Below are 144,179 nucleotides of genomic sequence, written 5' to 3' on the forward strand. Positions count from 1 at the left end.
GCCAACCAACTTTGTCATATAAAATGCAATGGTGAGTGTCATTGGGATCTCCTGTAATGAATATTATAGGATATTACTTTGTCTGGAAATGTGTAGATGCCGAAAACAGGGTGCACAGTTGTAATGGCCAATAGGATTGTTGTGTGTAACTGGGTGACCTGAAACATTCTTGTGTGCCCTCCTCATCCTCTTTACTATATGGAGAGTTTGAGTTTATCCTCTCTGAATGAAAACTGAGCCTACCAAAGGCAAGGTTTAATGGAGCGAGAATCTCCTTTATTTTATCACATCACTGTGCCTGCTGATGAGGAATTCTCCATGTAATGAGTCTGCAGTCGCTCTAGCAGCTCTGTTAGGCTGTACTTAGGCACAGCAGTGCTTTGAGCTAAATGCTAACGTCAGCATGCTCATAATGATAATGCTAACATGCTGATATTTAGCAAGTGTAATCTTTACTATGTCACCATCTTATTAGCACTAAGACTCATTCATTTTGCAGATATTGGTCGTAAACCAAATCATTGTCAATTTTGACTTGATTATGCACAAGAAGTTAGGGGATAACCAAAGTTGTTACAATTTGTTGTAATGGAAAATGTCTACAAATTACCACAGCTTTTCAATTGATAGTTTTTGAGCCATTCCACAAAATAAAATATCAGGGAATCACCAAAGTCTGTTGAGCCATTTGACTAAAATTAATTTTGGTACAGTACTACTGTAAATTAAATCACCAAAGTCTGTAGACGTCATTGTCTAAGAACAATTAATATCTGCACAACATTTTTGGCAATCCATCTAGATGTTGACATATTCCATTGGATAGATGTAAACTTTAGGCCTGCTGGGGGACTAGATGAAAGGTGAGACCATCACCTAAGTCAGTAGGATTCTTGATGTCTGTACAAAATTTTATGGCAATCCATCCAATAGTTCTTGAAAACATTAGTCTTCTAGATCAAAGTGCCACACATAGAGTCATGCTGATAGTGTGGCTAAAAAGTGATGGGTCATATGGCAATGATGAGTATTATATTTTATATTTTAGCTTTTATATTTTTGCAATGTTCTATGTGGATTTTATGCCTTAATGCACACAGAATTGCTTTCTTTAACAATGTGACGTCAAACTTGAAGATTTAAGCTCCGTTGGCTGGCTGATTATAACTGATTCTGCAGGCACAGTCACTATCTGACAGCAATATCACTCATGGACTCTTATCTCTCCTTTGGTTATGAAGTGAATGTGTATGTGTGTCTATATAGTGCTTAGATGAGTATGTGTGTATGGTATTTATATGTGGGTTAAGTATGTGAGCGCATATCTTTGCTTTGGCTCTTGGCTTTGAAGTTTCCCAAAGCATATTCAACCATATTTACTTTGTATTGTGTATGAGTGGGGACCGTGTGGTGAAAGCTTAGTGACTGAGCTGAGAGATGCAGTCATGTCATGTTGGATATATTTAGACAGATCCCTCAGGGAGGCTCAGTAATAGCACTGACCATATTGTGCCATTTCTTGAGCATTTCATATGACATTATCAACCCTTTAGCAGATCAAAGTAGAAAAAAAAATATATTTAACACTCTTGTTTTACATATAGTACTTCTAAATTCAGTTCAACACTTTATTGTCCCACAAGAAAGATTGTTTTGCAGAAAGATCCTGTTTACAAAATATATAAATCTCAATAAAGTTTTATAAGTGTTGTGTGTAAGATACTACATTATTTCATGTATAATCTTTTGAGCTCAGATTATTGAAAGGTATAAGGCATATTCTTCCTTATTTTTACTTCAGCCATTGAGCTGATGAGAGAAATTCAAATTCAAATATTGAGCTGTTTGCATAGTCCTCAATCTGAGGGACAACAGTCTGTTTTTCTTCTAACCTTCTGACCTTTATTGTAATACAGAGATTTATGTATTCGTGCTTTTGTTTATTTTAGGCTATAATGTAAAGGTCCAAAGAGGAAGATATGCTGCATGCCAAATGATATTATATTGCTCCCGCATTTTACTGTGTGGCAGTAGAGAAATAAACCTATTATTCTGATACAGTACAACTGGAGAACAGATAAAGTACACTAGCTCATTACTGTAGAACAATGCACTATTTATGTTCCTGTCTTCACTGTCATTACGTTTTGAGGGACACATACTCTCTCACATATAGAATGTCAGCATTTTTTCTTACTGTTAATATGAAGAAATAATAACCATTTAACATCATTCCTGTCACTGTATAATATCTTACAGTACAGAGAATCAAGACTGCGATGACTGGTAGTAAAAACAAATAGGTTGGTGATGGGGGAAGCTGGTTTTAAGTTTCCACACCAAAAAATGTTCATAAAAACTTGCCAAACTACCACATATAGTAATCCACTTCTCCACTATCTATCTGCATGCTCAATATGCTTAACCAAGTTAGTCATTTACTGTGGATTAATGTGATCTGTGACATCACTTAGAGACTGAATGACTGAATAGGACTCTGGGATTAAATTAAAGCTGTAAAACCACTTTTAATTTGCTTTTATCAAATATATGTAAATTAAAATCCAAAATACATCCTGTTGCCATGCAGTAAGTGCATTTGGGCAGGAGAAACAATCAACAGATTTGATATATGAAGACATCTACATAAATCACTGTCTGTGTGTGGGCAAATCCTAATGTGTTGTTTGTCTATTCATTGTATTTTTCCACTGGCATGCTTCTGCACCTCTGATGTATTATCAGAGTTGTGTACACCTGTGAGTCTGAGCGTATTCATGTGTGCTTGCGTGCTGGAGTGTGAGCCATGTGTTAATATGTTGATACAGGCGGTTCCTGTGACACATTCCTGCCCAGCTTGGCTCAGATCAGGCAAGCTGATAAATTTAGCTGTGCTTATGTCAGTCAGTCCTGCTGTGTGTGGACAGTGAAGAGAAAGTACTTCAATATTTGTCATTCACTACATCATCTTTGCCAGAAGCTTATACGTGATAAATGTATGTGCTGTTATGTGTTAGTAGGCAGATGGGCTTCCCCGTTTTCAGACCTGCCATCAGAGCAGCAATCTGGTGCTACAAGCAGACTGACTGCAGAAAAAGAAGGGATGAATTTGGCCTCACTTGTGTGGTCAGCATATGATTTTAGACAGAAGAGTCCTGCCAAAACACCACCTTTGTGAAGCCTGTAAAGTTTAGTTTGTGTAGAGAATGTGTCAATATGGTGTCCTTGCAACTCTATAGTCACTGTATTATATTTTAAGGGGTGTCCGTTACAGTATTCTGTCAACTTCCTGTACACTAGTGGATGGTGTAGGCCATACTGCTGGCTCATGTCGCTGACAGACACACAAATCATCATTCCACCGACCTATCAGCATGACGAACAAATGATGGAATTTCTAATCCCCATAAGTAAATGAATTTCCACCCTGCCAGGGACCCGAGTCATAATGCACATTGATGATTCATTGACAGGGTTTTTCATTACTTCCGTTTAAAATGAGCACTCACACACTGAGGCAAGCTGTTCTGCTTCTTATAAGCAGAGACAAAGGGAGTACGAGAAGACAGGAAAACAAAAACACCATGTCATATTACATAATGAATGTATTTGATCTCTGACATCCGCTATCCTGTTTAATTTTGGTATATGTGTGTGTATGTGTGGCACAAGAGCCTAAATGCAATTCTTCTGTTGTGATTTACACATTTTGTATTTTCTGGATGTTTGGCTGTTACATAAACCACATTCTTGACCTTTTTCTAAAAGCACTGTGATGATGACAAACATCTAAACTACGGAGCTGGATACATAAACACTCACACAATGACATGAAAGGGCTTAAGCATCTTCGAAACACTGTTGTGGTCAGGTTTGGTTATGCCATGTGACATGGAACTTGCTGTTTATGTTAATATATGTTTAGCTCAGGGCGTCTATCCCCTCAGTTATTTAAAGAAACAAATTATTTCAGGATCAGCTTCTCTACCCTGTGGCACATGCTCCTCTTTCACTGAAGTAATTCTCTCTGCTAGGAGAGGCAGAGAGGGTTGTGTGGAATAAAAAAGAGGATGAAAAAGCTGTGCATCATGTGATATTCTTTTTGTATAACTTCAAAAACATTTGAATATGTACTTTAAAATGTGGAATGATCTGTTTATTTCTTATACTGACATGGGCTTTAAATGGCCGTGCAAGTTCTGTCAATGTTGAGTGCAAAATCAATGCAAGAATAATGAATGTCAGTGTCATTTAGGTTTGTTCAGTGTATCCATAATTAAGTTAATGATTGAAAAAGATTTTTTTCCAAATTTGGACTGATCTGGATGTTTAGAAAAGTGAGATTGTGCACAAACTGACTCTGCAATGTGTCCTCTGAGAGATATGAAGGAGCCTGTATCTCCCTATCTGTTCATGTATCTATTTCTCAAGGCTCATTGGAGTTGAACTGCTGTACTGATGTGTGCCTTGATGTTAATGGCTCATGTCAAGAAACTCTGTCCTGTTTGCAACAGCGTGAATTTTAGGAAAGATAAAGACATACAAGAACAATTTTATGAATGTGGCAGTCACAGAAACACATTTTGTTTGTGGTTTATTTCAGATGTGTAATTGAAATTGAAGTACTTGGAATTGCATTTCCTTCCATTTTCCATTATATGATTTCCATTTTGTGATACACATTTACTTTCAGACATTTCATGGGGATGTTTGTATATCTTTACTCCACATTAAGAGCAGCACTACAGTATATGGAGTAACACTTCTTTTAGATTCAGGCTATGATCATGTTGTGTAAGATGTGTTTTTCTCCTATAAGATGCAGGTGTCTAACAATAAAACAAATGTAAAATAAGACTAGGATTTTGGAAAATTATGTAAAAGTGTTTATAAATTTATCAAAGAATGTGAGTGCTTTCCCTCCCTGGTATATTTTATATAGTTGTAAAGCAAGGATATTTGTGTGGAGTAGAGAATTCCATATACAATTTAAAGTCACACACCTGCTTTCCCTGGGGTGGTGTAAAGAAAGCTGGGCAGCTGCCACAGCATTTGAAAGGAAGCGTCAGTATATTTTCAACCCATCAATCAATCAGTGAAATACATGTACAGAAGACCTCTGTGTTTACTATGAGCTGCCCAGAACAAACTCCTTTCTTTCTCTAACATGTAGCCCTATTTTGTGTTATGATGTATTTGTATATTTATATACAGTAGCAGAAGCACTATAATGAATCTAGTGTATGTGCTGATAATTACAATATATCCTTAACACATGCCCAATTAGTAGTTATGCCTGTGTTATGCAAAGTGACAACCTTTATCATCTTATCTTATTATCTTTGCATGTAACCACGCACACTAGCAGCCATTAAAACATAGTAGTAGGATTCTGTATGTGCTGATTATGGATGTGAAGGCAATGCTACGGTGAACATTCATGAATGAGTCAGAGCGTGCACAAATGAATCCTACATGTGCAATGTGTGCTTTTTATATGTTAGACAGTCATGGAATATGGGACAGAAAGGCTCATGTATTTACAAATCAACATGTGGACCCAATCCAGTGTTTCTGACTCATTACATGATGGTCATTTGAGGATCCCTGCAGTTTTTTTTACAGTGTGTGTGCAGCTCTGAGCACGTGCCTGCCAGTGGTGTGAAGGGGATGGGAACTGATAGCTCTATATATAGAAGTATATGTACGTGGAAGCTTAAGAGTGGACCGTGCAGAAGAATGGAGGCTTGCTGAGCATACTAATGAGGGTTACACACACTGATCCATACACTACACTGAGTGTGTATTACTTCCTCTGTATATAAAAAACAATTTAAGGTTGAAAACCCTCAGAGTAAGGTGTGTGTGTGTATATGTGTGTGTGTGTGTGTGTGTGTGTGTGTGTGTATTTGTATGTGATTGGTGTAACTTGAGCTAAGGACGAATGGGGGAGGTGGGCTACAGTATGACTCAGATTGAAACAGCTGACTGTGTGTATGAATGTGCGTGTGAAAGAGAGAGAGAGAGAGAGATAGAGAAAGAGAGAGAGAGAGATATGGACATCATAGTAGTAGCCCCAGGATCTTGAGATAGCGCTCTATTACACAAGAACCTTCTCGTCATTCTGTGTGTGCGTGCGTATGTGTGTGCGTGTGTGTATGTGTGAGTGAATGTACTGAATATATAGTCCTCATCACTTTTCTTTCTCGTCTTGTTCTTGTGTCCTTTCTCCTTCTATTTCTCCTCTTTCACATCTTTCTGAGTTTACTCTTTCTGAGCACACCAATCACAAGGTTTTAGGAGCACAGGAGGCAGAGTGTTAGAGGGGAACTCCATCCTGTCCAGAGAGCTCATAAAACACAAGATCAAGCAAAAAATAACAAGGCATCAGGTGTGCTGCACTGAGCATAGGCACATTTTTGGCTGCAAGCAAGTGGCAGCAGCACTCCTAACCCTCATTACTCACTCTTACCATCACAGAACATTTCTAGTCACACTATTCATCACTATGTGGGATTTCCACACTGGTCTACAATAGAAATCAACATGAAAATATAATATTCTGCTACCAGAAGTGGGGATATATTCTATTTTTGGATTTGCTGGAGAACGTTACTATCATTACTCTCATTACTATCATTACTATCGTTACTGTTCCATCTCTTGTTCTGTCTCTGACGCAGAATGGTTTCTTTTGGCTGTTGATATTGCTCAAGGCCAAGAGTCAGCTGCCTGATGTGGGTTTTTGCAGCAGTAATTTTAGATAGATAGATAGATAGATAGATAGATAGATAGATAGATAGATAGATAGATAGATAGATAGATAGATTTGAAAAAAGTGCTGATAATCCATATAAAATAAATAAATAATTGTATTTTATATATATATATATATATATTGCACAGTATAATTTCACAGCAGTAGTCTGTAAACTTGTATAGTATTTAGCTCACAACACGAGTCCTGCTTAAGTCTTTGTGTGCATACTCCATTACATCAGGTGCACTAATGTAGTTCCTGGCATACTCATCGTGGGTACTGCTGGTGGTTCATCCTCCTCCTGGGTAATAACGGGATTTGTATACTGTGATAAAAGTGTTGTTTCAGCAGAAAGCGCAGCAGTGAACCCATAATGCTGTCAGGCTCTCACTGCAGGGATGACAACAGTCGTTTTCAAAAGGCTGCCCACGCTGGAGTGGAGTGGTATATTGGTGAAGTCTTTATAATGACTTACTGTGCATGGAGCATGAAAACAGGACATCTTATTAAATTGTTCTATCCAGCGGCAATACATTTGTGGGAGTTGATTTTGCTTGAAAACAACACAGTCCAGCAAGCGATTGACCTGTTTTCATGACCGCACATGGATGAGTCAACAATAAATTCTCTGCAGACAGCTAGTGATATGTTATTCTCTGAGTGGTATTTTCATCCTTGTATCCTGCACTTCCTTTTACACCTACTACAGCAGTCTGGATCTGTGAGTTATGGGATGATTTTTGGAGTGTTTTGGTGTGCATAGACGTGGAGGACACAGAGCCCAAAGCAAGGGAGGAGAGATGGTTGGATTCAATCACTACAGATTAACTGTAGATTGATGTTTTTTGTGAGAGAATTGTCACCTCTGTGCTCCAGATTAAACTCTGCCCACTTCATTTGGACATGACGTTAAAAGGGATTGGGCGCAAAATGATCCTGTGACAAGATATTTTACTTGAAATTCCAAATGATAATCCCCTTTTCGGTATTAAATGGGTATTTCTTAATCCCCACATGTGTAATTTGATACTATAATGCTGGAAGGAGGGGCATATGTTCCAAATTTTTAAATGTGACATCACGAATTATATAACATTTGGTTTGACTGCCCTGCATTTGTGTGTGTGTGTGTGTGTGTGTGTGTGTGTGTGTGTGTGTGTGTGTGTGTGTGTGTGTGTGTGTGTGTGTGTGTGAGTGAGTGAGCATGTGTGTATTTGGCTGGTTAATGATGTATTTCTTCATAAGTATAACTGGAGGCCAGATGATCCAAATGTTTATATGATCATCACCCTTCTACTGCTGCTCCTGCTGCTTATTAGCAGCTGCAAACTGCATTCAAAATCCAAACCTGCTTCTGATCTTTCTAGTTTTACATTTCACAGATTACATAATTACTGTAGGTAGCAGATTGATGTGGTGGTTTGGTATATGTTGCTGGATTCAAGCGTGTTGTTGCATGATAGTTATACGTTCTTTCTTCTTCCCGTCCACTTCCATCTCCCTCTGGCCACCATGAATTGTTGGTCTATGACGCAATCCCTCTTCCCTGCTAGTTTAAGTTACCCATCCAATCAGAGTGCAGCAGTAGGAGGGAATCCAGTCAGCTCATACTTGTAAACAGAACTGACAGTAGGAGGGACTTTCAATTTACAGACCCACCCTCTGTTGTCATCCCTGTTCACACTTTCTCCGTGTATTTGTGTGTGTGTGTGTGTGTGTGTGTGTGTGTGTGTGTGTGTGTGTGTGTGTTGCATGGAAAACGGGGAAAAGCAAGATGAGGAAAAAGGAAAAGGAAGAGTGGTCAGTAGTGCCGTGGGGGGAGACGAGAGGGGAAGTGGGCGTGAGTGTGTGAGTTAGGGCGTGTGCTGATTTTTCAGAGTTACACTGGCTTAACACAGAACTGCCATGAAGCCTTCTACACTGGTTTACTCCACACTACTGACAGTAGGTTGTCTTTATGTCAACTTTTGTGTGTGTGTGTGTGTGTGTGTGTGTGTGTGTGTGTGTGTGTGTGTGTGTGTGTGTGTGTGTGTGTGTGTGTGTGTGCGTGTGTCCACATGTGTGCTTGTATTACTTCAGAGTATCAGTTCGCTGTCACCAGAGAGGAGCGTGTGAGTGTGTGTGTGTTTGTCCAAGCTGTGAACATATTTGTTGGTGATGTACATTTACGGTATTCTTTCTCTTAAGTCTGTCCCTTTTCCATTTTCCCTGCCCTGCAGTTGAACTGGGAAGAAGGCGTTTAATTTCCTTTCTTGCCTTCAGAAGGGCCCCTTTTTTCCCCACTTCATTCCAACGTGTGTGTTATCAGAGATAAACATGAGCTGTGAGGATCGCATTGTACAGTAAAGTGACAGCAGAGGTTTTGGTACTGATTGAGAAAAAAAAAACGGCTACTCTTGTATTCACTGAAGCCAGCAATGAATAGATGCTTTGTGCATTAATTCCAAGGGTTTTAGCTTTTTTTCTCACAAGCAACAGGCACTCACAATGAGTTACACTTGCAAATTCTGTAATCCTGAGAGTTTGGAGAATTAGTCAAAGCCACCAGCAACATTACTGCTGTTTTTTCTGTGTGTACAATGGCCAGGATACTTCCTCTCATACATCATGTTTTTTAAAGCTTACTGCTCTCCTGCCTAGGCTTGGCTTTTTCCGACCCTGCTGCCCCTAACACAGTCAGAGCCCAAATTCAGAATCTGAACGTCTTAACTTACTTTTCACTCAACTTGCAGCCTAGCCTGTCAGATAACTGGTCATGGTTACTTTAGAACATCAGAACTGAGCATGGTGGCCTACTTAGGGGTTTAAGTGGGCATGAATGAAGTTAGAACCATGACTAAACGCTGTCTGTTGAATTCATATAACTATGAACATGCATGCATGAATATCGTGTGTGCCTGTTGTTGGACCATTTATGTATTTTTCTACCAATTTGATAGTAAAGATGAACCATGCAACATACACACATCAGCTAAAAGACACATAGGTATTTGCATTCTCTGTGACTGACACCAAGCAGATGATTTTAGCATTTACGCTTCTCTTCATTCCACCCCAATGATTTGAGAACAAATTCTTCACTGGGATTCATCATGCTTCAGAGTCTTCTTCTACTACAGTGCACCCGATAAAATTATACCTTAAATTGTAAAAAAAATCACCACCAGCCACTTCACTGTCCAGCAGTCCTAAGACCCCTGCTCTTATTTTTAGCTTCACTGTCATGGCTTCCTCATCTGCCCAATAATACATGTGTCTAAATTTAGACAGACGTGATTACAGAATGACGATATTAGTGTTGGTGTTTGCTAGTACAGAAACAGACGTGTGAGAACCTTACACAGCACTGAAGTATACAGAAGTGTGTGTGAGAGAGAGAGAGAGAGAGAGAGAGAGAGAGAGAGAGAGAGAGAGAGAGAGAGAGAGAGAGAGAGAGAGAGAGAGAGAGAGAGAGAGAGAGAGTGTGTGTGTGTGTGTTCAGGACACACAGTAGGCAACAACTGACAATAGTACATGAGCAGAGATGGGACATAGGGGATTGAGTTCTCTATTAGATTCAGCAGTGACAGATGTGCAGTCAGGGGGTAGTGTCTGGTGGGGTAGATGATTATAAGTGTGTTTGTGTGTATCTTTGTGCATGTGTAAGTGTGTATGTCATTGAGTGTGTTATGTTCATAACTATATGTTAAGGACAGGCAGGTTTGTTTGAAAGACATCCTGCTGTTCATTCATCCATGCATTTGTATGTACGTGAGTGCATGTCTGTGTCTGAAACATGAATAATACATGTGTTGACTTACTGGGAAAATGTAGCTGGACTATGTTTTTGGATCCAGTTAGCAACATACAGATAGAAATGGCACATGCACAGTAGGTGCCAATTATAAGCCATATGTCAGCTCACGTTAAAATGTTTTCTAACAAAACCATGTTATCTCCTATAAGCCTGGTTGCCACAAAATGTTCACTGTTGCCCATGCTGTGTATTGTCGTTCCAACTGGATGTTTTTCCATTGTTAATATCTGAGCCTTCCACCCCATATACACACTAAGATCATAGCAATGGGAACATGCTGAAATTGCATCTGTAACATATTGCTGTAATCATTATGCTGTATATGTTAGGGCTTGCATTGATGAATCTGAAAGTGGGCCACGTTGGAGGCAGAACTAGTTTGTGTTTCTAGGCAGACTATCCCCACCTTAAAGCTGTATTTCTATAATAGATGAGATTATGTAAGGCATCCACTCCCGATTGTCACTGACATGTTTCCATTGTCATGTATTGAATATGCAATTTAAAATGTATTTATGGATTCTATATTTTATAACATTAAAAATACTACATGTATTTCATGTTATCATACATTAGCTGAAATTGGTGTTGAAAGGCAACATGATTGGTTATTAATTTGTAGCTAAATTGATTGTAACCTGCAGTAATGATCCCATGAGAAACATTTAAGTTTCAAAAAGCTTGTGTGTGGGTGTAACTGTCACAACTGGTGACGTGCATCAACAGTGTGTATTTTACGTATGTTTTAAGGTACCTGTGTGGCCAGCTTGTTTCAAAGCATTGTTGTGGATTTGTGAGCACACTTATTCTTTAGTTATAAAGCCTTTTGTTCTTTTTATTTCCCTGCTTTGGTGTTAACTGAGCTGTTATCTAAAGGTCAGGCACATGGTTTTACTGGTTTGTCGACATCTGCTGCTGTCTGTACCCTCAGGACTGGTGCATACTGTACCTCTACAGTATTTCACAGTTCTCTTTCAGCTGGCATTTGTCTGGTATTAACCTAGAAATAGTGCTGTAACAATGGACACGTTTTTGTGCTAATCATGGAATTAAACCATTTTGTTAACTTCAGTTCCTGGTACCTATGGTGTGAAATTTGCTTAGCATTTGTGGCCCTGAAGCTGATTTTAGAAGTGAACGTTTGAAAAGACATACTGCATATTAATGTATTCATTTTCTGTGTCTCTCCAGGTTAACTGCTGTCATAGTCTTTGGCTTTGAATGTCCTCTGCTATGGCAAAGCGTGAGGCTGGGGGCACCAGCCCTGTGGTGCGTCAGATAGACAAGCAGTTTCTGGTCTGCAGCATCTGTCTGGATCACTACCGCAATCCCAAGGTCCTGCCCTGTCTTCACACCTTCTGTGAAAGGTAACTAATATTTGTGCTTTCTGTTTCAATAACAACTTGCAAAATTCCTAATTACCTACCCTTACCTCAGGCTAAACCTGACAAAACCTGAGTCTCTGCTCTCACACTGTCTGCTACTTATAGCTTTTTTTTAAAGAAGGTGGAAGACATTTCCATGCCAGCACTTATTCTCACAACCTATTACAGAAGGTTCTTGTATATTTACATGTGCCCTAATAGAGGAACCTCATCTATTGCAAATCCCTACCCACAATTAAACAGCTCAGAGCACTTCTCCTCACTGACTCCACTGGGATAAGTGCATTCCTCAGCATCAGGGACTGTCAGCGACCACAGTCTGAGAAAGGGCTCATTGTTGCTAGACACAATTACAACGCCTCAACCTTCAGTTCCTCGGAAAGAAGACAGCCCCTCAGGCAATACTTACTGGGGCTTTTTTCATACCAAGCCGAGCACATGAGGCTTTTGGAAAGCTTGTGGTTCAGGATGGGTGGATGAAGAGGGGGTGTTGTATGTTGTCAGGTACAGTAGGCTACATGGAAAACCAGAATTGCATTTCAAGTTGGTTTAGTCTTAAACTTATATCAAACAAATAATTATGGAGTAGCCTTGATTAGAATCAGATAAGTCCTTTTTCCATGCACTGTGTGGAGCATTTGCCCACCGGAGGGCAAGTTTAATCCCAGGTTTAACTGGGTAGCATGTGATATGGAGCCCTGCTGAGGTGAACAGATTTTGTCTGGAGCCATACATGAAGTTGCCAGACAGATGTTTTAACACTGAGTGGGTTCATGTAGTGTTAGAAGTCTTAGGGCTGAACTGGCAAACAGAATCAGTTTTGTATGGTTCTCTATCTCTTTTAATTGTGTTCCCTGTGATTATCTATAAACTAAGAGTGCTTCTTAATATCATAATTGCATTCTGACTATTCAAAGATCAGGATCATAAGTTTGCCATGGGCTATTTTATTTTTTCAAATGATATAAAATATAAAATAATCTTAAAGTGGAAATACGAAACTTTTTTCTTTAACTTATCATTATGAAGTAAATGTTGATTTTACAACCAAAAGAGAAAAGAGACTAGTGCATTGTTTTCCCTGCTAGCTGTCAGTAGTTATATCTCATAATAATTTATTAGATGGCCAACCTCTTTCTGTTGTCTTATCGCTACTGTATGTGACAAATGTGGAATATTTTGCAGGCAAATCTGATGACAAGATTGAAGAGGTTTTCTGTTTCCACTTGTACTCATCATCATGATTGTAGGATTTTACTTAATGAGCGAAACTGTGGCACAGCTACAAACAATGAGTCAATGAATCAATAAGGTGATTGTTGGTAATTGATTAACTCTTAATTAACTCTTTTCCTCTTTTCAATATCATTACACATAAAAGACATTGGGCTTTTTATAGGACATGTAGTATTTTCTTTTACTAGTTTAATTTTCTAAACCAACCATTGAAGTAATCACAAATCTACAGATTAATTGACAGTGAGAATAATCATTAGCCTTATCACAGACCTGTTCACCTCATACCTGCTTCATCCTGACAGCTGCATGCCCAACAGAGCAACAGTAGTTGATATAGCAGTGTTGACAGAGCAGTGGGTCGAGGGAGAGTTTTGTTAAAGCTCTCTGTTGTTCTCAAAAGCTCACAGCTGCAGTTTACTGATGGCAGAGGAAGCTGGGTGGATACAAGCCTTTGCGGTGTTATTAAATACAATGGTGTTAGCATTCAGCCTAAGTAGCTGCCAGATGTCCCTGTATACAACAACAGAGATGTAACCACGGCACTGACCTGAGGTCTCATGTGGCACTATCCACAGATTTAGTAATCACAGCCAAAAAAGCCATAGGAAAAAAGTCATACAGCACATTCTGGATAGCAGCCAGTCTGTAGGCCAGGACTGTGATGCAGTTTGCATATTGCAACCGAATTTTGCTGACTGTAGGTTTGGTTTTGGCTTGAAGGTGTCTAATGTCAAATAGATTGCCTCCTAAGGGCAAAAAACCTGCGCAGCAACCTCAGTATCCAAGCTGTCTTTACATGCAGAATCATAAACATACATACTCTATACTTACATTTAGTCTTCCAAAATCATACGCCACTCTTGAAATCTCTGCTTAGCAGATTGGTCTGCCAGAGACTCTTACTCGAAGAGAGTGTGTGTGGGTTTTTTCCTAAGGCTGTGGGTACTGTTTATTGACTCGGATTCACACTTTCCTCCTAATTGTTGTGAAAGAAGAGCACTATTTAGGCACTGGCTCTCAATTACAGTAATAAGGTGTCAGCTCACTCTAGTGTCTTCCTCTCCTTCTCTTTCTGCTGTATTGGTAAATTGATTATACACAGACAGAGCAATGCAAAACACTGTCTCAGGCAGGGTTTGTTCTTTAACTCTTTCTCTTGACTCCCTCTCTCTAGTTGTCTCCAGAACTACATTCCCCCAGAGTCTCTGACGCTCTCGTGTCCAGTGTGTCGACAGACGTCCATCCTGCCAGAGAAAGGAGTTTCTGCTTTACAGAACAACTTCTTCATCACTAATCTCATGGAGGTTTGACACTTAATACCCCATTTTTTTAAACATTGGTCAGATTCCTTTAACCACATTACATGGAACAAAGTATAAAAACTCAATGAAACCAATTATGAGTTAAATGCAGTAAATGATCATAAAATAAGTAGAGCCAGTAGTATACTGAGTGTGTATTCATTTACTGCAGTGTTAAAAAGAGGGAAGACATGTTTGCAGGATGATGTCATTCTGGACAGTTTTCACTTCTCTGAGGGGCTTTTTAGGATTAGGACTGTTTTTAAAAAAGATATTATTTAAGATTATAACATTGCATAACATCAGGCATACAATGGTGGTGATTAAGGTTCACATTAGGATAAAACAAGACTGTTCAAAAAGTGCTTATAAAAGAGAAAACAATCTGATAACATTCCAAACAGAACTTAAGAAAGCAGATAATCATCTTATATGTCTTTTGAAAGTTGCTCACTGAAAACAGCACATGATAACATTTGAAATGTTTTTGACCAGGTCCTTCAGCGTGACCCAGAGTGCTCTCGACCGGAAGCCTGCAGTGTGCTGGAGTCCGTCAGCGCTGCAGCTGCAGGGAAACCCCTCTGCTGTCCAAACCATGAGGGAAAGGTGGGAAGTCTCAGCTCTCTCTTATCTAACCAAAATGTCCTAAATTCTCTTGTCTTTAGATTAGTGTAAAGGAAGCTGAAGCTAACTTTTCTTACTTACTTGCAATGCCCAGCAAAAGTGAATTAGGATTATACTCAGTTTGTCTCCCTCTGCAGGTGATGGAGTTCTATTGCGAGTCGTGTGAGACAGCCATGTGTCTGGACTGTACAGAGGGCGAGCATCGGGACCATGTGACCGTTCCTCTGCGGGATGTTGTGGAACAGCATAAGGCTGCGCTGAAGACACAGCTGGATGCCATACACAGCAGGTGGGGCTTGATACCTTAATAAAGCTTTCAGAATATTTCCTTCACATCAGGGGTTCGGAAGTCTGAGCATTTGGCCCAGATTTGGCATCTGCTATCTCTTCATTGGCAAAAATCTCCTGTGCTGTCAAAACATGGTCCTGAGTAAAGTGGCACAGGCCTGTTTTCATTAAAGAATAAAATGATTTTATAGCTTCATGGTTTTTCCATTGGATTTAGTTTTGTATTTGGTTTTATTTTATTTAAGCACAAAAATTAATGTTTTGTCATATCACAGGCTCCCTCAGCTAACAGCAGCCATTGAAATGGTGAGTGAGATCTCTCGCCAGCTAAATGAAAGAAAGAATGAAGCAATAGCAGAGATTACCAGTACGTTTGAAGAACTGGAACGGGCACTGCATCAACGGAAGTCAGCCCTTATCGCAGACCTGGAGAACATCTGCAGTGCCAAGCAGAAGGTTGGTATCTTTCATACATGCACTTGCACATGGGCACTTGCATCTTTTAATGCACTTACATCTTTGCATGCTCATCGTCAGACACACAAAACAAACAGGTTTCAATCAAACAGCACACAGTGCCTGGACATGACCTGCTGCATGTTTCACATTCTTGTCAACATACTTCTGCCTGCTTACTTAATAAGATAACATTTTTGGATGTTTACTTTTCCACTCTTCCCCCATCTCCCTCACAATTCCATTCTCCTTTTCCATCTTTATATATGTTTCACCTGATTTATCTAATCTCTCATACTTAACTATAACTTGTTCTTCCCTTCTTTTTGCTTTTTTGGTCCCTTTCCCCCCTTTTCTTCCACTTACCTGAGGTCAGGTGCTACAGGCCCAGCTTTCATCCCTCCTGCAGGGGAAGGATCACATCCAGAGCAGTTGCAGCTTTACGGAGCAGGCTCTCAACCACGGGAGTGCTACTGAGGTGGGCTGGCAGATTAATTTGTACAAACAAGCTAACAAACAGGTTACAACTCATATGGAAATCAGCAATCAAGTGTATTTCAGCAGTGTAGCAGGATGCGAGCTATACAAGGATATGAATTTGTCTCTGGCAACTACAGGTACTGCTAGTTCAGAAGCAGATGAGTGAGCGGGTAACAGCACTGGCGAGACATGACTTCCCAGAAAGACCACATCAGAATGCACACCTGGACTGTCAGGTATTGACTGCTGTCTATTCTGATTCAAACTTTTGCTATGCTCAATTTTTGTTATGGTAATCTGAGTATAACATGGTCACAATGCATTTTTAATGCCTTAAGCCCCAGGTTAATAGGGACAGGTGAATGTTTTTATCTTGTAAGTTGGGTTAATTTTTCATGTGCTATAAAAAATATGGTGCATTGAACCGTTTCAATCTCCAGAAAAAGGAAAAATGTCCTTTGTAGCACAGCAATAGGCTAGATATTCCAGAACAAACTCACAAACACAGCCTTGATGTACCACTGGCTTGTTGGTTGATATGTCCTGCATCTAACAGAGTGTGACCATATTACTATCATTGTATTTATTGCCTTTAGTCTAATTTTCACTCTCATTTTGGTTTCTACCAACTCCACCCTGAGAACAATCACATACACTTAGCTTATGTGGTTATCTGGATTTCAACATACACTTGTAAAAATGAACATTAAACTTTAGGAAGCAGTAAAGGATTCTGCAGTGAAATTATCTGATGTGCTGTCTGCTCCAGGTGGAGACTGAAGGCCTGCGGCGCTCCATCCAGAACCTAGGTGTTCTCCTCACCACAGCAGCTGTGGCACACACCTCCGTTGCAACGGGCGAGGGCCTCCGCCATGCAGCAACCGGGCAGCACCACACCATTACTGTGACAACAAAAGACAAAGTACTGTTTAAATGATGTAGCCTCTCTGCTGCTTGCTGCAAAGGAACATGTGTACAATGAGCTTTAGATGAATGTTTCTATTTTGCTTTTGCTTTAAATCTGTTGTTCTCTTGCAAGTCAGTCGTTTTTGTTGCATTGTATTGAATAAGATTTTCGTCCTTCTTTGTCTTTGATGCCTTGTTTTGTTGTTGTTTTCATTCATTAAGCTGAAATTCAATCAGTGACTTCTCTCTGCAGGATGGGGAGTTGGTGCGGACGGGAAATGCTGTTTTAAAAGCAGAGATAACATCTGCTGACGGGAGCCGGGCTGCAGAGACAGAGATAACGGACAATAAGAACGGGACATATGAGGTGGGGTACACGGTACGCTCTGAGGGAGAGCACTCTTTTGCTCTGTTGCTATATGGCCAGCCGATACGTGGCAGTCCGTTCCGCTTGCGGGCGGTCAAACCGTCAGATGTGCCACAATCTCCGGATGATGTCAAGAGGAGGGTGAAGTCTCCCAGTGGGACAGGGGGCCACATACGGCAGAAAGCAGTCCGACGGCCCTCCAGCATGTACAGCACCACCAAGAAAAAGGAGAATCCCATTGAGGATGAGCTCATCTATAGAGTGGGTAAGACAGATGACCCATCCAGGAGAAAGTTCTCAAAAACTTATCAAACCAAAGACCATGTAAAGTTAAGTTATAGTGGAAAAACACTTAATATTAATATCCTCCAGAGTCAAGAGGTCAGCTTCTGTTTTCAGCTCATGGCAGTAGACTACAGAATTACAGTAAAATCACCATGCTGATACCTAATAGAAGATCTGAGAGTTTGGTGTGCTTAGTTGCAATAAGATGTTGTGGTTTTGGATGTTAGTGTCACTGTCAATCAGTATGTAACTTTCACAAACAAATTAACTATCTCAAGCAGGTATTTCAAGTATTTGCAAGGTTATTTCTGAACTGCTCTGACATGAACTGAAACCTTTATATGCCCAGAAGATAAGAAATCAATCCAAAAACTTCAAAAAAGCTTCTTTTTTTACCACTGGAATGAGCTTTAAGGAAAAACATTACACTATGAAACTAAGGTGGAAATATCAAATGGGAAGTTTCCTGAGTGTGTACCGGTAATTATTTATTTGTCAGGTACTCGGGGCAGAGAGAAAGGGGAGTTCACCAATCTGCAGGGAATCTCAGCCTCTAATAATGGCAGAGTGGTGGTGGCAGACAGCAACAACCAGTGCATACAGGTGAGACATACACAGAGAGGGAAATGCATGGAAGTGCCACCATGTGTGCATTTGTGGTCATGTAGAATAGAAAAAACACTGTCATAGTACTTTGATAAACATAAACTTCACACTCTGATTGCAGATATTCTCCAATGATGGCCAGTTCAAGATGCGCTTTGGGGTCAGAGGTCGGTCTCCGGGACAGCTGCAGAGACCAACAGGCGTCACTGTGGACATGAATGGTGACATTGTGGTGGCCGACTATGACAATCGATGGGTCAGCATCTTCTCCTCTGATGGAAAGTTTAAGGTGAGATCTTAGAGCTGTGTGGTCACTAACCTGTACTAAAGATATCTAAGGTTAAACCACTGAAAATACATTTTCTGAAGGGGAATTGTTGTTTATTTCCTTGCTTTGCAAGTTTTTTTTTTTGCTGCTCAAGTATTAGAGATTTTTAAAATCATAGTTTAAAAAAAACATGTAGTGTCGTTTGTCATTTTTCTTCCCTTGCCTCAAAAACCTCTTTGTCCTCCCCTGCACAGAATAAAATTGGTGCAGGCCGACTCATGGGTCCTAAGGGTGTGGCTGTGGATAAGAATGGACACATCATCACTGTGGACAACAAGGCCTGCTGTGTCTTCATCTTTCAATCCAATGGGAAGCTTGTGACTAAGTTTGGAGGCAGGGGGACGTCTGACAGACAGTTTGCAGGTGAATAGAAGGCTTGCAAATGTAACAATAGACCTCTTTGTAATACTGACAGGGAGTCCACAAACAATGCCTTCTCTTTCAATGACGCAGTGAGGCAGCGGTGTCTGCCAGCTTCTGAAGTAAATCCATGATAAAGATTTATATGTACAGTATTCTCCAATAGGGTTTTTTTTTAACGCTTTAACTTTAAGTGTAAGAAAAACAACATTCTTGCATTTTCATTATATTTCTAAATATAGGCTAGATTAATGCATTAAAATAAATGTTAAATTCTGTTTATAAGTGTAAACTTGTATATAATTTGTACACAAAGCCCCATGTGATGCAGAGACCCCTGCTTCCCCTACAACTGCACCTGTGCTGACCGCCCTACTCTATTTTCTTCTTTACTTATCCTATATCTCTGACTATCTATTGTTTCTTTCTTTCTGTTCTTCCTCCTGTTTTCCAATTCAGAAAAACTTGGCCCAAACTTAAATAAATCTGGCTCAGTTTTCAGTAAGTACTAAGTGTGGCCTTGCTGCAACCTTAATCCCACAGTGCAGTTCCCTCTGTCTAACCCGACTCCCTGATTATGTGTCTGACCTCCTGACAGCTCAGATTGTTGACACATCAAGGATCAAGCTGTGCCTGTATAATAATGATTAGGCATATAAGTACATGCCATTGTAATAATCACTCACTATTACAATTATCAACATTGTGTCATGTGCAATGTTTATTGTGGTGTAAAATGCCTATGGAAAGTTCAGTGTGAATGATTTTCACTGCTCTAAAACTAACCCAATGTTCCCTGTTTAATAATAGACAATCAGCGTTGAGAGCTACAGAGCTTAAAATGATTTTTTATTAGTTTAATGGTTAAGAATCACTTCAAGTAATTAACTACCCATGATGCAATTTTAGTAACCCACTTGTACAACCACTTACTGTACAGCCGAGACAACAGGATATTCTGTGATTATAAGCTCCATGTAGTTTTAAGAAAGGGAAAGGGAATGACTCTTGGTAACTTGAGCTGTTCCATTGAATCTAACAATAATACTATTTTGATATTCTGAAAAAGACTCAAGTGTGCATGAAATGAATTTCACAATTTGTACCCAAACTACTTCAAGCTAATCAGAACTGCTGACTCCCCTGCTTAACCTGGGGTTTGTAATTGCAGTTCATGACACAACTAGTTCAAATCTAAAGCATCCTGCTAACAGCAAAGAAAATCAGGCTTTGTCTACAGCAACTACAGCAAGATCAACAATAACACACCTCTTTCTTAACACAGGTCCACACTTTGTTGCAGTTAACAACAAGAATGAAATTATTGTGACCGATTTCCACAATCACTCTGTGAAGGTAAGACAAACATCATAATACTTGCAGTACTCCTTCAAATAGATACACATTTCCTATATAGTTAATAGGCAGTATTGGAGAAGCTACTTTGCAAGCATAGCTTGTAAAACTACATGTAGTTCAGCCTGGCAGTAGTTTGAACAAACTACATTTCTACCCCTGGAGCTTTAGCAACTACTTATACTCATTATACTCAGCGTTAAATAAATCAACATGTGGTGTATATGAAACAAAATATAATAGCCTACAAAAAGCTGACATTTTTGGTCAACATACTGTAGGTTCACCATAGACATGTTGGGTAAGCTATAGATATGTTGGGTAATATAACGAGAAAATGAAAATCCTACCCCAATACCCACTTGTAAATCAGAAATGTAAATCAGTCACCAAAAAATGTAATAAAAAATATAAAGAGGTAGACATATTCTAGATCGGTGTGTCTTGAACAACAATGTTGGCATGTCATAACATGATTTATGCCTTTTTTCAAAGAGAGTTCTGGAACACAACAATGGTAAAATAACATTTATAGGTCTTTTTTTATAAAAAATATTTCATGTTATTGGCCAAAATTGTAGTTTGTAAATTGAGTAAAAAAATGACCCAAAAAGTAGTTGAAATACTTCATGCAGCACAAAATATGAATGTAGTTTAACTAGCAGCAAGTTACAGCAAATTGTAGTTAAGCTATGTAGTTCAACTACATGTAGTTTAAATCTTCCCAACACTGTTAATAATCATTATACATCTATACATCCAAAGTGTTTTTACTGTCCCAGGTGTACAGTGCAGATGGAGAGTTCTTGTTCAAATTTGGCTCCCATGGTGAAGGCAATGGTCAGTTCAATGCTCCCACCGGTGTGGCTGTGGACGCCAACGGAAATATCATCGTGGCTGACTGGGGTAACAGCAGAATACAGGTGAGCCTGCTACAACACACAACTTAAAGAGCTCACTATAAATCAATCACTGTTTTCCAGAACATCATAGTTACAAACAAAAAATGACATTAAGTTATGAAAAGATGTGTTAAAGGATATTAATTGATCAGTGGATGGAAAATGTTATAATGATAAGGATGGTAAGATCTTTGCACAGTAACAACGTAAACCGAGTCACAGCAACTTGAAACCTGTGTTTTCTCTTTCAGGTGTTTGACAGCACAGGTTCCTTCTTATCTTACATTAACACATCAGCAGACCCACTGTACGGCCCTCAGGGCCTCGCCCTCACCTCAGATGGACATGTGGCTGTGGCTGACTCTGGCAACCACTGCTTCAAGGTTTACAGATATCTGCAGTAGGCTGTTTCTGTTTAGATAGGTTAACATCATATATTACTTGAGGACATAGAGCTGCAATGTGCCTGCACACTTTACTGTGTCCCTGAGTTCCACAAATTAATTTTCTGAAGAAATTAAAAGAAACTAAAATCCCCAAAAAGTGTAATTATTTAAAGGTGTATTTTTTTGACAAAATAAGCTAGTTACCCAAAACATTATTGCATTAGGTGACATTAATTCTCCCACGCAGAGAGAAGAAGAAAGAAAATTGGAGCGATATTGGTCCAAGTGGTAGTGTCACCTCAATCTCAAAAGTCTACCCTGGCAAAATAGAGGACGACAAAGTAATACAATGTCACAGGCAACTCAGGAATAAAGTATTTAGGAACACACTGTAAGTAGATAATACTATCTGATCTCTCATGATGTGTATACCTTACACTATCCAAATTTTAGGGCTATTAACAAAATTCACTGAGAGAATAAGGAAGTGGAAATTAGCTTGTGGAACAAGGTGTTTTGGCTGTATTTGTCCAGGTGTGGCCTCACCACTAGATAGCCTACCAGTCTAAAGTTGGTGATACACTGCAACACTCCCTGCAATCAGAAAACAAGGCAAGGCACAGAAATAGAAATATATTAGCTGTGAGAAGACAAGGTTTTGTGATTGACCTAACAATGCTCAGGCTTTCTCCAAAAAATGACCCTGTCATCACTGTCTTATGATTTCTCATAAATAATAGAGCACACGCAGACAGGGATGTGCAGTTTCTTATTCTGTTTTTTGGAGGTAATATGAGCTGACCCAAACTTTTAGTTTTGGTATCCAAAGACGAGAATCAAGAAGCACAAATAGAAAAACACCTGAAAGGTTTTAAACTCTTTAGAACCAGCCCAACATTAAGTTTGAACCCTTCTAGTTAGTCTTTCACTTCTATTAAATTAAATCTTGTATCTGACCCCACTAGTACTTTGCACTTTTGTGTATTCATATCTACAACCTGATGTAGTTGTATATATGCATATTTAAGTGTATATATGGAATTGATGTCCCATTATTTCACTATATAGCCTACTTATTACAGCACTTCAACTGAAACTGATTTCCACACTGGAGCATATACTAATACAGTAGAAGGTTATGCCAAGTAGTAGCCAGCTGAATGACTTGCAAACATCAATGTAACAAAGTTGTATACTCATTATTTGCTGTATTTTTTATTTTTTGGAAGAACAAAATGTATTTATTTTCTTTTCTTTTCTACATAATTTGTTCTGCAAATTATTTTTCTAATTCGTGCATTTGAACTGTCTTCTCTTTGCCAAACGTCATTGTACATAGGCCTTGTAACTTGTAGCACTGAAAAAGGTTTTCTCTTTCGCCTCTTCCCAATGAGCTCACAATCCAGTTAAACGGTAACGTTCCCTTCTGCCAAAATGTATTGTTGTAAGTTGTTGTTGAACATTGCACAAAATACAAATATTATAAGAGTTATATAGTTTGCAAGAGTAATATATGCCTTTGTGTATAGTTATCATTTTACATAATCAGAAGTGTTCTGTATATTACAATCATATTCTTGTTATAGCTGACAAGCACCTTTATCATGGATTTTCCAGTATTTGTATTCATTTGCTTGGTGGTTCAGGAACACAACACCAGCTAACAGCTAACATGCAGTGACACAGAACGTTTTTCCACTTGTTTCATGAATAAACCGTTTGGCCTGATAATTCATTCTTTCTCTCTCTGCTTTCCCTCCTCCGTTAATTGAACTCCTGTGTTACTATAGTTTGATTTTTTCCATCAGTCTGTCTCTTACCTGAAGCTTATACTGACTCCTACTGATTCCTACTCTTGTCTGTGTGAAATAGAGCAAGTGCATATAAATGAAACAGCACATCAGCCATCCTGTGTAATCTACTGTATGATCCCATGAGAGGCCAGTCTTACAACAAGTGTTCACTACATTTATGTAATCATGGCAAAGGTATGATTGTAAATATTAAAGAATGAGACTTTGAACTGTTGTGCAAATGGTCTCTCCTTTTTTGTCATATATTGTAAGAAATGAGTGTGCCCAACTGTCCATCTATATCCTTGCTGACATAAAAGTCTAAATATTGAGCTGAATTGCACAAAATACCAGCTACTCTGTGCCCCATCCCACATTCCTGTTTTGTTAAAGGCAACTGCACTATAGTGGCTATTTGAAAAACATTAACTGTAGTATTATAAATATGAGTTACTCCATAAACATAAATCTTTAGCAGTTACATTATATGTTTGTCGTAGAGCATTTTTATTTTTTTTCACTTTTGTATCAATGTTTTATGATAAAAGTTCTTCCCATACTAGGATCTGTTCACAATTTTTGCATAATCAACCCTAATTTCATTTTATTGAACATTGCAAAAATATGAGTGGCATATTTATGATTGGTATCTATCTTGAGAGACCTCTATCTGTAAACCAAATGCGTCACAATAGATGTTCAGAATCTGTTGCATAAGGTCACATAAGCAGCCAGTACAGTTTGTGCTCACAATATTATGTTCTTTGATTAGAAAGAGTGGTCACAGCTGTCATCTGCATGCTCTTCTGTCCAGGGTCAACAAAGTACCATATCTAGTTCATGTTCATTTGAATCAAATTGTATGGTCCTTTATTTAAAGCATGTCCCAGTAATGAGAGAACAGTCATTTACAGAGCAGCAGGAGATAGGAGAGAACGGATTTCTCACCTCCTCCTTATATGTTCTGGCAGAATGAAAACTGAATAAGCGACAAACTGTCAGAGGTTAAATTTGGCTGTTGGACCAGAATAGTGAAGATGATGTTGAGACAACGATAGCAGAAACCCTCTTGAGAAACAACGCTAACTCAAGCAACAGCCTGGTCACTGCTAGGACCCAGTTGCTTTGGTATTTCTAAACATGTTGGTTTATTATGCAGTAAAGTGGGTGTCTATGCTGTACACAGACCAGCTGTCTCAGAAGAAGAAAACTGAGGCTTCAAGGAAAATGATGATGACATCTTTTTCTGCTTTTAATCTCATTGTAAAGTCTGAGGACCACAAACATGGACTACCAAATTGTTTTGTTTTTTATGTCACACTAATCTAGACAGTCAAAAAACTGAAAGCATTAGATGAGGTACACCATCTTGGACAAAACATTTATCAGCAAACACTCAAAGTTTAAGAGCAGAGTTTTGTAGTCCTAACACATGAACACCTTAGATGTCTGAACATGGCTAGAAAACCAAATGAGGAGCATCTTAATCCTGACTGACAACATTTTCTAATATCACCAATCATGCTGTAACAATGCTACGCTCCTAAATAAGATCAAAAAAAAAAAAAAGTCACTGTACAACCATGTAAGAAAAAAACCTCCCGCCTGCAGGTCCATAACTGCACTTTGACAGACTACAAAAGCATAAAAAAAGAAAATCCATAAAGATAATCATTTAAGATGAAAACATTAAGTTGATGAAGGCAAAAATGTACAGAGTTTAGTTTTACGTTCAAAATATTATACTGAAATAATGGAGGGAAAAAAATAAATTCAGACATTAAAATGTCAATAAATGAAGAGACACCAATTAATAATAAAGCAGGACTATTTAAAATATAATAAAAGTAATACTGCGAGTACTCTGTAAAAGGGAAACAATGAAATGTAACCTGTAATAAAACATCCATTCATCATCCTGTAGTTTCACACTAAAGGCCATCACGCTCTGAGCTGTGAATCCTGATTTGATGTTGATGGAATCTGAAAAGTAAATCACATCTATAGCGTCACCCCATTATGAGATGACATATCTAGGGACATGGCTGAATAGCTGCTGTAACAATTTCTTAAAATCATTTGCTTTTTCCTCAAACCTGCTCATTTTCAGGGAGGCTTATAAAAAGTGTTTCAGACTTTTAAAAACTCCCCCAGCAAAGCAAAAATGGCAAGTATGGGCCTTTGTGTAACCGTTAAGAATAAGCAGCGAAATGTGACTCAGCAATATACAGGGGAATCTGCAACAGTCCAAAAAGTTTCAATGTACAGAACGAAACAGAATCAGTAACAGTGTCCAAAAACCAAAAAAACCCAGCCTTTAGTTACTGTAAGTCTGTCTGAGAGCTGAAATCCCAGGATGAGCTGTTTAAATCTGATTGAAGAGCAGTTTTCAGTTTATAATAATTCAAAAGGGAATCTTAATTTTTAGTTACTGACAGTCAAGAATTTCTATCAATATGATAACTGGCATATAACCTTCAGGTTCTGCCCAGCAAGGCAACAGCACAGGCTCTGCCTGGCAGAACTTAACCAATAGGAGTTAATGTACAGTACTTGTGGCACTGTGGTTGCTAATAGGATATGAGCTCTAACCAACGAGAGCATCTGAGGCATCTGCATCCCAGCAGAAACAGTGATATAAACAAAGCACCTCTCCAAACCCCAGCCATAGTTATCAGGGGAATACGCCTACAGTCTGTCTATGTTGAAAAATACCAAATTCTCAATCTTAAACTCAAGAAAAAGGTAAGAGAGATTAAGCTCTTCATTACCACCACAGTATAGCATGACACCTGGTAATTCTTATTCACTAACAAGACCAACATGTAACAGCTTAAATGCGTACAGTACATGGCTCCAAGGGTCAGTATCACCCTGTCACTCCTGCCTGGTCTTAGTGGTAAAACTTGCTAAAGGAACATCTGGACACAGGCAGACGTGAGTTTACTGTTCAATAATCAAATTATTTAAAAACACTTCTCACATCTCAGTAATAGTGGCATATCTGCAGCCTGCTGCCGGGATCGTTCTTCCCTGGGCTGAAGAAAGGGTAAACAGGCTCTTCAAAGCAGGTGTCAAACATGTAGAGTCTCTTCATTGTGACGGCGTCATAGAAACTAAGACGACCATTGTCATAGTCCAGGTAAACGCCAACCCGAGGAGAGTTCCAGTAGTCTGCGACAGGGATGCGCCCATCCTCCCCGTTGGCATACAGCCGGTCCTGCAGACACAGGCTCCAGTATCCTGCAGAAGGAGTGAGGCTGACGAAGCCCTTCCTGTTGCTGCACTCAGTGGTGACTCCCAAGTACCACACACCTTTGTCTTTAACGTCCACTTCCCAGTAGTGCTGGCCACTAGCGTACTGGGCTGTAGCGAGGACACCACAGAAGCGGGTGAAGCGGGCCGGCAGGTCTGGCTCCTGGTTACGACAACGACCCTCCTCCACTTTGGTGTCAAAATCTGAGATTAGCAGGTTTGGGTGAGCAGTGTCTGGGTCTAAGGTGAGGTTCTGAGGCACTATACAGAAAGAAAGAGCAAGATTAATTCTCCACGCTCATAAATCAAGCTGAGACTGGCAGTTTTTAGAAAATATTTCAGAAAATCAAATTGAACTAAATTAGCAGACTTTACCCACCAGTATAACAGTAATACATTTAAAAAAAAAAAGTATATAACTAATTCAAAGTATACACTAAAAACATGTAAATAGGACCAGAAAATATATTGCCATAATAACTGATTGTGATATTAGACTAGGTATTGTCTTAGATGTTGGATATTTTAATATGATATGGCATAAGTTTGGTCTTTTCCTGGATTCAAAGGCTGCATGACAGTAATAGTTAACCATACATACAGTCATAATATTGATCGTGTATTTTGTCAAAAATAATGTGATGTTTAATCTTCTACTAGTTGCCCAGCCATACAAGTATGTATGCTTACTATTAAATATGTAGAATGTGCAATATGTATGATCAGATTACTAATTCCCAGCAGGACTTTTCACCACATAAGATACTCTTGTATAAGTTTGCTGCATTATGATTTTAATTTTGTGATGCAAGCTAGAGTTATGTGCTTCATGCTTCTGTGTGGCGTAAACTTACTGGTATGCAGCACATGCATCATTTTCTTCCACATGATGAGCTGGAAGGGCCCTGAGAAGTCTGTAAATTCTGTCTGACAATTAACAGTCTCGAGAGATGTGAAAGGCTTGCAATGGATGACTCTGGAGGAAGAATTAAAGAAAAATCATTTCTACTGCAATTTATGAGAATTTTACACAATCACATTGAATATATAATTAAAAGCAACTTACTCGTTGAATGTATCAGCAAGGCTCTGTTGGAAGAAAAATGACATTTAACATGAACTATCAACTCAATAACAGTCAAAGAGAAATGTGTTTATATTGTTCTTTTAACATGTAAATTCAAATCCTTCATGATGTGTTTTTGAATCTTTGGTCCACATCCTTAGATAAAGGCTGAATGAAATGCATGTGTTCTCATCTACATTTTCAGGGATGTATTTAAAAAGGAAAGTAAACTCAGTGCTGTCTTTATGGTACATACTCCAGACCAGAAACCGTTATCTATCTCAACTGTGAAGCTCCGGCAGCAGCATGGAAATGTAAAAGTCAGATCCCCTCTGAACCAAACAGCTGATCTGCTAGACTGACCTCAAAACTAGTTTTCCCACTGATGTGGCTGTGGATGTCAGTTATGGCCTTGTCCACAGCTGCCGCCTCAGTCTCCACAATCTTCAAGTTGTCATCTATGACGGCCATGGTAGCCACTTCCTCAGCATCCAGGCTGTCAAGCAGGGAGTCTCTTTCGTCTAGCAGGAACTGGACTAAAGCCCCAACATCTGCTTCAATCTTCTCCTTGAGTCTCTGTTTCTTCATCTGAAGGATGGAAAGATTTGATGTGAAGAAAGGAATATGAAAATGATAGATGTCCAGTTCAGAGTAACAGTCGCAGATGTTTTGCAATAACTATAGCTGCATTTATTTCACCTTAATTTGTTTACAAATTAAATTAGTGAACTGAAAGTTGCTTCTGCTGAAAGTGCAAGCATGCAGTATAATAAGATAAATAAGGCTCTACTTGAACTAAACACACTTCAAGATTGCTGTTAATCAGATGCTTAGATCAACGTCTATGTGCCTCAAAGTGACCAGACTTATAAATAACAGGAATAGTACATACAATTGACTGACTGTAGATAGACCTGTCCATGGTGGGAGAATTTACATCATTATTAGAGTTTCCTTGCTCCTCATGAACAACACAGAAGCACAGTGAACCAATCAGACTGGTGCTAGGACCCGGGGGATGTAAACAGTGGTGGGACTGGTCAGATGTACTACTGTAATGGACTTTTATATCCTTATTTTACGCTGTTTTATGAGTGTGTGTATGAAATTTTACTGTTTAAACCGTGTGAGACAAAGTGCAGGAATGTTTTAAAGGCAAAGCCGTGCGAGTCAACCTTCAACTTCCAGTTCCCAGCAAATGGATGCGGAGGCAGAACTCCTCCAGGAAGAAACACTGATAAGTGATGAACAAAGGGCCAACTGCTGTACCAATTAAATGTCAAAGTTGTATATTATAAAAGGGTCATGAGACCCCGGTAGCATTCCTCCGTGGGTGTTGCTAACTATGAATCTGAGTGTTTGACTTTGCTTTTTGTCTCAGCCTAATCCAGACATTGAGTCCCGTATGCATACATGCAGAGGTGGAAAGAGTACTGAAATATTCTACTCAAGTAAAAGTACCACTACTTTGATGAAATTTTACTTGAGTACAAGTACTGGTCTAAAAATATACTCAAGTAAAAAGTAGCTGTTAATTACTTAGTTACTTTTTTAACGAGTTTAACTAGTTGTTTTAATTAAAAAAGGTAAACATTTACAAATTCAGCTTCAATGACAAAACATTTATGGGGAGGTATGTGTCATTTTAGTGAAGACCATCCCATAAAACATTTTCAAACAACAAGCATTGAATTGAAGGTGGCATAAATTGTGGATTCTGTAAATTTTAGACTCTTTTTAGGCATGCTCTAGCACCCCTAAATTTGATCTCTGCACCCCTAAAAATAAATGATAAACCCTCCATAGTCTCTAAAACTTGTGGGAAAAACTGAATTATTGTTTCTTGTTTTATTTTTAAACACTTGCAGGGCATTGAATGTCAAATTCTCATTAGGAGCTGAGCCCCTCTAAAGGTCTGATCCTAGTCCTACAATCGCCCCTGCTGTAAACCATCCTTTTTTCCACCAACAGTCATACTGCAAATCTATAAATCAATACGGGTCAAGGTCACAAGAGCAATAACTTTTCTTTAAATGACCCAAAGATGACCAAACTTTTAAAAGGCTACCCCTGTTTAAAAGGCTGTGCCCCTAAGCAACATTCGCTTAATTATGTCATTTCCGACTGTCCTTTTCACATGAACAAATCATGCTCAATGCCAATGAGGTACAATACTTCACACAAAACACTTAAAGCTGAAGTTGGTAACTTTGAAGAGAGAGAGGACCTAGCAAATTTGAAGTACAACTTTCAGATCCCTCCCTCTCCGCTGCACTCCTACTCTGCCTCAAAGTCCCTCCCCCAGAGGAGGCTGACATGCACGCGACGGCACGCGACCGCGTGCACGCAGTGGTTGTTGCGCCACTACTTTCTCTACGCTCCTGAAGCCGCTCTCGGAGATATAAGCTTGACCGAGCTGAGGAGGAAGGGGGAGGGGCCTGTGAGGGGGGAGGGGGCTGTGTATGTGAGCAGTGATTGACAGCTGTCAGACACTCCATCAGACACAATCCTGGCTCTGATTGGTTCTTTTTGTCCGGTCACGGTGGATTCTGGCAATTTGCAGTAGGAGCATTAGGTGGGGCTAACTGAGCCCGTTTTTTTTTTTTTTTTTTTTTTTTTTACACAGATGACTAGTTTCATGTAATGCTGTCTTTACATAGTGACAGTCTTAGCAAATATGACAAAAAGTTATTTATAAGACTTACCAACTGCAGCTTAAAAAGTACATATTTTTAAAAACTACTTTAAGTACAACTACACAAAAAAAAACTACTAAATTACAGTAACACGAGTAAATGTAACTCGTTGCTTTCCACCTCTGCATACATGTGTGATACCAGAAGAAAGCTCTCAAAGAGAATCCCTCTTCCTGAAATCCATCTGTTACAGAAGTTTTCATAACAACTACATACCCTCACTTCACTTTTGGTGCGCTCGTCAGCCGTTATAACTTTTACACATTGAGACTTCTGCCAGTTGAGCTCCATAAGCCTCAGTTTCAACTCCATCTGCAAGAAATGTACAAGACATAAGGGAAAAAAGTTAAAGTTAGTAGTTAAAAAACAAACAAAACTGCTATTCCAGATCTAGTGAAAAGGGATGATATATCAGAGATCACACAAAGGGCATATGGTCTCTGATCTCTTCAAATATAGGACACTAGTAAACAGGAAACCATGCATCTTATCACATGCACACATGTACTTTTACCTTCATGTCATTCACAACTTCTGGTACTGGTGCCACCTCATGGTGTCTGAAACAATAAACAATGGTTCCGTGGTTTAAGAATGATATGACAAAACACTTGAACACTGCAAACACACAGTCTGTGAGATCCTTTCCTGGCTGTGATTGCAATGGAATGCAGTCAAAGACACGTTTCTTGCACATAATGATGAAAAGCAAAAAATGAGCTGATACAGTACAGTATAATTCAAAAATTCAAATAGGTTCTAGTTGTGCATTGCAGTAGTTGTAACAAAAGGCAACAACTATCTGTTGTGCATTTGATTTAGTCTCATGTATTTGCACCAATTCAATTAACTGGCAGGGTAAACACTGAGCAATGGTAAGTAATCCATGTCCAGGACAGTTGTGATGGTTAACATTTGATTTATACAAAAGAGGAATTCTTCAATGTAAAAAAAAAAACAAACAAAAAAACCTAAATGTAGTTTATAATTTCTCTACATTAAAATGAGAACAGAGCCAACCTGTGTGCTCTGGATTCCCTGCAGACTACACAAATAGGCCTCTTATCAGTCTGGCAGTACAGTTTCAGCTCTTCTCCATGTTGTTCACACTTCCCATCAACTTTAATGGGTTTAGAGGGTGCTGGACAAGACCCCAGACACTCAAGATCGTCCAGTTTGGCGACCAGGTTCTGCACCAGGTAGTTTTTAGTGAAACTTCTCTTGTTGAAAACCTAAGGGGTGAAAAAGAGAAGGTGCAAGAATTATAACCAAGCCCAAAGTCAGTGTTAACTTTTGTTAAGTGTGTGTATTATGCTTGTTTGACATTTTCTCTTTATTAGTTAAAATACAGAGCTCCCTATTGTCAGGCAGTCAAGCTGAGGCTACTGATAGCTATAGCTGGCTAACAGCTATCATAGCAACGGTAGCCACTTACGCAATGCGTAGTTTACCTGACGTTATTTTTTAAAAAGACCATTAACTCTGAATTCACTGACAAACAACAAGACACGCTAATAATAAAAACCACAAGTTTGAAAAACATAGTTAATTAAAAACGCAACACCAGCACAGAAGAATAAGCAGGTAACGGTATTCATGTTATGTGTTAAGTTATCATTACCGTTCGGCATTGAGGGCACTGATATCCGTAGTCTCCGCCATTTTCATCCCAGTGCATACAAATGCAAAACCGGCAGAAATTATGCCCGCACTTCAGTATGACAGGGTCTTTAAAGAAGTCCAAACAAATTGCACATGTTAGCTCTTTCCTCAGGTCGTCTCCAGCTGCTCCTGCCGTGGCCATGTTGACAAGCCAACAGCAGTACCACAGTTACCGCCGCGACAGGAAGTGAAGTGCGGAAGGAGAAGGAGGGCAGGGAGGGGGCTTATTTGTGGAGCGTCATTGTCCGTCTAAACCAATAAGATTTCCCCCTCTGTCTCTGTTGATACATCTAATTAATCACTTAAAAAAGGGAACGTTTCTATCATCATTAGCAGGGTTGGGGGGGGGGGGGGTACTTTGGAAATGTAATAGGTTACAGATTACTAGTTACCTTATTTAAAATGTAACACGTGTGGCGGACATACGGCTCAACAATCATTTGACCAGAGTCACCTTTGACCCTGAGATTAATAAATTGGGTCGGGATTGATATAGAGACTGACACAGTCTCTCTCTTGGACAAACAAAAATCCATTAACATTCCACTGACAAATCCAAAGTGGGAGAACTACATAAAAAGTAACATAAGACAGACCTTGGTGTCTCCTTCAGAAGTCAGGATTTATAGACTTCACTCCCTTTTTCTGCCATCAGATTGAACCCACACTAACACAATCATGTAAAGACATTCGACTACAGACTTGTCATAAATTATGGAGACACCCCATATTCTTTCCTTCTCTGTGTCTGGAAACAACACCACAGAGTATGAAAGAGAAAAAACCTATAGGCTACATAGACATCTTGGTCAATCTTTAAACAGAATATCAATTATTACTTACATCAACATCAATTACTATTACAACCATCACAGATAAATGGATATTTGATGAATTGTCATTCTACTTTCTTCTTCCTTACGTTGAAATGTTGGTATGGGTACATTACTTAATGTGAGAAAGTGTTACATTATCATACAAGGTAGAATAACAATGTGATATGCTTGATCATAATCATTCTTTCAGGTTTTAATGAGTGGCAGCTTGATGGATGAAGCTGATGTCATATCAATGCCAGAATAATGCATTGTGTGTTCTGTGTTACTGTATTATAGTATGCATTTTATAATCAGGATCAAACAATCAATGAATGATGATGATGACAAGTTTTGCAGTAAAAAGCTGGAAATTAGATCCTCACAAGTAGCTGGGATGAATCTGATTGGCCTTCCCATGGGAGAAAAAACAGCTGTACCCTTTAAACCAGGTTTGCTCTGTTTCTCTCCTCTTCACCTCACACACTCTTACTTTGGTCACCTTATATTACCATATTATTTTAACCTTCTAGTTATCCTTATTTTTTTTTATCTTAGGTTAACCCACTTCTGAGCAAAATCTATGGAAGTAAATCTGTGCCATCTGCTTTTGAATTTGAAATTTTTTGCATCGAATTTCAAACACTGAATTTTTTCATTGAAATCAGACTTTGAATTTTAAAAGCCATAGAATTTCAAGAACAGATTTTTTTTCCTCTGAATTTTTTCTAATGTTTAAAAAAAATCAGTGTAAAAAAATTCAATGTCTCAAAAAATTCAGTGTCAAAACTTCAATGTCTCAAAAAATTCAATGTCAAAAAAAAAAAATCAAAACATTTTTTTACACTGAATTTTTTTAAACATTAGAAAAAATTCAGAGGAAAAAAAAAATGCCGTTCTTGAAATTCAACAGCTTTTAAAATTCAAAGTCTGATTTCAATGAAAAACAAAATTCAGTGTTTGAAATTCAATGCAAAAAAAATTCAGTGCTAAAAATTCAAATTCAAAAGCAGATGGCACAGATTTACTTCCATAAAAATCTTAGAGGTCTGACTTTAACTGTAACCCCCTTTGTAATCATCAACATTTTCATGAGCAACTGTAAGATAATTAAACTTTTATTTTCTCAGTAACTATGATGGATTACAGTTACATTTATTTTGTAATTAAATTAGGTAACGCCGTGACATGTAACTAGTTACTCCCCAACACTGATCTTTAGGGCAATGTCTGATGAAGGAAGTACAATTACACTAGGCTGTATATAATTACATTTCTAGCTTTTGACATTTAGAGATTACAAGAATTTTAAAACATTGTATGTAATATATTTCATTCAAACATCATTGTCCCTTCTTTCACTCTCTTCTCATAATAATCATAGCAACTGATGATTGATTTGTCTGTGAATTTATTTTAAATGTGTATGCTTATGTGAGGTATACAAGGCCTAGGTTAAGTCCACAAGCCAAACTGGAAGTAATTTAAAATGCTGAGGGAGGGTGCCTCTTTCCAAGCTTTGTCTGAGGGGACAGAGTCTCAGAATATGAAACCCCCTGGCTTAGACCAAGTTCTCAATTACATATTCGCAATGTTTTACCTGCCACCTGCCTGTCCATCATTATGTTTTACTGTGTAAATCTTGTACAAGGCTAAATAAATATATAAATAAAATATATAAAATTTGAATGTTGAGGTCTCAAGTCAAGTCTTAAAGGCTAGAGTATGTCAAATCTCAAAACAGTCAAACAATTCCAATAAGTTTCAAGTGCTCATTTATGAGTCTGACTCATGCTTACATCTCAAGTCTCAGCTCTACAGTTCTGTATCTAAATACTGATTTAATTGACAACAACCTACCAGTAAGCAACAATGTTTATTCTTAAATACATATACATAAAAACCCATTCATAAAAAGACACAAAGTGATTATCAAGTTTGATTTTTTGTGCTAAAACTGTCATATACATGGGGATAACTGGCTGTGGGGTATACATTACATTGCATAGCTTGGATTGGCATGTGAGGGATGTGACTCAAAAAGTGCATTTGATGTCAGATATGGTGTTATCTCCCAATTTGTCAAGGTCAACACATCACAGTTGGCAGACTATTAGCGGTATAAACCCTCACATCCCTCGCAGATTCACACCTTCGCTGATTTCTGGCTCATGTTAATCACATTAGTTAACCCTGACACATATTGGAAATGATTGTAGTGTGATGTCTGACAACACCATAATAAGACAAATATTTAAGAACACTGATCTTAGCATGTTGTATAGTCACAGCAGAAAAAAGACACAGGTTTGACAACACATGTAAACAAGAAATTTCACCAGTGGCATCAACAAAATAATGACATAGCAGATAATATGAAACATTTCAAACGTAATATTTTTCATGTCTGATCTGTGAGCAGCTACTTTGTTTGCATCCTTTATCCCAAACAGCACTAGTGTTTGTTTACAGGAACATAATGTGAAAAGAACAGATGTCAAATAATTGTATATGTTCACAGCACCACACTTATTAGCAGTGTAACAAAGAAGTGGAAAGTAGATCTGTAAAGATTCTCTTCAGTCAGTAAATTGTGTTACAACACACAGTCCATTCTCTGTAAATGAAATAACTCCTGAGATGAGTGTTTTTATACATACATACCATAAGCAGTGTTTGGACAATGCATTTTGAATAAATATGGTCACAGAAAAACACAGTGAGGCAATATTGCAAGGATGGATAGCTGTAAACTTTGTGGTAACAGAAGCAGTGTTGACCTGTAAACACATGACATAGTAAATAACTGAGTTTACAAAAATGCAAAACAATTATAGAAAAAACAGTGTGAACAGCCCAACTTCACAACAGCAGAAATGCTCAACATATCTAAGAAAACCTTTCTCATCACATTGTAAATGAAATACAGAACAGTATACATGACTTAATAAAATGATTAGCTGGTTAATAAACACTAATTCTGACAGCAGTGGTATTAGCCTCCTGTCTCATGAGAGATTTGTGCCAGTTTAGTTCAGAGATAAGAAACAAGTTTTGGCATCTTGTGTTCCAAAACACAAGTTTTTTCGTTTTTTCGTTACACATTGTGTAATCCAGAATGACTGTCCCAGCAAATATTTTGGGACAAAATAGTAGGCCTGAAGGCACAGTTCACCCCAGAATAAAAATTTATCTACTCATGCAGCAGGTTGGTTTCCAAACACTTGCACTATGGGTTTAATATTTATAATAAGTCCAATATTAACCTTATCATTCACAATATTTTACTTAATAGAGTTATCCTCTGGCCATGCATGAACTTTATAACCACTCTGAGGAAAAATTTGAGATAATAGTTTAAATATTGGACTTTAGGGATCATAATGCAATTATTAAGCGACTAAAAATCATGTATGTTCTGCGACATATGTTTTCAAAAAATGTTTTAAGGTCTTGTCACCATTTGTATTTGGGGAGACACATGGAATTACCAGAGCTCACAAACTTCAGTGAAGTTTTGACTGACATAGGGTCGAGTTGATAACATTTGAGTGTTCTTTCATCTAGTCCCCTTTATCCGAAGTACACCTACATCACTAGATCTCTGACTTGGCCTGCTTTATGAGAAAAGTGCTCTTGGTGACTGGGACTGTCCTGAAGGGATTTAGCTGCTTCAGGCACTTTAACACCATAAAGCCAGTAAGATGGAAAGGAAATTTCATGCTACCAGAGGCAAAAGTTGGAATGTGAGGTGAGGACAGTGTATGGAACTGTCATGCTGTTTTCTTTTGCTGTGATCAGGGAACTATAATGGATCAAATATTGTAGGAACCCCCCTACAACTATCAGGCACACACCCAAAAATGCATATAATCAAAGTCAGATTTTTGGTGTTATGTAATTTATTATTATTTTTTTTTAAAGAAAAAGGGAAAATCAAAAATTTTATAAAAGCCCCACATACTGTACTCTTTATCCCTTTGTCCATCTGTCCATCCACACATTTATTGCTCAGACCTCTGAGCTGTTATGGCAGTCTTGCATCCTGACCACCAACATGGGTTCTGTACTAACAGACCCTTTCACCACCTCCTGCACGCCCTCTCTCCATCCTTCCTTACCATCCTTCTGTCTGGATCTCAGCACAAGCACAAGGGTGACAATGATGAGGACAGTCAACAGCACCCCTACCAGCGCCCCCACCACAGTCACCAGGCCCTCTTCTTCCTCCTCTGCATTCAGCTCACTAGGTTCCAGCCCGTCAGAGAGAAGCTCATTCGGCCCCCCTGCCCGTCGCTTGGTGCGGTCCAAAGTGATGTGCATGATATTGGTGCCTCGGTTGTTGTCTGCATTGATATCCTCAGTGATCTCTGGGACTTCAATGCCAACTGACCTCCTGGAGCGATGACCTTTGCTGCTTGTTAGGGTCAAGGCAAGATCATTGCTTGTGGAAACTAAGGAGTGGTATTCCAGGCTCCGCTTTCCAATACCTCTGTTGGCATTCTCTTTGGAACGAACTGTGTAAATGGTGTGTATGTACCACTCACGACCAGCAGCAACCTGAGGAAAACAAAGAATTATGCATATCTTAGAATTATACTCAATTTAAACCGACACAAAACACAAAATGACATCTGGCAAAAAGAAAGAAATGTCTTATTTTTGATTACATTCGATCTGCCAGCGCTAAATTTGGATATTTGGCAAAAGTACACTTTTACCATTCAAGCAGTGACACAGCTGGCTTAATTGATTAAAAGCCAAAAAGATTAAATCAGAAGACAACATAATTGCTTTCTTTCACTATGGATCCAATAAACCACGCAATACAATATAAAACCATAACACCAGTCAAGGCAAAACATACAGCATACATATAAGCAGAGCGGAAAAGCCAATATTCAAAACTTTTTGACATTTTATACATTGAATGATAAAGTAGTGCACTAGCTACTGGTTGACAATAAAAGTTACTGACTATGAGGCTTGAATACAATGAAGGATACCTGGAACATGGCTGTAGAGTCCACTCTAAAGCCGTCAGACCCTGGCTGTTTGACGAGGGACATGGCTGATGGATCATCGACTGCCAGCACAGCATTAAAATTGACATCACCAAACACACGTGCCTGAGTCTCTGGCTGAGCTTTGTCCTGGTCAGGTGTGTTAAATTGAGTTTGTATTATTATTATCATTATTATTATTATTATTATTATTATTGTATATCCATCTGCATACTGAAATTGTAACATGTACTTACAAGAATTTTGAATCTATAGAGCAATGACGGAGAGTCAGCCAGGCAGCCAAATTCAAACTTGGTTGGGTTGTACTTCGGTACATATCCATCAGCACCTGTGCAGAGGAACACCTTCTCTATGCTACAGAAGAAAGAGTCTCCCAAGTTCTGCACGGGGTCCACCATGACACGACCGTAGATGGTATCACCTGAAATTAGGGATGAAGACATGAATCCTAAAGCCTTCTCCAAGCTGTGAACATGAATCACACTGAAAAGTGCAAGGACAGAATATTAAATACACACATGGAAATGATCTTAAAGGGCCATACTGCTGGTTTTACACATTTTAGCCAATGAGCTACAAATCCATATAATTAATTGCCAATAAATATCTACAGAATACCATTGTTTTAGGATTCATTTTCAAACATCCAAATTGGTTCCTGTTTATCTAAAGCAGTGAATGCAATATTATGATGAAATAAGGGACCAAATTAATTTTATCCTTTCCGAGAAGTCAGTGTTTGCTTGTTAGTTGTCTTCCGGGTTCTAAATGTCAGATGTTGGTTCCTTTAAAAACATAACTAATGAAAGCAAGCAAGACCTAAATCTTTGCAAATTGATTTTTATACTATGCTGGCATAAACTCAAACCAAAAGCTTCCTGAAAAATAGAAAATCAATCATTATTTAAACAACTACTAACAACCATTAGTTTAATTCTTTAAACCTTCATTAAACAGATGATACAAGTCATTTGACCTTGTCAGAGGGCTTACCCTCAGAAAAGGCTATGTCACTTTCCTGACCAAAACCCATGGAGCCATCAGAGAGCCACAAGCTCCTCTTGGACAACAAGAACATCTGAGTGTTCAGACTGAACTCCACTGCAACTGGGTCACTCACCTGGAAAAAAGATGCAGATAGTAAGTGAAGGAAGAGAGAGAGCAAATGACAAAAGAGAAAAAGGAAGGTTTTCCTACAACAAAGAAACATGGCACTATTGGATCGTATGATCAGTAATTCCAACAAAGACCTCCTTACTTGCTGGAATCTGATGTCTAGGTCAAAGTTGACTGGTTCTCTGGGACTGCAGACTGGTGGAACAGTGTATTCCATATTCTGTGCAGTTGTACATGGGATAAGCTTCACTGTGTAGGTCCCTGAGTAGTCTCTCACCTGTACGGAGCAGAAGGGACCAATACTTTGGTGTCAGTCTGTAACTGCTATTTGCACAGTGGATGTTTCACCTCGGGTTAGGGTTAGGGCAAAAAACAATTTCATCCTGTCATACTTACAGCAAAGTCAGAGGTAAAGGTCCACTGCTGGACTGGCTGGTTGTAAGTAGGTTCACTCCTCACTAAGGTGAGATTAAAGGTCAGGCCGGGGTGGTCCACACTCATCACCATGGATGACATTGAGGTTGCTAAGAGTAGGAGAAGTTCATATTGTATTTTTAGCAATGGTTATATTATTAAAGAATAGTAAAACTGATACAATGACAATAGTCTGTCAGTCTCACCAGCTCTTTTTATTCTGCCTCCAGAGTGAGACTCCACAAACAAACCCCTGAAACGAGCCTTGGTGCGAAAATTTACCACCAAACGTCCCTGGTCATTGATGCGCATACTGGTAGGATACAACGCACCTGGGAAAAGGACATATGCACTGAATTCCACAAAAGTACTCTTTTTTTGTGGATCATATCCACTAGACACATAATCTTGGAGACTTACCTTGTAGCTCGGCCTGTGGAGGGCTACCGATTCCATCTTTCCAGAGGATGGCTGTATCGTATACAAAAGTGAGGCGCAGCTCTGACTGTAGGTCAAAATGCTGCCAGCCACCGGTGCCGACAGGAGAGTGGAACACGTATGAAACATAAAGAGGCACCCGCAGGGTCACGTAAGACTGGACCAGGTTCAGCACCTGTAAGGATGTTGAGTGAAGTGAGATTTTAATGTCTTAGAAAACAAAATCAATTGATTCCATCCACACTTGAACACTGTTTTGCTTCATTATCCTAAATTAAAAACAGTTCAAATTTAAAGGCCATTATTAACCACGAACATTATTTATTTACTTTGAAATTATGTTTGACACTGTAAAGCAAAAAAAAAAAAGAAAAATTCTCAGTATGTGCTTCTCTATGTTCTCTCTCCTTCTCCTTCTTTCTCTTTCAACCCAGCCAGTCAAGGCAGATGGCTGCCTACCTAGAGCATGGTTATGCTTGAGGTTTCTTCCCATTAAAGGGGAGTTTTTCCTTGTTGCTGTCACTAAGTGCTTGCTCACAGTGAAATACTGGGTCTCTGTAAATTAAACATGATGGTCTAGTCCTACTCGCTATGAAAAGTGTCTTGAGATAACTTCTGTTGTGACTTGGAGCTATATAAACAAAAAAAGGAATTGAATTGTATTACAAAAACGGTATTTTCCTTTTAGATTAAAAGGTGATTATGGGTCGATAAGCTATAATAAGCACTGAGAAGATGTAACAGATGCACACATAATTCTCCTCCACAAGGTACTTGATATTTTCACTCCTACTCAGGAGGTTGTCAAACATGCACAAAGGTCTTCCTGTGTTGTTTACAAGGAACCATAGTGGGCAGTGATGTGGGCTTGTATTGTTATTTTCTATTTTGGTTTTCTTTTTTAAGGTTATCCAAGTATTTCAAAACATGACAATTAATTTAATCATTAATGAAGTCCAGATGTGATCTCTAAAATATTAATTTGTAATTACAAACGCTTTGGAAAATAATCTGATTACTTTTTGTTTGCTTTTGTAAGTTAAAAAAAATGTCAGTTCATCTACACAGAATAACATACATATAACGTGAAGTCTATATTAACTAAAACCAGCCACTAGGTGTCTCTGTTTACCAACATTATTTTTAAAATAATATGTGCTTGAAGATTTGATGTATGTGCCAACACATGTTTAATAAAGTTAGAGTCTGCTGTAGAAATGTTGTTTGACTTGAAGTGAAAACATATGTGTCAATTTACATAATGAATTACTAAAACAAATACTGGGCAGAAGATTAACTGGCAAGAGAAACTGAGGAGAGCAATTTGACAGAAGATGTTTTGAGTAAAAAAGTAAAAGACTGTGAATCCTAATCCATTTAGTGCTTTCCCTTCTCTATTAAATCATTCTTCATCTCTTGGCAACACATACTGTAACATGAGGCCATCTAAAAGCATTTGAACACAAAGTACCACTACATTAAGTGTCTTGTATAATATTTCTGCCAACAGAATCTGAAATGTACCCAATCCACTACAGTGTCTATGAAGGATACGTTGTGAATCACAGAACCAGGATCCAAATTAACAATTAAAGGACAGCTAATTAAGAGACAAACCAACTAAACCCTACAGTTTTAGAGACAACCTCCTAAAATAATTTAAGACTAACTGATACAGAATAAAGATATCAATGATACAGCATAAATGATAGTATTTCTGACTGCCTTGAAATGTCATGGTCTTTTTTTCCCTTGCAAGTTTGACTTTTTGAAACACATACTGTACAACGGTTATGTAGGATAAAATACAAAGGTTTCCTGAAAACCTAAGAGCCTTTGGCTATAATAGAATAAACCACTGATCAAGATGACTACTGCCAGAATCAAAAATTCTTTAAATGTCAATTTTGTCTTTTGTTCTTCAAAGGTAGGTGGATTATTCCATTCTTTCTGTGGCATTGCTTCTTGCACCCTGGTGGGAGGACAAGGTTGAGAAAGTTTCTTCAAAAAATGTTTTAAAATATTTTTCCTTTGACAGTCCTTGGACAAAAACACACAACCCAAGTGACAGTGATCTCTTATAACGAAGTGGACTTGTGTGGTCTTGTGGATGACGGGTGTCATGTGTAACTATACAAGCAGTTTGTGTTGTAACTGGGGACAAGTAAATTAATGTCTATCCACACACACACACACACACACACACACACACACACACACACACACACACACACACACACACACACACACACACACACACACACACACACACACACACACACACACACACACACACACACACACAGCAGTCTGATCAGCCACAAAAAGCTCACAGATCAAAGGCTGGAGGAACACAAAAGAGCAGCAGGACATGAGCAAGGGAGCAAGGGTCTGTCTCCTAATCCACAATAGCAATAAGAACCAGGAGAATACTTCAGCTCTGTACAGTATACAACACAGACAACACTTGCAACATCTGCTCCAATGATGCAACAACAGTAAATTGCTACTGAAAGTTTGCTAGAATCTAATTGACTGTTGAACATAATGCCAAAATGTAGCAACAATGGCTGACTTCTTTGGTGAGCTGAAATCTCTTAAATCAACTATCACACCAGCCAGCCAGTGAAATAAAATCTGATTAAAGCAGAGTAATAGGTAAATAAGATTTCTGCCCTTAACCTGTGGATTATATTAGTGTACTCCAAGATAACTAGATTTGCTTTTATGATTTCACAGATTTCCTGTGAATCTGAACTTCAATGTTCCATGTTGGACGTGGTGAGCATTACAGGGGGTGGTTGATAGTTTGGCAATACTGTGTGTGAGTGTGTATGTCTCTGTGTGCATTTGTGTGCATGCACACTAAAAGTTGTCAATCACATGCTGGGATACAAAGCTGGCAAACACACGCGCAACACACACACACACACACACACACACACACACACACACACACACACACACACACACACACACACACACACACACACACACACACACACACAAACATGCACCAAATGAGACGTAAATGCAGGCAAACAGAAATGGTGCCATTCTGTCTGTGCGACCCTCTCATTCAAAAGGCTGTAAATAGACTGAACATACAGATATAAACACACAAAGGTGGACACACACGCAAAGGCTAACAGTTAAACAGATGTCCATACAAACCCTAGATAGGAATTTATACGTTGTGGACAAATGTACACAGAAACACACAAAAACACACATTCACCCATGCACACCTGTCCATCAGTCCCTATGGTGCCTCCGCAGTCGGTGAGCAGCTCAGACATGTGATAGTAGCTGGTGAACTCCCAGAGACAGGCCTCCAGGTTGAGATTCCTGTAGAAGCGCAGTGTGCTGCTCCCCCGCAGAGGGCTACTGAACTGATAGGGCGCTGTGTCTCCCATACTTTCAGGGTTGCGCGTTGAAGTGGTGATGAAGCTGTGACCTGTGGTGACCTCATTGTAGTCAAGCAGGTTGGAGCAGCGGTGGTTTCCAACCCGGGTACCATCGGGACTGAGAGTCAGCTCAAAGTTCATGAGAGGGCGAGTGGAGATTACTGGAAGCATGCCTGCAAGGTATAGAGAGACAGTGTGACTCTGGCTGCTTGCTACTATCTTTGATACCCATACTGAGAGAGGTGATTATTTCAGAAACTTAGAAGAAAGACACTGTTGAGAGAAAAGGGGGAAGTGAGGAAAAAGAAAGCAGGGGAGCCAGAGAAAAAAGGAAGAAGGAAACCTGGAGGAGACGAGGCAGAAGGAAACTGATTAAAAATCAAGAGGGGAATGCTAAGTAGCGGGTGTGCTGGAGGGTTTGTACAGCGGGGTTCGATACAACCCGGCAAGATCTATATTCTGACTGTCACGCTCCTGAGGATCCCCAGACGTGAATATTACACACACTACATTACACTTCACTTCATCTGTGGTACGAGTGCTGCCTCCAGCTCCTACCTACCATCTATGTGAGGCATGGTGACAGTCACTTTGATGAGGTTGGGGTGTTTCGGGTCGTCTGCTCCAGTGTAGCGTAGCTTGGCAGAGAAAGGCTCAGCGCCAACGGTACCCATTTTACGTGGTTGACACATACCTTTATGTGACAGAGGAGAACAGAAGGGTCTGAGCACAAGGACAGGTCGAAACACTAGACAGAGTGAATTGCTATGATTGTGTGTGCAGGTGAATACTTTTGTGAAAAAATACTGTCTAAATAATTACTGTAATGTCCTGTGATACATAATTTTTTCTCATAATCTGCCTGATCTATTACTGTGTCAGGCAGTGATTTCCACATTGCTAAGAATGCCTTGCACCCACCCTGACAAAGTATGCATGAACGTGCATTACATTCAGGATGTGTGGGTGGAGTGAGCACAGCATAAGTGATAGCAACAGCAAAAGAGAGACTTTTTATCATCCAAGACAGAGTGAGAACTCTGAGCCCCAAGCCTATACCTTTTAACAATGACTAATGGTTTATTGTGGTTGTTGTAAACAGCAACAATTTTGTAACCTCTGCAATGAATTTATAATTTTATTATTTGCAAAATGCTCTACAAAGATTCCTTTGTATTTCCATCTGACATTATATTTCTTTAATCTTTAATTAATCATAAGAGTTCTTAAATAGCTGAAAAAAAGAATAAGTAAACAACAGCATTGGATCAGAGAAGCTACATTGACTTGTTTTATAGTAATTATGGTGTGTTTTTCTTTTATGCAGTTATTATAGACTGTGTTCTCCACATGCAGTAGGACCTGTTTACTCAAAAGCTCTATTCCTGTACAATCATAATGCTTGGTAAACAAAGCCCTTTTTATTCTCTTGGCAACATGGGGCCCAATCTCTGTTTAATTCCCCATTTAGAAGACTGGGAACATAAGACATGGAGATGGATGCTCATTGTTATATCCTTACCTTCCTGCTGGCTGACAGTGACAATGGGGCTGCTGAGCTCTAAACCTTCATCCCCGTTAGAATTAACAGCCCTAGCAGCACACTGAACCCTGGACCCTGCTTGGAAGTAGACCGAGTCCAATGTGATCATCTTGGAGGATGTAAAGAAAGTGTCAAAGTCCACCTCCCACATGGGACTGGTGACGCCATCAGGGCCAGCTGGGGCACTGATGAGCCAGCGGTAGCGGGTCAAGGTGTTGTTGATGTGCTCGCTGACACAGATAGAGCCCGTCTTGTCATAGTCTGGGTATTTTGTGTTGCAAGCCTAGAGGATGGATAGAAAATGTAGCAGGAGTAGGCAGGTGGTTAGGGACAGCAGAAATATGGGAAAAGATGCAGCATATGCCGGAGGACAAAAGGAGAGAGAGGTACAGAATACAAACAAGTAAGTAATTGTTGCCAAGGAAATCCAGATGTTTCAGGGTTGTGTTTTCACATTTGTGTTCTTAAAGCTTTTTTTTACAATTGGAAAGAAGGAGAGGTAAACTTTTAAGTCTTTCTGCAGATATAATTTTAAATCTGTTGACACTGCGCCACCTGGTACAGCACTCAACACTTCAGTTTGACAAGACTACTTCATTTCACCTCCCTGGGGCACCTCCTACACAGCTGACCACAAAACAGAGAAACAGACACACTCGACTGAGAGTCCTACGCACCCACAGCAGTCACCTGAGAAGCAAGTGGCTTTACACATCACAAAAATCCATTTAAGTGTCTCACTCAGCCTGTATTCAAGAGTGAAAGTTATTCTCCAGTGTATGAAAGCACGAGAACAGTGGCCTACTAAACGATGTAATGTGTCTTTTAAGGGCAGACTGGGTAACTCTAGAAGGACAGTTTAACTTTGGCTGAAGGAAAGAATTAGTCCCAAGGGATAACAATGTGCCCTCTACTCCCACAGGATGTGAGTCCTGATTAAGTCCTGTTTCCGCTTTGCAGGAAAAGCCAACACATTTAACAGTAGTGTGTCAGGTTCTCTGGTTGTTGCTAAAGTGTACTGTTTCTGTGCAATCCGACTAAATATTATTCTGTATTTCAGTTGATTTCAGTTTGACTCACTGTGACACAGATGACGGGGTAACCAGCTGGTGGGTGGAGATTATCTGGTGTTCTGGCGACATCATCGTAATGGAGTAGCGACACCACATGAGGCAGAGAGGGGAAGGTGACATCAGCCATGCTGTTGGTCTCCTCAATGTAAACTATCACTTTAGTTACCTGTTCCAGAAAAAGAAGACAGGGCTGAGTGACAAAAATAGACATGTTGCTGTTTGTCAATCAAGGAATTACTGTCAATGTAATGATGAAACTCATCACAGAACTGAATGTATAAGAAGATGATGATCTAACAGTGATGGCTAATTCAAAGTGTTTCATTTTACCCTTCTCTCATTTCTCTTTCTCTGCTTCCTTTCTTTGCTTGCAGGTTTTTTTCTAAGCTAATCTATTATTTATTGTGAAATGTTTTCACCGCTTTTCAAGCCGCCACTTAAGTGAAGTGGTGGTTGTTGTCTGGGCCAGGACACCCTTGTCAAAGAAAATCACTGATCTCAGTGGGCCTGACCTGGATAAATGTGGGTCAAATCAGAAAAGATAAAAAGTTTTTCATCTCTTTACTTTTTCATTACATTGAAATTCCTGTCAGTCTGGATTTTATGTGATTGTTGTGTGATGGTTGTGTATGTGAACATTTTTGACCTGAGTTTCAGCCACCATATTTTCATCAGGCTTCAGGTGAAGAGTAAAGGCTTCCCTCATCTCTCTGACCCCATCGTACAGCACCTCCACCTCCACTACATGTTCCTTGTCGCCCTGTTTGAACTCAATGTCTGGGCACACACAAACACACATTGATACACACACATATCGGGAAGATATGTAGCTATTTTGTTATAAATACAACACACATTACAGCACAAACATCGATAACTCAGGCAACTTCAGAAATTGTTGCTGGTGATTATGCTGTGGAGATAAATAAATATTCAAGTGACATTAAGGTTACATTTTTCTGAATTTAGTTTTTCAAAAAAAAGAAAAGCCTCACAGGTTAGCCCAGTTCATGTTTTATTGCTTCAGAGGAATACACACTTAGTTAAAAAGCATTGAAGGTTTATATTTGCATAGTGCCAAAGGTGGTCCATCTCCTTTTGAGGTACAGTAAGTAATAGCTTTGCATTACAAATGTGCTGCGCTGAGAAAATATTGTGCAAAGTGGGAAATTCAACACTGCATGATTCAAGACACTGCTGGGATACTTGCACTATTTGAACGGTGGGTAGGCAGGTATGATTTGAATAGACCGGATGTATTCATAAATATTTCAAGCCTTGATTAGGAAACGTTGCGTGTGCTCAAAGCTGAGTGGATAGGAAAGAGGATTTCACCCTGCTGACAAAGCATGACTGTTCAAATTCAATTAAAAATTACATGACCCTCCACTGGACTTCTGCAGAAATTACCTTTCCCCATTTGGAATGAAATTACAAATCAATGACCCTTGCCCAAATAAATCCCTATGCCCATGCCCACTTTCATTACATTCAATATTCCTATAGGGAGCCTTGTTTCACACTTGACAAAAATGTTCTTATTAGTTGCAAGAAATTGATTAAAACTATTTTTAGAAGGATATCTGCAGGCCAATAAAAAACTATATTATATCCTGGAAAGTTTTTGACAGTGCTATTGGATGATTTCTGGAGGGGCAGGTGCCTGTATTTGCATCAGATTTTGTAATAGCACAATAAAAAATATGAAGAAGAGGCCACAAGACCACAAGCCAATGAAAACAATGAAGGTGTCAAAAATCAAAAAAATACAGGAGTTGCTTTATGGGGGACTAAATGCATGTTAGGGCATAAACTGCTGTTGTTTATTTAGTACAAATTACATTTAGTTTTGTGAACTTTGCTGGTGTGTTTTAGATACTTAACTCTTGGGAAATGTGCATAACTTTTTTTGTCAAAATCACATTAGAGGTGCATGGGTTTACTATTTAATTATAGCTTGGTTTGAAAAGTCTGCACTGCCTCATTTTTGTTACTTTAAGTGAGTAATATTACTGTTAGAGGTGTCGCAATATACCAGTATTGATGATAACTGGAATATTTAAAAAATTAAATGTGGATGGTACACATATGATAATGTAAAGTAAATAATTCAGGCAGCCTAAATCATTTTAATTTCTTTCCCTTCTCGCCTTGTCTCTCTTCCCCAACATTAACAGAGTTAAAGATGATTTCACTAAACGCAATTTAAAAAAAAATGTCTTGATCAATATAGTGAAAATATCGTTATTGTGAATTATTTTGCCTGCGATAATCGAGTAGTGAAGATCTGACATTGTGACATCCTAGTTGCTGTCAAGAAAATCATGTTTGTTTATTATTAAAAGAGCACAGTATTGATTTAACTATCATAGCCATAAAAGGAACTTACCTTGGGACACGGGGTAGTAGTCCTCTCCTGAGACTGCTGACCCATCTTTGGTGTGAACACGAACAATGGATACCTTTGATGTGTCACCCACTCGAACCACAGGGATTCTCACAGTTGCCACGGCGCTGGCCTCCTTGGGTTCACTAACACTGAACTTGGTTTCCACAAAACGGATGATGGGTTCTATGGTGCACAGAAATGAGAGAAAATATGATCAAATGCTAACACATTGTTTGATTATGGAAATAAACCTTAAATTATCAATTAAATGGCAATTATACAATAGAAACATTCCGTTATACTATACATTTTTTTCAAATTCATAACTCGTATCTTTACAACCAATCAGATAAAAAAATTAAGATAAATTTAACAATTAGTTGAACTCCCATTTACCTCCACCTCTGTGTCACCCCTCACTTACTGTCAGCTGTGTCCTTGATTTTAACCAGTGCCTCATTCAAAACTCCCACTGATGCACCAAACTGTGAATCACTTTTCGGATTTCCTAAGACCAACCGCAGCTCTTCTCCTTCCTCGTACAGTGTGTCATCAACCAGTGACAGAATACACGGCTTCTCTGCCTCACCTACAGTGTTCAGTGAGATGACAGGACATGTCAAAAAAAAATTGTGGTAGATGAAAGGATAGAGTAACATCTAAAAATGTTCCCCTGTATTCAGTTCCTCCAGAGGCTTGTGTGGAAGCTGTGTGCACGTACTTAATAAAAAATAAAATAAAAATAAATTAAATTAAAAAAACCATACCTCGGTAATGTGTGGAGCATACTTGCAAATTATTGTTGATTTTGACAAAAAAGGTGAGAAAAAAACCTGATAATTTTTTTTAATCAAAAGGGTGTCAGCTAAAGATACAAGTTGATAAAAAAAGAGAAAGAAAACAAGTGTGATGCATTTGTGCAATCACTGATGTACCTGGTAAGAAAGTGATGATGGATGCATCTGTATTAGGTCGCTCGTCAAAGTCAGAGACAACCTGTGCAGTGCCCTGACGGGTGTAACAGCGGACAGTAGATTTGTGTCTGGTGTCACCATTGCGGTACACTGTGGCTGAGATCTGACGGTCGTGCTCTTCTCCAATGTACACCGGCTCACGGAACTGGACCTTGGGCACTGTCAGACCACAGCATAGTTCAAACATCATATATGGCAAAGGCACTAATCATTTGTCTCATTCTGTCTAAGCTGATTTTAAACAGCAAAACAATTAACATAACTGTCAAAACAAATTCTGATTAAACATTGCTAATAAAGGTGACTTTTAATATAAAATGGAATGTGGGTACAAAAACATATTCTTAGAGAAATGTTTCTAGGACTTAAATTAAAATTGGTGCAGTACAACTCACTATCAATAAAAACTGCATTTCTTAAAAGAACATCCAATTAAATATGCTTCACATTAACAGTCAAGAAAAAAATACATAGATGAGAAAAGATAAACATGTAGTAAAACAAATTACTTACAGTCAGACACAGAGTCATTGATTAAGACTGAAGCCTTCCCAGGTTCTCCTAGGATGCCATTCACTGCCATACGTAGGACCAGGTCAAAGCTCTCAGTCCCCTCCAGCTCCGGCTGTCCCAGGTCATCCAGAATGGTGACCCTGAACGTCTGCATGCTGACGCCCGGAGCAAAGTCAAGGTTACGGCTAATGCCCACGTAGTCAATACCGGCTGGAGGATGGACAGGAGTGCAATGATGGGTTTAATTGAGTTGACATACAGGAAGGAGACAAATGATCTTATTGGTACATTCAGTCACAAGCAAACACTTGATTCTATGACTGGGAGCCTACCTTCTGCTGAGAGAGGCTCGGCCTTGCGGGAGCGAACAGTGACAGTGCCAGTTTTAGAAAGATCAGTTCCTGTCCTCCACACTTTGACCTCTACATATCCATCACTCTCATCCACATGATACTCCACCTCTCCGAAGTAAAACACTGGGGCTAGAGAGCACAAAACACAAAAAAAGAAAAAAAAAAAGAAAGAGACAGTAATCAACAGTCAGTCTTGTAGATTCTACACTAAAGGTTCATAATTCTCTGTCCTGATCTTGTCTTCACTGGAGCACTGTTTGCTTTACTGTGTTTGACATTCTGCCATGAATTTTCAGACCCTTTTGATCAGCGCACATTTGATGATTTGGTCTTTTTAGTGCTCTCGTTATCTCAACAAACTTAATATCAAAGTGCTGATTGATGCCTGCAGCTGACAAATGTATCACCTGTTTAATGGCATTCAACATCATACGTTGACCACCTTTGTAGCAGGATTTGCATTTGTGACCTTGTTATTTTACTTTTTGTTAAATCTTAATGCTGCTTGTCTTTTCTCCTTATGAATGCACCTGTGGTAATATTAGACATGTCTAAGTTAAACCATAGGGAAGCCTGACCTTTCAACCTCTCCTGGCCTTTTATCCCACCTCCTTGTTACCATTCTTATGACAGAAACCACTAAGTACATTGCAAAAAAAGATGCAGTTAGCGCCGAAAAAAAGACATCTGTGTGTGTGTGTCTGTGTGTGTGTGTACGTGTGTGTGAGTCCCTCTCTGAATGTTGCATAGTGAGATGGTGAGACAGAGAGAAAGCGGCCCCCTAGACAGCTCAAAGGCTTGTTTGAACTGGCATTGTTTCCTCAGGCAGCAAAGGGGAGACAGTCCAAAGTGTGTTTGACAGCTTCATCTTTCACAAACCCCCCTGTCAAGTCAAAAACGCTGACAGGAAGACAGGAATAAAAATTCTTCTGTTTCCTATTCTCTCTCACTCGACTCCTTTCTTATATTCATGCATATAATCCAAAAATAGTATGCTTTTTTTTTTTTCGTGATCAACCCTTTTTTTCCCTGAATATTACTTAACTGATATATGAACTTGTTGTTGAAATTTTATTTGTATATTTTAACTGGGCCAGATGACAGAAGCTAAGCACAGTGACTGAAGAAATTTACTGCAGTTATATTCTGAGTCTCGACTCGACAGACTAAGTGACATCCCAGTGTAACAATAACCAGTAAGTATCACACATCAAGTGCAGCCTTCGCCCTCTCTCCATCTAAAGACTGGTTTCCTCATTGTCTCTATCTTTCTCTCATACCTTTCCCTCCTACGCACTCATCTTCACTGAACAGATGTAGCGCTGGTCTGTAATGCTAATAGAATTTGTGTATTTGCACAATGGTACAAGGAAAATTACAGATTGTGTAGGTGGGGAAAAATGTGTAAAAACATCTGAACAAATATGCTGGTAAACAATGCAGGGGCTGTAAAGGTGTTTTTTGGGATGATTATTAGTTACATTAATGCATGCCTCAACAATAGCACAGGAAACTAACTGTAACACATCTGTAAACAGTATGTATGTATCTGCCAAACATTCCTTCTATGATCAGAGAGGAAACTGCTGTTAATGTACATGTCTGCATTCACACATGTCCTGTCTGTGCCCAGGGACGACAGATTCTTAACACCTCGAGAGGGAGTTGAGTGATGACGGATGAGTGAGAGCCGCATCCTCTCTCCCCTCTGGGGCCACGCCTGTGGTTTAGCACTCTGAAATATGTGTGAGGGCTTGGGAAGGTGTAAAGCCAAATTGTGATAATTACTATATGTGGTGTGTCTGCAACCATTTGTGTGTCACTGCACCTTTAAGTACAGTTTATAGTGCATTCTCAGCTGGTAAGAGGGCCCCTATGTTTTGAAGGTGGGGACAGCTGTAGTGAAATTTTATCTGTAAATATTTGCCTTGGACTTACGGTTCTTTTCTCTATGTTTATTTATATGTATATTACAAGCAAAGGTACTAAAAAACACAACAAAGAAATGTGATGCATGAGGTCAAAATGTAGGACAATATATGGAAAGACAGTGGCTCAAGGGGTCTGCAAGTAGACACTTTATACAGTCAAAGGACAAACATTTTTGGAAGCAATGATATTGCGATGGGAGATTTCCATTTCTTGTTTTTATTTCACTAGATGCTAATGTGGAAAGTGTTGATGATTTCATGATTTCTGTCCTTTTCTTTTTTTAAATTTTAAACTGTATGTGGCAGGAGGCAAACATTATTTTTAAATGAAGAAAATGAGCAATGCAGGATGTACCAAAAAGCCCTGCTTGAAAGTATATACTGAAGATGGGATGCGTTTATGGAAGGAAAATTACAGTTTTTCTCAGTTACTTACACACTATAATTGGACTTTTTAACTAAACATTGCAAACCACAACACCATCTACCAAAGGCAGCCCTAAAACTATAAACATTTCCCTGTTTTCACTCGTGCTCTTGTAGAAAGCACTGGCATTCAACAGCATTAATTCAAGTCATCACAGCTGGAACCCAATTAACACATAATTCCCCAGGCGGAAACACTAAGAGTCAAAATTGTTCACACACCAATCAGAATCTCAGGACAGATATAACAGGGGCATGGGTCAGTTCATTTATTTTTGAACAATAGATCCACAAAGACCTGAAGCAGAATATACATGATTTCTTTCTGTTTTTTCTCACATGTTTATATTGGGAAATATATGGAAATGATTTTTTTTTTTTGCATGTGTCTATATTATGTTCATAATGTTAAGAGGATGTTCTGGGGGAAATCATAAGCACCAGTATTCATTGCAGTAACATGTTTTTACGTTACATGGTATGTAAAGGCTATTGTAGAGTATGTGTATTTGATAGATTTTGTGTGATGTTTGAAGGCAAAGTTTGGTGGAAGTCTGACATTTGTGAAGATGAGTGTGCCGTTTTGCACTTGTGTTTAGATTTTGGGGAAATGGAGCATACTTTTATTGAATGTCCAATAAAAGAAAAAATGTGCTGTATAATGCAGCAGGTAAAACCAAATTCTTCTTGTTCTTAGTCAACCTACCTCTTGCATTGGACAATAACACCACTTTTATCTACAAGGAGTGCATAAATGTACAAACTGAGCAATTTTGCTGTTTCTGGATTGTGACCAAAAGTAAAGGCTGTCCTAATACTGAAATATTGAAATGAAGGAATAGGTTTCCAAGAAATCTTCTGAGCTAATCTACAATTCTACAAACTAAGCTCTGGCCATATGCACCCAGCCGCAAGTGCCTGAATGTCCTCTCTCCTTGGCAGGGTACAAGGAGATGACAACACTCACTTTGAGTCAGACTGTGCAGCCATGCAGAGCGCAGCGCTCAGGGAGACAGGTACTGTAGAGTTTAATCTGATAAAGTACTAAATCTAGCAGACACCCCTGGGCCTTTTTTTTTCAGCAAAAGTGAGAGAAAATGTGTGTGTGTGTGTGTGTGTGTGTGTGTGTGTGTGTGTGTGTGTGTGTGTGTGTGTGTGTGTGTGTGTCACAGAGGGAGAGAGGGTGGTGGTGGAGAAAAATATGGAGAGGAGAACAGCAGACTGAACTTGACTTTGACCTGGGGGGAAGGAAAAATGGGGCTAGAGAGCACTAGCAGTCACACTTAGAGTTTTTCAAGTGCTTTTCTCACCACTTACCTTTGATGCAGAATTTGAGGTCTAATGTTAACCTGGTGTGCACAGACATATAGACACATAATCACGCATGAACAGTAGACGCAGGCAGCCATGCACACAAGTAAACACAGAGCGTTGCCACTCTTGTTTTGCTATTTTCCTGGGTGAATTAATGTTGTGCTAAAGTGAAGGAGGCTGCATTTTGACGACATCGGTGCAGGTATTAGAGCACTGTCAGACGGTGTATTATCCTTGGGGAGGCTAAAAATGACATATCAACTCTCACTGGAGTCGGGCTTCCACAAACACATTTCACATTACTTTGAACTCAGCACCACAACTGAAGTCTTCTGACAATTTAGTAGCAATCAGGCAATGTGTCATGTTCCTTACCCGCAGATGCCTACACACTCTCTCTCACACACACACACACACGTACAAACACACACACACGTACACACATACACACACACACACACACACACACACACACACACACACACACACACACACACACACACACACACACACACACACACAAATTTAATTTGGCACAATTATTTGTATCCCTAAATGAGTTGTCATCATTGTTTTACATATCCCTTACTGCAGTGTGGCAACAGACTGTCTTCACTTCTTCATTGACACTATTCTTTCTGATAGAAACAATTTTGAAATGCACTAGATGAAAGTGCCATCAAATAAGAAGACTGTTAAAGGAAGACTGTCTGTTAGATAAGTCTTCATTCTTCTAAGATTTTGTCTTAATGTAGATGGACATACACTCTGACATTTCAAATTGGCTCTGCAGTATAATTGTGGCCCCACATACTACACATATTGCATTGTATTGCCCTACTAATGACAATCAGATCCTCAAGGATGGCTGGATGGGAAATATATGTAGATGCTCAATTTCCATTGCAGAATACTGCAAACTAATGAGGTTTCTACTTACATAAGATTTACACTAACATTATAATAAAAAGGAACAAGAGCAGAGAATGGAAATGTTCATATAACTGGAACATTGTAGCCAGCTACTGAATGTAGCTCAGTTCCGTTATTTATTTGTTGATATATCTTCCTCAGAGCACATCTTAAAATGTTGGCTATCGCTGTTAGTGCTTCAAGTCATACTAGAACTTTACTTACAATAAAACAGGGCAACATGGGGCATGGGGTGCATTTGTGTAGTTAGATAGTACATAAGGATAGGGAAGAAGATTTTATATGTTTCTCTCTTGGACAACTCCTCCCTTGTCTCTGATAAAAAAAAACATCAGATTTGTACTGTAACACTCCATAGCATGGCATGAAAAAAAACCTTGAGCAGAGACAATCTTTCTAAAGTGAATCAATGCAGTATAGTGATGAAGAATGCCTGTAGATTGGAACAGGTCTTTCCCAGCAGGGTGGTAAATCTTTAGATAAATCTTTTACATATCTGCCTATCTTTCAGAGGATATAATCTTCTCTGTCCATATGATGCTGTAACATGATTAAAGCAGACCAAGGATATGTGTAATAATGAAGTCCCACTGGACTCCTGTGTGAATCTCATCTGTGATTAAAAACTGTCTGAATGACAGTGAGACAGGAGTTTGATTCCATGTGTCTGTTGTGGGTACTTAGGGTCTATGTCAGGGTGTTCCCGGCACTCCTTATCCTGCATAACTCAACAGCAATATGTTTGTGAATAAGCTTAATTAAGGGAACTTTGGCTTTGTAAAGGCTTTGATGACAATTCAAAACACCAGAACTTCTTACACTGTGAATTCACACTTTGCGGTTACATGTGTGCATAAGCAAGTGTTTTTTAACCTTAAAGTCCTACACAAATATGAAATAAATTGTATTTTCTCAGTGTCTCCTTGGAGACAAAAAGCCTTTTGCAAAGTTCAGTAAAACCTTTCATCCGTGTGATTTGGATATATTGCACTCATGGGGAAAAGTGTTTAACCAAAGCTTCATTTAAAACTTTTCTCTAAAAAGTTATTAAAACTTGTACAGAAAGATCATTGGAAATATAAATACAGGGGAAGTTATTAAGCACAGCAATGAACATGGGTAATTACTGACTGAGTGACAGATACTGTACTGCATCAGTGCAGCATCAGCATGCCTTACCATCATCCATGTCTTCCAAGATATTGACTTTGGTGGTGGGGTAGTGCATTCCCAGACGCCCCCCGACAGGCAGTGACAGTGTGATGTTGAAATTCTCTTCTCCCTCGTACAAAGAGTCATCAATGATAACCACGCGACACTGCTTCTCCCTCTCACCCTTGTCGAAACGAAGGATGCTGCTATGCTCTTCGGGGCGGGATATGTAGTCAGAGTAAGACAGGACGGTTGTGGGAATTGTCCCTGAGGCAGAGCCTTTAGAGAGACCAGCAGAGGAAAGGTGAAGACAGTGGCAGGTTTTTGGGTAAAATTGTTGAAAGTACATACTAAAAACATTTTTATTTGTGAAAGACATCAGAAAACTTGAGCTTTTCCTATAATATATCCATTGCATATTCATATTGAGCTAAATTAAATGTGAAAAGTAGTGTGAAGGGTTTGTGACAATCAGTAATGACATGCCATATTTTCTTTCAGTTCAAGGAAAATTCAGACAATGTTAATGTCGCCATTATAACTTGTGAAAATTTGATCTTTCATTACAGCAAGCTCATCAGGTCAGTGTATTAGTTTTAATGACTGAGCACAATGAGAACATAGACCACCCCCTAAGGTTTTGTTAAAATGAAAACCTGTGGTGTAACAATAGTGCCTTCATTAAGCCATGTTTTAGGTATTTAACTGTGTGGGGAGAAGGTACAGGCTGAAATATGTATCTTTTCACACATCATCACAATCTGCAAATTATTGGAAGGAGATTTGAATGATCACAAAGAGACTGGAGGTTGTGTAGAAACACATCTTTGATTTGAATTAACTACCGTAAAAGTGTGATACTTCTGAGGTTATGCTGCTAGATGTGATTTATGAAAATGCAAATGTGGTGTGAATTGCATCTCTTCTAGTATGCCAGTAGACATCACTGGCACTGTCTAGCAGGATAGGTGCGCCAGATGCACCTGAAACTCTATCATCCATAAACATTACATTAAAAAATATACATAGATACCACCTTTAAAAGACAGAAACCTGTTTCACTTCTCAAATCGTTATTGATGTCAGTATACCTCATTTGTTTTTAATTCCAAGTGAATTTATGTAGTCCAAATTATCCACTGACTTTTTAAGTAACAACAACTAACATCTGATATGAGGCAGGCAGGCAGACAGGCAGGCAGACAGACAGGCAGGCAGACAGACAGACAGACAGACAGACAGGCAGGCAGACAGACAGACAGACAGACAGACAGACAGACAGACAGACAGGCAGGCAGGCAGGCAGGCAGGCAGACAGACAGACAGACAGACAGACAGACAGACAGACAGACAGGCAGGCAGACAGACAGGCAGGCAGACAGATAGACAGGCAGACAGACAGACAGACAGACAGACAGACAGACAGACAGACAGGCAGGCAGGCAGCCAGGCAGCCAGGCAGCATACACTGAGGGAGCATACTAAATGGGTTAGATGAGGTGAAAAAAGGCTAGTCCATACCCTGCTGAGTGTAGCAGACCACCATGAGCTCCTCACTGATGTCTCCACTGCGGTGCACTGGGATGAAAAGCTCCCCAATATCCTCCTCTACTGAGTGGATCTGTTCAGGGAAGAACACAGTCGACTCTAGAGGAGAAGAGAGAAGAGTGGAGGGCGTCAGAGGAAAAAAGAAAAGGGTAATGATATGTATAACAATTTCCAAAATCCACTGAACATTAGGGCATCAAGGACTGATACAGGCTTTTGTTCTGGCTCAGCATTAGTGAGCTGCAGCTGACTTTTTTTTTTATTCGTATCTATTGAAGTGGTGGTCCTGTAGTGTGCTTATTCATATTCAAAAATAACTCTCCATCACAGTTTTAGGTTTGATGCCACCAGAGGTGCTCTTCAAAGAGACCACTCTGAAGGTTTTTCTTACTACATAGTGTGTCGCAGACAATTACATATGCGAGCCTCTTAGTTCATCCTTACAGAGCAAATCAGCTGGGAGTTTCACACACTGACTCCCCTACACATAGAAGGGTCAGATAAACCATTTCTCTTATTTTCTTTCTCTCTTTCTCTACTCCTCTATTCATCTGTGAGAAGAGTTTGTGATTGAGAGTGAGACTCAAAGCCAGTGAAAGCACCATCTATCAAAACGAAGAACTTACTGACATTACAGAAACAATAAATGTTGGAGCTATTTTCCACAGACGCACAGGGACCAATAAAAATATGAACAGAGCAGACCGAGTTCCAGCTCGTCCTAGATCTCCTTATGACTTTGTTCAACCTCCCATCTCTTTTTGAGTGAGTGGATGAATGAATGAGTGAGTGAGTGATGAGAACTGAGACCCCCATGGCACGCTTGTGCAGCAAAAAGTTGCATTAAAATGGCGAGGGCTGGAGCATGAAAAGTCAACACAAAACAGATTTGGATGTTTGATTCAACACCCAGTGTTCAAAAAGAGATGAACACCTGAGATGACTCCTTGGGATGGAGTCATCAACACAAAACAATCTTGCACACCGCAGGGGATCAAACATCTCTCTTCTTCTACAGTAAAACTCCCTAAATCATTTTCTCTCCTCTCAATCTTCTCCCCTCTCCTCCATTTCTCCTCTCTGTCGCTGCCCACAATCTGTCACTCCCCAGGGGGTACAGGAACTCATAGCAGGGGATTAGGGTCCACCACTTACCTATTCCACACACGCGCATGCACACAAACACACACTGCTCACTATACCCCGATTTTCTTCCCTCTCTGCACACATATACTATACACCTCGTCTCCTCACAGTCCTTTCACATTTCACCTCACACTTCACCAGGGGTGTACTGGGAAAGAAATTCAGCCCTGGACTTGTCCGCTGGGACTGGCCGAGAGGTGTAGGGGGTGGCTCGGGTCAGGTCAGGGAGGGTTGATTACATATTTACAGTATATATCTTGGTTGTGATTGGCCAGTGAGCCCAGTCCCAGAAAACCCCCACCGCATGCTCTCTTATGCACCCTGAATGACAGGCACACAGAGAGGGTCGTTAAAGAGATAGACAGGGGCAGTAAAAACTTTAAGGATGTTTTTGACGGTCCACCAGCCCACCCATGCTGCGGCCCATTGGGATTTGTCTCGATATGCCTGATGGCCAGTACACCACTGCACTTCACTCTTGTAGTGCCTATAAGTCAACCTAAGATTTAGAGAGGCAAATTTTCAGTTCATCTCCTTGGGGAAAACACACAGTCATTTTAAAACATTCATAGAGAGAAATACAAACACATGCTTTTACAGAAGGTGTTAAAATAGTGACTACTCAAACCTGATATATCTATTGTCTTGCCAAAAGAAAACGAAAACACAAAAAATCTGTTTGGCTTTTGTTTCTATGCCCAGAACTTCTCCATTATTGATAATATCATGAATATTCTATTGATGCAGGGATATTTTCTTTGTTTATGGTTATCTGGTTGTTGTGGTGTGTAAAATTGTGCATTTTACACATGTAATGTTGGTTATGCCCATCAGATATACAGTATGTCTAAAATGTAACTGTAAATGTCAAACAAAACAGCCTCTACAGACTACAGTTAACTGCACCTCAAAAAAGGAGGTCCTTGTTTAATATGCTAACTGAAACAAAAGCTCATATCATTTTATAAGAGTGTACTTGACTACAAGTTGGCTTGTAGTTTCAGAAAAAAAAGTTTAAAAAAAGATTTATTCATTATTCAGTGGAATGACCTCGCTAAAGGCTCCAATCTAAGAGAGTTACTGTTTAAGAATGTGAAGATGTTAACAGCTACACTGATACAAAGTGTCCCTGTTGTGTAGAGGAAGCAAGAAAGATATCCCTGACTGTGGCTAGATGCTGATACTGGTTGCAGCAACAGTCAACAGTCAAACAGCAGGCCGCCACCTTCATCTTTAGTCAGCACTGTGCATGGATTATATAAGAAAGAAAATCCTAAAGTTGTGCAGGAGGAAAACTAGAGTTTGTGTCTGCTGAAGCACTGAGAATGGGTGCAACTGCGCTATGGGACAAACCCACTCCTCATTATTAATCAAAGTAGCAACAGGCTTATGCAGAGGGTATGTGTTCTTACAGCCACAAGAAAAAGAAAACAATATTGAATTGCTCCAGGCATCCAGAGACTGCCCATGCTGTAAGAACAAACTCTGCTTGTTATGCTTTCCTTAATTTTGAAACACTTTTGGGGAAAGCTTAGCTATGCTCTCTCCTCCTCTAAAGCTGATATTAGCTGAGCTGACTTATCCTCTAGGGAGGGAATCTTCAGGCTAACCAGAAGACCAGACAAAGCCAGTTTTCATCATTAGAGAAAGAAGCCGGAGTAGTGCTAACGCCACAGGCATAGCTAAAGCTTCACTGGACCATTAGAGTACAGAGTGGCACATCTCTGTCACATTAGACAATCCCCGGAGATAACAGAAAACAAACCAACTACTGCCCTCCACACACACCATAATTAACCCACAGGGGAGGATAGATTGAGGAGGCAGAATGTGAGGGGAGGGTCAAGACATGGTGAAAGAGAGAACAAGAAGATAAAATGAGGGAGAGAGCGTGATGAGAGCAGCTGTTGTTTGTCACCATAATAATAGCTTCAGCGTTTCCATCTTTGTTGCAAATTTAAAAGTTGTACTGAAGAAGAGAGCAATACATAAAAAACATGAAAGTTGCAGAAGATTAAAGAGCAGGCACTTTGTCACACTACTCAATATTTCATTATTCAATTTGAAGACAAAGACACAAAGAACTAGAAGGTTGAAAATGGCAGATTACAAACTAATTAAGAAAGATTGACTGAAGTTTTGTGAAATATAAAGAGAGATGCTTTTGTACATAGCCATTATAGTTTGACCAACGTTCACTGGTAAACAACAATATCAGTACTTAAGGAGAACCTTTGATTCAGCTTGATGCTAACAGAAAAAAATAACTATAATTATACTGATTTTTCTATTGTTGGGTGTTGGATGTGAGTAATTGCACTCACTACAACCAGTGAGTATAAAGACACAACAGTAATGAAAAAACAAACTTCATGGCCATGGTAAATCTCTACTAACTGTCATGTCAAGGCTGTATCTATCCTCCTTGCCGGAGGGAAGATTTGACATGGATTTGAATCTACAGTAAACAATATTTATATTGACAATTCTTCATTCGGTGGGTGTTGTGTTTACTGATGCTTCACACAGTAAATGTGATACATGGTAAAAAGCATTTTTCACTGGGTTGTACAAGGAATATAAGCTTTTGTGTTGTGGAAACCTCACTGGCTCTGCAATCATATTTATCTGGTCTGTTGGGCGAAGCAAAACACTTCTCTTATCAAGTCAAATCAATTCTCCATACTGCTTGTCCATGGGGTCTGATTTTGATTTAAATTTGTAATGTAATAAAGAAAATACAGAATACATTTGTTTGAATTAATTTGAATTTCTATACAGCACTTTAGAATCCCATGCAGTGTGCTTGAGCTGGCACACAGCCACGAATCAAGTTTGATTTTTTGACCCGCTGTTATAGACGGATGTTGCTCAAGTGTGTGCATGATGAGTACTGACCATCATTGGGATCCAGGATCTCAACTGTTGCTGTAGCAGGGAACTCCAGCACTCCCATCACTGGCTCCGATAGCAAAATCTGGAAGGTCTCCGCCTGCTCGTACTTCCCATCAGTCAGGATCCGAACCCTCCACATGGCGCTTGTCTGTCCCGGGTTGAACTGGACCTGCCTCTGGGACTTACCCTTGAAATCCTCATCTTTCGTTGCACTACCATCCTGGGTGCCAATGCCTGAGATGTACAGACAGCGATAAATGTATAGAAAAAGATGAACAGGACAGGCCAGACAAGTTTTTAAAAAAGAGACAGGACAGACAGGAAGAAGTGGAAGCAAAACAAAGAAAGTGAACATGAAAGGGTGACAGGCAAAAGAGAGAAACAGATAAAAACAGATTAGATATTCACACCCTTTAATGTTGTTCAGAGAGTGGTAAGAAAAAGAGTGTTGCGTCTATTATTCTTCACTGATCACTTACAGAGCCTCAGGAATGTGTGAAATGAATTTGTAACTGAGGCGTTTAAATAAGCATATTCCACCTTACAGAGAAAGATTATCTTCCATGGTCGGTTCCCAAGGGTTATGTGTCTGTGTGTCTGTGTGTGTGTGTGTATCTCACATCCTTTTCTTTTCAAATATCTCCTATTTCATTCATAATAGTTCTTTCATGTGAATTCTTCATGATCCATCTAACATTCATGCTCATCGATACACCTTCAAAGCAGGAGAGCTTACTTGTACCACTGGGTTTCACATCAAACACACATCAAGGAGGCCCAGGTGGCATAAGCCATATAATGTATTACATATGGAAATATGCTGTTCATGTTCCTTTGTCTAAACTCACAATGCCTCACGAGAACAAGACAAGCAGAACCATGCCAGACTTGTGCTTGTGCCTGAAAATACAAATGATTTATTTCCTTTTTTGTTGAGACACTCAAAAACCTTCAACAACAGAGGAAAAAAAGTGACAAGCACAAGCACGTGAAACTGGATACATTAGATCATACACACAGTAAGATCTGACAAGTGAGTGTTATGTTCAAAATTTCTGAAAATAAGCTCACACATGCAGTTATACAAACACACTCGTTCATGTTACTCTACCTGTGAGGACCATCACTGACTGTATTCATTTACAACCCGACTATAGTTGAAATTCATATTTGAATTAGTTTTTGGTGTTATGCTTGGTATTTCTAGGGTCCTTTAATTGCTATCTTGGTGAGGGCAGACTTACTGGACCAATATACTGTCTGGCTTTGACCAAAAATGTCTTTCTAGTTGACCAACAACAGCTCAGAGAGCAATCCAATGCCTCCATACCAGTTTGATTGGATCTACAGGCCACCTGCAAATAAAATATAGAAACCTCTTTCACTCTATTTTTGTCAACCACCCTGCACATCATACCAAGGTACTGTTATTTATTAGCCTTCACTGTTTCTCTGCTTTTTAACAGCAGGAAAATATAATGCTGTCGCTGTTGCTGACTGCAGCTGCATTGACACAACACAAAATATGTACTTTTCTGGGGGCAGATGACAGTCTTTTGGAGAAATCCAAAGATATCACTAATGGAAGTTAAGTCAGGACAAATCTTGGTTCGCTTGTTCACTGCCGAGCTATCCTATCAACCTAACCCGGGTCAGGTTTTCTAGTGATGACTTAGGTAAAAGTTGTATAAAGCTTTGGGTATACATTAGAAATGTGAATTATAGTCTTTCATCATACAATATCAGCAGTGTTCATCAGAAATGAATTATAGTAGAAAAGCATCTGGGGGTATAATGAAAATGTCACAAATGCTGTTTATTTGTAAGATTACATCCATATTACACATATCACATGCAATAGAGATTAATAACTTTTGCATCAGTTCCAGAAACTTCAGCACTTCAGATGAAAGCAATTCATCCGGGACTCCAGGAAGCATAAATGTACCAATAGCAATTTGCCACTGGATTTTGATAGTTCTCAAAGATGGACATTTCTGTTTGATTGCGGTGGTAGCAGTCAGGCCAGCAGGAGTTCCAAAAATTTTGTTCAGCTCAAACTTCAATTTGTGCAATTTGTGCTGAAATTGTTTTGATATCTTGCGGTTATGTTTTGGTGAGACACAAGAGACACACAGAGAAATATAGTTGCATATTATAGTTGTGCCACTAGCAGGACAAAAACAGAAATGTAAAAAAAACAAAACTGAAGGGTACCAGAGCTGCAAGGATTAGTCAATGAATCGATTAGTAGCCAGCTATTAAATTAATCACTGACTGTTTTAATAATGAAAAGAGTCTTAGGTTTTGTTAACTGTGAATATTGTGTCATTGGTCTTTATGACAATAAACTGAATATCCTTGAGGTGTGGAATGTTGGTCGGGATAAAACAAGACATTTGAGGATGTCAACTCAGACTTTGGGAAACAGAGATTGACATTTTTCACCATTTCATTGGCCACAAAATGAATTGATTGATTAGGAAAATATTCAACAAATGAATCAATAATGAAAATAATAATGGCTGTTAGTTGCAGCCATAGTAATAACTTTATAGGAACTAAATATCATTGTTATGATTTCAATTTGACGTATATCAAGAGCAGTTACTCTGTCGGAAATGTCTGACACAGTAATACTGAAGTCATGATTGGTTGAATTCCGCTCTACATGAAATATGTGCATGCACTCAGATTGGTCTTCTGCTTAGGAAATTATTTATGTCCAGTATGTGTATGGATCATTTCCTTTGTGCATGGGTAGTAATGGGTATTCAATCCCATGTGAGGAAGATGGACTCTGCCAGTAACAATAAAGACTACTATTTACAGTGGCAATTACAGAATGGTTATACGTTGAATGGCTATTGCTGAAAAAATGGGGTTGATTGATTGTCTGAGTAATTTGCAGGTATTTAACGCTTTAACGTCACTTTGTAGGAAATTTTACAGCAAGGGTGGCACAATCTATCAGAAATTATGGGAAAAAAATACAAAAAAGTTGGTGAAAAGGTGAATATCCACTCACTCACTTATATATGGCTTCATATGTAGTTGCTCATTTGCAAAAATTCTTAATAAATACGACTCTTTACAGTTGTTAACAAGACAGAAAATACTCTGCTTCAAATGTGTAGTTTTATGTGTCAAAAAACATATTAGAACAAGATCATTTTCATAAAACCCTTAAAAGATAATGAGTAAGCATGTATCCAGGATGTCAGTAAATTTATTTTATGCATCACTTGATTTCCTACTAATTTCCAGATGATTTCCTGAAAGTATCTGTAATTGTTTATTATTGGGAAATTTTGTTGAGTTATGTAATTTGGTAGTAAATGGGAAATGGGCTCATTTTTTAACGAATTGTCTTTTATGCTCATATACAGTGCATCCGGAAAGTTGTTACAGCCTTATTCCAAAATTGATTAAATTCCTTTTTTCTCTCTCTCATCAATCTACACACAATACCCCATTATGACAAAGCGGAAAAGGTTTTTTAGAAAATGTTGCAAATGTATTAAAAATAAAAAACTGAAATATTGCGTACAGAAGTATTCACACCCTTTACTCAGTACTTTGTTGAGGCAGCCTTGGCAGCGATTACAGCCCCAAGTCTTCAGCATCACTGCACAGCTACTTTCAGGTCTTTCCAGAGATGTTCAATCAGGTTCAAGTCTGGGTTCTGGCTGGGCCACGCTAGGACATTCACAGACTTGTCCCAAAGCCACTCCTTCATTGTCTTGGCTGTGTGCTTAGGGTCGTTGTCCTGTTAGAAGGAAAACCTTCGCCCCAGTCTGAAGTCCTGAGCGCTCTGGAGCAGGTTTTCATCAAGAATCTCTCTGTACTTTGCTCCGTTCATCTTTCCCTTGATCCTGACTAGTCTCCCAGTTCCTGCCACTGAAAAACATCCCCACAGCATGATGCTGCCACCACCATGCTTCACCGTGGGGATGGTATTAGCCAGGTGATGAGAGGAGCCTGGTTTCCTCCAGACACGATGATTGACATTCAGGCCAAAGAGATCAATCTTGGTTTCATCAGACCAGAGAATCTTGTTTCTCAAGGTCTGAAAGTCCTTTAGGTGCCTTCTGGCAAACTCCAAGTGGGCTGTTATGTGCCTTGTGCCTTTTTTCTCTTTTCCTGTTTCGTAATAAGTTGCATCACACCTTCTGTAAAATGTCCTAAAAAATTAAAGCACCTGTAAAATAAAGCATTACCAAAAGATGAGGAAAGTGTCTTGTAACCATTCATTTCTGTCTGTCTCATCTTTCTACCCTGATGATAAGTTGATCCTCATCAAATGAAACCCACATAAACAGACACCTGCCTGGAGGAGAGAGGAAGTGTTGATCTTAAATGGGTGGAGCCTAATTGTGCCACTCTTTCTGGACTCCCTGGAGAGAAGAGATGCTCCTTTCCTGGGGTTTCTTCTCAGCAGGTGAATATATACCCACCCGGGGGCTTTTGATCTTGATGTTCTTCAAAGCTACAGTCCCTTGTGTTTGTGTCTCCATAACACACACACACACACACACACACACACACACACACACACACACACACACACACACACACACACACACACACACACACACACACACACACACACACACACACACACACACACACACACACAATCTCACAGATACAAAGGGCTGCACACAAACACACACATATTCTGTTTATAGCTGCAAACTTCCCTCCTTTTCTTCTGTACTGTGGTTTGGATGAATGTAAATATACAATTCATCACAGAATTTATGAGTGCAGGTACCTTCATGCTCATTATACTGTAAGGTCATTTCACATCAAAGCGGCTGAGGTGGAGAACTTTAGAGAAGAGGCTCAGAAGGAAACACTGTCTAATCTATCCTGGTGAAATAAAATCATTTCTCTGCCCACTTTGATTGGCAACAATAATTAGGCTTATAACTACAGCCCATAGAAGATGATGTTAACATGGCAAAAGTGTGCCTTGTTTACAATCCTCCATTTATTTCTCAGAGTAAAGGATATTGCAGAAAGGAAGAAGTCTTCAAGGAGTGAGCTTTGATTTATGGAAGGAATAGAAAAGAAGAATGAGAACCAATTCTACCTCGTTTCCCCATGGGTTTCCTACATTAACTCACACAGCAAAGAAGACAGGAAGAAGAGAAAAGAAAAGGAGAGGTGTGGAGAGGATCAGGACTTGAGAGTGGCAGGTTTCGTGAAGTGTACAGAGCAAGAACATGTGACAAAACAAAAACAAAGATGGAGAGGAACCAGCACACAATGTATACAAGATGCACACCATGAAATACACAAATAAAAACAGAGTGAAAACAAACAGCTAGTGAGCACCGCACTGGAGTATAGCAGAAAGAAGAAGAGAAGAGGAGACACACAAATGGAGATTTGGTAGAGGAAAGTTAGCCTATTGCACACAGACCCAGGGCAATAAAGCAATGAAGAGAGCAGAAAGAAGACAGGGGGTGTCTTTGATGAGGAAAAGCGGGTTAGGTGCAAAAAGGACCAAACGCTCTTCACAGTGAGCTGAAGGTGAGACAGGATTACGGATGAAAAAGAAAAAAAGGCGAGACAGGTTAAGTGGGATGAGAAGTCAGTGGGTCGGTACCACTGGGGGACATGAGAAAGTGACAGAACTCAATTAGAGGAAGACACAGCAGGTGGGGAAGAGGGTGTGCGCCCATGAAGAATTAAGTTGAAGGTTGATATCTTAGTCTTGTGGTCGGGCAGATTTGTTCTTTCATGAGAAGTGAGAAAGTCTGGTGTAAGCTTGAAAACGGTGGGGTACCTATCTGATCCCCATGCTCTGGTCCAGCCCCATTCTGCCTGAGCTGTGCTTTGTGGGGGCATCTTTGAACCTTGATCTCATCTCTGCATTCCTCCTTCATAAAGCCTCTCTACCTGTACATCCTGTTGTGATGGCGTATGTGTAACAGCTGTCCTCCACCTTCTCTTGGCACCATACCGGCTACATCAGCTAACCCCTTGCACTGCAGCAAGCTTCTGACATCGATGTCTGTCTGTCTATCTGTCTATCGATCTATTTTTTCCATTTCCTTCACCTGTTTTTCTTTTTTTTAATACTTACTACATTTTTCTTTTCCATTATTATTCATCTTTTCATCTGAAGATCGGTTTAGGTTGTGACTTTTTATCTTTGTTATTGTCCACCTTTATCCTCAATGAGCACACCACATGCAAACACACACACACACACACACACACACACACACACACACACTATGCACATACAGTAAAGTCAGAAGGCATTGGGAAACTGATGTTTTACTTCAATTTGAAATGAAACAATGAATATGAGGTGCTGAAGTGCTGACGTTGAGAATTCAGGGTGTTTCATATCAATATTGACAGTGACATACAGTGTAGGACTTGCTACATTTTTCATACATAGTCAGCCAACTTTCGGACAATGTGGCAGGATCCTAAACTTGAAAAAAGAGGCAACCGTAGAGGTTATATGGCCAAACAGTGGAATGTTTTAACCCAGCCAAATCAGTCACCTGACCTCAATCCAACTGATACTGTGCTCCACTGCTGAAGACCAGACTGACAACAGAGAATCTGGCTGCACTAGAAGCCTGGAAGGGCATCATCAGGGAAGATGCCAAGTCTCTGCTGATGTCCATGTCACCAAAAAGGATTTTGCAACCAAATATTATACAGTATTTTCTGTTCCCCAAAATCCAGGGGTAGTAAAGGGTGGCATTTCCTACAATGTGTATCTCATGCGGGTGTAAAAGCACTAAAATAAAGCTGAGAGTTAACACTCATAGCTATGTGAAGGAGTACAGAGTGCACACAACTAAAAAGGTGTTGTTCTTTCTGACTGCAGGGTATCATCAACATCATTATTATTATATGTTCTTTTGCTTTTGACGTTAATGATATATAAAGGTCTTTCTCTGTTTGACATATGATTTTTGAAACTTTTTGTTAGTATAACTTTCACTCATTCTTCTAAGGTAAAAATCTGTTTATTACTTTCTACTTCTATTAACCTATTGACTATTTCAGCTATTAACTTGCCCCACAAATTGGGTGTGAGATGGAAGAGGAAGATTTTGGAGTGAGGTAGATGAAGTGGCGGGAAGTGTACCAAAGGAGGAGAGAGTGGTGATTGGAGCAGACTTCAATGGGCATGTTGGTGTAGGGAACAGAAGGGATGAGGAAGTGATAGGTAGGTAAGGTTTCAAGAAGAGGAATGTGGATGGACAGAAAATGGATGTGGTAAATATGCATTTGAAGGAGACGAAGGAGCACAGGTTGACGTTTAAGAGTGGAGAAAGGTGCACACATGTGGACTATGTCTTATGTAGGAGGTGCAATCTCAAAAAGATTAGAGACTGCAAGGTGGTGGCAGGAGAGAACATAGCTAGGCAGCATTGGATGGTGGTGTGGTATGTGGGATGACTTTAGAAACCAAGAAGAGGTCAACTAGTGGAAGTTAAATAATGGAGTGAAAGTTAAGACAGGCGCAGGGTAGTAGTGAAGTTAGCTGGTGTGTCATCTGGACAGAAAACGAGATACAGGGACATCTGGTGGTGGAATGAGGAAGAACAAAAAATATACAAAGAAAGAAGGTGGCGAAGCGGCATAGCCAGACAGATGTAGAAGGTAGGCAGGAATACCAGGAGGTGTGGCTTGAGGCAAAGAGAGAGGTGGTGAAGGCTAAGGAGATATATGGTGAGCTGTATGAGAGATTGAACACTGACACATCTTTTTTGAAAATTGTTAATGAGGACCAAAATAAATCATTGCTACTACTACTAATATTTGCAGTAGTTTACAATGCAGTAAAATTAAATTTTGCTCAAGTGAACCATCCTAAAATAATTGGCCCTGGCTCTGGGTGCTCTGGCCTTAGGTCAGGATCTTGTCAACTCCTACATCTGCCCCTGATGTGCAGCAAGGTAGAATGAGAAATGTGCTGACTAGTAAGGAGATTGTTTTGAAATGGTGGAAGGAGACTTTTAAGGGACCTATTGATGAAGAAAATGAGAGAGAAGGTTGGACAATGATGTGAGCATAGTGAATCAGAAAGTATGGTGGATTAGCAAGGATGAGGAGAAGGCAACTATGAAGAGAATAAAGAGTAAAAAGACGGTTGTTTCAGATGACATGTAGAGGCATGGTGATGTTTAGGAGAGATGGCAGTGGAGTTCTTAAAATTGTTTAACACAATCCTGGAAAGTGAGAGGATGATGGAGGAGTGGAGATTAAGTGTACTGGTACTGATTCCAAGCATAAGGGTGATATGCAGAGCTTAAGGAACTACAGAAGTGGTGGAAACTAGGTTAAGAGGAGAGGTGATGATTAATGAGCAGCAATATGGTTTCATGCCAGAAAAGAGCACTACATATTTTTTGTTTGCTTTAAGAATATTTATGAGGAAGTGTAGAGAGGGTCAGAAGGAGTTGCATTGTGTCTTTGAGGATCCACAAAACATCATGTAAAAGGATGCCAAGAGAAGAGGTGTGATGTACGAAGTTGGGAGTGGCAGAGAAGAATGTGAGAGTTATGTAGGATATGTATGAGGGCTGTGTGACAGCAGTAAGGTGCATGGTTAGGAGTGATGGATGGGTTCAAAGTGGAGGTGGGACTACATCAAGGATCAGCTCTGAGCCTTTTTCTTGTTTGCAATGGTGATGGACAGGTTGACTGACGACATCAGGCAGTCTCTGAGAACTATGATGTTCACAGACAACATTGTGATCTATAGTGAGAGCAGAGGGCAGATTGAGAAGAGCGTGGACAGGTGGAGGTACACACTGGAGAGAATACATGTGGGTAATTGAGAGGGAGGAAAGCAGAATGATGAGGATGCCCTGGGTAGATTTTTGGTGGCAAAGGTGGATGAGTCAACCGTTCAAAGTAACGGGGAGTGTGGAAGAGAGGTGAAGAAAAGACTGCAGGCAGGGCGGAGAGGAGTGTAAGGAGTGAGGTGAGACAGAAGGGTAACAACAAAAGTGAAAGAGAAGGTTTACAAGAGGATAGTGAGGCCAGCTATGTTGTACTGTTTGGAGGCGACAGCACTGATGAAAAGACAGGAGGAGGAGCTGGAGCTGGCAGAGTTGAACATGCTCAGATTTTCATTGTGAGTGGTGAGGATGGACAGGATTAGAGCCCCGAGCCCATACTTACTCACAATGTTCAAAATGTTTTCTGACCATAGTCCAAAACCCAAATACAATCTGTTTATTGTCATAGAAAAATAAAATAAAAACAAACATATCGGAACCAGTGATTTTTTTACATTTTAGCTGGAAAAGACAATTTTTAAATATTTTTTGTAGATCAACAAATCGAATAATCAGTTAACTGTTGCAGCTCTATTTCTATTGAATATAAAGTCAAAATGAAACAATTTGTGGAGTGAAGAGGGCAGATGAGTGCATCCTCCAAACATCTGGACATACTTTTAGATTATGTGATGTGGCAAGGACAAAACTCTCAATGGAAACACCAGTAGAACCTCTCAAACGCTAACTCTCAAGGGCATATTTGCTTAACAGTAATGCAATCTACAGGCTTAAAATGACTCGATTGATGCCAAACTAAAATCAATGGTGCAATTACTGGGGCGGTATTGTGTTGTATTGCATCATATTGTATGGTGTTCCTGGAATGTTGCCACTGTTTATTGGTTCTATCACTCAATTCTTCTGTTCACACACCCAGCAAATTGAAATCTATGAAAGTTATTAGACTTTGATCAGTTTTTTGTTTTTCACCCTGTGTTGCCCTGAACAAGACCACATTTCAACATCATAGCCTTAACAGGTCTACACTGAGCATAGAGACGCACATATACCTATATAGAAATATATAGATGCATATAGTATATTTTGGATTTGGTTAATGAGAGAAAAATAGTGCTGTCAGAAAAACACAGGTTTGCACTTTTCTATGTAAATGCAGGTTTTCTTTAATCTCCCTTTCACCATGTACTTATGGATAAAATGCTTCAACTGAAGTTGTATCTATATCAGTTTAGATAAAACGCACTTTAACATTGATGCATTTCAGCATACCACATTAGACGTTCATTCAAGAAGAGGGCTTGAAAGTGATTGTGTGTGTATGTGTATGTGTTGTGTATGTGGTCAGAGAGAAGCAGGTGTTCACACATCTACTGTGCAGAGAGATGAGTCAGAACGCAAGCTTTCATGTGTGCCCAAGAGATACACTCTAAACCTTTCCCGTGAGAAATCGCAAATAGACTCCTACATGCACACATACACACACACACACACACACACACACACACACACACACACACACACACACACACACACACACACACACACACACACACACACACACACACACACACACACTTATACACACAGGTAGATAAGTCTTAAAGCTTACATAAACTACTACACTGTGATGCTAAAACCTGACCTGACGCGATTAACAGGGATCAGTATGATGATGAGAGGTGGGAGAGAATAAAAGCTGCTTACAGCTGCTGCTTCTCCCAGCGTGAATGGGCTGAAGCATGACAGGGCACAGCTAAGTCAGGGCTAAGAGAGTGTCCGGGGACATCATCATCATCATCCTTTTAACCTTAGAACCTGCACAAACACTCAGACATAAGCACAAAAACATGCTGGGCTGCTGTTTCTTACTTCACATCATTTCCATCTGATGGTCAAACAGCTTATTAAAAACTCTGGCATTGAATTTGTGTAGCTGGCTAATTTTTTGTCTTTCAGCAGGCATGGTGCTCACTTCATATTTAAAGTCTCCCTCTACTCAACCTCTTCTTTTTCCTTCAGTTGGATGGTTGAGCTTCACTGTACAGAAGGATGTGCAGAGTTTGACACTAGAAGGCTGTTTTCACAATAATCTATAGAAGAGGCACCTCAAATGTGAGTTTAGGGCATGCACATATGATCATCATTTGCGACATTACAACTATTGTGGGAGACCAATCATGGTGCATTACTTAACTTTCACTAGTGTGATGTGGACAAGTGAAGCCTGCAGTGAACATAATAGGCTTTTCAGTAATGTGACAGCTTTAGTTCATCCAGCAGTTAATCTTCTGAATTAAACATTATTGGATTTTAATTGATGCTGTCTTAATTTTTCAATGAGGGGGAAAGAGTCATTTTAACTAGGTAATTGAACTTTTTTTGGAGAGGAACCATGTCAAACACAAAGTTTGCTGATGATTCACTTTGGCGAACAACTGCCTTGTGTTGATAATAAGGTCATTTTTAAGAGCAAAATATGTTTGATGTGGAACAAAATGTAATGGCAGCCTTTTTTCTTCTCAGAAAACTGGCTAATATTGCCATTGTCTTTTCTTTATTGAAAAGATTTCTTCATCGCATAATGGGAAAAAAATGTGTTTTGTGAAGAGTTTTTTTTAATGTGCATATATTTTCTAATGCTGGTTTCCCCAAGAACAAGTACAGCTTTGTCTTGTGTCTGACCTTAAAATCATCTCAGTCTCTTCCCTTCTCTTTCCTTTCCCCACAGGTTAAAACCAGCATTCAAAGAAAAACTTTATAAAGATTGACTTACGCTTTTACCCGCTCTCTCTATTAGATCTATACACCACAAACCCCTGCAAACTACTAGACTACAGACTCAGTGTTTTCTTTGTGGGTTTTAACTCTGTAATATCCACCTTTACATGTACTGTAGGCCTCCTTCGTCTTCAATGTCTAACCTATTACGTTTTCTTTCTTTTTTTTAGCAAACTCTAAAATGGCTCAAGGCCAAACAAAGGTACCTTGGATAAAAGGATAGTACTGGTTATTGTGTGTATTGAAAGAAATTGTTGCAATTTTTGGCTTTGACTATTCAGTTTGTATGTGAATTGGTGAGGAGCACTACAGGTGAATCAGAGGCACATAAAACTCTTCAGTGAAGCAAATGACAAAACTGTGAGGGCTAACAACCATGGCAAAAGAAAAAATATAGTTCAGGCTGCGTCATGTCTTGGACTCGATAGCATTTCCTGTGCACCTTTTCTTTGATGCTTGTTACACACAGATATAGGCAATATATAGTGATGAAAAAATGATGGCAACAATAATGTAAAGTAATGACAGTATCTAAAGCAATGTAACATAAAAGGAGACTGTGACTTTAACAGGTACTCTTAGCTAATATCTCTTTAAGGCTCCTCCAGCTTTGGTCAGCTTTCCAGAAACCTGTTGAGGTGCAGCTGTGTCAGAGTTATGTTAAGTTACCCAACATTTCCTGCTTTATTGCTTCATATTTAAATGACTAGAAGTGGAGACTTTTATAGTGAAGAATTTACAGAAAATAAAACATGTTTCTCACCAAGTTGGAGAAGCTTAAAAATGGGTCACTTATGAAGATATTTGAAGTGGATCATTTAGAAATAATACATGCTCCAATAAGAGATGTTTGATGAAGAGCAGCACACCTCCAACAGGTAAACTACTTGTTTGACTTTGTCATGCTGTGAAATGGAAAAACATTCACAGCGTGCCAGCTCGACTTGAATCATGGCTTGTGTGACTATCCCCAAAACAATGAAAAAGAGCCTTGAAGTTAGCAGAGCAGAGCACCCTGCATGGAGCTGACATCGACTTGGACCAAAAGTAGAAAAAAACACTGGAAACCAATTGTTCAGAGCAGTCTGAAGCCTGAGCTTTTTGTTCATAGGGATACATACATTTATCTCATTATTGGCCACTTTTAATGCCACAATGAATATGAACATCCAACACTGTAACATTACATATGACTTAAAATAAGGAAAAGCATAATAAGTCCCATTTAAGAGAACGGGATACAGGGCTGTCATTTAGCTTTACTGCCAGTATTTCCATATGGCCACTGGCAGTATTGCAAGCATTCCTTAAATAAATTTGCCTATAAATCACCTTTATAAAAGAGATGTCTGTAAACTGATGACACCTCAAATGTTTAATCCATGAAGGTTTTATATTTGTAAATCTTTCCTCTGGCCTAGAATTTTAACATCTGTGATATAATGTCAATGTAAAGTCTATGGGCTGAGCAGGAACTCCCAGGCAGGGCCAGCAGGAGAAACACTACTGTGCATATTCATTGAGCCACACCAGCCCAAACCAAACCAGGAGGCTAGAAACTTTTTTGGCTTGTGGGCCAAGCAATTTTAATTTGAATGAAACTGAATTAACACACAAACAAACACACATTGCCGTCCCTAGAGCCACGCAACTGCTAGAGTGGCTACAAACACAAACCATATCTTGAAATGCAAGTAAGACAGAAAAGTAGACAGACAAGCAGACTAACCTATGAAAGACGTCTCTCCCAGGTAGCCTCTCCTTCTGATGACCACCTCCAGGAACTTGTCCTCCTCGTCCACCACATAGTACTCTTTCTCCAGAGAGATCCAGGACCAGTCCAGACGGAACTGCTGTCCCTTCAGCTTGTTACCACCTGGACAAAAAATATAATGATATAAAATCATTTTGTTTATCCTCGTTGTTAATATATTTTAATTTGAAGAAAAAAAACAACAACAAAAAAAAATAATTTAGCATTAGAAGTTTAGCATTAATTTACAAGAGCTGACTTAATGTGTTGCTACTGTTATAACCCTATTAGTGTAGACAAACTGTTCATTATTAAGATCTATGTGGAATACTGTATTGGAGTGGGTGTGTGCCTACTTTTTTTCTTTGATTGAACTACCAAATGCAAAGTTCAACATTCTTAAAAAATTGGAAATGAAATTAGGGGACATCATGGGGGAAATTATTATAAAACTGCAATAAAGAAAAATAATTAAGTTTTCATTATTTTTCAGTCGAGATGTTCATAAAACATTTGCTGCAGATTGTAGTTACAGATTCACAAAAAATAAACCACACAATTTAATACCTATCCATAATTAACAGTCTTTTCATTTATACTACTATTTATACTATTATACTACCAAATTCAACATTTCTAAATATTTCATATTTTCTTTTCTTCTCGCTTGTACTAAAATAGCACATTATTCTGAGGATTAGAACATTCTAGCCAATCATCTTAATTAAGGCAGGGTTTGCAGAGTAAATGGATAATAGAACTACTTAAGAGCTGCCACTTCACCAAGCAGTCAGGAAGGATGCTGCATTGTGTGGCTAATTTACCCACCTACTGCAGGGGAAAAGGATCCAGTTCTGCAATGATGAATAGAAATAATGAGAAAACACTGTAAAAGTGAAATAAAGGGAGTGAGGAGGGTTTTTTTTTCTTCTGCTTTTGTGGTGATGAACAATACCTAACTATGCGTGGAATTTCTGTGAACACTAAATGTCTGAGTGTGTGTTTCAGCTGGCTGAAAGAAAAGCAGAGGTGGGGGATTGTTTGTACAAATGTTAAATGTGGGCTGTCAGAGAGGATATCTCATTTAGCTCTACTGAGGATGATTTTAAAGCTGTTTGTTTTCTTCAAGTCATTTATACCTTTTACGGGCTGAAGCTGTAAGGCTGTTAAGAACACACCCTCATCATACTGTAGCACTTCACCTCCACCATCATAGAGGTCTTAAAGCGAGCGATCCTGCATTCTGACACTCTGAGATACAATATAAAAGCATTTCCCTTTCCATCTCAATCAATAAAGTATCATAAATAGCATCATAAATATTGGAGATACTGCTCACCACCTCCACAAAAATCACACATATTGTACAGGTCAGCTAGCATTCTGGTTAAGGGAACAACACAGATTTTAAACATGAAAGTCAGGTTTTCTGATCTTAGCGAGTGCTACTGCATAAGAAAATAGATGTTTAAAGCTTTCGGCGGCTTCAGAGACAGCTGCTGATTTTACACAGTTCTCAGTTGGGGTTGAAGGCTACAAGTTTGAAAATGTAAAAACTCTGGGGGTGTGGAGTTAGAAAGAAGTGAGGTTACCAGACCATTGTAGCCTGTGCCTCAATTCTGCTTGAGGCTATAGCAGCTTGAGGATATACAGCTACTAGCATTTTGTTGCATTGTGGATAATAAATGCCAGGTTTTGAAGGAAGAATGTGTGAAATTAAAATAAGTCGTAAAAGTAAAAGTACAAAATCTCTGGTTCTGCTGTATCGATTTTTATCCATTTCTTTTACTGTTCATCATGAGTCCCACAGTGTTGCAAGAGTGTAGAGAGCAATGCTACACTGATGGGGTACTTTTTTCGAATAAAGCTCTGACATGTTAAGCCGACATGGTGCTAAAACTCAGCAGAGATGAAAAGTTCAACACTTCCCGACTTGGCAGACACAGCTACAACATGCCAGGATGAGGAGACCGCTAATATCACAGAGCTCATATATGCCTCCAGAAGCCTGTAGGCCAAGTTCAGACTTCACTTAGCAGGTGCAACTAAATAAATAAATAAATAAGTCGCACACATACGCCAGCACACACAACTTTTCATTTCCAACTTTTATCCCAGCTCACGGACAGTAAATGCGGCATAAACTGCCTGAAATATTAGTGTTTGTATGTGTCTGGTTTTGGGGTGTGTGCCCCAGTCCCTCTGTGTGACCTCCCACTGGAGGTGAGGAACTGTGCACATACAGTACAATAGGGATCTGAGTCAGTGGGCTTCACACTGTCTCATTCCTCCAGCCTTTTGGAAGGATAAAAGACCTTTCTCATGTGCTGACTATACAAAAAAGCAGCTTTGAAATCATTCTCAATAGAGCTGAATTCACTTTTACACCCTCCTTCAAAGGCTTTCCCATTAAATACTGACCACAAAGTTTTTTTGAACCTATTAAGGATTATAGTTTCTGTAAAGGAAATTTAAGGATCACTAAAGAAATTGCCAGAGAAAAACTGTAATTCTTCTGTGTTTGTTGCTGTCTTATGATGGAGCATCTACTAAGGAATCATCATTAACAGCTGTCAGTCAGAAAAGACAATTTCATATTCACGGGTTGAAATCAAAAGGTGCATAACATTAATGCACAGTAAGAATGTTTCTGTTATAATTGTAGGTCTATATGATGCTCTGACTAAGCATGTGAATTGTGGTTACGGCTTAGGGTTTCCATCTCCGATACAGTCACTGACCATTAAAGCTGCAGTTGGTAACTTAGAGGAGAGAGAGGACTTAGCATCCCTCTCCGCTACACTCCTGCCCTGCCTCCAAAGTCCCTCCCCCAGAGGAGGCTGACGTGCACGCGACCACGAGCACGCAGTGGTTGTTGCTGCGCCATTACTTTCTCTACGCTCATGAAGCCGCTCTCGGAGATATGAGCTTGACCGTGCTGAGGAGGAAGGGGGAGGGGCCTGTGTGTGTGAGCAGTGATTGACAGCTGTCAGACACTCCATCAGACACAATCCTGGCTCTGATTGGTTCTTTTTGTCCGGTCGCAGTGGATTCTGGCAATGTGCAGTAGGAGCAGTAGGTGGGTTAGGGTTAGGTTTTTTTTTTTGTTTTTTTTTTTTTTTACAGATGAGTAGTTTCATGTAATGCTGTCTTTACATAGTGACAGTCTTAGCAAATATGACAAAAAGTTACTTTTATAAAGACTTACCAACTGCAGCTTTAAGCCTCTACCATTGTAACATTGTGGTTTAAACATACCCCCACCCCTGTTGTTTGTCCATCTTTTGCACAGATGAAATTATTGGCTATTTATTCATGAAGATTGTATTGCACTTACAGTGACGTAACAAGTGTAGTTAGTTTTTGTCATTTCAACCTGGTCTCTCTCCTCTTCTTACAATTGCAGATCACATAAGATGTAGCCTGAGTCAATGTCACTTCTATTTCCTATTAAATAAAAATGTATTTTCATACAAAGGGTATCAGTGAAAAAGCTCTCATCCCACAGTAAGCCATGCTTTTATTTTGTCTCCAACTGTCTTTTCTCTAAAGAAAGGTCCTTGACCCCTAAAAGTAGCATCCCAAGGTACAACCATTCATTCAATAGCACATCAAAACAAGTGCTTCATCTAAGTCTGAATATTTGCTCTGGTTCTGAATATACTGCAGGCACCAGCCAAGATTCTCACACTTTATAAGAAGAATTACATACATTGCATATTGCATGCTGCATATGATAATTCATACTTAGAAAGTACAAACATAAGTGACATTCATTACAAGATGATTAGTTAAAACATTTCAAAATGCACCTGCATTGTTTCGCATTTTTTGACTTTCAGTCAAACTATTTTTCCAGTCATATATTTCATGATTGAAGTTTTCTTTAAAATGGTGTTAAAATTTTGTCTCATCTTGTTCTCGTGAACCCAATATCGTGCATCATCTTGTCTCGTGAGCTGAATTTATCGTCACATCCCTACCAAATCCCCATAATGACCACTTGATGACATTTGCAGCTATGCTACAGTATGATTGTAGGTTACTAAATGTCACTAATTGAACAGTGTCAACTTGATGATTTACACAAGATGTCCTATTCATATTTTATGTTATTAGCTGTATGTTACTTGTCAACATGGCACAATTCTTGTTACAAAGGAATTTGACTGAAATTGTCAGGCAAGAAATACATAATTTCTTTTATAAGCATGAATGCATTACTGTCTTAGTCTGTCAATGGAGATAGTAAATATGGACTTACCACTCATCCTGCATTAAACAACATTAAATCTTCAAAAACACATTCCCTGAGGATGCTTTTTCAAAGGGATCTCGTTTTCAACAAAGACATAATGTGTGTCCAATAAACATAACTCATATTTATATGTACAGTAGCACACACACATAAAGAAGGAACTATCATTCACAGGTTTTGGGGATGTGTGAAGCATGCATGAGAGTGTTGCGGGGGCAGGGGGGAGTGAAGTGTGGAGTATGCAGGCACCTGTCTTGTGCTTGTCTATTTGTGCTTTTGACAACCAAGACTGCTGGAACATTGACAGTAACATCCAACACTGCGCATTAAAATGGCATTTAGATCAGAGTCACTGCGACCACATTAATAAATATATTTTCCTTATTTTATAATTTAAAAAAGACGAGACTAGGCTCCTGCTTCAGACTTAAAAATCAGAGATGTCTTGATTTTTTTTTAGTTTCAGTTGTGTGCATGTCTGAGACTTCACACTCAAAATCAAAGGACATTTTTCACAGAAAGACAATGCCGTCTGTTGCACAGTAAATCTATTCTGCTGCTGGCTGTGTGGCCCTTCCCTCATTGTTACGTCTCCATCTGCCTTCAGTACTCTTTTGTATACAAGTCCCCAACTCCCAATGCAACTGGCAACCAAACAGCTATATGCAACCAAACAAACCCAATGATCTCTCTCTCTCACCGTGGAAAACTTTCCAGAAACATGGGACTTGGAAGTAATCGCTAAATCTGCTATTTCTTTCAGTTGGCAATGGGTTCATTTTTTTTTACAAAGAATGTAGCATATGAAGCTCCGCAACATTCTTTCTGCTAAGACCGCCAGTAATATTGCAGTAGTAATAGGGGCCCACAAACCATCCATCTGACAGGAGTGTCACTCTGCATAAATTTTGATGGTTGACAAAATACAAACACTTCAAATCCTCTCAGGATGTTTAAATAGCTTGTAGTACATTAAGAAATGGATGGAGGCAAATGTGTATCCTGAGAGATGTGTGTGGTATGTACTAAAGTTGGGAGAGAGGTTTGGCATGTGTGCAACTAGTGGCAAAAAGGAACAAAGAGACCATGCTGGGTTCTGCACACCACTGTTTCCTTCTCCTACTAGGCGTGTGTGACCATGCATATATCAGATTGAAAGCAAGTCATTTTAGAGGTCTTTAAGCACCACCATAATCCAGCATGTATGTGTGTGTGTATTTTATGCCTGTGTATGTCCAACTGCATCTACACTTCATTCAAGGCAATCAGCATGATTGTGGATATCTCCTGAGGTGTGGTGAGATATAAGCTGACCAAGAATTCATGGCCCTAGGCATACACAAGTACTTCAACCCTGCTCGACCCAAAGGAAAGTTAAAGCCAATGTGTGTGATGTTTGTGTGTTAAATTTGGACTGTCTGGACTGCTGCTTTACACGTGTTTAGGTCGAGTAGCAGGGGCGGTTTTTGCTATGGGCAATGTGGGCAACCGCCCAGGGCGCAATCTACTTGGGGGCGCACGAGCGCTCTCAAAAAAAAAAGAAAAAAGTGTGTCCTCAAAAGAAAAAAAATCGCCAGTTTTCTAGACTAATACCGCTCATTTCCTCATGAAGTTGGTGCAGTGGGCAATGAGGCGCCCCTACTATCACGTCAACTTGCTGCTGAGAGTCATGTATACAGGTTGTGTGTGTCAGAAGAAAAGGCAAAGGGGAGGGGCGGGGGATCAACTTGCGACTGCAGAGGCTGTGAGCAGGTTGTGAGTGAGTCTCACTCTCAGAGGAAAAGCAAGGGGGAGAGGGGGGCTGGGGATAGACTGACCTGTGATGATTATGATCCCAGGCCACACAACACAAACTGCTGCTTCCAAATAAATAATAATACATTTATAAAATGAATACAGACCCGTTATAGCTACATGTAAGTTATTGGGTTATGTGAAAATGCAATAAATAAATAGATAAATAAAAAATGGAAAAAAAAAAAAAGTGTTACATACTATATTTCATTTATTCACCTTATTTTTGTGTGGTGAAGGATTAGTGCAATTTACATTGGTGTTAACATACCACATGTCATTTATTTATCTTAATGTCTTTCTCTACTCTTGTTAACTTTTGTATTTAATAACATATGTAATAAAATAACTAGTAAATAGTTCAATATTTTGCTTGTGGCTTGTGGCGATGGTCGGTCTGCACAGGGCACAAAACTAGCTAGGACCGCCTCTGTCGAGTAGTCACTGTGTTTGATTGATCACTTCACAGGACTTTAGACTAAACCAAATGCAAGGACAAATCTGATGATACTGTTTATAACAAGAGTATTACTGTATATACAGTGTATTTGACTGCATGTGTGTGCCAAAGTGTGCCTGTGGGCAACAGAGGAAGTGAAGTGCACATACATTATGCCCCCCACTGACAATAATGAGATAAAAGTTTCGTGCAACAGAAGAACACATTGTTTCCTTCCGATACTGAATTGCCATCAGGCATGACTGTGGAGCAGAAACACCTTAAGCGACCTTGCACATGAAACCTTAAGAAATTGACATCATGGGCAAAGAATCTTCACTCCTTTGAAGTTCTTGTGATACACTTAATAACCATGAGGTTTTTCACTGATGTCTGCAAAGAAAGCCATATATGACCCTGGGCATTGCTTAAAGCTTAAAGGGAGAAGGCTTGGGGAAAAAGAAATTGTGTCTTTCTTGAGGTGTATGTGTGTGTCTGAAGAGTCGTACAGTTGTGCATATGTGTGTACATAATATGTCTGTATCTGTGTGTAAGCACTTATGTGATGTGAGTGTCAGATGAAGGATGTCACCAAAAAGCATTTGTTCTCCTGCAGGATTTCTTTGTGCTATACACAGAGGCAGAACTCCAGAATGCCTATCACTCCATCTTAAGCGCAAGTCTCTCCATGCCACCAATATAATATTTAATAGAGGGATGGATTTAATGTATCTCAGGATGGTTTCTGGCACTCCTGAGAGCAAACTGTGTCTGATAAACCATCTACTGAAATCTCTGGTTCCCCCTCCCCACTTTTCTCTGCTCTAATTTCCCTCCATTATCTGTTCCAACTCTGTAAAACTAAATTTCATTTTGCCAGAAAAGTTTCATGTTGACTTCAGCTGCTTTTCCAGTGTTTACTTTTAGATGTATGGCTTTTATTAGAGGCTTTGAAAATATGAATAATAAAGCAAGTTAAGAGTTCATAACATTTCCCCAGTGCTGTGTGCTTTCATATTGCAATCTGGACAGAAAAATGCAAATGAAATATCACTCTATGTTGTAATGTTTATGATGATTTAAACATGATTTAAAGATCCATTAAAAATGAAACAGCAGGAAACAGAAATAGTAAGGCATGCAAAGACAGTAAAACGGATAGTGAGAATTAAGATTGTATGTGAGCTTTAATTTTCTTTTTTATTTTACATAAAGAACATCATACTCCAAAGAACATTTCTGACATATTTGGAGATGTGGATATAAAGAAGTTATGTATTGTACGCCATCTAAACAGGAAGAAGGGCAGGATGAAAATTAGATGGGAAAAAATTGATAAAATAAAAAGAGTAATGGTGTGAACAAAATGTAAAAAGAAAGCAAAATATATACTGTATGTTGATAATTGGGAATCCTGTATTCACAGTCAAAACTGTCATCAGTCACAAGTGGAAAAATAAATGCTGAAGATTGAATTTTTTGTTGATTCTTGAGATTAGAGGATATTTGGTTTACATGTGGCTCACTGGCTGTCAAGGAAAGAGAAATGCAGAATGATGATTAACATGATGAAAAATCCCTTCACATCTCTCAACAAGTCCCATGCTCACATCTCAACGCTGTAATGAGATGCAGAACGTTGCGAGCGACATTCGCGGCTACTGAATGTGCTGTAATCCTACAACAGAGAGCTCCATCAGCACCAGCGCTGACAGATGAACACGGCAGGCGGACACAGACAGCTGGAAAAGACAGCAAGAGTGTGCCAGTAAAACTAAATCCTGACACTTAAGACACTCACACAATAGAACGCAACATTCTTTGAAATTAAACTCTGCCTGACAGGGGGGCAAAATATTACGACTGTACCCCTACTGGAAAAGAGAAGGACATTGATAGACTAAGAGGCAGATAAAAATAACACCAAAGAGCAAAATATATAATGAACATGCAGAGTTAGAGTAAAAAAATGGACAATGAATAAAAGAACAACAAGATCTAAGACTGACAGACTGAGAAGGGAGAGATAGATGAAGAGGATGAAGATAAGAGAGTTGGGCCCTGGGAGAAGTGAGTGACAGTAAATTCCTGAATGCAGACAGATGAAGAGAATCTTCTTCTAAAGCCAGGGGACGTGTGCATGTGTCAGTCTGAGCTACATGCTAATTCTTCCCTGATCAGTAAATGTTGCTGGATAGGTTTAATGGATTAAACTGCCCATTTGTGGCCATGGTGACAGACAGTTTAAGCCTGATGTTGTTTGCTTTTTAGGTTGTGTCAAGTCTAAACTCAGCCTCCAAAGCAGGTGAGATATACTGAAGGAAGATGAACAAAAAAAAACTGTGCAACTAATGTGTTTCAGCTTTGGAAATTAATTAAAAACAGCTATTTCAATTCCAAGAAATTCCAAGAAATCTGAAACAAAATCACATTTACATTCAGTATATTAATGGATGACTTTCATACTTCTGGGTCAAGAAATAATCAAACTCTGAACATCATTCGACTATTAGGTTTTCATCTTTAAAAGTCATTAGAGTAGCAATTTAAATTTAAATCTTTTCAGAATACTTATTTCTTTCATCTATTAGAACAAATCTCTGTATGTACATAAATAATTTGCAACACTTATCCTTTGACAAGGAAGAGGACAATCAGATGAGGTCATTTCATCTTAAGTGATGGATGAATGCTTTTATAGAAAAAGGGCCTTGTGAAAAGATGAGAAAAAAAAGTCTCAGTGGCGCCTCAGATCCACACCCAATCGAACATGCACAAACAAAGCTGATAATAAAGAACTGGTGCCCTTGCAGGATAGTCAGTGGTGATAATTAGTCTTCTACTGCTAACAAGGGAAAAGTGGCACTCAAAGTATTTTCTTATATTCGCGAGATTAGTGAAAACCAAGAAATGCTTGTAATGTGTATTGTGTGCAGTGAAACGTGGATGAAACAGGGATACAGAGGCTGCAGGGGGTATTTTAAAGGGATATATCGTTGAAACTCTAGATAAAGGAGCGGTATGTTGAGGCTGCTCATGGGTGAGGGAGGGGGGAGGATAGGATGAAAGGATTCTATTGTAAGAATCAATCCCGTTTGCGGTGGAGGGAGAAACATTCAGGAAAAAGAAGGGATAAGGAGGGAAGTCGAGAGGAAAGACACTGGTAGTGTGTAGGTGTAATGATAAGCACACTCAGAAAAGTGTGACAATGTATAAAACATGTATTACAAAAAAAAATCCATTTTAATCCATTTTAAATATCAGGACTGCTGTCATCTCAAATGCAACATGCAAAGTCAAGTTTCAACATTCACTTCTCAGAGGTGCCACCCAAATATAGCCTAATAGAGCTGTATAGAGGCTGTTTCTTTGGCAGAAATGTATTCCAATGGAAATGTATCAATAGTGAGGGCTGTATCCACAGTAACAGGTGCACTGCTCATTTCTGTGTTGTGATGAGCACCACCAATTATATTCTATTCAACTCCATAGTATTATAATCTTAAAACCTGGACGAATATTATTCAAAGTATATGGCTACATTGCCCCGGAGTTAAGTGAGAAAATGTGTGTTTTGCGTGTTTGTGTGGTGATAAACTGATTATCTTTAGGTTTTCATCTTTTGGTTGGACGAAAGAAGACACTGTAAGACGTCACCATGGGCTTCAAGAAACTAATGGTTATTTTTCTCTATTTTATGACATTTTATTGTCATAATAATTAGTAGACTAAAATGAAAATAATCAGAAGGTTGATCATAATGAGAATAATTGTTAGTTGCAGCTCAGAATTATGCTTGCAAGTTCTTCAAATTTGCTTCACTGAAATTGGTGTTATTTTCTGCTGCTCCAACATAACTATCTGAACATCCCATAGTCAAAGAGAAGCCTGGGAAACAAGCCGTCTTCCAGCCAATTACAGTTAACTATAGTGATCCCAGCTGGTCTTAACCTGTGACAGAAGGTGCTTCCGGCCACTATTCCCCTGTAGATGAGCCTGTAATAGGGCCATGTAATTACCAGTGGCTGCCTCGGAGCTCTGCCCAACTCAGACGCCCAGGGCTCTCATTACCCACAATGCTGCCTAGGCTCTTAAATATCAAACACCTCTTTGTGCTAGAGGCCTGACTGCCCCATAGCCTTGGGCTACCCCTCTATGCTCTGCTGTGCATGCATGTGTGGGATTGAATGCATACCATAGCTCACGCCAATTACTGTTTTTTACAAATCATTGTATATACCTGGATCCGTATACATGTACATTCATGCGTTACAAGAACATAATACTCACTTCCTGAAAAATAGAGGCTTGAGTTGATTTTAATTACTTTTAGGGAGGAACTGCTAAAAGAGACATTCCACACTTTATTGTACCTTCTGCTGAAATTCACTGTATTGCACCGTTTTTAATATATTTGTCCTTGCTTTACACATTCCGTGTCTGGAAATCAGTTTGCAGAAACACTTAATTCCGGATAGAGAAGGAAGCCCAAATGGATCCAGTAAAGTTTAGGATTAATATTAACTCCTCGTCTTTTTTATTTATGACAGAATGTTGACAAAAGCAGAGAAAAGGAGGAAAAAAATCTTTACAGGAGCATGGACAATCAATTAGTCAATGTTTCTTCCTTTCATATGCACACAGAAAGTGTTATTCTATGCATTAGTACTTTTACTTTAGAACTATCTTGTAAGTGCATAATATGAAAAACACTTTTGAAAAATTGACTATTTCACAAAACTCTCAAAAAGCTCATGTTTTTAGATGAAATTGTACAATAGAATGCTTTGCCTCTTGTGTAAAGCAAATAGAACATTTAATTTTGGATGTTGGTGATTAAGACAAATAGTAGTGTGAAACTGGAGGAGAACAATTGTGATATTTTGCATCTTTTTGACAGCAGAAACAGACTGCGCAATACTCAATTAGTTTTAAAATATCACACAAAAAGAACAAAAAGCCACTAACAACTCAACCGCTAAAACCCGCTATCCAAAGGTTTTACAACATCTCAAGTGTGGACTGGCTCTGTGGTCACACTTAAAACTTAAACTTCAAGCTTTTACTTATCTATAAACTGATATTTATTTTTTGGGGTTGCAGAGGCCCCCAAGGACATAACACTTAAGGAACTTGTTTGTTTAAGGCAAGAAACAGGACCAATGTTTTGTCTATGTATTTGCAGCATTTCTTCAATTGGAGTACATTTCCTCTAATGATGGAGCTTTTTCTATATTATATTTTGTTCTGAGGGCCTATCAGTATAAATCTAAAATATCCCTAAAAACCCTAAAATATTTTCTCAGTCTGAATTTGACTGAAGCTTTGGTAAATGTTGTAATTTCATTAATAATCATTTTGCTGCAGTATTAATACTTTTTGATTTCTTTCCTGAGCTTGTTGATCTTGGACAAATGCAGCTAGATGAGACTCCTGTTACCTGACTGCTTAATTAGCTGCTGCCTTACTAAATGGATGCTAATTTCACACACATTGCAAGCACATATATAGAGCTTAATGTACCGCACTGAATGTGCATTTGCATAAATCAGGCGGTGAATTCATTATTATGCATCCCTAGCTGGTCACAACTAAGTAGAGGTACATTTATTCTGATTTTCTACATACAATTGAAAGCATGACTTTATTTTCTTCAATCTGAACAAGTTCACTGCTCTGTATATAAGAGTTGCTCCTCTAACCCTCTGGAATCAAACACCTGGAATACCTATACACCTATAATATAAGTATATTTCTGACTGAACATCTTAGTGTTTATTTATTTTGCATTATGTAGCTTGTATCTTTAATACTTCAATGTTGATACATTTACTTTCTCTATACCAACACGAATGTCTGCAAAATATACAGTAATACTGTTTGACATATCCTTCAGTCAGATTCACAAATTATACAAGCAGTATGTCTCATTAAATCATTGAACTGTAAATGGACTGTACTCTATCTTTTTTGATTTTGGTTTCATATGATGTAGCATAATTTGTACAATTACAGAAAGAAGGCCTCTGTTAGCCTATTTACATCTTTCAGAAATAAACCAACAGCTGCACCGACTCTAAAGGGCAGATCACTTGAATTCACAGCTGATGTCAGTGTGAGCATCAGTCACCTCATCCATCTGACACTGACAGGGGGAAGGCTCCTATTTATCCCAATGAAGCGGAATGAAAACAACAGAACAAAAACATGGCTCACTAAACTTGTTAAATCTGCCAGGAACAATTTACAAAATTCAACTATCACCTGGAATACAATTCTTGAATTGAGTGGTTTTAATCACAATCATAAGTTGCTAGTTATGAACAATGATTTATTCTATGAACCCTGACAACTACTGTTAACCAGAGGGAACAGGTTATAGTCTTTGTTCACACAGAGTGATGATAAACTGGTGGTTCTAAAAGGAGACCATGTCATAACCAAAAAAAATGGCAAGTCACCTTTGTCACCTTTCTTGTTACACTTGTAACATTTAAACTTTTTTTATTTTTTATTTAGCCTTTGTATGTATTTTTCTGTAATTATTAACCCTTACAACATTTTTATGTTGAATGTCTCACAATAGGATGCCAGCCAACAAACCCTTATGAGTTTTATTGGCTACTTCTGCACATTTCTCTTTTGTTAGTTATTGTTCTCTTTTCCTAATCTCAATGTTCTGTAGGTATTATATATATTTCTTGTATTATGCATTTTTTTTCTAATGTGCAATAAATTAAAATAATAAGATGGCATGTTTGATTTCCACTTGTATCTATCAACATTGTGTTGAAATGGCATTCAGCACTGTTTTGTCTCAATCAGTGTGAACTCGCTGTGCATAAAGGAAAGGAACAGCTAAGATCTAAATGTAAGTATAAATGCAGAAAGGTGTTATCTTACCGTTATCCTCAACGGAGAAGTGGAAGACATCAGATGTAGCATTTTCTTCATTCCCCAAAACATAGCAGATGTTGATGTCATCAATATCAGCTGTAACAGAGGAGTGACTTTAATTTAGTGTAACTTTTCGGTGGGTCAAAACATGGAAGTGAGACAAGAGAAGAAAAACAACCCCACATCAAAACCAACAAAGAGAAACAAACACAAAATCAAGATGAAAAGAAAACAGCCATACATGATTTGATATAATTAATCACAAAAAGCAAATGAGGTACATTGTCCTCTGCATTTAAAAGTGAAGGGTTACACTGCCATGTCAATGTGAGATGATGCGTGATGAAAATTTAATTTAAAGCAAGGTGAAAGCTAAAATATAAACTATATATGGAAGAGATTTGCCCTTGTCAAGATTAAAAAAATATATTTATGAGACAATTTGCATTTTAAGATTAAAAAAGAAACTTCATGTGAAGTTTCATGCTGGCAACAGAAATAGCCTCAAACGCACTTTGAAGTTGTAATATGGCTTTATGGTTTGTTCAAACACTCTCTCTGTCAAATAATTGTTCAAAGATGGAAGCTATCCCGCTTCAGCACCATATCAGCTACAATAACAGCAGGTCTCTAGTATCACACTGATTCAGTTCCTTATCAGCACTCAGCATGAACAATTTTCTACTAGAGAAAGCATTCTGAAAGTCATGCATCCGTAATCCAGGACGATAAGGCCACAACCTAAAATTTGAGACAGCTCAGGCTAAACCAACAGAAAATCCCCAACCTGCCAGTTCCCTATGTCAACACCTCTGGAAACCAGGTGACAGTGGATCTTTTAATGACAGACGAGGCTAAGAATGTTAAAAACAGGATTGCGGTGGGGCACCTACACTTCCACAGCTGTTTTGCTTACATCTCTGAATTACAGGGCTCACTCTGCATTTTTTTTCCACTATTCTCCCGAAACGTCTGTTACAGTGTACAAAAATCATCAAGACTGTGAAAGGGCTTGGCCCCTGAAAACCACCTCCCTCAATAATAGATGTCTGCGGAAGGAGGTTCATAAAAGTATAAACCCCTGACTCCTGGCTGGGACGCATGTTAAACCTCTTATGTGGCTTCCTGTCAGTGCTCCCTCTCCTTCTTCCCTTCACACACAGAGGCTATGACAAAAATGTATTACCATTTTCAATTCAACAATTATATATTATAAGAAGATTTTTATGAGGGCACTGTTCTACATTAGAATTAGTCAATTTTCTATGTAGGAAAGAACAAGAGCAGGAGGGTGGGAGTATTGTCATGCAGCCTTGAACTTGAAGACCTTGCAGATATAAAGTCAACACTGTGAACCAGGGGCACACTGTTCATCAAATATTTAAAGAGAATGTCTCATGGGATGTGCCCTGGAAATAGGATGAGTAAATAAAGAGCGAGAGATTGTCTCTTTCACCTGACTGATTCTTCTGACAAGCCTAGTTACACACTCACTCTCTCCCTCTCTCTCTCTCACGCCCCTTTCCTCATTCTTTATTTCTCTCATGCAACCTACAACCTCATCACTCTACCCGTTTCCCTGCCTCCTTTGCACTCTTTTCCACTTTACTTGCTCTCTCTGCCCCTCTTATGCCCCTTTGCTTCTCTTTCTCACTGCACTCATGTCTCATCTGTGACCTTTTTTTTTTCAAAGACTGCTGCCGCACAGTAGTTGTGTGCAGAAGTGTCCGTCGCCTGCAGAGTGAAGAGCTCTTTTTCACTCTCTCTTAGTCTCTGCCAAGCTGTGGCATGTGTAGGAGAATTTTCTTACTTATTTGGATAATTTGCCTCAGCATGATATTAAATACTGCACTGATTGCGTTGCTATAGACCGCAATCAGTGCCATTGTTGTCCTGATTCTGTCTACGATATCAACACATAGGCATGCAGACATGGCATATGTGTTTACAAATTCATAGTTCAGGTGGCATACCTCCCTGTGTATGGTAATAGTGTATATAAATGTATTTTGTTGGGGGTTTAATTTTTTAAGATGCAAAAACTGCAATCAATTCTCTCTAATTGAACTGACCTGGTCAAACATCAGAATAAGCTGCAGCTCAAATATTATTCAGTCACTAAAAGCTCTGCGCTGACCTTTTCTTATGATCATCTACTTCTGTCCTGCTTCATTTAACAAGCCATTGTAGAGAACATCTGATGTGAACATTTCCCCCGAGATGCAGAAATAATAAGTTATTCATCTCTAAACGTCTACAAGCCATTTGCATGAAATAGCAGCCTCTACTTTGGTCAGCTAATTATGATTTGATGAGAAAGGCACATCTAAATCAGGCCTGCAAATTAACTATTGAAATTCCCAGGCTAGCACTGGTCACAAATATGAATAATTATTACTCCATAAATTAAAATCTTTGCAGGCTGTGTGAAAAATTTGACAAAACTTACAGATTTGCAAGGGGTTTTTAACTTTAACATTCTATAACTTTTTCACTGTTTATAAATTTTAAAAGATGTTTGAGTGGGAGGAAGATTTTTTTACTGTCAGATTTACACTCAATTTGCATATTCATAATAATTTGTAAATTTGTATGTTATATTATGGAGTTGAATAAATATAATACATTTAATATAATACACTGGTTTACTGTTTAAGCCGCATCACATTTTAAAATCATAACTGTTTTTTTCCACCATTACTCTGCCACTGAATCTTGACAAAATCATTATAGTTAGTCAAGTTACAGTCATCATAGTTTTGTTCAAGGCTTACCTTGACTAAATGTGTCAATGGAGTTGTTTCCTTGTCCCAGGTTAATGATGTAGCCATGTTTGGGCTGGGTAGTGATGTGGAACACTAGGGAGGCTGGGCTGCTGTCTCTGTCCTCTGCTCTTAGCGCTTTGGAGCTGATGGGGAATCCCAGGTGACCTGTGGCCAAAATCTTCAAAGTGTGGGCACCTTTATTCAGAAGAATCTGGGGGACACCGTTGTCCATTGCCACAATGGTGATCTTCATGATTTGAGGGCGCCGAGTCTCAAAAACAGTGTCAGGGAAAACATAAAAGTCAGTGTGTGTGCTATCAGTGACTGTAAAAGAGAAGGAGTCCTCTGATGATTCTGTTCCATCATGTTTGTAGCTAATGAGGTTTTCATTGAGGTCTTGTTTAGTGAAGCTAGTGACAGGCCTGGAATGGTTGTAGAGGAGTTTACCATGAACAGGCAGCTGGGTGACAGTGAATTTTAGCAGCTTCTCAGCTGTGTCTTGGTCCTCAGCAGTGAGTTCAAATGGTGTAATCAGCTTATCTTGTCCTTCTGTGACAAGCAGACCATTTACAGTCACAACAGGTTTCTTATTGTCAACATCCACAATAGAGATTCTGAATGTTCTGAAAATAGGATTGTAGCCATCAGTAACTTCAAACTCAAAACTGTCCATTTTCAATTCATCATCCGAGGTGTGGATGTAGTAGATCTTACTGCCAGCGAGTTGGAGTTGAGTAAAAGACACGATAGGCATGCCAGGAGTATCTGTGCACTCCAAGTGGCCCCTAACCGGTGCCCTTGTGATGGTGAAGGCCAGGTTCTCATCAGGGCTGTTAAGGTCTGTAGTGCTGAGAAGATCTGTGGTCAAAGTCACACGGCCACCTTCTTTCAGAGACACGCCTTTACTGACCACATCAGGGAAGACCATGTCAATACTGCCCACAGTAATGTAGAAGTAACGATCAATTAGTGAGTTAATTCCATCTGTGACATCAAATTTGACCAAGTCCCTAATACCCTCTTGTCCACTGTGTGTGTAAAGTATAACCCCTTCATCGATTTCAGCTTGTGTGAAATTCATGCCTACTGTGATGTTCTCCAGAGACCCAGATGGGGTTTTCCTATGCAGGAGACCCTGACCGGGCCCAAACCGTATAATATATGTGAGCGTACTATCATCAGAATCTAAATCTGTTGCTTTGAGTATTTTGTTGTTGATTTCTTTGGTCTCTCCTATTTCTACCTCTAGGCCATCGTTGATTGCCATTCTGGGGGTCTCGTCATCAACAGCAATAATCATAACCATGGCTGTTTTCTGCACAGAGTACTTCCCATCCGTCAGAGTGACATCAAAGCTGTCCTCTGTTGTCTCTGAGTCATCATGCTCATAAATAATGCTTGATGCCTCCCTAATCTGCTCTAAAGTGAAATTAGTCACCAAAACAGAACCTGTGGATAGCTGATTTAAAATGGCACCATGTTTGGGAGGTTTGGAAATTATAAACATCAGCTCCTCAGCTGGGATATCGGCATCGGCCCCGTTCAGAATCGGAGTGTCGATGACAATGTTCATCCCCTCCATCACAACTATCTCCCTCAAATAAATCTCTGGCTTTTCATCATTTGAAGGGATGATAACAATTGGGAAAAAATGGTTTTCTGAGAAATTTATGCCATCAGAGCACCTAAATGTGAACCTGTCCTCCACTGGCTCTACCCCTTTGTGAATACTCTGCACATAATAGATATTTCCCTCCCTGATGTCTCTGATGGTAAAAGCACTGATAGCTGTCCCTGACCTGGACTTTTCTGAGCCTGGGGCAGGTGATATATTTTCCACATAACCGGCAGAAGGTTGGACAATGATGGTGCAAAGGATATCATCCGTTGGAGTGTCATTATCATCTGCATTCAAGTGCTGAGGGCCGATAGCGTATTTCTCCCCTTCAATGACGCTGAATTGAATCCCAACTCCAACCTCAGGGGCCTGGCTGTCAACAGGGAGAATAGTAACTCGAACGTGGACTCCATTGACCTTATTGCCACCTACTGTCCAATCATCAGACATGTCTGTCAGAGTCAAATTAAAACCATCCTGCTGAGAGTTGAGACCGATCTCACCACCTGTGTGTGCATACACAACCACACCGTTAATAATATCAGACTGTGTAAACCTAGTGGCAGGCACTCCTTTAACCAAGATTTCACCCATAACTGGGGGATCTTCTACAATAAAGGTCAGCTGGAGGTCATCTGTGTCATCATCATGGCCTTGAATGACATTAGTTGTGATTTCTGTGGCTCCGTTTTCCAGCACATCCATATGAGACCCAATTGTTCCCGCAGGCAAACTGACAGTTGGTGTTTCATCATCGACAGGCTTTACATTGACTTTGACTGTCACGGTTACAACATGAATCCCATCACTGACATCCAGCTGAAATTCGTCACTCATCGTCTCCTCCCCTCCATGAATATATGATATTTTCCCCTCTGAGATATCCTCGAGTTTGAAAACCCCATTTTTCTCTAGGTCTGTGAATGCTGCCTGGATCTGGCCATGTTTAGGAGGTTGGCTAAGTGTAAAGGTAATCTGTTCACTCTTTGTGTCGAGGTCTGTGGTATCAAGCTCAGCGATAGTGATGATGTGCATCCCACGTTCAAGCACTGTGAAGCCCGTGTTAGTAATCTGAGGGGGTTTGTTGTTGACCGGTTGGAGGTAGATAGTGAAAGCCCCCTCTACGCTGTTCCCAGCCGTGTCTTCAACAGTATAACGAAACTGTACAACATGGGCTGTTATTCCGAGTTCAACATCTGGGGGGGCATAGGAGATTTTGTGGTGATTAATTTGAGCTTGTGTGAACTCAGTGACTTCTGTGTCGAGGCTGTCTGTCAGGACCAAAGAGCCGAACGCAACTGGGTTATTTTCATCTGTGTCTGTGGGAGGCTGAATAACTGTATATTTGAGGTCACGGTCCTCAGAGTCCAAATCTGTGTAGCGCAGAAATTCTTTGCTAAAGTGTGTAAGCTTGTACTCCTGAACAGTCATTTGCAGCGTGGTGCCAGGGAAAAGCTCAGGGGGTACATCATCTATAGGTAAAACCCTAATTATAAACGCATTGTCTCCTGACTCATTAGGGGGGTCATTGTCATCCTGAACTGTGAACACAAACTGATCCATGACAGTGTCTGTGTTGTGGGGGCCTATGTGCTTGTAAAACAACTTCCCATCAGTGATATCTTTCTGCAGCCACTCTGTCACTTCTTTCTCATACATTTCATCCTCAGCATTGAACTTCCAGGAGGAGGGGTCCTCTGGGGCATCTGACTGCCTTAGAAGCACAGTGCCAATCGTGGAAAATGGGGGAACAATAATGAATTTAATAGTTGAGTCCTCAGAGTCAATATCGGCAGCACTGAGCATGAGGGGAGATATAGACATCATTTGGTTTTTAAATAGCACAAGGCCAGTGTTGGCATTTATAATAGGTGGCTCGTCATCAGTGGGAACAATTGTAATGGGAAAGAGGAATTCTACTTCATTTTTACCATCCGTCATCTTGAAGACAATGTTGTCGCTGTATGTGTCACTTCCATCGTGCTGATACACAACAACCCCTGTCGCAAGGTCAGCGGGTGTGAAGAATTTCCTGTGTGAACCCAACACCATGAGGTCCCCGTGGCGCAGGCCGTCTATTACTGTTAAGGTGACACTATCTAGGTCATCTTCATCACTGATCTCCAAATTGTGGGCGCTAAAGAGAGGCCTGGACTGACCCTCATACAGTAGCTGACCCGTGTTACGTGTCACAACTGGGGCCAAAGAGTTCATCGGTTTCACAACAATCATAAAAGCAAAGGGGTCAGAGATGGCCCCATCTGTGTCTACCACTTCAAACTCAAGCTGGAAAATCCTCTCAGTGTCTGAGTCCAGGGAGGGGGGCTTGTAAGTTATTTTCAGATCACGCAAGTCTCTCTGGTAGAAGGATGTGATGGGGAGATTTCTATCATCAGTGCTGACTATGTAGCCCTCTTCGTAAGATAAGGGAGAGGTGATGTTGAAAATAAGTTCATCTGGGTCTGACTCTGCATCCTCAGCAGCGAGCATATCAGGGGTGAGGGCAATCATGACAAACTGGCTGACTTCCATCATCATCATGGACACAAAGCTGGGCTTGGGAGGCGTGTTCTCCTCTCCCTCTTTGATGCGAATCATGAGATGGAAATACTCCTGTTTCACTAGGTTGCCTTCCTTATCGTGCAGCTCCACAACCATGGGAACATAATCCCTGTTGGGAGACTTGCGCTCAAACGTGTGCTCATAACGGATGTCAGCTTGTGTGAATTCATCGCAGTCCATCATTTTAGAAAGTTTGCCCCCATCAATGAGTCTTCCATATCTAGGCAGCGGGCTGCCGCTTGACAGGGACGTCACCTCGCATTTATGAGAGTCTCTCTCATATGTGAACTCTAAAATCTTCTTATCTATGGGGTTACTCATCCCTTTGAGATTATCAACAGTGAGAGGCATGTTTTTGGTGAGTAACTCTAGCTGCGTAAAAACTACCTCAACCTCCATCATAAACGGGATAATAACGGTTTCAGTTTGCGCGTCATACCTGAGCTGCAGCCTCACTCTGTCTTTAGCTGGACTCCTGGACCCGTAGTGGGAGTATGTCACGTCATTGGGACCGAAATCACACGGAAACTTTTTGGGAGAGAGATGCCCCGGTCTCTGTGAGAGCGGATCATTATCCAAGACGGTGATGCTGCACCGGTCTCCCGGCTGTGTCTGGATCACCAAATCATTGATGGGATCGATGAAGACGGATCTCCCGAAAGGCACACGTATTCCGTTGTTGGCCACCAAGATTGCATCTTCTGACAGTTCAGATCTCAGTGCGTAAAATAATCCAGAGCTGTCAGGCTGCGCGAAAACAATACCTGTTACTGAAAAACAAAGGAGAAGTCTGTAGAACATCTTGGCAATGAACGTGATCCAAATCATCCGAAAACCGTCACTGTCCCAATGTTTCAGTCGTTTCAGCTAAGCGTAAAAATCCCTTAAATCATGGGAGTCAGCTGAATGCCTCGACGCTGATTCCCACGCATCTATCCGTGCAGTCCCTCGACATGCTCAGCGAGAAAAGCGCGCAGGAGTTTTAACTTGAGGCACTTGATAGCCTGTGTAGAAGTGCTACCGCCCATCTCTGTCCATATTGGAGGATTTTGAGGGCTTGTTAGTTCAACCTTATTGCCAGTGGGCAGTACAGCTGACATTCATAAGGAGGAGGAGGAGACTGGAAGATGAATTCAATTACACAGACGCGAGTCATTGCATACTGTGCAATTACTGAGTTTCTCCTGTCAGGACTATTCTCTGCAAGATTTGATAAAGGGGGGGAAAATTGCCTATTCGAGTATTGTTCATGAGTAGGCTAGGTAATACAGATCATACAATCATGTCATCTGTGCGGATATGATGAAAAACTGATGAACGTGGGAAAAATGACAAAATTGTAACTTGTCAGAAAGGGTTTTATTAGCCTACCCCACTACGTTTGTTGTCCAGATGCTTTGATGATAGAGACAGACTTAATTACGAAATAGTTCAAAAATGAATAAATCATTTTAAGAATTCACAAAAAATTCTCACAACTGATCATATGTAACAAATTCATTGTGTTTTTAGCACATTATAAAGAGATATTTCATGCACTAGCAATCACTAGTTAATTGTAATTACTAATCATTATTTTTTTGACATCACCCTGCATCCAAGGACCAGCATATCAGTATAGTATGAAGACCAATGTTGCATGCCTCTCTCTCTCTTTTTATCTCCTGTCTTCTGTCAATAACAAAGAAAAAAAAAAGCTAATTTATATGTTTCGAACACCTACAGATGATTTTGCACATCATAGTTCTGTTTGAACTCTGAGACAATCTTGAGCAGAACAAAAATCGATAGAGCCTGAAAAGTAATTTCACAGTATTCTTCATTTGGAGCACGTTCTGGATGGTGTATAGCTACCGCATGTACATAATATAATAAAATGAGGTACTATTATTGTTGTTTTGACTATAAGAATCAAAACCATAAGAGCAAGAAACAGTAATTACCTAATTACGACCAAACTGCTGATGAGATAAACATTCACAGGTCCTTTAGTCCTCAAATAAAAGAACACTGCCATTTGTCTGCTTGTTGTTGGCTCTGTAATTGTCACTAATGTTCCTCCTCATTTGCTCTAACTTCACACCTCTTGCAGCTGGCTTGAGTGTGAAGGTGATAGAAGCAAAGAAGTTGTTTAGTTCATATTCATGTATGTATTTATCCATTCATTATTCATCTCACTGTTTATCATGTTGTGAATAAGCAGTTGAATGTAGGCCTTTAAAAAAATGTTGACCTTCCCTCAGGCTGGAAAAATGTCTCCATCCCTGTCAGTGTAGATCAGTGAACTAATCTGAAATATGACCATAAGCATTAACATGTTAATGTGAAATAGGGAACAAAACATGTTGCATATGGTTTCTTAAGATTTGAGAAAACCTATCCTGCTAGTCCATGATGGTGGTCCTGGGGGAAAATTTATACAACAAGTTGGAACATCTGTCAAGACTAAGTGATGAGAGAAAAGCCCATTGCTCTCTTCCTGCATGGAAATGGGCTTTTTGATGTAATCAGTTCTCTATTATTTTCAGTGTTTTTGAAGAATATTTTTTTCATTTTGAATTTAGCATTTGTGGAGAGAGATTTGCAATGGCAACTGTCCCAGTCAAATAAAAAGCATGGTATGCTATTAATCAAATATAAGTCATTCAGACATTTGTGCATACATTTGCACATTTCTGAGAAACATGGTTTGCTTCTCAGGAACTTCCACACGTTCATCACAGAGGGACAGAGCATCAGTACTGTTAATGTATAACAATTCATATTGATGCTATCATGAGGCAAATTATACAGCTTCTTAATCCTACTGAAGAAAGTTTCTGTGTATCTTTACATTCAAACATGAATATTTGAAAAGTTCTTCAATGATTCTCTGAGTTGTACAAACACAACAGCCCTCATTGTTTAAAATCCTTCTATGTAAGCTTGAACTTTAGAAGTGCTACTTGTGACTATTTTGTTCTTGACTCTCCACCACCCACGTTTAAGATGCCACATGATTAGAGGGTTTCTAGTGCCTTGTTATTTCAAAGTGCGTGGCACTCTCAGCTTTTCCAGCTGGCATATACTTTACTGTATATCCCCTTTAGAATATTTTTCTTGTGAAGTGAAATGTGAGAGAAAGCCTTCAGATACATGCGTATTAGAGCTGCACTGTGAGATACTGTATGGGCACATTCAAACAGATCATGCTGAAGACTGAAGTCTGAATGGGGGGGGGCAAAGGAGGGATGTGAAGATCATTATTACGCAGACTAAATTAGAGACTAGTGAACATTTTCACCTGTGACTTTTGTGGGAAACAAAATACAACTCTTATTTGCATAAGAAAGTATTTAGAGGAATCCCTACATAATAAGCACTTGTCTGTACGTGATTCCTATTATTATTTTTTGACTCCTTGGATGTTCACTTCACAAGCTCTTGTTCTGTTCCCATCTGACTAATTAGCACTAAAACTCTAGTTCCCTACTGCAGCCCGTCTCTATCACCTACCAAGCACAGTGAAACTTTTGGAAAGTCCAGCCTTAGATTTATCACATATTCATACAGTATGGGATTTGTGGTTCCTTCTGCACAGCAGCTGCTTTACTGTGATAAGGCCACACATGGAGATTCTGGGGTGTGAGCCTATGTGGGAATGTGGAAGATTCAAAACTGTCAGGTAATGAGACAGTACAAGCGTTGGGTACCTGTCAGATTGTTGCATTTGCATAATATCCTGGTGTGCATGCTGCAAATGACAAAACATCACCTACTTGTCATAAAAGCTAATTTACGTGAAGAGCAATTTTGCGAGGAGTTGGGCCTACATTTACCATTAAAAGCCAAATGTGTATTCATCAGTTTAGTGCACATTAATTAAATGCAGCAGGAGAACACTGGAGCAGATTGGTCAATATGAAAATGATGTTTGCCTGGACACGTGGATGTATAAACAGGTTTTATAATGCTTGTTCAAATGTTTTTTTCTTGTTACCAGGACTGTAACCATTAAGAAGTCATCAAAAACTCCAAAAGTAACTGCCAACTTAACAATATGGATTCCCCCTTCAAGGCTGAGCCCCTAAAATGTGACTCTATATTGCACTGAGAAAACATTGTTTGTTTGTAGACACACACCACCCACACACGTCTGTCCCTCCACAATCAAGAAGTAGGAGTTTTAATCTGTGATGCTGTGGCAAAGCTGTGTGACACAGCTGACAGTCGAGACATACAGAGTGTTTCTGCTTCTGATTAGACTCTTACTTCAGAAAGTTTGTTTGTAGGAATCCAATAATGTTTGAATCCATACACAAATCAGAAGCTCCGTGTTTTGCATCTTGATTGCACTGCTGTGGTTTTTTAACGTTTCAGGAGAAAATGTACCATCTATTTGTTAAATAGATAACACATAACCCCAATGAATAAATGAAAATGAATACATTGCATTCATATATTCATGCATCGAATACATTTAAGACACAGGAAATAATTACTGATGCGTATACACAGCAGTGGAAATGAAATAAGCATATTTTGCTCAAGCATTGCACTGAAGTATAACATTGAGGTACCTGTACCTTCCTTGGTTATTATCAGTTTATACTTATCCACTTCTACTCACTACAGGTCTCTACAATTATTTGACTAATCTATAGTTAATTAATTTGCACATAAATGCACAAAACACTTGTTCAGTTTATAAAATCCCACCAGTAGAAGCTTCTTCTCAACTAGCTAACATTAAAAAGATAATCATATATTAATGCATTATGAATAATAATCCAGTAATGCACTACAACCCTCTGAAAGGGAGCCTTCTGCATAATGAATACCTTTGCTTTTGATAGTAAAGTGCACTTTACAGATAAATAAAAAAACATAAATGTGTTCTTAGTAAAGAACTTTGAATGCAGAACTTTTACTTGTACTGGAGTATTTTCACATTGTGTTATTAGTACTTTTACTTCAAAGACCTGACCACCACTTCTTCTTGCATCCCACAACTGTTACTCTGGTGCTTTCAACACTCAACATCAATGAAAGGAGCAGGTCTCCTGTCACTCTCTGCTCTTTCCTCACTATCTCCATAACAGCGCAGAACCTGTTGCTTCTTGAGAAAAACGACACATAAAAGGAAGATCTCAACATGCAAACCACTGATTTTACCCCACCGTGGATCCAACCCTGCAATTACTTTTTGTCTGGGTCAGCTGTGAGCCTAATGGGAAACCCCCACATTGTACACACATTCACACAACGACATACAAAATGCATACGGACTCACATCTGTTCTGTCTTTGTTCCTATATTACAGTCATGAAAATGCAGGCATTCAGAGGACACACCAGGAACTCTTCTTCTCCAAACAGGCATCTCCGTGCTGCTGCTGCTCTGTAATCATCAGCACAATGACTGTGTAAGTTGACACAAAGTGCCATTCTGGTAAACATTTACTGTCTGGTGAAACTGCCAGTTTGTTCCTGCGTCTCACACATTCATTTACATAACAGATGACAATGCTCCTGTTGGTTTTAGGCTTTCAGTTAGAGGAGCAAGGTTATTATTATAAATTAGAGGAGAATTGGGTAAATATGGTTTCAGCACGCTGTCTTTTTGTGTCTCTTTCAAGATTAATTGCCCTGTGAACTATGAGAGAAGGGAGACTTTTAAATAAACCAGTTTGTGGTTCTGAAAAACATTTGAGATTCATCTATTTATTTCAGAAATATCAGCTACTTTACTGAAATCCTTTGTTTCCCAGGTTGACATTCACTGCTGGGACTTTCTATGTTAAATACAGGAGAAAAGCCAATATTCTGAACTGTTAGGCTTTAATGACTTGTTTACAACGTGTGTGAAACTTTTTCTGGCTGGTTGGCTTTCTGACGTGCCCCTTGCTGAGCGTATTCTCTCTATTTCATGTGATTTCATAGAGGTGATGAGTCTAATAAGGGACAAGCCTGCCACACTCCATCACACATCAGACAAAGCACTCAGCCCTCAGCCCTGCAGGCAGTGTCAATTTGCAGCAGTTGTTGTCGGCTCTTCTGGCTTGTTGGAGGTGAACGTTTGTTGAAGTATTTTTTTTCCCCCTTGTTATTTTGAATTTGAATGTGGACCAATAAATACATTTAGAGAAGAGAAGAGAAGAGAAGAGAAGAGAAGAGAAGAGAAGAGAAGAGGAGAGGAGAGGAGAAGAGAAGAGAAGAGAAGAGAAGAGAAGAGAAGAGAAGAGAAGAGAAGAGAAGAGAAGAGAAGAGAAGAGAAGAGAAGAGAAGAGGAGAGGAGAGGAGAGGAGAGGAGAGGAGAGGAGAGGAGAGGAGAGGAGAGGAGAGGAGAGGAGAGGAGAGAAGAGAAGAGAAGAGAAGAGAAGAGAAGAGAAGAGAAGAGAAGAGAAATGTTTCGGACCATATTTTCAAAACTCTTCACTTTAATGGTATTTCTATTTTGGTATGTTTTGGAGCATACAGATAAGAATAGAAGGCACAAAGAGAAGAACAAATGAAGCAGTTTATACTCCTGAGGCCATTGCTCATACAAGACGGGAAAAAAGAAGAAACTACTCCATACACAGTTAGTTCCATTGTTGATGCAACTAAGGCTGTAGAGATATCTTGTTAATCATTGTATATATTATGTAACCAAAAGATTTTAGTCCTGTGAGAGAAAGAAGAGGAACACCTTAATTCCTCTGAATTTAACCAAGGCTAATCAATCATTTAGGTGCCACACAAATTATCTGGGAAATAAATTGTGCTATTTTTTAATAGACTACTGCTCTCTGGTGGTGAAGACTGGCAACAACATTCTAGGAATAAGTTAAGTCATAAGTTAAAGGTGATCAGGTGTTGACATTTTTCAACTAAAGGAGAATTGTGCAACTCTGGGTTCACCATCAGGATGCATTTTTTAAATATTTTTTTATTTACTTGGGCATATCAGGCAGGCTAGGGTTGCGTCACACTGATTTATTCCCACTGATCAAGATACGGCTATTAAAGATAGGATGTGTTTGTTTTTTTTGCATGTAGGGTTTTAAGAAAGATATAAGAGTGAATCAAAACAACCTCAGAGGATACTCAAAATCCATGTTGAACCTGCAAGCTTAGTTCGGTTGGGATTTTCACTGACATCTGACATTAAGAAGCCTATGAAGAATACTATCTGCGATGGGTTCTGTTCACCTTGCAGAAATACATCTCACGCAGAAGCTGTGTGAAAGCAGCTCTCTGAAAGCAGATGTAGAGTTTCCGCTGCCTAATAACAAAGTTCCAGCCATCAAAACAGACACCACAGCTGGTTTAAAGGTTAAGGAGCCTCTGTATGACACACTTTCCCTTTACTCATAACCTTTTAACTCCACTGTTCCAATGAGCTGCTTCTTGTCTGTGAATATTTGCTGCACACACAGAGCATGCAGACTCCACTCACAAGCCTTGCCCTTCACAAATGCTCACTGACATTTAATCAGTGCAGCAGTGAGATCTCTGTTACTGAGGGAAGACTGTTCAGCGCAGTAGCTATAATGCTTTTATCTTGCTCAGCGATCACATTGGAGTGTGTCACAAACTCACCTGTGTGGAAGTTGTACCACTTGAGGTATACATCAAGTGAGGTGACCTTGCACATGCAGTGTGAGAAGAAGAGTTTCTAAAAGAAAGAGAGATGTTATGCAATTAATGAAATCTGACACATGTTGCATAAAAGTGCATTCAATTTGATAACCCAACAATAACATAACCGGTGATAATTGAAAACAGTAAGTAACAGTAAGCAAGTCACATAATAACAACAGAAAAATATCCTGTATATTAATAATTGCTGCTAATGAGCAGTGTTCAGAGAATATCTCATTACATTTGCAAATGTTTCCATGATCAGATTTTGATGTTTTTGCCACCTTCACGGTTTTAGACTGTGCAGGTCCCAAAATGAATACTGTGTAGGCTCTAGGTTACAGAAGATAGTAATGTAGGTAACATTTTACTTTAAGTCCCTCTGTGCATAATTTGTAATCAGTATATAAATTGATACATGGTTTTGTGACATACATTATAATTTAGTAATAAGCAGATACTGTAGATACTCTCAAACTATATCGTTCAAAACCTCATGATGATGCTCGGGAGAAACATTTTAATATCTATCTAGCTATCAATATTGATATTGTAGAATAATTAGGTGTAGCAGGACAGAGCAGTAGTAGTTATAGTAAAGTAGAATTGAGCATTATTCATTTGTATTGGCTGTTATAATACTAAAACAATAGAATAGCTATGAGACTTTGCTCTTTCTGTTTTGACCAATCTGCATGGATATAACGCAAACAAGGGTAAACTCAGCCTATGGCTGTTGTATCCTTAAAATACACTCTCCAAGCAGTTTATTAATACTTCCACAAGCCCTTTATACACAAAGAAAATAGGGTATTATAAAATATTAGCTCTAGACTGCCTCAACAGATTCAGGAGACCACTTAACTCAAAAGAGAAAAACTGTTTTGTGAGACAATTTTCAAATGCATTTTAAACGTGTGCAATTTATTTTCTATTGTTACAGAACAGAATAAAATCAAAACACATTATTTATTAAAAATAAATGTACACTATTTGAATCACTATTTGAATCGAATTTAATCTCAGTTCCCGTAGTGGTTCATGTCGCTCCAACCCTATTACAGCAGACAGTAGACTAAATGAGTATGTGACATACAGTATGTGTTATAAATGTTGTTGCAGAAAAGTTCTAGTTCTGAATCAAGGCTTACTAAAAAGCTTTAGATGCATGCTGACAGGGTGAGCTGTCCCATCATACTGAAAAAAGATATGCACACAAAGAGTAGAGGATGCTCTTAAAATGCAAAAAAGATGAATTTATATCAAATCTAAAAAGTGACACTGTGTTGAGTGTAAGGGGAACATCTTGACCACCTTCAGCTGACATGTAATTTTAGAGATGTAAAGACAAACAGAAATGACAAGGAAGGAGAATGAGATAGAACTCATCAACTGGTGGGTTCAATATGAAATAGATAGATAGATCAATATTCTGGCATCTGAAGAGCCCTTTTTAGCTTTCTGGCAGTTTGTGGGGCCTTTTGTGATGTGATACATGATGTGTTATAAATGTTGTTGATATAAATGTTGATAAATGTTTGCTCCTCTTTTGGTTGGATATTAAAGTTCACATCAATCACAAATGAACTTGCATTTGAGGAGGGACCTGTGGATGTTAAGTTAAATATCTGTAAAGTTTCAGAATGACATAGAAATATAAATAAGTCAGTAACTTTACTTTAGTTACGCAAAAAGGAAACAATTAAGAAACAATACACAGGGATTTTCCTTTTTATGTGAAGACTAACTGATTTCCCCCCTTTCATTGCAGAATTAGAGAAAATTGTAGCATGAATAATTATCTACACTTCATCTAGACCAATTAGTTGACATCCTGCAGAGGGAGAAGTGTAGGCACAGTAATCAGTCAGTCCAGCAATGTTGGTGCTCTTCTACAGGGATTTCTACCAGCTGCCATACTAATTTTAAGACAGAAGGGGGCAGAATTAGGTCATTGATCTAATTAAATAATCCTGATGTGGAGCCTTAAATGGTTTTAGCACATTGATCTGTTTCTCTGAGGTTTGAGGTTCCAGTTTGTGTGTTGCTGCAACTACTTGAGTGACAGACAGTAGGGTTGGCCTAATGGGAGGGTTAGGGTTATGTTTAGGATTATCATATAGGTTAAGTTTAGAGAACATAATAAAACCAAGATGAAACTGACAGAAGGGTGGTACTGAGAAAAAAAATGCAATTAGTAAGCTGTCTGCAGTTTCAGCATCATGGACAGCATCATGAAATTATTAATAAACTGCAGTTAGGCTACTGCTATTTCAGAGCCATGGTGATAGATTGTAACATGCGCACACCTCAGTCAGGTAAAAGATCAATGAGTAAGGCAGACTAAACTAACATATTAGACTGAACAACCCCTCTGCATTCTGTTTGCTACTAGGAGATGTGTCATTTTGCTAACAAAGGGGATGGCATGCCCTTTAACCCCCCTCCCCTCCCAAATTGCAGACTGGTGACAGATGTGTGAGGATAAAGTGAAAATGAGCTGGATGGGCTGTCAGAAAGAGGCTGTTTCCATTCTTTGGTTCCTCATTTCTTTATCTGGCTCACTGATCTATGGCCACATGGCTGGTCTTATCAACACTGTGTCTGTGGAGGACCACCAGATGTCATTTTAGATTGGTTGCCTTTAATAGTAGGCCAAGGAGCAGGGTCAGCCTGTCATTTATAAAACAGTGGGGGCAAAAAGGATTGGGGAAAAGAAGATGGAGTAGTCCATGGGAACACCCATTTTATTGCAAGTGGGTCTTGATTCCTATGTCTCTCTCTCTCTCTCTCTCTCTCACACACACACACACACACACACACACACACACACACACACACACACTCACACACACACAGCCTCATGCACAGAGACTGAGATCATACCACTCTGACATCCCTTTGTAAGCATCATGCCCCATTTTTCTCTGTATGTCTGCAATCTTCAAACAAAGCAACTGAAAACAGCAGAAAGCCTAAAAGCATCCACCAACCATTCAGCTCGGTTCATGAACTGTGTATGGATCGAGTTTGATAGCAAGACAAATCAATCAGTGTGACATGTCCGCTCTTTGTACTGTCTGCTCTTTGTACTGTCTGCTCTTTGTACAGTCTCTTTTTGCTCAGTCTCTTTTGTACAGTCTCATTAAAATTTTAAATCCTTGCAGTTGATTGGTAAATCAATTGCAACTTTCCAAATGTGTCATTCATCAACCATAGCTTTTTTTTAAAAAACATTTTAAAACAGACTGAGTGCACATGGCAAAACTGACGAGTCAAATATTGTTTGAGATATACTCTGTCAATCAAAGTCTCATATGAAGCAACAGGTAGCATGGTGGTTTACACAACAATAAGACAACAGAGCAGGTGCAGTGTGGTTTCTGTAATTGTGTAATTGCTGCACCTGCAACTACACAATAAACAAACATAAGCAGTGTGAAAAAAGTGCATAAACAGTGCTAATTGCTGGAACAATATAAAAAGAAATGCTCAGCAAAAACCTGTTTTGAATTTCCGTTACCCACTGTAAGCTGGTTAGAAATATGTTGAGCATATTCATCAAATGTAACAGAAAAATCCATTATGTAAGAGCAAGTTAAAAACATTTCCAAGCCTTTCAAACTCAAGGTCTATGACATATGTTTTCACAGGTGTCTTCCTTTAAAATTATTGTACTGTCTCTTTGTCAAAAGAACTTAATCAATAATAGATCCATATGTACTGTTAAAGCCTGCGTGAGGTTCAAACATGTTGCATGGTTCACTCTTTCAACAAGTCATTTTCAGTAACTGTTTCAGTGGTTTACTATCGTCAAGACACATAGTCTTTTCTGGATAAAGTCAACATGTGAAGGAGTTTCTTCAATACAATGCAGAAATTGAGCCAAACATTAGTACAAATGCATCAGCCAACCTGGGGAGACTGCTCACAACAATTTCATCTTTCACAACAACAGAGACACTCTCAGGGTTGAAGTGGACCACACCAGCAGTGTAATCAGTGACCACAGGAGAACAACAGGATCAGCTATATCAGGCTTGCCTTCCCGCTGCAAGATACAAACATTTATGAGGATGGTTCCAGAAAAAAAATTGCAAGGTCACACACTGCATCTGTATGCATATCTGTGCTCCCCACAAACTTCAAGGATAATCTGTCTCAATACAACCTGCCTACTTGCAGCCTATGTTGAGAGGTACTAGTGGCTGTAATCATTCTTCCTCTCCATACCGACTGTGTACCTGCAATATCCAGCATCCAGTTGCTGGAGCTGATCCGCTGTCTTTATGTGTGTGGACAAACTTCACAGTCCTTGTTCTGTGTAGCATATATTCTTAAAGGTAGAATATGTAGAATGAGCAGAACAACGCCATCTAATGTCTCGAGATCGTAGTCGCAACAACCAAAAAGTAATTCCAGCAGTCGGGTTGCCAGGTCCGGTGCCGGATTTTATTTTAGCTCTAACTCTGTAAATATACCACTTTATCCACATGTCTAACCTTTTTAGGCGAGAAAGTAGCCCTTTAGATCCACAATGTGACGCTAATTTGTCCAAATAACATCTGCTTAAAGTTTTGTTCCTGCGAATTCGGAGCCACTCAAGTTAGCCATAGCGAGTAACGCACTTCCGGTCATTTTCACAAAATAAAACACCCGTTGCCTTTTATTATTAAGAAAACCATAACGATAGAGTTATTTTGAAAACAGGAAGCGAACATACCCTCGCTGTAACTGACTTGAAACCACCGAGGTACATTTCATTGTAACCATAGACTGTAAAAAGATTGTAACGCCAGTGGGAGTAGCAGCAATGTCTCTGCATGTACTGCCTAATCTTAAACACCGATTGGCTTGTGTGTGGTGTCGTCAGAAGCAGAAGAGGCTCATGGTCGTAAACATCTAGTCACGTGTAGTCTGAGATGGACGCGCAGGTCAGGAAATGACGTAAACGGACCGTATATGGTTTGTTATTTGTGTTATTACATTACGTGTTGGACTAAATACATGGACATATTGAGGAAAATATTCCGGTTTTATGAAAACGGATTTCATATTTCACAAGAATGGATACTTGGCGAGCTGTACAGAAAGTCCTGAGTCATAAGATGATCGTTGTGGATAAAGGGAAGACTTTGAAGGTATGTAGGCGTTATAGCTTTTCTCACTTAGCTGAGTGGCTAGCCGAGCTAATCGGTAATACTATTACGGCTGTGAGCAACCATATAAGTCGTGAGTGGTCTTGAATGAATCAGAACAATCTAAGCTTTCCAACAATGTACGGCATGAGTATATATGTTTAAGGGTTGGTGTTTAAAACATTCAGAAGACCGTGTGGCTACCTCCTAACATCCGTCCCGTCCCGTGAACGGAACAGCGTGCGTTAAGAGGTTAATGATCAAATATCAAAATCCGAATAGCGTCAGAAAGTCAACCCACTCTCCACATTTCCATTGCTACCGTTTTGATACTTCATGGTACACAAACAAATAGCATCTCATATGAAAGCTAAGACCCTGGCGAGTTCAACAGTACCACTATTATTGTGCTAAAAACTCAGTGAACCAGCAGCATACAAAGGTAAACAACCACTTATTTACAGTGACTAACATATATTCTGTCTTACCTTCGAAGTTTTGTGATGAAAAGTTGTACTTGAGAGCAAAAAACGCTGGTTTTAGTGAGTCCAACACGGCCGTGTTTGTTTACAACTCCATTTCACCCAGTGCCAGCCTACAGTAGCTGCACCGGAACAACAGACAACCCTGGCAACCCGCAATTCCGGCCGTTAATTGGCTGGTTCAATGTACACAGAACGTGTCAGAACGTCATTGTCGAACCGTCAAAAATGTTTAAAAATATTAATTCAGACTAAATATTTTTTTTTATGGAAAAGCAATACTTTCATTCTGTACCCCTCAAAACGCCCCGTGGCTGTATTATTTTTAAAAAATATATAGCTTTTAATAAATATTCTACATATTCAACCTTTAAATTGAGAACTCAATGAGAAGCACTAAAAAGTTATTTTAGCAGAGCTCTCTGTTAAGTAACACAAGACTAAAGAGCAGGAATCCAACAGTGTATTTTTCACACAGTGTTTCCCTCAGGTCCCTTTCTCATATTTTTCTGACTTTTATGGCTCAGCATCTCCAGTCTAGTGCAAGAAGCTTTTAGGCTACAAAAACAATCTTGTGAAAAAGTTTCATCAAAAATCTCCCACTGATTTTTTTGATAACACATTCAATCAATGATCTTTTTGTTGCGCTGCAACATCGGGATACTTAACTCGCATTTCGTTTTATGGGATAAATAAACTTCTTCACTTTACCAATATTGCAAGCACAATAGCACAGAACTGTCTTGTTAGTGTTTCAGTCTTAAGGCTTTTACACTCTGAAGCCGTGACAAATAAATGACACCAAAATGCAAATTCATTTTTCACATCACAACTATTCATACCGGCAGCAAGACATATTTTTGTGAAAGAATTTGCAACATCTCCTTTTTCTCATATACACAAAAAACATGCAACAGAAGACTCGGTCCTTACTTTAGATCACTCACCATCCACTTTCACTCACGCATAAATGTCTCTGCTAATTAACAAGGAAAAGGACCCTGTGGATTCTTTAGACCTTTGTTCATTCTAAATGTGTATGCCAGGGTGTTGGTAAAGGGGTAATCTTACTCACTCTCATGCAATTCCCATTCTGCAAACTTCCCTCCCCAACTTCCTCATACAAAATCTCACTTTCAGAAATGTAATAACCTCCCTTTGACTGTAACTGGCAGAATTATTGTTGTAAAAAATGACTACGAAAAATGTCTTGAAAGAAACTGGAGGGAACTATCATCTCTGTCATTATTTCCAGTTTTCCACTTAGTTCTCTTTGCTTCCTTTACCACTAACTCTGTTGCCTTGGGAGGAACTATGGACTAGGAACTAGGACTAGCCCAATCAGAAATCAATACTTTCTCAGATTTATATTTGCCTTATGTCATTTAATAATAAATCTGTTGTCAAAGCTAAAGCTGCTTTGGAGAAAGGAATGAATGTTTAGCCTTCAGACTGCTGGGTATATGGTAAATGAAAGGGTAAGCTCTTCTACTTCATGTGTACAACTGGGTTTCATACAGTTTAAGATCATTCATAGGATCCACTGTTCCAAAGCCAAAACCACATGCTTTATTTCTGTCCTAAATTACAAAAATTTGGGGACATGATGTCCCGGACATCATTTTAAAAAGAAATTAAATTTGATGTTCTAAAAGTGGATCTGTCACTGTGTACCTTGATTGCCATCCATGTGCATATGCCAAACAGACGGATATAATTGTATTTTCTTCCCTCCTGGCACAAAGGAGGATTCTCCTCTCATGGAAATCATCTAGGCCTCCATTAGCATCTTCCTGGTTGGGGGACATGATGTTTTTTCCAAACTTGAGAAAAACAAGTATACCCTTAGAGTTTCAATAGAGAAATGTCTGCTGGCAACACCTAATATAATTTCAGGAAGCGGAAAAAGCTTCTGATTAATCAGCCATAACTATCTTGTTTATCTTACGTCTCTTATAGTAAAATGCCCTAAGGATTACTTTTAATCCAATTTATTTATTTACTTATTATTTTGTTTTCTTTTTAGTTATTTTGTTAACTGGATTACCACTAGTTTATTGTCCCCATTATAGCTTTTTTGCACAAATCATATAAATGTCTGTGGTATATCTGTGTGTGCTTATAGTTGATGTGTCCTACAGTATATGTATGCAGTTTAAGTAACCTGTGTTTGTACTTTAACTTTATTTCTTATTTCTTATTTACTTATTTATGTTTCATATCTCTTATGTATCATTCTATATTTGTCATATTAATACTAGTCAATTTTACCAATTGCCATTTGATATACCCTGTAAGCTACTTGGTTTTAGTTTGGTTTATTAGTATTTTCAAGGACTGTTTGGGGTGGGTGGGGGTGATGTTGTATTTGCTTGGGGGGGAGGGAGTGAGCAGAAGGAAGAGTGATGGTAGATTCTACTGTAAATATAATTGTATTAAAATTCAATAAAATTGTATTGGGGAAAAAAGGAGCATCATGCCATGTAGCACACCCATATCCAACCACCCACACTTATGTACTTTTGTTTTTATAATTCATCTTGTTTATTGCATTTTTGTAGACAGCATTGGTATTGTACAGTAATATGTCCCCAGATCAAGCATAAGTGGATATCGAGCCGAAAACACAAAACAGAGTGAAATAACATTTCAATAACAGCTACCACAGCAGCACATCTGTGGCTAACATTTGCTCTGGCTAACATTTGCTCATAAGACACTATCTCCGACATAAGTTCCTGCCATTGCCTAAATTCTGGGGGGGGGGGGCATACTTTTCCATAGCCTAAGAATCACTCGGGCGGCTGTTATAACTCCAACCTTTATTATGGCAAGGTCGTACTTTGATACCTTCGGCAGGTCTGTGTGATCCCTTAACAGGCACAGCCTTGGAGATTTAGGTATTGTTATACCCAGCCCCTTCCCCATGTGTTCTCTAACTTTTTTCCCAAAATGGATTTATCAGATTCCTTTCTCGGAGTGCACATACAAATGTTCCCGTCTCTGTATGACATTTCCAACATAAGTTATTCTTGATCCATGTGAGAAAGTGTAAAGGGTGTAACCAGCTCCTGTCTTGTCTGTCTGTCTTTGTCTCTGTGTTTGCTCCCCTTCAATGCTGACTCAATTTGGCCATTTCAAATGCAAGATTATATAGCCTGACATTGGGGAGACCTAAACCTCTTACAGTATGTCTCTAGATGACCACCTTTTCTTGATATTAATCCTTAGTCTTTTAATTAAATATCACCCCATTTGTAAGCCTGCTCTTGGGTTGGAGTAGAGCAATTTCACCCATTGGCAGAAACCAGGCCCAAACTCAAATGGAGAAAGGGCTGCCATAAGAAAGCCCCATTCCACAAGGCCTTCTCTGCATCTAGAGAGAGGGTCGCGACCGGTATAGGATTAGTGCGGTTTATATGTACTGTATAAGATGCATAAATCTCTGCATATTATCAACTGATGACCTGTGTTTGATGAAACCTACTTGGTCACCATTTATGATGTCCGGTAGTACCCTCTCCAATCTTGATACTAGCGTCTTTGTCAATATCTTACAGTCTACCCCAAACAGGCTTACAGGTCTGAAGTTGGATGGATAAGAGTGATTAAGGCATCATTAAATGTATAAGGCAAAGATCCTGTTTTGAAAAATACAGATAGATGGTGTGAATATTGAACAGGTTACTGAAAATAGATTTCTTGGGGTCATAATTGATGAAAAGCTTTGTTTGAAGGCGCACATTAAACATATACAAATCCATTATCCTTACTGTCTCATTTACTGAAGTTTGCTGATCTGGTGGAATTTCAAATAGCTCAAACAATGTACAAAGCAAAAAATTAACCAACTGCCTGCAAATATCCAAAAAATGTTCACTGTAAGAGAGGAGGGCTACAAAGTAAGAGGTCATACTTATTGCAAAACTTACCGTGCGTATGATGAGGAGGAACTTTAGTATTTCTGTTTTTGGTGTGAGGCTATGGATCAGTGTAAATCTGGAACTGAGGGAATGTCCAAGCATTAAGTTTTTAAAAAAAAGGTACAACGAAATAATCTTCAGTAGGTATAGGAATTAAGATGGTATTATATATGTATATATATTATATGTACATGTATTATATGTGATTTGGTTGTGGGTGCGGGTATGTATAAGTGTTGGGGTTCCAAAAATGAGTAGATGACATTGGACTTGGTACTTTGTGTACTATTATTTGTTCTATTATTACTTTGAGTTAATGGTGATCATATTTATGATAGTGACAATGGTGGCAGTGGTGATGATGATGATGATGATGATGATGGTAAGGATAATGATGACGATAGCTATGGTAATAATGATGATAAAGATATAATACTATGACTAGATAATAATAGTAAAAATAATAATGGTGATATAGATGGTAATGATAGTGTTAATAATATTAATGATAATATATTTCAATATACTACACAGGAACACAGGTGCATAAATTTAAGTTGATTGTGAATTAGGGGCAGGAATTAAATAAGTGTAAACTTCATACTGGTACAGTTACTGCCAGAAGAATGTCATTCTTCTTTTATTTGGTTCATTCTTGATAGATTTTTTATTTTCCTTTTGGAATTGAAATTGTTTGTTTATGTCTGAAATAAACATTAACATAACATAACATAATGCTTCAGATATACTTTATATAAAATGGGAGCCAGTATGTCAATATATCTTTTATAATATTCAATCGGGAAGCCATCCAACGTGGCGATTTTCCATTTCTCATGGATGAAATTGGTCCTCTGTTATAGGAGCATCCAGCATTGCTCTTTGCACCTCTGAGATATTGGGTAATTGGAAGTTTGAGAAAAACTCTACTTCTTCTGTGGTAGGTGTGCAGTCAGACGTGTACAAATCTTTGTAGAAAAACTTCAAATACCTTACTTATTTCTTTTGATGATGTTACTACCCAATCTTCTTTCAGTTGTCTGGCTAATAATCTCACACAATCTCTGCACTTTGAGGAGAAACATGTCTGAATATAAAGAGAAAAACAGAAGGGACATTTGAGGGGACTGACATGATCACACTCTTCTTCTTTCCTCCATTCACTCTACAATCCAAAATTGTACAGTATAAACCTACAGCTACACATACATTCAAACCTCACTTGTTCCATTGTCTGATCTCAATTGAAGGATTCCCACAGTTAGAGACTGTCAGCTGGACCATCATGTAATGTTACATCTACCTGCAGGATGGGTTGCACAGTAGAGCCAGTAGACTGTATTGTTTGTTTTACTGTAGAGGCCGCCTGAAAAGATGCCTCCTTGTAGAAGCCAGGAATAGTGCCACTGCTGATACTGTGGGTGTTCAGGAGAAGTTCTCCTCTGGTGTGAATCCCAGTCAGGACTTCATCCAGATGACACTGTGAGGTCTGAGCAGCAGTTCATCCTGCAGCTGGTTCTTCAGGACAGACACCTCAACCTGAAATGTGATTATGGAGCATTTTTCTACCTCACTGCTCATAAAGATTAAAGTGAAGGATCTGTTTTTTGTGAAAGCGTGAAATTTTAATTTCATGCCTAAAAGAGCGCACGATCAGATGGTGTGATGAAATGAGCTGATTTCTCACTTTTTAATCTAAATTAATCCTTGTTATCTTTTCTTTTGGACTTAGTCAGCATGTAAAAATGTGAAGTATTTATTAGGAAAAAGGGACTGGCACACATTGATAGATTTGCAGCCTTTAAAAGTACAAACAGTATGACACCTTTGAACACTACTGTAACTTTACAAGAGTCTAAATGGACAAAGATACATATCATCTAGGTATATAATTGTCGTTGGATAATTGGTTGAACAGGATTTCAAATCTATTGAATGATGAATCCATGGACAGGAGTTGCCAGGTGCCACACTTCATACATTTCACTCAATCGGAAACAAAAAAGACAGATTTATTAACAAAAATCAAGTACAAAAAACACAAATAACTGCATCCATGAACTACCATCACTTAAAAGAAACATAAAAATATTAATTTTTCATTTTAGCCAAAAACCTAAATCGGCATTAACCTAATATGCCTCTCTGTAGAGCAGTGAGCTGACAATGTCATTACCTCCAGAAGAGGGGAGAGCCATGAGTCTGCATAATGTCATGCAACGGCATAATCCATGTTTTGTGTGTTTTATATTCAGATATTCAAATCTTTAACGGCCTTTTTTATTTGACTAACATAAAACCCAGACCTAGACACATGGATATTTCAATGTGTAGATGTGTACTGCTGCTATGAAGGATTACATGATGTGGAGGTAGCACTTGTTTTCTTAACTAAAAGTCATTCCCTATTTCTAAAACTTCTTTTTTGAAATGCTCTTTCATTTCAACAGCTTTGACTTTAGACTGGAAGTCCCTCACAGTGTTGCAGTGTCTGCACAGTCTCAATTGGAATATTGCAAATAAGCTGTTTTGGATGATGGTAGCCTTACTGTAAATTAAATATTCTGTCCTGAAAACAACAACCGCACACAAAGGGGAAAAAAAATTACTACTGGTTTGGCAACTAACTGCAGTAATTTAGCATTTTTAGAGGACCAAGGCCAACACTGCTTCAGATCTTTGGTGTCCAGGCTACTCTGTGGCCTTTTCCCTTTTCAGAGTTAAATCACTGGTGCATGTGTCCAGTAATGACTTTAATTATAATAAATGAGAAAATCCACTTGAAATGCCCTTCGCCCCATCTGACTGTGCATTCTAATGGATGGTGAGACACAGTGGTGTGCTTTCTCTTGTGTATTGCATGCTTCATTGTTCTCACTTGCATATTTTTTTCCAATGTGGTGAAAGAGTAGAGAAAGAGTTTGGAAATAAATGATTCAGACCTTCTTAGGTGATAGTGATGAATGTAAAGGTGATTATAAACAGCTTCTTCTCATTAGTCAGTCTAAGAAACAATAAGGCATGTCGCAGAACAAACAGCTGATTTACCTATTAGTCATGGTGTCATTTTTGGATAGAAAGAGTCCAGAGACTTGAATGAAGGAACATTATCAATCCACAGATTTTTCAGGTTGCCTGCAGCAAAACAAAATGTAATTTATTTCCCAGATGAAAACAAGTGTTATAGGGGTTGGATGAACTTCACCTCAGCTGTTGACCCATTCTGAGGCATTTTAAACTAAGCTTTTTGGAAGCCTGCTTTGTTTTCTCACCAACTGCTCCTCATGTCCTAACTGACAAAGCATTGCATATTAAAACATTTAGATTACTCAGTGTAATCTTATTTTAATATTTATTATGTTAAGATGGGGAGTAATACATAGTTTGGAATACAGAGGCAAGGAATTTGGGTGAGCACAAACTGACATTAAAATGCAACCTGACAGAGGGCAGCAAAGATCCACATGTTTTCACAATTTGACAGATGAACAATCATGTTTCATCACATAATCCAAAGAATTCTTATCTGCAGGTAGAATATGTTCCTCTAGTTATGGAAACTGGTCCATGATACAAGTTCGGTACAGAACCATAGTTCATTTAACATCTATGAAGAATACTTGTCTGACAACTGGTAGCTGATATAAACAAAGAATATTTAATATGAACAGACAATTTACCTGAATCTATAGCCACTTAATAAAATAATAATGGTCCTTCCTTCAAAGCATGTTGCACATTAGCAAAACACATGTTAACAAAGATAAAAGTAAACACTGCAAAATAGGCATGTGTCATTGCGATTTATACTTTTTATTGTCATTTACAAAGATATGAAAGCTAGTACTGTTGATTCTGGTGTTAATCTTTGCTAGTCATGGGTTGCAGCTGTATTTGTGAATATTAATTGCTCAGTATGTGTGATGTCTGATGAATCTTGTTATGCCGCAAAATCTTGACTGAAAATGAAGAAGGAGGAGGCATGCATTTCTTGTGCATGTCATCATCACTTTAAATATATATACTCTCATGTGAGTCACTGTCAGTTGTGGCCAGAAAATAAATATGGCACACACTGGGGTGTTTCCTGGGTCTCAAGTGTTATATGAATTCTGCTGGGTGAGTCATTATGCCGTCAACGAGGAAAAGCAGCATCCGTCTCCCTGTCCTCCCACTCTGTCTCTGGGAATGATGCGAAGCTCTGAGCCATGTTTAAGAAACACGTTCCCTGCAACACAGGACAGAGTGCTATGAAGATGACATGTTTATAATCGGTGCTCTTTAATAGGGGGTTTTAGAGTCACTTAAGCTCATAAACTCCAAACAGTATGTCAACTTGCCAGGTGGAAGAGAAACTTAAAAGAAAAAGAAAAAAAGTATAACTATACCCAATTAGGTAGAAAATGCTAGCTCTAAATCAAAATCATAGATATATTTATAAAGTTGCATGCAGGTTGGTTAGTTCAACAGACTTTTGCATTAAATGTTTAATTTTAAGGTTATTTGTTATTGAGCCCACACATAGCAAGTTAATTTAAATAATTACAGACAGCAATTAGACTGAGATCACATAGGTGTAACTCATGTCTAGAACCATTAGTGTAAGTAGACTGTAGTTATAAGGGAGAAAAACAATATTAGTATTTTAAAGATGTGTGAAGAAAAAGATATTTTCATGATACAAAATTGCATACGATCAATTTCCATCGTGTACTCAACCCTGTGAACATGAACTAGAGTGGCTGCAGTGGGTGAAAAAAAAAGACAAACTGACAGAGGTGTCTGAACTGAGGCTATTCTTGGCAGCACACAGCATGAATGTTATGCAGATAAAAGCTGCTGTAAATGCCCACCAGTCGTTCCTTTCTCCAATATTGCCTTCTTGTCAAGGCAGACACTGCCTTATCCTGCTCTATGCAGAAAACCCAGTCATCCATAACCTCTGCTGAGGATGATGTCTTACATAAGGAGAGGTGGGCTACACATGAACCTCAGGGAAACGCTGAGGAGGCTGAGACAGAGAAAAAAGTGATCCATCAGAGCTCTGCAATAATGTGAGAATCAGAAGTCAAGTGAATTCTGACTAAACAGCCTCATGTATTATAGTTTGCCTCCAGCTGTAGGTCTGTTTCTATTTTAATTTAACATTAAATACTGCTTTCTCTGGGCACTGCATCTATATTCATGAATCAGTAAAACATCATTTATATAGAAGTAGCTGTTCAAACACAGAGATCTCAGTTAAGTTAGGCTGATCTTAGTAACTCAGGCTTATTTTTTAGGGAATTCACTTCCAATAAGCAGGTGTAATTAAATTAAAGTTAAGTAACCATGGAAACACATTATTTCAGATAAACCTTATTGTCAACGCCAGTGTGCACCACTCACTTTATTTCACCCAATTTCTCAACTCATCCTTCATCCAAATGTGATCAGTTCTTTTGGGGTTTAACATTTTAAAATCACATGCAGGTCTGAACACAGCCAACTGCAATATGGTGACATAACCTTGCATTATTGCACGTACAATATTAAATCACCTTCAAGTTGGGGAAAGATAGAGCCTAGTTACTCTGTGATTTTTAATAACTCCTTTCCAGAGAAACATCATGACTCATAAGTACCCTTCTGAAAATATATTTTTTGGCATTTTAAAGTGAACAATTAAGGGTGTAGAGAGAGAAAAGGTGAGAGACAGGTGACATTTGGAGTCCTATGCACGATGTCACATTTACAAGCCTAAGCAGAAAGACAAAAACCTTTAGGTGATTTTCACTTCTCTCCATTGTAGAGTCAGTGATCTTTGCCAAGCTGATATGGTGAATATTTTTTTATTATTTAATAGTTCTTCAGTATTTTCCATATACATCTGAATCAATGATCTCTGTCTTTTACATCCATGAATACCAATTTAACCTGATATTTTTCAAACCCACTTGAATAACTGTGATTATACTAGCTGGAACAGTTTGATCCTAGATCACTTTGTTTTGTTAGAGCCTTAAATTACATTAGTTAGCCGTCTTTGTCAAACCACCCACAGAAATCCCTGCCTCTGGGGGCTTTATCAAGCTAATCTTTTAAAATATAACACAATGCCACCAACCTTACCAAAGCACATTATGAAACATGCTTTATTCAAGTTTGCTATAAATGCTTTGATGAAAGCTTAAAATAAAGCCCAGAGGTGGTTTATTCTTCTAAGCACCTTAATACAATAGAATGAAAAGAAAAACATCTTACACCATCTACAGTATCTTTTGTGAAGATATAACACCAAAATGTTTTGGGAAAAATAGTTTTTCGCAGTTTATTTAAGGCACAGGCTCTAAAATGACATCACAACTCACCTGCTGTCTGGGCAGGGTTGATTCCTATTCCATCTGCAGGACGACCATGAAAGAAAGGAAAAAAGAAAGACACAATGTAAACCAAGAAGATTGTACATGTAAATGATCTGCACAGAAATGAGATAATTTACAATATTGCCAGTTCACTCGTAATGATGTTGCACTAGGCAACAACAATGAGAGCGTGCCTCCGCAGCAAGCAATTCTATCTGGAATGATGACAGAGAAGTCATTCATTCATGTTTGACATGGCACGTACATCTCAGCCATTTTAGGTGAATATTCTCTTAATTTCTTTTCCTAATCTGCTTGAAACTGTCCGTACAGAGCAGTTGTAAATAAGACCATCACTGGTTTTAATGTGGCTTTCACTGCAGAGTTTAATTATTGGGAAACAACAACATTTTTTCATGCCAGTTCTTAGTGCTACAAGTGAAAACATAGAATTAAATAATCATCTTTTAACTGACTAGATAGATAAGGCAATTCAAACATTTAGACTGGAGGCAAATCTGATTCAAATCTGATTCCTTCTCAAAATTTTTAGGCCTGACTGTCCACACTGTCGGACAAATCGGGTTTTGGCTTGCAGTGTGAGCGCAGCCTTACTCATCTCTAATATGGAAAAAACACTAAAAAAAATTAGGAGTTAAGATAATTGGTAGATCAATAACATCATAAGTTAGTTGCATAGACATGGCTGCAATCACTGCAGTTGCTGTAAGTAATGAAGCCACAGAGCACTGTTCAAAACTGCAGCACTCTGAGATTTTGCAATGAAAGAAGTAGCAACATGTTTTATTCCTTTGAAGCCTTTGGGAGCTGGACTCAAATGATATCAGTAGGTTCACCTTGTAGCTTGTGCACTGTGACAGATAGTAAGGCTAAAAGGTATTTGAGACTGTCTTTAAAGAGCCTGATATCTGAAGAATTTGTAGTGAAAACCTTTATGACAACTTTGTGAAAAGTTTATGGCAATGTTAGGAACGTTTTTAGGGTTTTTTTTTCTTAAATTTAAAAAAAGGTAAATTAGCTTTGCAAAACAGATCAACTGTATCTGAACAAATCTTTTTACCTGGATTCTGCAGTTACTTCCAGATATTTTAAAGTATTCGTTTATAGGTTTTGTGGAAGATCTTTCAGTGATTACTATGATCATTATCTGACTTTACAGTATTTCATTTTTTAGCTTATTTCCAGCATCACACTGCAGTTCACAGATTGCAGTGAGCACTCTGACTTTATTTAAAATCCACCAAAATCACAAACTTTCTTCCCAGCTTGCTGTTGAGGTTCTGAGTCTCAGCTGAGGTTTCCAGACAAATGAGACTCTGAAGTAAGATGGTTTCTTTTAACTGTCACACTTCTAAAGATGTCACTTTTCCACTTGCAGAGGTTCATTAAAGAGACAAAGAAAAATGACAAAAGACTTTTCCCCAGACTCACCATTTGTAATAATTGCGCTGGTTGCTGAAGGCACTTTGAACTGTTGAAGAAAAAATGAAGCAGAGAATAATTATCAAGCTCAAATACCCATCAGTGAATTTACAAAAGAAGCAACCATTTAAACTTTTCATTTTGGTGAACCTAAATAAATCAGGGAGAAGCTGCAACCCAATTACATTGGGCCTCAATACACTGTGAATAAATCATCAACAATTCACTGAGTCAGCGCGCATCAAGTCTACTTGTTATTTTCCAACTTTTTGACAACTTCAAAACAGGAGCTGCGGTTGCAGGAGCCTTCAGCGACAAACTTAGTGAAACAAGCAAAAAGAAAATGCTGTATAGTGTGTTTTGTTTTCAGTCTTTTGTCTGCCAACTTTCATGGTTGTCAGACACATGTGTTTCCCTTTTCACAAGGATTCAGGTCCATACGCCTGCACATACACACACATACACACTCATACAAACAGCCATGACAGTGCCTGAGGAAAAGATAGCCACGCTTGAATTTCTGGAAGAAAATAACTCAGAATGGTCACAATACATGTCCTACTTCACTGTTGGACAGAAGGGGATGTGGGCTGGTGGGATTTGCAGTGAGAGGATGGAGGGAGCAGTCTGTCACTGGGGAGATAAGGTTGAACTAAGCTGCTGCTCACCAAACTACTGCCAGGTAACCCAAGCAGCTCAAATGAAGTACATTTTAGATTAGGGATAAATGGGCATTGATGAAGCTTTGTTTGATGCAGCATAGAACCAGTGGATCAAATATAGCTTATAAAGGACTAAAATACACATCCTAATGTCACCACATTATTAATTATTATACAAGGAAGCTCAGCCAATTAAATAATAATTTACAGTTTATTTTTTCAAGTGTAAATTAACTCTCTCTCTCTCTCTCTCTCTCTCTCTCTCTCTCTCTCTCTCTCTCTCTCTCTCTCTCTCTCTCTCTCTCTCTCTCTCTCTCTCTCTCTCTCTCTCTCTCTCTCTCTCTCTCTCTCTCTCTCTCTCTCTCTCTCTCTCTCTCTCTCTCTCTCTCTCTCTCTCTCTCTCTCTCTCTCTCTCTCTCTCTCTCTCTCTCTCTCTCTCTGTAAAAGGTTGCTGATACCAGTTATTCATAATTAGCAAACACCGAAAACCAAAAGGGAGTCAAATAAGAAGAAAGAAAATTCAAACAATTATTTACTGGTTGATATTCATTTTCCATAAATACATATACACAAAAAAAATTCTTGATAAGGACCTTTAAAGTTTGGTTATTAAAGAATTGTGACGATACATGTAAGTATGCATACATGTGCACGTACATGCAACTACAATATATAAGTGTATGTAAACATATTTTAGTATTTTTATATTGAGCTGCTGCTAGGGGGAGACCAGTACATGTTTGGTTTTTGGTAAATCCTGTTGTCAAAGTAGGACTGAACGATTTTGAGAAGACATCTAATTGCAATTATTGTGACTGATATTGCAGTTGTGATATGAGTTATAATGTTAGAAGGCATAATAATATTTACATTCTCATTGAAAACCATTAAAATGATTATGATGTGATTTTTGTGGGGGTCTGTACCATATAGGCTAGGACATCTATATAGCATGACAGTACTTCATTTAAAATGGTATTATGACATACATTCAACAAATATTGTGCTTCCTGTGATTTGAAAGTTACAGTAGGCCACATTGCGATTTTGATAAAAATCCAATTAATTGTTCAGCTTTATTGTAAAGTATGACGTTTTTAAAACCTGTGTTATATGAGACATCAACTATTTTACACAAAAAAAATAAAGAAATAATTATGATCAAGATTTGTAGTGAGCAGCTGCAAAATAAACTTGTGGCATCTCTCTGGGGGACCAATGATGCAATGCTGACACTGACTGTGCTGATGATCCACTGCGCTTTAATTGAGATGAACCATCTGTATCCATCAACAATGATTAAATGCAATCAGTGCAGTGTTGTCTCACAATATTAAATATGTGAACTATGGTTAGGTTGTTTTTTTTTAACTCATTTCCAATTCTGAAAACATATCTATAGTAGAGAACAAACAGTAAGCTTACCTCCTCAGCTGCAAACTTCAAAACTGCTGTGAACGGTGTGCTCTCTGGGACACTTAGTCTGTAACAAAACAATTCATTAAAAAGGACTTTTAAAAGATCATAAAATTCCAGCCTTTAATTTACTACCTACGTAGTACTATTTCGTTTTCAAAGTAAGATTGCCGTATGGTTTGATATGGTCTCTTGAGTGGTTGACCTGAAATTTGATCGGTACTGTTGTTTACTGATTTCTGTTTAAAACAAACTCACTTAAGCATTAACAGCTTTAGAAGTGCAACACTGTACATGACTATTTATCCTGGAGATGGGGAGAACAAAAGGAACATTTCCTTACAGGGCTCAATTGAGTGTAACATTACTTTTGTCAGAGTCATTTCAGTCAGACCATATAAGACCATTTATGGCACAAATGGTTATACATTTTCAGCTGGATGCTTCTCCAATGAATCCACCAGTACAGTTTTCAGCAAGGGAATTGAAACCCTCCCCAAGGGCTATAAAAACAGAAACCCACAAACATATTTCACTGAGATACAGAAGTAGCTGAGGTGGTGGAGGGCAAAATCAATAGGCTCAGTCAGAATAACAGCAAGTAGCTGAGAGAGGAGAAAAGCACAAGCGGCCGCTTCAACATCATGACTGAGTGAAAGCTTGTCAGATTATAAAGACCGCCATGCCTCCTCAAGAGTGTGATTACAACTCGCTTTGAATATGATTAGTCATAATAAAAGTGGGTTGAATATACCAATACTGTTCTTAAATTCAGTCCACTAACACAACTAATGTAATACTTCATTTACTATCATTATCTTTCCATTCATGTGAAGGCCTTGTTGAAGCTCATTAGAGAATTGACTCCTGGCCAAACGCTTAAAAAAGCTGATATTCTACTCAAGTCTTAGGCTGTGTTCAGACTGCAGGCAAATCTGATTCAAATCTGATTCAAATCTGATTCCTTCTCAAATCAATTTTTAGTCCTGACTGTCCACACTGTTTTTAGCAGGTGTCCAAATGGGATTTGGCTCTGTTCAGACTGGGCCACATTAATGACCAATCTGACAGGTTGCTGTGGCAACGTCGTCCGAGCGGAGGCATTATCTAGCGTGTGTTGTGTGATGTCATAATTGCGACAGCAACAACAAACCCTCGAGCTTCACTTGAACGGAGCCATCTCCCCAAAAATTAATAATACAGTTTGGTCCTCTGTCCATGGACTGATGTTTACGACGTCCTCCGTTGCCTCCAGTGATATCACCTAGCAACAACAACTGGAATAAGAGTGAGTCTGGTGTCTCATAGAGTGACGTAGCGTAGAGACGTAGAGAGACGTCACGGACAGTCAAGTCCAATATGAGTGTTTTGGAGCTGTTCACACTCACACACATCTGTCCAAATGAGATTTGAAACTTCCTCCTAAAGGTGGTTTCTATATGGTTTAAAAATTGGATCTCATGTGATTTATGACTGTTCAGACTTCATAAGAGCCATCTGGTTCCAATCTAGATTGGCTAAAAATCGGATTTTGGCTTGCAGTGTGAACGCAGCCTTAATGGCTTCAGGAACAGTGTGGTGAATTGTTCAGTAACTCATAAAAGATTAATATCAAGAGGTACATCCACTAATAAATGACCTGCCAGTTCACTTCCAAATTGTTGGATTTTTAAAAGAAAGTTTTACGTGACAGCCTCTTCATATCGTATAAAAGGTGAGAATTTGATAGAGACTCCATTATTTAGAAGGATTTACTTTACATACTGTTCTAGCTCAAAGAGAATAGAAAAAAAATCAAGTACTTCAAATACTTAAGCAATTCTTTTTGTGTACTTGAAATGAATTATTCAGATCTGAAAGGAACACAATTGACACAATCAAAAATGCAATATCATATAAAAGTAGCTGGAGTGTGAAACTATTATCTCACTAGAAGGCTGTTTCCATATTAATCTGCTCACCTTAAATCTGAGTTTAATACGTGTACATACAAGCATTTGTAACATTACAAATAACATGGAAGCCAATTGTAGTCCATTAACACAACTACAACGTGCCATGGAGACTTGAAGACTATATACTGGACGCTATTTATACACAACTACTGATATGAAGAAAAGTTGCATATTATAGATTCTGGAAACCTCACCAAGGGAGAATGAGTATATGTCTGTATGTATGTATGAGTATTTTTAACAGGGTTATTTCATTTTTGGGCGGAAAAAACATATCAGATGCACTTCTTGCATCTTGCAGAGTACCTAATAGATGCCTCTGCTTATCCATATACAGAGCACGACCTAAGGCTGGACGATTAATTGAATTTTAATCGTGATATCGATTTTGGCCCCCCCACGATTATAAAAACATAATAATGGACTTAAAATGATAATTGTTCCACCCGGTGCGGCGCACCTGTGGCATAAATCCAACGCCCCCATCTTTTCCAGCAAGATCCGTTTCCCGCCCCTTATGTTAGACCCGTTGGAGGAAAGGTGTGTTTCTGCACAGATTTGGGGAGATTTAAAATGACATCTACAGTGGTCTCGAAACATTTTGGCTTTGAGTTGTTGGACGTCGAACAGAAAGAAATAGTGTGCAAACTATGCTGCACTATCGTGTCTGCACCCCACGGCAACACGACCAATTTGTTTAATCATCTGTTGTGATATACATTTTGCTGCAGGAGTAGCCTCCTTTACTACCTCTAAGTATTTAAAAATGTTAACAGGTTTTTTTTCTTGATTCTAATTTATTTCTGGTTGTGCTGTTCAAATATATTTCAAGTTGAGTTCTGGTGATTCAATAAATGCTTATGTTTACAAATCTATGAATAATAATGTTTTATAATCGCGATTTCAATATCGATCAAAATAATCGTGATTATGATTTTTGCCATAATCGTCCAGCCCTAGCACGACCCATGTTTCTCAAAACCTGTATTATGCATCACAGCCATAAATTGTTACTTTCACCAAAAACTGTGCTTCTCACAGTCTGCGTAGGAGGGAACATGTACAAGGCTCACAGGACAGTGAGCAATGCCTGTGATCTTCTCTTGTGGTTGTGGTTTTGTCACAGGATGCAAAGTTGCCACACAGATAAATTAGCTCTTATTTTCATTAATGACACCCTTTAAAAACAGATGGTTGGCTATTTGTGAAATGTCTAAAGCAGAAGTAAGTTGAAGTCGGTGCTGTTATCTGGTGCTTTCAGTGTCAGCGTGGGAATCACAGCTGCACACTAACAGATGTGGTCTCAATGACCGCATTATTCTGTCTCCATTTAAACACATCATCTCATGTTTCTACAATAGCGTCATGCACTGAACCCTGCCGTATCGTTCAGGTTAAATCAGAGATCATTTATAAACCCAGCATATAGATACAGTGCTGAGACTGCTGAGCTGTCAGGGTAACGTTACTCACACTTTGTACGGCAGCCGGGGGTCCGACGTCAGGGTGATTTTAAACGTCACTTTAGACCTGGTGAAGGCGACGAAAGAACCATTATTAGCACCGTGATGCTATATAATAAACATGACATGTTTTCACTGATAAAATGACACAAAGCAAACCATAAACTCACATCTTTTGGGCGAGGCGACTCCGTTCGTGCTCTGTTTATGTACACCCGGAAGTGCGAAGGACCCATACATACACGTCATCCCTCTACTTCTGTTTTTGATACATATATTTGTTTATTTTATGTTTTTAGTGGAATTTTATTATTTTTTCAAAATGCCTATTTTTGTCATTAAATAATAGGGGCTCTGATAAAAAAATGAAGGTACAATTTGTACTAATAACCGACAGGCATTCATTCCGAGTGACTAACGTTTGCCGTAAATGACAACAGTAGGGCGCACTTCAATTTTCTTGGCACTTCTCGGTAAGTTTATCGTTTACCCCATAGACATATATACGTCTTTGGTATTTTCCTAACAGAAAAGTCCTTTTTATTTTTCCTCCATAGCATGTGCTGACAATATATTGATTTGCATATTGATCCAATTTGATGCATTCCAGACTGGTAAAGCAACTTTATTCACAGCCACTCTAATGAAACAAATTATTAACTTTAAATGTTATATGTGTGCGCAGTGTCAGCCAGATGTCAGGTATCTTATAGATAACCCACGACTTTTAAACCACTCTGTGTTTATAGCTGTAAAACTATAATATAGGCTACAATACTGAGGCATTCATAGCCCTAATGTTTAGGTTATTGTGATGGTAAGGGAGATTTTCTACAGCAAACATAAAACTTTTTTACCACTAGTTCATACAGAAATGAATCTGTAAAATTAAAATGTAAAATTACATAACTGCAGCTGAATAAATTGGCATGTGTGTCACAAGTCAAAATTGAATACTAAATCAAGCACTTGAGCCTTGCTAATACTGAACTGAAAGCATTCAAGTGTGTGTCAAATTATGTAATTATGATTGCAATTGGCCACAATGGCAGCATTTCCATGTTTTGACATCTAAGTAGTGTAATTTTCATTCATTTTCATTTTTATGAAACTGTGAAAAGCCTGAACACCAAGTTCTGTTACGTTAAGCTGTTCACTGTTTTTCATCAGTCCAAACAAAAGGCATGAACTAGTCTAATCAGTTTGTCCTACAATGGCAAATACTAAATACATGTGTACTGTTATTTGATGTCCATGATTTTGCCCTGACAGGAATCAATAAAACACATACATGTTTTATTGTATAACTGTTAGTTGTATAAAGAATGGAAGACGAGAATCCTTCCCCAACATCAGACCAAGATAGATGCTGCTTATTCAACAGGGACCACCTAGGAGCATCCCAAATGGACTCTGCTTATGTGGCTGGGCTATCAGATCATCTAGTGAGAGACTTCATGTCACAGCAAGGGGAAAACTGCAGTGGTGTATGACTTCATGCAATAACTGTGGTAAACACTAGATCAGTAAAACACCAAGAACCCTGGACCAGAGAGTGAACATTGGCTGTCTGTGAACACCAAATGAAAATCAGTCACCCCATTGGCTGGGAAGGGGTCAGTGGACGGTTGGTGAAAGATCAAAGAGTTAATTCAAATTCGATGCAAAAGACCATCTTTGAATCTAGACAGGGATTTCATTTCTCTCCCTGTAAATAACCACGTGATGACAACTGAGCCTGCTCCATTTGCTAAAGGCGACTGTGAGATGCAATTCCAGAAAGCCAGTAAGTGGACCTTTGTAGCTTATTTTGTTGCATATTCGAAATATGAAAATGATATATTAAAAATCTACAAAAATGTGACAGAACACACATGAACATTTAAATATGTATTATAAGTCCATCTTTTAGAAATGCTTCTCATGTGAGTTCAAGTCTTGGTGCTGTACCATCAATAGAAAAAGAGAGAAAGGTGTGTAGCAGCAGAGTGATAACCAGCTAGGAGAATGGGAGCAGACTTGTAATGATGACTCAGAATTACACTCAGGCACATACTGTACCTCTGGGATTTCAGTGGTGGGTCTTCCCTGTAAAATAGTATAAATTCAGAGGAAGATGTGGTGCAGCTGTAAATAGAACAAAAGAAGACATGTTTTACAGCACCATATGAAAAAAGGAATGTGAAGTGTTTTGCCACAAGCATATGAGAACAAACAATTTGTAGATTTGCGTTTCCAAGTAAAATATTTTCATATATGACATACTAGGTTGAGACATTGAATATTTAAAAAGATCAAAAGATGTATCAAGTATATCACAAGATCCCTGTAACTTATTATTATTATTTTTTTTACAATTGCCATGAAAATAGTGACTTAATATTCAGGACACATTAGAGCATTTTAATGAAGCAATCCCACTGAAGTTTCTCTCCTGATCTTATTCTCCTTGATCATAAAGAGAATTACATAATCAGCCAGAGGTTCCATAAAGAAACAGATTTTTCATGGATCTGTCTTTGATAAAGACAATCTATTTGATTTGAAGCAGACAGTTGGTGAAAATATGACAGTTATCCATCATCCTTTTGGAGGGGGCCCGGGATTGCATTCCAAATGCATAATACAGCCACTGCATTCAGTGCGTTGTGCAGCCTCCACTAAAGAGAGCTTATTAGCATAACAAAAGCAGGTCCCATGGCAAGAGGGAGAAAAATGCCAATTACCTGCAGAAACAGTAATCAATGCTAATCCTGCTGTTTATTCATGTAATCATGCACACAAACAAACAGATGTGCGCATATACAATAGGCACACAGTACATGTATAATGCATACTTGTGTGCATTCACTTTGGTCTTTTTACTGTTCGAAAAAGTCAGTGATCGATTGACTGCATTATTTCTCACTGGATCTACAGAAATATTGAAAAAGGAGCCAGTAGAAAAATGACAAAGCAATGTGAGTATTGTTACAGTACAGCCATAGTGTGTAGATTAAATGTTGAAGAGCTCAGTGACTTGCAAGCAGACTACTGTATCTATCCAGCGCTTCATTCATTTATATGTAGGGCATTCTGTTTCTGCAATCACTCTGCAACAATCCCACAGTAGTCTCTTTGAGTTCCAAGATGTTTGATTTCTGAATGCACAATTTATTCAGAGGTTTAACGTTCCTCTCATCAGCCAGCTAAATAGCTTTTATAGCTGTGTATCAGCTTTATAGCAACAAAATACAATGCAGATATCTCTTCTGTTGTTTCCTTCCTTGGTACTGTAGCTAGTTTTGCTTTATAATTTTCCACTGCAGTGGAAATATAGACCAATCATAGGATCTGCTGCCTCAGACAGAGAGGTGGTTTATAATTAATGCTTGAATAAGGAGCCCCTAACCTCTCAGCAGCTCTGGCACTCTGCTATTTTTAATAGCTGGAGTTAAGACTGGATTTAAAGCCCAGGCATAGCTTATCAAACACTGCCTGCAACACTGGTACAAAGGGTCATCAGCTCAATAGTGAAGGGTAAGCCACAGTTCAGGCCTAATTTGATAAAAGAAAAATAAATCATAATGTTCCTCATAAATACCTACAAAAGCATATAGAATGACAATTAAGCATTAAAATTGCATCTAAATCTGAGTGTCATGATTATATTATTGCTTTTAATACCCGCTTGCTTAATGGCCTTTGGTATTTAGGCCTCTTGTTACATGCTAGGCATAGACAGTTTAGTCACACTGCTCCCACTCAAACTCACTCTATGTTATTGGAATATGTGAGAAAATATAGGATCACTATTAGGTTATTTTTGTTTCTCATTATTTCTGGCCTTAGGTAACTTGCCATGACTCACTTGTGTGAGTCTTCTCTAGCAGTGGATGGGAGACTCCAGGTGGACAGCAGTATTCTGGTCAGTGTTTTTGCTCAGAGCAACAACATATCTCTGTAATGGTTATCAAACAGGTTAACCTGAATAACAGAGTGGTCTGTGGTAATCAACCTTACAAAAGGTCAGCTACATTCTCTGTGTTGTGCTTTTACAAGAAAATTGATTTGTTCAAGCAATGTGAAAAAAAGACAAAAAGGCAATTGTTGAGTGAACCCCACATGACTCCAGTCTACACAATATGTATTCTACTTGTCAGCAATGCATTTTACACTGTACCTAATTTGTCTCTCTGTTCCTCATGCTGACCTAGTCTTTGTGGTTTGAATGACAATAACTTCAAAATCCATAAATAATCATAGTGATACTTTTTTTTTTAATCAACAGATGCCAGTTTCTGCCAAAACCCTACCTCTGAAATATATTAGCCCTTATGATTATTCTGTTGTCTGAAAGGCTTACAGAAACAGTTAAAATGGATTATCCTCTCATAGTTGTCATATTGGCAATTATTTATTTTCATCCACATACCGTTTGTATTCTAGTTGATGCTAAAAACATTTAATCGTCCAAAGCCTTGCCATAAAGACACCACTTTGAATTGTTGCACAATTGTGTCAGCTTGTGTTTATTTGTGTTAAGAATTAAATTCTAGTGCATTTAAAACGTTTGGCTTATTTTGTTAAAACTGTTTTTATAGAAAAAAACTGATAGTAGCAAGGTATGGTTTGCAAAAGTATTGTTCTGACCCTGGTACTGATAATTGAAGGGGTCAAACAATGCTCATCCATGATAAACAGATTTTATAAGGTTGGTCTTTAATTTATTATAAAACATCAACTCTGTGAAGACTATTGCTGAGAGACCTCTGGAGACAAATGCAGTGTCATTCATCTCATGTTTACTTACTTTGCATAATCCCCAGCACACTCAGTTATAATTCAATTTGAGCTGGGGAATAAGGTGCCTGGGCTGTGTTAACATGGAGAAGGGCATGATAAGCAAAGTACAAAAGCAGCTTTTCCAAATCTGTTTAGATGTTACTTTGGGGAATAATTCAATGACAACATTACATGATATGTTTGTATACAGTAAATAACTCCCACATACTTTATACTACACTTCTCTACAATCTCTGATTAATGTTACTGATATTATCTATTTAACCTTCCTGGGGGTAATGCAGTTCCCAGAGCTCTTCAGGAGACAAGTTATGGTTGTACACTGAGCCCAAGCAAAATTAATCACAAAGTAAGCTGCCATATACTCCATTAAAACACACTGATGCATACACACACACACACAAACAAACACGCATACACAGTTGCCAAATATAATGATGCATGACAGAATAATTTAGTTAAGGTCATGCCCAGTGGGTTTAGGAAAATGAAAAGCAACTGGGAACTTGTTTTGATTTATTTATTTTCACTCAAACATCATTGCATGTTACTAATATGTTGTATTCCTTTTGATGGTTGACAATTTTTCTCTGTAAAAAATGTTTATCTCATCTCTCAGCATGAGCTCTACTTCTCATGCACAGTGCATATTTATTATGAACAGTGTGTCATACTGACAGACTGGTGCTGAGGTAGCACGCAAGTGAAGGAGTGTAAACGTGATTCAAGATAGCGCCACATTAAAGGGCAACAGCCAAGAGCAGACAAGCATATTTTAATTACATGCTTCATTCAGAATGGATCGGATGTTTCCAGAGAGAGCTCCCAACCGGTGTGGAAAATATGCATGAATACCTATAAGTAACAAAGTAACTGCAGTAGATTGATGAAGAACAATGTGAAGTTTATGGAACATGAACTCAAAAAAAAGAATATAGAAGACAGGCATCAAGGAGGGTGGTAAAAAATATTGAAAGGCTGTGTGACTGTGTGTGCGAGCGTGTGGTTAAACATGTCAGCTTCATCCAGATTACAGAATAGCACATATCCTGAAGCTGTCACTCAAACCTTTGCACTGTGGACCACTCGACAGGTTTAAATTGTGCATAAAGAGTGCATTAGGGAAGGTTTTTAACATGAAATTGTCCAGCCTCTTCTGAAAAAAACCCTAAAAAACTATAGGTATATATCTAAGCTGCATTTTTTTTTTCAAAAGAGAAAATTGTTGCCAAACAGCACACCGCTGTCTTGACTACACACATTTTTAGATAAATTCCAATCTGGTTTCCATCAGAAGCATTCGACTGAAACAACTCTTCTCAGAGTCTCCAGTGCCATAATGATGTCTTCTGATGTGGGTGAATCCTCTTTTCTGGTGCTGCTGGTGTGTGAATGAGAATGAATGGTTAGCTTTCCTGCGTGGTAGCCATCAGTGTATGAATGTGTGTGAATGGGTGAATGAGTTGTAATGTAAAGCGCTTTGAGTGGTCTAGAAAGACTAGAAAGGCGCTATATAAGTACAGTCCATTTACCATTCTTTATATGCTTCCCCTAAGTCATATTATCATGATGATGTGATTTTTGATGATATTCAAATGTATATCTCTTTTAGACAACTAAAGGCAGATCCTCATCAGTGCTTCAGATAGCATAGCTTCTAAGGTTGCTTAGAGTTGGGTGCCTTTGTTCAGCTGTACAGTCTAATCATAGAAATCTCAGTGTTCCATTGCCTAACAATGCCAAACTCATGTGTGTTGTATCACATCATGAGCTGGTTATGTTTATTCACGCTTTTATTTCGTCCAAGCTGGACTGCGCTCAAATGTGACCATATCTTATTTGTTTCTGACAATGTGAACAGCACAAGTCGCGAATCGGATATTTTCAAATCCGATTCAGGTCAAATGTGAATCGGATACATATTGGATTAATTTTAATGCGACCGCAGTCTGAACAGTCAGGTTGCATTTAATGCGACTTTGATGTTATTCTGGAGCAACACACAGCTAATGCTCCGCATGAAGACATCATTAAAGTAGGCTATTCATTTTCTTTCTCCTCTTCCTCCTTTTTAACATCACCCACTCGGCTCTTATACAACATTTGACATTTTTTATGTATTTTAATGTGTTTTTCATCTTTCTTTATCCCACAGTGTCCATTTGCACCTCCTCCTCCTCCTTCTTCTCTCCCCTTTTAGTCATGTGCCTTTTTAGAAATGTCCTCACTGATGCACTGTCACAGCTTTCCAGATTTACCGCCAGTCACCTCCCCTGTCTGTGTACATCTTTGCAATTCAGCATCCAATTTGTCATTTACCGTCTTTCTGTCACCCTTCCTCAAAGATGAGAATTGAACGTGCTGTTGACAGTTAAAGCTGCCTCCCATAGCCGTCAAGCATGATAGCATTAAGGTGGCTTTACTGGTATTTCCTTCCTCCTCAGATTTTCCAAAAGGTTAATGAAAAGCAACGAGAGTGAGAGTGAGAGTGAGAGTGAGAGAGTGAGAGAGAGAGAGAGAGAGAGAGAGAGAGAGAGAGAGAGAGAGAGAGAGAGAGAGAGAGAGAGAGAGAGAGATTCTATTTGTTCCTCAGCTGCCTACACTACAGAAGATGAGGCCTGGAGCGCTAATTAGACTGTCTATGATTACAGCTAAATCCCCTTGTCCTGCCATCACACACATTTCCAGACATAGCCAACTATATTTAGAAAAGCAAAATCAGTGTTTCTGGCAAAAAACACCAGCCTGCTGTGCATGGTAGACATCTCGAACAAGGTATGTACTGTAGGTATTTTAAAGTTGTCCATTTTGGGGGTATTGGCCTCCATTTGCACCATCAATGTATTTGTCTGTACTTGATTCATTGGACCAGATTAATTTAGGACTGAATAACCTTCATGAAATCAATACTTAACTTAAGTCTATTTTAGCATAAAATAGTTTGCAAAATAACTTTAATTACATGACTAACTTGAGACATAGAAGGAAAGGGCACTCTTCTCTGCAGGACTTCAGTGGCATTTAAAAGTGAATATTGATGATCGACTTACCTTTCTTGACAAATTTCCCTCTTTAAACTTGACTAGACATTTTAGCCACACAATGATCTTATCAAGCAGCTGTGAACACGATTTTGAGTGAAACTTTAAGTCCAGCTATAAAAGGCTGGCAAAAATATTCCACCATTGTCCAAACAATACAGAAAATATCAATATGGATTAAAACACTGAGATAGAAATGAAATAGAATTTACATGCATACAATGTTGTGGTCATTTAAAGTATTGTGTGTTTTGCTTACTCCAAGAAAACAGATTTATTTGAGGAAATTGCGGCTCATACACATTTATTATGCAAGCTCCACCAAAGCCATGTATTAAGGACTGAAAATTGCTAGATTACTTCAGACAGACTTTGTGGAGAATAATGAAGGTTTATAGCAGCAGCAAATCATAGGGTAAAATCCTATTGGTTTCAGAGATATCTCACAAATTGGATATGTCTATGACAACACACATTTGCAGTGAACAAAATTAGAAATCCTGAGGATAAATACAGTATATAGGATGTGCACATGTACATTATTGTCTCCCCCATATTAACATGGCAAACATGCAAACTTGTTTATTCAAAACTACTATATTTATTTGGAATAACATACACACAGAGATGTGTTGAGGCATGCAGATGTGTATTCATTGTTGACAGTGTCAGATTTACCAATGCGTGTAAAACTGCGTCATGATGACAAAATGTATCTTGTTGGAACTCCAATTTGTCAACTCCCAGATAGCATACGGAAGTGGGCCACTTTAGGCAATGATACAGCACTGCTATCCTTCTTTTGGCCTGGACAAAATGGATGTGAGCCTGATGGCCCACATGTAAAATAGCAAATATGGACAAAATATCCTAAATCAAATGTGGCCCTTTTTTGGTAAAGATGTTGTGGTCTTGTGTATGTTTACTCAGGATATGGGCCAATTCTGGTTCCTCTGTTTTTTCTTGCTGACACATAGCATTTCTATGGTTTGCTTGTGGCCCTAAACTGGGAAACAGGAGCAGACTGCCCAAATTCCATAATTTCATGCAGTATGTGGGCTGGATAAAAGTGCTGAAAGTGTCAGATGTGGGCCAGATCTGGGCCACAGCAATTTTGCTATCTGGAATTTTATTTATAGATAAGAGTAAAATGTCTGGGAAATATGTCTCAAATCATGTAATAGCTCATTCAGTACAGGGAAAATACTGTATCCTTGTAGGAGAAAGGGAATGAGGATAATAGAGAAGCATTGCCCTTTACATCCTTGAGGGAAAGGAAAGGGAAGTGTCGTACAAGAGGACAGAAATGAGACATACCTGTGAGCCAGGTAAATGGAAAACTGACGAAAGCAGAATGGATGAATGCAGAGAGGAGTGAGAGGTAAAAGTTTCTGGACCCAACCTCTTTAAGAAAAATAGTCAACTACTACTTCCTGGGAAGCTGTTCCCTGCCCTCACCCCCCTCAACCAAACTGAACCTTGTCAAATTCCTCTTTCACTGCTCCCTGCTTCAGTAGACTTTATTGCTCCCAAGGGGATATTCCTTTCCACAGTACTGTACTTATCCAACAACAGTTCATACAACAGCACACAATAACAGCAATACAACAGTAACAAAATAAAATGACTGACAGCAGTACAAAGTCAGGCCTGTTGAGCGAGGCTTGCTGTGTAAGGTGGCTATGACTGTGGGAATCAGGCTTTTCCAAAGCGAACCCATCTGCACCTCAATGCTCTGTACCACTGTCCGGAGGGCATTCAGGTAAGATGGTGATTAAGTAGGTGTGTGGTGTCTTGTGCTATTGAGATTGTAATCCTTTTCATAGCTCTATTGTGTTGTGTTTTGTTAAATGGTGTTTTTTTTTATCACGTGGTATCATTTTGTAGCTAGGGTAATAGGGTAACTGGGATTATTTGGCTACATTATGTGTTTTTTCCCTTTTTTTCTAAATACTGACAGGATTTTTATAATTATTCTCCTGTCTGTCGCCCAACACTTATTTCAGTCTACCCTTCAGCTTGTCATCTGATCTCTGTCAGATGGATTATCTGTCCAGTTTGGTGTTGATGGACCAGTGACTACATTTTCTGGCTAAATAGCCATGTTTATCTCTAATCTGTCTGGCACTGATGACTCTCCATCCCCTGCCATGTAGTCATTGTAGATGGCCCATATCCTGTTCGCACACTTCAAATATCTCACACAAGCACACACACACAGATAGAATCACATGCGTCTACCACTCATTAGCTTCAGAAATGATTTCCATGTTGCTGTCATGCTCATAATTAATTTCATGGATGTCATTCAGTCTGTTCAGTCGATCTCGTGTTAAACTAGGCTGTAGAACTGCTGTGGCAGCACTTGAGTGCACATACAGTAGATATTGAATGCTGGTGTGTGCAGCCTGCTGTCTATTACATGTTTTGTATTATTTCCTTTCGTCCCTTTCTTTCTGTGCTGCTACTGTATGTTGTTCATCAACATGTTTCGGCTCCAACCAACTGAAGCAATTTGCTACACATTTATTGCATTTGACATATAAATGAATATAGTTCTCATAGGACACCATACATTATACCACATTGTTGCGGGTGGGGTCTAGCTAGCGTCAGATGTACGCCATCAAATGTAATACTTGACAGTTGTTAACATGGTGTGGAAAGCTTAAATTGGAGCCCTGTCACAGAGTGATTCAGTAGGCACTAGGCAGATGTAGCCCAGCAGGTCATTCACTGCATTATGAATTCAGCGTTGTGAATGACAGTTGAAGTGTTGCTACTGTGAGTTTTAATTTAACAGAAAAAATAAGAAACATATGAAAACTGAGCCACTCTGTCCCTGCTAGTGTGGAGGATGAACAAGAAGTGAAAGGCATGGTCAAGCATGCAGCACAGTAATGCAAAGTGCACCTCAAATCATGCTGGTAAAAATTGTTGCTAAAAATGACCTGGTGCAATATATACAGATCCCTGGCTATAAAACAAATACACAGACACAAACAAACACAACAGTGTGTTTTTTTGTTCCCTGCTGTTGAAAAAACATAATTTTATACTCAAAGCAGATATTGAAGCTCTTATTCAGAGATTTCTCATTGACTGCCACTTTCAAATAGCAGATATGTTAAAATGTTTAAATTCCAGGTTCACCAACATCTAGTTACGGTATATGGGTCACAATGGGCCAAAGTATCCTTTTTTTGTGTTGATACCCTGATATTTCCTTCTTAAAGTCATGCTTGTAGTTCAGCTTATCAGCACTGAACAGCTAAACAGCTGTTTTCATACTTGGCACTTATACTCTATGTCCTCTGAGTGTATACAAGGTATTATCACATGCAGGGAACTAATAAATGCCTAAACTTAACCATATTAGAAGAGAGAGAGAGAGAGAGAGAGAGAGAGAGAGAGAGAGAGAGAGAGAGAGAGAGAAGGGTGAGAGAATAAAAAATAGTTAAGGCTGTGAAGCTGGAAGATATCAGTCGGCTGTTTCTGGCAGCAGAGTGTCAACACAGAGTGTACCCAGGGCCTCCTTCAGCAATCAGAGTCTTAATGGATGACTGGCCTGGGACACTGCAGGCGCTGTACGGAAGTGACTCAGGATGTGCTAGTTTCACACATGCTGGCACACACACACACACACACACACACACACACACACACACACACACACACACACACACAGTCATACAGGTGGTGGGATTTCAAATGACTTTGGTCCCCAGAGAAAATCTCAGAGACAACTCAGCTCTAGTTTCACACAACACTTCACAAGTGACATTTTGGTTGGATGCATTCACATTTTTGTTGACAGTCAAACAGTCTACAATTTGTGCTTATGACACCCACCTGCTCATCAGCAACAGCAGTCAAGGTCTGTGCCATTTTCATGGCTTTAACATGTAACGTTTGTCTAATGACATTGTACCAAGACATACAGTACCAGCTGTTGGTGTTGATGATACCTTACATGTATGTTAGCAAATTTGGTAACAATTTATGGTAAAGTGCATGAATTATCACCATTTCATACATCACTGAAAAAACATGGTTTAAGTCATGGAATACCTCAGAAATGTAGAAGAATGAACAGCCAGCCATGCCAGCACCATGTAGTTGTAAAACTTATGGCAAAGGTGGTATTCCTGTAGTAAAACTGTTACTGTGGCCCACCATTACATCTGTTTGGCCATAATATGAACCAACCATATCTTATTCTGGGTAGCAGTTCTCCACAGACCAGAATAACTAAAGGCTATCTCCCCCTAAACTGGTTTTATGTTAAATACTGTTTATTAGCTTGTGGTGTTTCTGCTCATCCAGCACAAGGATATCAGTTTCATCTTGGGAGAAGCTTGAGTGGCATGATATTTCCCTTTAAATGTTGTGAGGGAAAGTAGCAAATGCCAGCCAGAATTTGGTTTCATCCATGCTTCATTGATTCACAAGAACACAGCTGAAAATCAATGAGAATATATAATTATATAATATAATTTGTATTTGTGCTATGTAATGAATTATGAATAATTACAATTTAAATGACACTTTTGTCAATTCTATGATACAAAAATACATTTTCCTGAATCATTTCTGCACTATAGCTGCAGTTTATTATTTATTACATGGTCCTCAAAACCTTGACCCTCAGCCCTCCCTCAACTAGCTCCTTAACAAACCATTTACTGAAAGCTACCCAATGATTTTAATAATGTAGACTTAGTGATCACAAATTCTGCCTGTATTGCTTTAATAGTGGCAGGCAGGAAGGTATTGCTATAGTAAACTGAATCAATATTGGATTAAGTTATTAACTTTATCATGCAGTAAAATAAAAAAGAGGTGTTTCATTCTCAGTGGGAAATTGTGGTGATCTAATATTAGCTTTCAGGTCTGACATGATGAGTCACAACACTGTGCTCAAGATAAAAAAAGCCACTTGGATGCTCCTGTAGCATCTATTCAGTCACATTATTTGCCAGGTTTACAATTGTTTGGTTACTTGGATGCAGTCTGACTTACCTGTCTGTTGGGTCTTGTGCCTGCTTGTTAGTCATGACTTTATCATCAGCACAATGGTGATTCATGATGTTTGAAGTGGCTGATTGTTTCATAGGACCTCTTTACTTTCTATTCTAATTAACCAACTTGCTTTTGTATTATCCTTTTTGGCATCTACTTTCTATCTTTGTTTTAGTATTTTGTCTTTGTAATGCTTTTAAATGTTTGTTTTTTCATCCACTATCAACTGTATGTTTATGCCATGCTGCATCTCCTCCAGTCTGCCTGGCTGTTTAACATATTTCTTTCTCAAAATGTTTTGATTCTTTGAAGAGCCTCTGTGACAACTTACAAAAGCTTAAGGATTCCCAATGCCCTAAAGGCCTTCTTGCCTTTGTCAACCATGTTTTGTTGACATCTTCACACTCATTTGGTTCAGTGTGTAACCCTCTTCCCATACACAAAAAGCTCTGATGGTGCAGACATAATGAGCACTCTGATATATTGTGCTGCTATATGTCATGTGCCCTGTGTGAAGACTAATAACCACTTGAGAGAAACCAGAGATCATGGAGTGTGTTTGTGTGTGTGTGTGTGTGTGTGTGTGTGTGTGTGTGTGTGTGTCGTAGGCTAGTAGGGTAGAGGTTAATGGATATTACAGTAGATTATGTAGACATAGAGAGGCATGAGGCAGTATAGATTGGGAACAAGGCTCATTTACCCTGCTTAATCCTTTATATGGACAGACTCCCTTTACGAGACTCCATCTCCAATAAGTAATAAGTCATCATATAACTGATACGCATGGTTACACTATGGAGAGGTTGGACCTGATCGATACCACACTGTCTGCCATAATCAAACTCACAGAGTACCCATACCACTGCAGCCTGTATCCAGTAGTGTGGTTGGGGACAGAGACAGAAGAGACAGAGAGGGAGAGTGATCACAAAATTAAGACAGCTTAGGGATTAGACACCAGCCAACAATTGACATTATCCGTCGCACCCCTGGTAACCATGGAGACAAGTTTTGGCACATTGTCTGAGGATGAAAAATGTAGCCTTATATTCTGTGGCCACCCAAGGAGATGAAAGTGAATAGGATAGAAAGTGAGAGAGTCCAGCAGGATTTAGCTTATCTAAAATGTGAGAAAGACTGGGCACCATTTGAGAGTTTAACAACTTAAAGGAGATTCGTCTGTACAGTATATAGTACACTAGTCTGAACCTCTGCAGAATCAAGGTCATGCACGCTAATTAAATATCTTGATGAGTGGAAAATATCAAATGTTACACAGAAGTTAACTAGGAAGTGTTGTGTGTGTAAAATCAGTACTTTTTACATTTAACAGCCTCATGTCATCATTCCAGTATATATCTTCCCCATTTCTAAGGCTGCATAAATACATTGTACACAGTTGGGCACTCAATGTAATGAGTGCCAAACTTAATGATAATGGATGACTGAGCAGCAGTGACAAATCTTTCATTAGGTTTATTGGTTTAATTAAGATGTAAATATACCTGTCCATTTGGAAGCTCGATCGTTTCATTTGTTCCCCCTGTCTGATTCTAGTGTACGTTGTGTGGAGGGGAAAACTTGGACAATGTTGTGATGCTCTATGAGGAGAGGAGATGGATTTGAAGTCAAACTGTGTTGACCTTGGTTAACCTTTACACTTCAACAACTAGTCAGTCATGCACAGAGCGAATAGAGGTTGTGTGAATCTGATTCACTGATGGAAATGGGGGTTGTGGAGACTGTCGTATATTGCAATACTGTACTTCATTAAAATAATGTACAAACTATGAGACAGCAGTCAAAAAAATATCCTCAATTAAGCAAATAGAAAGAAACTGACATAACTTAGCAAAGAGAGCAGAATGGCCACAAGTGTACTGTATGAGTACCATTTTAAATTAGAAAATGCATGTTTCTGATCTGATCCAAGAAGATATAATACCACAAGTACTAAATACCTGGTTAGGGTTACTGGTGTTGACAATCGCAGTAGAGAAGACGGTATATATATATATGTATATAATATATATATGTGTGTGAATTATCTGCACTTCAAGCCTGGATTGACCACATTTGAAGATTTGCTTGTACCTTCTTCCATTTTCATATCTAATATTTGCAATTAAAATATGTCTTCTCATAGTCAACCATGTTCTGCTGAAGCTACTTTTACACCAGGAGAGTATAGGTTGAAGGCAGTGCAGAGGTTTGCTGCTGTTTGGAGGCTTTTGCCGGCTAAATATGTGTTTTTATCTGTGGTTATTGTTATTGTGAAGTGACCTTGGGTTTCGTGAAAGGTAATATAAACATTTCTGGCCACATTCACTCGCCCACTGGTTACGTGTCCAGTGAGTCAGTAGTTTGTCAGGGTGAGTAAGTAATGTGTTTTGACTGTCTGAAGGTGTTGATGATACACCGTGTTGATTAAACGCAGTTTAAAATGCTCCAGGGTTCCCCCTGAAGTCCCTTCATCTTAAAGAGAAGGACACTCCAGGTTGCAGTGAATAACCACATGATTGACGCACATCCACAACACCCAATTAACATGGAATAAGCACACACACACCTGCACACATGCACAGAGAGAGAAAGAGACAGAGAGAGAAAGAGACAGAGAGAGAAAGAGACAGAGAGACAGAGAGGGAGAGAGACTGATTATTATATTTGTTCATTTACATGTTACAATTGTTGAAATGATTCATGCAGATTTTGGTGGGTGGGTTTGAATGTAATTTCCATCTAGTATGCATGCACACTCTGCCTGTGAGAAATGTGATTTATATATGTGTTTGTGATCATGATCACTTGCCTATTCAGTCTGCCGACTATTTCCCCATGTCATTCATTGTGATAATAATGTCATAACGCTTCTGTCATGAACCACAATGACAGTGAAGCAGTCTGAAATGTATGCATATTAATAATAATAAAAAGCTAAAAAGGAAAATAAAAAAATGATTGAGGGCAATATCAAGTCCACCTTTCCAGCAAAATGTAATAACAATTTCACAATCAGCATTACAACCAGCAGAGGCACAACGAGAGGGTGGGTTTACTAATTTTTTTTTTCTAACCCTAACCCTTTAAGGTCCTTTTTCAGTTTTTCATTTTATTGTTGTTGTATACATATGTTTATTTTGTTTTTGTTTTTTAAATAGTTTTTCTCATATCACTATCTTTTTGAGCTGCTGTAGCAGTGAATTTTCCCCACTGTGGGATCAATAAAAAGTTGATCTTATCTTATCTTAAATAGAAATCTGTGGTTGTTCTTAAGGGCAGAAATAAGTTCAGTGAAGTGGACAGGGAGACCTGATTTCTTCCATCTACATTCTGTTTTTCTGCATTTCCTTTAACATTTTCTAGTACTGTCATTTCGTCAGGGCTGTTTTCTTTGTGTTAGACCTAGTCTTCAAAAGAGACCCAAGATTGAGGAACACAGAAACAAATCAGAGAAATCAGCAAACACATTGACATGGGAATGAAACAGAGTAAAACATTTACTTAATGTAAAAACAATGACTCAAGTCATTAGTGACTCTAGTGCCTCAGATTAAGACCGTACTAGTACCCAGTAGTAATTCACAGGTAATTTACACAAATGATATTTTAAAACACAAACCAAAGACAAGGTCTAGTGTTTGGCCAGATACATGTTGCTCAAATTTAAAAGATGTCATGATATCTTTTTTAAAAATTAGATGATTCATCAACATGAATATTAAAACCACCACACAGAACAATTTTTTTTTCATAATTTAAAACGAGACTGGATGAAATTTAAAAAAGCTCCATCAAACAGGAGCCAGCTGGTTTGGGGAATGATATGATATGGTCAAACGTTGGCACAGACCAGGAGAACACTAAATGTGCTTGGTGTAATTTTTCACCTTAGGGACTTCACTGATAATACAACTCACACCTGCTCACATCGCTCCTTTAGGAAAATACATCTGTGCCAACCAGAGTAAAAGAAATATATGACTGTTTGCAAAATAATCAAACATTTCCTCCATGATATTATTTTCCTTTTATAATGTGCACCTGTTGATGTTGTGGTTTCTGTACTGGATCATCTAAATCAACTCACCTTTTGACATTTGTTTGGCTGCCGCATAATATGATGTTTTTTGGGGTGCCTGGCTTCAGCTCTGAAATGTCACTGTCTGAATATTTATTAGTGCTCTGAATTTTCTAAAACTCCATTCCGTCTCCAGTGAAACAACAAATAACATCAGTCTTTCCCTGGGCTCAGTTGACGTTTAATAAAATTACTTTATGAAAGGTCATCAATACATCCTAAGCTGCAGTCATTTTAATGCATTGTTTCACTTGTAATGAAATGAATTGGTTCTACATGACATTATAAATAGCTTAGTTTCTTATAGAAATCATACTCGATGCTTAAGTTAACTACTTGGATTTCTCAAATGTGAAAAGGTGCAGCAGTGCTCTCAAAACCTAATAATCCAAACAAATTGTATGATGATGAAGTTTTCTTGTCTGTATACTAAAGTCTCTTTTTGTCTTCCTTACCCTTTTTTAGTGAGACTTGTGACTCAGTTCTGAGATGGGCATGGAATTGCAGGTGGAAAAAAACTTTTGACATCCATATTAACAACATAACATGAAATATGTTGACAGCCTCCTGCAAAAACCTTCTCATAACCTTTAATGGATTTCCCTGTGTTTGAATATGCTCTTTCATCATCTATCATGCACTTGTTAGGCCATTTGCAGAGGTGCGATAAACACAGAAGTGTATATGAAAAGAACTCCTTGATCTCTGCCTTTTTTTTTTTTTTTGTACTTGATGCACAAAGGAAAAGCCATTTTATGTGATATGAGGGGACAAACACCAACAGCTTATGCAGTAACTAATGGCAACATATAACTGACTGGAATACACAATGTGCCCTCAGCGACAGGAAAACAAACAAATATAGATATACTTGTTCTGAAAAGTCAGTATCAATCAATGTATTTTGGTAAAAGCCAGGATATCAATATGGAATCAAATCAGTGGACTCTTAAATGTAATTCTTTAAGAAACTCAGGAATATCTGCATATGAAAACATGAATTCCACTTTAAGAAGTTAATAGCATCATCTGCATCAAAGTTAATCCTTGAAGCAAGTAAAGGTTAATTTTCACTTTTGCTGGCAGTAAATCAATGATTGTTTATGTATTGTCATACTAGCTCTGCTGAGTTCATCCTCACGAATGGGGTTCTCTCCATAGTGCATGTCTAAAATTATGGGTATTTGCCATAGCGATTACAGCAATAGGGGGTGATGTTTAAGTGTTGTGGCTTGGTGAAGTGTTATGATGGGACTGGAGCATATCTTATGAATATAAAACATATCTTGTAATTAGACAGCTATTGACAAAGATTTCTGCTGCACTGTATCTATTCATGAGACATGATGGCGTAGCAGCATGATGATTAGTGCAGGAATGGAGGAGGTTTTTTCGCTGATGTCTCACAAACTAATGCTTTGTCACACACAGCAAATACTCAAAAGACACACAAGAACTTA

The 144,179-nt window shown here is 38.9% G+C and overlaps 4 protein-coding genes across 5 annotated transcripts; 1 reads left to right on the forward strand and 3 right to left on the reverse strand.

The window, feature by feature from the left end:
- Positions 1 to 8,594: 8,594 nt before the first annotated feature.
- On the forward strand, positions 8,595 to 23,834 carry trim3b (tripartite motif containing 3b). Of its 2 annotated transcripts, XM_053331312.1 has the most exons (17): positions 8,595 to 8,704; positions 11,748 to 11,923; positions 14,355 to 14,484; positions 14,977 to 15,087; positions 15,243 to 15,394; positions 15,669 to 15,849; positions 16,226 to 16,327; positions 16,467 to 16,565; positions 17,099 to 17,251; positions 17,489 to 17,867; positions 18,387 to 18,490; positions 18,615 to 18,782; positions 19,016 to 19,184; positions 19,641 to 19,682; positions 20,467 to 20,537; positions 21,320 to 21,460; positions 21,691 to 23,834. In XM_053331312.1, the coding sequence occupies exons 2-17, from the start codon at positions 11,778 to 11,780 to the stop codon at positions 21,841 to 21,843; spliced, it is 2,301 nt and encodes a 766-aa protein (XP_053187287.1). In that variant the 5' UTR covers positions 8,595 to 8,704; positions 11,748 to 11,777; the 3' UTR covers positions 21,844 to 23,834. The 2 variants fall into 2 exon arrangements, with proteins under 2 accessions (XP_053187287.1, XP_053187288.1); XM_053331313.1 differs by lacking the exon at positions 19,641 to 19,682.
- Positions 23,835 to 24,883: 1,049 nt separating this feature from the next.
- trim47 (tripartite motif containing 47) lies at positions 24,884 to 32,473 on the reverse strand. Its single transcript, XM_053331593.1, has 8 exons — positions 32,257 to 32,473; positions 31,656 to 31,867; positions 31,150 to 31,195; positions 30,852 to 30,947; positions 28,303 to 28,527; positions 27,940 to 27,962; positions 27,728 to 27,849; positions 24,884 to 27,134 (listed from the first exon to the last, which is right to left on the reverse strand). The coding sequence occupies exons 1-8, from the start codon at positions 32,437 to 32,439 to the stop codon at positions 26,605 to 26,607; spliced, it is 1,437 nt and encodes a 478-aa protein (XP_053187568.1). The 5' UTR covers positions 32,440 to 32,473; the 3' UTR covers positions 24,884 to 26,604.
- A 4,620-nt stretch (positions 32,474 to 37,093) lies between these two features.
- On the reverse strand, positions 37,094 to 111,512 carry LOC128370919 (FRAS1-related extracellular matrix protein 2-like). The gene is made up of 26 exons (XM_053331103.1): positions 111,435 to 111,512; positions 102,923 to 102,998; positions 91,190 to 96,130; positions 88,422 to 88,511; positions 75,004 to 75,150; positions 61,708 to 61,938; positions 57,637 to 57,762; positions 56,143 to 56,394; positions 50,339 to 50,488; positions 50,007 to 50,216; positions 49,455 to 49,652; positions 48,944 to 49,108; positions 48,520 to 48,702; positions 46,777 to 46,907; positions 46,138 to 46,296; positions 45,037 to 45,340; positions 44,077 to 44,208; positions 43,356 to 43,687; positions 40,090 to 40,282; positions 39,894 to 40,001; positions 39,652 to 39,779; positions 39,398 to 39,532; positions 39,133 to 39,259; positions 38,373 to 38,560; positions 38,119 to 38,265; positions 37,094 to 37,672 (listed from the first exon to the last, which is right to left on the reverse strand). The coding sequence occupies exons 1-26, from the start codon at positions 111,510 to 111,512 to the stop codon at positions 37,124 to 37,126; spliced, it is 9,480 nt and encodes a 3,159-aa protein (XP_053187078.1). The 3' UTR covers positions 37,094 to 37,123.
- Positions 111,513 to 115,845: 4,333 nt separating this feature from the next.
- On the reverse strand, positions 115,846 to 126,021 carry ufm1 (ubiquitin-fold modifier 1). Its single transcript, XM_053331970.1, has 6 exons — positions 125,961 to 126,021; positions 125,801 to 125,857; positions 122,382 to 122,439; positions 120,304 to 120,343; positions 118,858 to 118,890; positions 115,846 to 116,735 (listed from the first exon to the last, which is right to left on the reverse strand). Coding segments are annotated over exons 1-6 (291 nt in total). The 5' UTR covers positions 125,963 to 126,021; the 3' UTR covers positions 115,846 to 116,634.
- Positions 126,022 to 144,179: the final 18,158 nt, after the last annotated feature.

The sequence above is a fragment of the Scomber japonicus genome, chromosome 13, assembly GCF_027409825.1.
Source record: "Scomber japonicus isolate fScoJap1 chromosome 13, fScoJap1.pri, whole genome shotgun sequence".
Taxonomy (NCBI): domain Eukaryota; kingdom Metazoa; phylum Chordata; class Actinopteri; order Scombriformes; family Scombridae; genus Scomber; species Scomber japonicus.

Excerpts from the sequence above, each read along its gene's own strand:
- trim3b (XM_053331312.1), top strand. The coding sequence starts at position 11,778 with ATGTCCTCTGCTATGGCAAAGCGTGAGGCTGGGGGCACCAGCCCTGTG. Across the intron at positions 11,924-14,354 it reads CTTCACACCTTCTGTGAAAG|TTGTCTCCAGAACTACATTC; the intron begins GTAACTAATATT and ends CCCTCTCTCTAG. Across the intron at positions 15,088-15,242 it reads GTCCAAACCATGAGGGAAAG|GTGATGGAGTTCTATTGCGA; the intron begins GTGGGAAGTCTC and ends CTCCCTCTGCAG.
- trim47 (XM_053331593.1), bottom strand. The coding sequence starts at position 32,439 with ATGGCCACGGCAGGAGCAGCTGGAGACGACCTGAGGAAAGAGCTAACA. Across the intron at positions 28,528-30,851 it reads GCACCAAAAGTGAAGTGAGG|ATGAAGAAACAGAGACTCAA; the intron begins GTATGTAGTTGT and ends TCCATCCTTCAG. Across the intron at positions 27,963-28,302 it reads GTGGGAAAACTAGTTTTGAG|AGCCTTGCTGATACATTCAA; the intron begins GTCAGTCTAGCA and ends TTCTTCCAACAG.
- LOC128370919 (XM_053331103.1), bottom strand. The coding sequence starts at position 111,512 with ATGGGGAAGGGGCTGGGTATAACAATACCTAAATCTCCAAGGCTGTGC. Across the intron at positions 56,395-57,636 it reads GGTCTGCTACACTCAGCAGG|GCTCTGCCTCAGGGACAATT; the intron begins GTATGGACTAGC and ends GTCTCTCTAAAG. Across the intron at positions 39,780-39,893 it reads TGTGGAGTCTCACTCTGGAG|CAACCTCAATGTCATCCATG; the intron begins GCAGAATAAAAA and ends TCCTACTCTTAG.
- ufm1 (XM_053331970.1), bottom strand. Across the intron at positions 120,344-122,381 it reads TGAAGTTTGCAGCTGAGGAG|TTCAAAGTGCCTTCAGCAAC; the intron begins GTAAGCTTACTG and ends TTTCTTCAACAG. Across the intron at positions 116,736-118,857 it reads CAACCCTGCCCAGACAGCAG|GGAACGTGTTTCTTAAACAT; the intron begins GTGAGTTGTGAT and ends CCTGTGTTGCAG.